Consider the following 144,179-nt stretch of genomic DNA (forward strand, 5'->3'; position numbering starts at 1 on the left):
CTGGGAGAACAGGGCTTGATTCCCCACTCGTCCACTTGCACCTGCTGGAATGGCCTCAGGTCAGCCATAGCTATTGCAGGAGTTGTCCTTGAAAGGGCAGCTTCTGGGAGAGCTCTCTCGGCCCCACCTACCTCACAGGGTGTCTGTTGTGGGGAAGGAAGGTAAAGGAGATTGTAAGCCACTCTGAGACTCAGAGTGAAGGGCAGGGTATAAATCCAATATCATCATCTTTTTGGGATCCTGGCTTATTCATCTTGAATGATTCAGTCAACCTATAGAACTGAGGGGACGGTGGTGTGTTCTGAGTAACTGTGTGTGCTAATCTCCATTTGAGCACTTTCTGCAGCATTGTATTGCTAAGTGAAATATCCCCATGGCTTCCCCTCCCCGCCTTGCCCCAGTAACATCTGGCACAGTCTATATCTCATTTCAGTCACTATGACCCTGTCAGGGATCACTTCCAAATTTGTTTCAGGGAACCTCCATATTCTGAGGCACTCAGCCTCTGAATCCCAGAACCAGGAGGCAACTTCAGGGGAAGACCTTGGCCTCTGTGCCCTGTTGTTGGCCCTCCAGAGGAACTGGTTGGCCACTGTGTGAGACAGGATGCTGGAGTAGATAGACTACTGGTCTGATCCAACAAGGCTGTTCTTATCCTCTGCAATACTGCACCCAGTTCTTAACCTCTGCACACAACCAACAGACCTGCTCATAGAAAAGCTCTCCATCATGCAGTTTCAAACTGCCAGACCGTACACTGATTCATATGTGCAAGTCTACTTTGGGTAAATAGTTCTCTTGTTTCCCCCTGGTCAAGAATGAATGTCTTATCTGTCTTAGAAAAAAAGAATTAAGTAAAAGAACTGCTGCAGACAGGGGGAAGGGCGTAAGAAAACATCAGTTGCAAATACCCCAGGTAACATGACAAATCTCAATGTGAGCTCAAACCCTTACGCATACTGAGGAATGAAAAAAAAAATTGAGCGTTAACAGCTGAGGACTTATCAGCTTTAAATCCCCCCCTCCCTTTTCATAAAATTCAATTATTTCCCCTACTTTTGTAATGGGCTTATGTAGCATACCTCTGGTCAGGTCTTGGCATCCATGCTGCCAATTTCCAAGCTTTGCTTGGGCTCCGCTAGCAAAGATGAAGTCCCATTCAACCTGGTTTTGTTATTTTAAAAAATGATGGTTCAGCCAAATCAGAATGACTAAAGGAACAAAAGCATAGTTTGCGGGGAACACACTCCACACATCAGTACTCTGGATTTTTCTCAGCAAGTAATATGAAAAGCATGTGATGATAGCAAGACACTGCTAGGCAAGTTTGACTCTATTAGGGGAGCGACATGTTCTTGCTCTGTAGTGTGGTGGGTGGGCTTCCTCTTGCACTATTGAGATAGGCTGCATTTTCATAGCCTAGTTTGTGGGTGGGGGGATTAACTATGCTTTCCTTCTCTAGCTTTCTTTGGCAGAGACCTGGATTCCACTTGTTCTAACTTCCCTGCCTTTAAACTCCAGCCAGTTCTAGTATCTGTAGCCAATTAATACTTCCTAAAAGGTACTGGCTGTGCTACGCACAAATGTGTATTAAACAAGGAATTTCATAGTACTTAAGTGGAATCTGTCAGCATTACATGCTTTAGACATTTCTGACTCACCTGCCTGCAGGAGGAAATGAAGGCCAACGGGAACAATGTACGCAGAACGATCAGGATTTTCCACGCTAAGGCTGTGCTGACCAGACCGTTTTTGTTACATGTTTCTCAGGAGACCTTTCATTTCAAAGCAGGCAATTAACTTGAGAGCACGGCTCTTGCAAACTGGGTGCAACTACATTCCTTTGAATGAAAGGATGGGCAACCTGTTTGTGGCACAACAATGGCAATCTATTGCTGCTCTCAAGGATCACAATGGTTATTGTTCATGGGAGGGGCACAAAAACTTTATTAAAACACATCCCAAGTCTCATCAGCCCTCAGTCAGGCTGCAGCTACAGGTCACACTCAGGGATTCATATGCCATAGGGATGGGGAATATGCAGGGCCGGCCCTGGACTGTCTGGCATCCTAGGCAAGGCAGCTTTTGGCAACCCCCCCCCCCCGCACTGATAATGTCATCAAGTCACAAGGGGAGCACCCAATTTGGTGCCCCAGAAGGCCAGCACCCTAGACAATCACCTAGGTATGGCAGGCAGGCATGGAATTGGGGCAAACTGTGAGCCTCCCACTCCAATTCAAGCAGCATCAGCACACCTCATTCTTGGATGGGGCTTTTCACAGTGCAGAGGATGGAGTGGTTGGTGTCATCCATGAGCTCCACACAGACCTGACTGTACTGCCCTTGAGAGCCCGTCCAGCCGAGAACTTTGGTGACTTGAGTCAGCTTGATGGGCTGCACACAATTCATGTCTGTGACAGAGGTGACTAAAGGGACCATAAATATCAGCAGATACTAAATTAGAATTTGATTTGCCAAAATCTAAAGCTGAAAGAAATCTGGGATTAAAAACTTCAAGTAAATTCGAGCTGGATTTATTTCCAAAAATCTTTATTTTAAAAGAATGTCAATTTAGGGATTGTATTGGCTCTGTGTCTAGTACTTAGCATAATTTTTAATTTTCTCTCACATTTAGTTTCTTCCACAACTTTCCCATCCCCCAAGCCAGAAATCAAGTTTCTGTTTTGTAGAGACTCATACCCAACATTGGGGAACACATGAAGAAAGGGGCATATAATCATGGCTACTGAGTTGTCACAAACCCCCTTAACCTTTCCACACACCTCCTGGACCCCCAAACACAATCATCAGATGAAAGCACACACTTGCTATCAGCATGAATATGAGAATAATTTGCTCTTTTTATGAACACCATGGGTTTCTTTTTAAATCGTATCCATCACATATGAGTGCCACCCTTCTTCCACAAAGGTCAGGATACTGTGCCATCACAACCACCTTGTAATGCAGGTTTGCCTGAGACAGTGGCTGGCACAGTCACATCTCTTCCTTTCTTTCCTCTCTAAAAAAGGGCTTCTCAATGTTTACCCATGACAGTGGCACCTTGCACAATACCAGGACCCCTGGAATTACTCTCCTCCCTTCTTGGCAGCCTGGTGAACAAGAAAAGTACTAGAATGTCTTCTGAGAGTTTGCATGAAATTGGAAATTCGATTGCTAACTGTGGTTCTGCATTGAAGTAGCATCTGGAGAAAATGGGAAAGCTTGAAGGTCATCTCGGAAAGAGAAGAGCCCACTGTACAAAAAAACAAGGAAGCGAGCAAACAAGAAAGCAGGCAATCTGACACAAAGATGAGAGAACCAATTGGTAGAAGGTGCATCACTGATGGAAAACAGCATGTTTTAGCCAATCAATGACTTATAAGTGTAAAAAGGGTTCTATTGGATCATGCCAAAAGTCAATTGGCCAGTATCTCTTTTCCACAGGGGCCAAGAGGTTTCCAAGCAGGGGCACTTTGCCCAAGCCTTTCAGATTGCTGTCACTCAATGGCCCCGTTAAGACACACAGTATAATCAGATGTCGCTGCTGTTTCCTTCCGGATTTAAAGTGGCTGATCAGACAGCAACATCTGCCTCCCAGTATTAACTCGTGGTAGCCCCCCCACACACCAAATCCTTCTCAGAACCAGATTATTTTACCTGCTCCTTTGCAGTGCTTTTACCTCGTAGTTTTCTCCATCTGGATAGTTCTGCTTCGATATTAACCAACTTCCGGATGCCTGAAGGCTGTCCCAGAGCAAAAGGAGCCTCAGACATCTGGCTTATGGTCGTCATTTTTTTTTTACTACTTAGCGATATGTACATAACAGCATGCATGCACATAATAGTAGAACAAAAAAAAGAACAGCATTGTGCCTTCATGTGGATGGCAGAAGACGGTTTCACCGCAGAGTGATTCGAATTGCAGTATGGCAGTCTGATCAATAATATCCGGAACAAAGATATTCAGAACAGAACCGGGTCAGTTTAACATGGACTCAACACGCTATGTGAACAGGGCCAATAAGTGGCATTCAAAAGAATCCCTCTTGTCATGGTACCATGATTAACACCCACTGATGGATCTATCCTCTAAGAATTTATCTAACCCTCTAAGGCCATCATTACATCATGTGGCAATGAGTTCCACAATTATGTTATGGGCTCTTGACACTTCCTCTTGGCCACCCATCAATTTCAGTGCACGCCGTTGACCTTTGAAAATTTTGGAAAACGGAGAAAAAGTTCTACCTACAGTCTCCACTCAATCTGTCATTTTATAAACCCCCATTACATCTCCCCTACTTATTAATCTTATCTAAAGTGAAAACCCCAAGCTTCATAGTCCTTCGTTGTACAGATAATGCTTAAAAACCCCTTCATCATTTGGGTTGCATTTTCCTTGCACACACATATTTTTTGGGGGATTTTTGGAGATGGAACAATCAGAATAACTTACAGTACAGTAAATATGGCTGGACTACAAGTCGGTACAAGAATATTACAATAGTAATTTTCAACCTCTTTCCTAAATATCGCACATAGAATGGCGTTGTTGTTTCCAGTGCTGTGGCGCACAAGAGCCAATATTGTAATATCCACCACACCCCAAGATCTCTTTCCTAGTCCCTCCAGATCAGATTCCACCACTGTATATAGGTGACTCGAGGTGACATAAAATCAGTGAATCAAATGTAAAAATACTCATGAATATCTAATATATGAGTGATATTTAACTGAGCATGTGTTATGCAAGTATACTTGTTTTCTGTAGATTTACTGTTACTTGGGAGCAGACAATCACCGGACTAGTTCTGCCATCTCATAGATATGTAATAGTCATTTTCCCTTTCTCTGCACCAAGCTAGCACGCACAGAATCTCACTTGCATTTCTCTGAAGTCTTACTTCGAGCCAGGCTCTTCCTATGCCTTTTCTATATATATTGTACACATGTATGAAGCTAATCATTTCATCTGGTTGGAACAAGATGCTAGAATAAGGACTTCAAAGGACCATGCATGTGGAAGACTCCATCTCCTCTTCGGGTCAGGCTCATCTTCTTGTACCCTCCATCTCTGTTCTCCCTATCGACTCACAGGCATCTTCCTTCACACAGCTGTCCCTTAGCTCTTTGTTACTTCCACCAGCACTGAATATTCACAAACCCTGACCGACTCTCACTCTGATCAGGCTGAGGCTGGCGTCTCTTATTCTAGACCAGGGATGGCCAAACTTACTTAACATAAGAGCCACATAGAATAAACACCAGATGTTTGAGAGCCACAAGACAGAAGGGAGGGAGAGATGGAAAGGAAGCAATTTTAACTTTAAATGCATTCTGCAAGCTGCTGGCTGGTTTGACTTGGAGAAGTGATTTAAGGAGCCAAATGCTTTCTCCACTTACGCCGGTGGGGGCTTCACGAGCCACACAGTGTGTGTGAAAGAGCCAAATGTGGTTCCTAAGCCGCAGTTTGGCCACCCCTGTTCTAGACCCTTCAAATAGTTCAATTTCACCCAGTCTCTGATCTACCTCATAACTTTACAGTTTGTTAATGTTAATCATTACTCCTTTAAACATAATTATGAACATGCACTTTCCTTCTGAGTATGGCCTGCCACTATAACACCACTGACCTTTCTCACAGTGCAGTTATAAAGATTCCTGAAAGTTATCCGAAGCTCCTTGAACATTCTGAAACTCTATAAATGTGAAGTATTGTGATTGTTAGTCAAAGTTTGTCTAAAACAATCTAACACAGTGGGGCTCATACAGAAACTCACAACATTTCATAATACCCACACTCAAACAAAGGCTTTGATTAGTACGAAGCATTTTCATGCATGCACTGCAACTGTTTGTGGTAACAAATGTAGCTCAGGGACATCATTTGAAGAATAGGCACTTGATACTGACCATTTTACTTAAAGTCAGAGAAGAAACCTCACATCCGTTGACAAAAGATGGGCCATGAAAGGGAGGAGGCTAAACTGCTTTCTAACAGTTTGCTGAGAGAAAGGGGGGGGGGCGCAAGGAAAGTGGAACATTTCTCTTTCTTCCTCTCTCTTTTTGGCTACTGTGTGACACAGAGTGTTGGACTGGATGGGCCATTGGCCTGATCCAACATGGCTTCTCTTATGTTTATAGAACGGACAATGGAACTTAGGGAGAACATTGCAGGCTTTACTTTAGTTTATATGCTCTGATTTCTTGCTCCTTAAAGTCTTCACTACATACCTGTAAAAACACATTGCTAAGGATATCAAAGGGAGGAACCTGGAAAGAATGGTACTTTGGACACAAATATCATGCTTTTCTTGAGAAATACAGTCTTCAAGATTTTCCTGATGGTTAAGGTACATTGTCACACATAGCCCAAAGGCAGTCCAGATTTCCACAAGCCTCTCGATCCAACCTTCAGAAACAGAGAGCAAAATTCAAAGCTCCAAGGGCAACACTTTTATGCAAACAACCACACCCAATATAATTAAAATCAGTCTTTCAAGATTACAAAGTACTGGCAAATGATTCTTTTCTAGTGCTAGTTCTGTACAATGATTTACATACTTTACTTATATTAAAATTCTCATAAATTCTGTACTAATTGAAGGTTACTCCACACAATCTCCAAAACAAAGCTTGATGTCATCTTCCTGTTTAGGACAATTGTCTTTAGACCTCAATATGAGCAGATTGACAGTGCACCTCTATTCAGAATTACTTCAGGCTAAAACCAGTTTTCAATGGACATAAAAGTGGAGTAACTGCACAGAATACTGTACACACAACTATAGACAACACAAGTAGGACAAATGATTCAAAATAGGTCTTTTAGCAGCCTCTATAAAATATGTCCACATCTCTACTCTGTATGACTGCAGGTCTAGACCGGTGGCCCTTCCTCACATCATTGCATTTAAAGAACAAAGACTGCGACTTCACTCCTTAAAGCCACTGATCTCCTGCATGGATTCTCTACTTTGAACACACAAGCATGAACATTTTGTGCCAACACCTCCACCCCAATAATATAAAGCTATCCTTGCCTGGTAAATACGTTGCGTGCAACAAAAATAAGATCTGCAGTGTACATTGCAGAAATGCACATTTAAAAAATGTTCTCAGGGGATGTACATTGGCAGAATTTTGGTCTAATGCAAGGAGGTTTCTATTCATACCTGTCAACACCGTACAGCATATTCTGGGACGTGTCTAACATGTGTTTGGAGCTCCCCAAAGGAATAGCTATTTCCTTATTCTTGGAACAAATATTTTTGACAACCTTCCAAGAGAGATTAAAGTATATAATGCCTTGTGTTGCTCCTTATGCCTCTACAGCACTTTTGAAAGTGATTTCTGCGTGCTTCAGTTTCTAAGCCAAAAAAGAATTTTTGTTTAGTAGCTTTATGGATATTTTAGTTTAAGCTTTATAATCCCTGCCACAAAAAAGTTTGTAATCTGGTATAAACTGTCCCTTTTACCTAGAAATGAATGCCAAGGCCTGGCTAGGTAGGACAGCCTTCTTTCCTAAGTGTTTCACTTGCCAACAGCACTCATTAATTTTTGAGAAAAGCCTTTTCAGAGAAACCCAAGTCACTGAGCAATGAGTGTACTTGGTCATCCTTCTCTTCTTAAAAAGGCATGAAAGCTCAAGTTGGATGGACACAATCAAGTAGTAATTTCCCATATGATTTAGGCAGGAAGCAGTCTGCAAAACCTCAGTTATACAAATGACCCACTTAAAAACTGTTCTTGCTCAACTCTTATAATCATAACTGTTCTACCAAATTTGAACTGCTTATGTTTAAATTATTTTCAAGCACTAAAAGAGCAGAAAATGCAACATTTGTTTTTAATCTAAATAACAGAATCAGTAGTATTTCAACAAAGGAAATAGTTTACTGGATTGCACCTTAAAAGTGATTTCAGTGATCCATATCAAACTACGCCAAGTCTTTGAGACTCTTTGTACAAGTGCTGAGTGTAATTTTAAACAGAGTTTACATCTTTGTAAACCCACAATTTGGACTTGAAAGGGTGTAATTTGGTTTAGAATTGCAATGTAAAAATTTTGCCCTGTGTGACAGAGGAAAAATTGTCTACCTGCCAAAGCATGCCCAATGTTGGATACTTTTCCATTAAAAAAAATCAAGTGGCAAATAAAACACCCTCTACAATTCTGTTTTTGTTTTCATTTTTTTTTTAATGAAATGGAAGTTCAAATTTTCAAGCTCAAGTCCTCAGGGGACTTTGCTTGTTACATGTCTTAAAATAAGAGGGCAATTGTGTTAAGCCTTGTAGGACCTAAAAAAACTCACCCATAGTTATTGTAGCATAAGCTTTCAGGAGCCAAATCACAGTTTGCAAGATGCATTCTAAACATTCTACTTAAGAGTCAGATTTCTGCAGCTGTAAAATTAGGATTTCACTTCAGGGTCCTTAGCATGTAACTCCAACAATTTAAGTGAAGCAAGGTTAAAAATGGGTATGTGAACTTGCTTATTTGACATACTAGTGACCATACAAGCTCACACATAAACCACAATAAAAAGTTATCTTGAAAAATGCTAGTTCAAAAAACGGATTACTCCTTTCCTCAACACTAATGTTAAACAACAAAGAATAGAAATTCAGCTTTAATTAAATGTTACTATTTTATTTGTGAAAAAACTACAAGCAGAATTCATAAATAGACATTTCTATTTAAAGCAGGAAAATGATAAAGTGGCTTCTAATAACAGTCGTGCACATGCCGGTAACAGGAATATATTAACATCTTTTATTTGCTAGACAAAGAGCAGTGTCCAATATAAATTTCCCGAAAACATTTAAGACCTGTGAATTTTTCTGACCAGTTCACAAAACCACCATTGACACTTTTAGCATGAAGATTAAAAACAAACCTAACAGGACTGTCAGCTCTAAAGACTTTACAGAGCAGAAAACTTCCAAAAGCGTTATACAAGCTGTCTTTCTGGGCAAATGAAAAATATAGCTCGTATAATACATTAACATAAAAATCCACAAGATAAAATTATGTCTTGACATACTTAAACAAGCATTCTCTATTTGTCTCCAAACAAACAAAGCTAAAGAAATAATGTAACCATCTTTACACAGTAAATTAAGGTTACAAGTCATACACAAGAACAGAACTGCTTGCGCATTAAAAACTGTTCAGCTCCATTGTCATATTCTAAATGTTGGCTCTTAAATCATTTTTCCTGGTTACATACAAGCAAAGGTTATTATAGTCAGCAATTAATAAATTTTCAATAATTTACGTTTACTGTTGTTTAAAAAGTAGACTCAGAATGATATTGATAAGGCCGGTGGAAGTGTCTATCAATGAATATATAATTACTGACCAATTTTAAAATCTGGGGTTTTTGTAAGCAAAATTCTTTCAATTAAAATTGCTCATCTTAAATGCTTTTTACTGTTCCCTTTGCATGACTATGTCCAACTGAGCAAGTCAGGCAAGCTGTTGTGTGTATGGGTGTGCACGCACATGTGTGTATGTGAAGTGTAAAAATTGAAACTTGCAAAATGTTAACACTGTGCTTTTTCCTCGCCTGCTCTCTATGCCACTGGCAACCGAGCGCTTCTGGCCCTTCCTCTATACTAGTGTTTAAAACATGCTCTCCAACTACCATATGGCAAACTGAAATGCAGATAAGTGAAAGGAATTCCATTTTAAGACATCATGCTACTTTTTAAGGGTACTGTCCATCACAGGGGAAAGTAGAAAAGCAGATTGACAACGCAACAGCTAAAAATGCGGCCCAAGAAAGTTTGAATGCTTAGCTGACAATTTCAACCAAATGCAGCTTCAGTCAGTCCACTTGTGCCAAAGATAGATTTGCATACTTTTCACCTAACGAGCTAACATATCACAGAGGCACACGTTAAGAAAAAGAAAAGAAAACCCAAAGAGGATTCCACTGAATTGGTAAGCCAATGAGTAGCTCATTATCTTTAAAGCTTTTACCACCTAATCTACGGGCATATTTCACTGGGCGCAACCCAGTAGTTCACTGGGCACAACCAACCCACCCCAGCTGCTGTGCAACATTTAAATGGCAGCCCACAAAAAGAGGAATGGAGGATGCAGAGCAACAGTGCTCGGTGGGTGGTGTTTGCCATGTAATTTTCTCAGCATTCCACATTGCATTTTTCTCCCCTGCACCAAGGCCCTATTCTACAGAACCACTGAAGGAAAGACACCATTTGTCTACACAGGTGCACTCCCTCGCCCACAGAACAGGTCTGCTGGAAAGCGCCCCAATGCACACAAGCCTAATTCATTCTGGTTCATTTTATTTAAAAAACTGTGCAAAATACACACATCTGGGACTAAGTTCAAACATCTCTTTAAAAATTAAATTTTTTCTCCAAAAAATAAATATGGCTGACCAATTTACCCTCCCTGAGATCCTTTAAAGGAACAGCAAAACTTGGAAAAGGAATGTCTTTACAATATCATATCAATGTTAAAAAGATGGACCAATGTGGACTACTAAAAACTACAGATAATATTGTGTTTCAGGAGCTTATGAGAATCATCTGGTTTTCCTTTGGTTCTTTTTTTCTTTTTCAATAAATACTTTAACAATAGGATTTCAAAGAACAAAAAAAAATTAGATACAAGAACAATTTAATAAGGAACGCACCTTGTTCAGAATCAAACTGCAGCTGCAAAGGCACTGCTCTGCTTCTCCACTGCTTGAGCAGAGTTGGTTTATTCAGTTAAGCATAGGCTAAAATTTAAAATTGATACGAAAGGAGCTTGTGTCTGCTAGTTAAAATTGAGCTGACAAAATGCAACAATTTCATTGCCTCCACACAACAGAAATAATTTCTATTTTTCAAGCAAGTAATTAGTATAGTAATTGTCTAGCACCAAGTTCTGGCAAGTGGCCCTTTGAGCATAAACACCCACACTGTATCTGTTTTGATAGGAAAGGTTGCTGAAATTACAGCAAAGCACTCTGGGTCGCCTAAAAAAACCATACACAATGAGAACTTGAAAGTTTGTTGCTGTTTTAAAACAAAACAGTGTTCCATCTCTCCATTCTAGTGTTTTCAGCAGGGTGCCACACAAGCTAGGTAAAACTGCAACACATCTCCAATGGGGCTGGATGGAAGTTGACATCAGAACAGCTGTCTAGCAAGAATCAAAATCACTCATCATCCAGTTGCTCCCTTACCAGTATGAAAAAGTTCTTCACACCTTCAGCTTGCATGGCGGGATTATCTAGACATGTCTAAACAACAAAAAGCCCAAGACATCTCACTAGGTGACAGGCTGCTTTTTTTTTTAAATCACTCTGAGGATGCACAATGAATTAGTTAAAAACAAAACAGCAGAGAGATAGATGTGAAAGATTTGCATGGAGAACAAGCCATATGACATCAGATCACGCAGTAGCTCTGTTATACTAGCTGGGTGGAGAACAGCCGGCATCTTTAAGGCTCCCTTTTGCTCTAAACAATAAATACCTCCTGCCCCCACAAACATTGAAATGTTACTCCCATAACCGATACAGATCTGGATGATGGCTGGTTACAGAGCACCACACTCACATGAGGCAGGTTATGCAAAACTAGGCAATGTTAATGTGTAGCCGTCTTGTACATTAATACTGGGCATTCTGAAACAAGCATGGCTCATGGCCGTTAAAATGTGTACATTGCCATAGGACAAGGCTGGAGATATATTGTTGTTAGATATTCTACTAGGAATGCGAGTGACTTGGAGCACCTTTTAGATTTCAAAAACAGAACAGAAAATAAGAAAATAGACATCTATCTTTGTCCGGTACTCTTCAGCCAAAGCACAAGAAGGAAGCCAGGTCCTGTTTCGGTTTGAACCTTCAGGAACACTCTGTTCATTTATAGTTCCGGTTCAGTTTCAGCTCTTTCCAAAGGGCACTCACTGTCCCAGATCTTAAATTGTTTCGCTTCACAGTGTTTCAAGCACCAGCGTTTCCATGTATTGGTTTCAAATAACCCTATATATATATTTTTTATTTTATTTTATTTATATATATATATATTTATATATTTATATATAATTTATATCAAAACTGATAGTACACAGTATAACTGGAAGAAGAAGGGGGAACTAAAGTCAAAACAGGATATGCTGAATAAAACAAGGATGGAGTTTGTGGATGCAATAAATAAAGAACTCTCCTACAGCCCTTTCCCTCCCACTTACCTCACATTTCCTCACCCCCAAAAACAAACAAAAAGGTTGTGATGTTCATGGAAAAACTTGTGCACAGCAGATTTATAAAAAAGTAGAGTCAAGAGCACATCCAATTATAATGATTGTTAGGAAAATCATATAAAACAATGGAATACATAAGTGTCAAAAAGTTATTGTCAGGGTGCGAAATTCCTTGCTGGCCAGATGCCCACAGCCAGTACAAATAATCCTGGTGTCATCTGTTAAGAGGCGATGTCCAAAAAAACACGAAGAGGCAGAAGAGATGGAAGCGGCACTGGAGTTTTCCCTGGATGACTACAGCCTAGTGGACAAGTGGAGTGTTTGAATTTCATACCCTGATTTCATAAGTTTCCCACAATTCCATGTGCAATTTCAGAAAGATTCGTCATTGACTGCGGACATGTCGCCCTTTGGCGTAGAGGAGCGAGACGAACCCTTGTCTGTGCTCTCGGATCCCGAGCTGCTCTGATTCTGCTGTTCTGATCCTGCACTGGAGGTCACTGTCGATGATGATGTGGAGGAAGAGCGAGTCTTTTCTTTAAAGTCTGTGATAATTACTGTGACATTTCCCACTGTGACTGCCAGCTGCTGGGCAGTACTTCTGTCCACGTTTTTCAGTCTGGGCCTTAAATTAAAGAGAGAGACACATTATAAATAACAGATGAGCCTTCTGTTACAACGTTTTTCTCAACTAGCTTACAAGGATCCCTTCTAAAGGGAGTTGAGATCCAGCCCAATGATGAATGAACTTATACTGAACAACAAGACTGTTCTTCCTCCCCACCACCACCACTGACCTTTTGCTCTTTTTAAAATGCTCAGTCCATCAGCATGCTCAATCCTCAGAATGCACGTGTGGCTGAGGAATAAATTCTTAAGAGGTTTGCAGAGGTGGGAAGTTATCCTTTATTCCACTCAGCCACAAATAACAGTAAAAACAGAGTTACAGAAGTATTGAGAAAGCCTCAGGGTATCTTCCTGGATACAAGAATTTCATGCTTGGAATTCATCATCTTCTAGTGTGCCCCAAAGCTGTGACTTTGCAATACTAAGCCACAAAAAAAGCATCTGAAAGAGGCACTGTTATTTGCATAGAGAATTTCTGTCATTCAAACACCACAGGCACCAGCACAACTTGGTGCCTTTTTGCAATGGCTGACAATTTATAGAAAGAAGCAGCACAAACAGCCCATGTAGAAAACTGTTCAAATAGTCTCTGAATATGGCTACTGAAAACAAGCCCAAGAAATGCACATGGTTTGCAGAAGCAGACCAATAAAAAGAATTGGCATTGTATTTTAAATTCAAGGACCCTTTTCATGTTTTGCATCACGCTTTTGCGCAGTCATTAAGCCAGCAAATAAAGCACAGACTGCCACTCACATGAGTGCCTGTAACCACTTAGGGTTCTTTAGGCCACAATACCTCTACTTAGTGGAGAAATAATACAATAATAATAATAGTAAATTTTAATTTATATCCCGCCCTCCCCGCCGAAGCAAGCTCAGGAACTGAAAGCCAAATCAGTTCCCTAACTGGGAGGCTCAAAATTCCCTGCTGTTGTAACTAAAGAACCAAAGCAGAGCAATAAAGAAGACCTTAAAAAAACAAATGCCTGGTTAAAAAAACACAAAAAAACTAAAGCATTCACTCCACAAGATTAAGGGGTTGTACTTCCAAGGCCAAACTCTGAACAGTGAGCTGGCTTTGATGTACAGGAGTTTATGTAGCTTTAACCAGAAATGTTATATGAAGAGGAATGTCAGGCAGGTCAATTCAACGTCAATCTTAATCCAACACTGGCTGATCAACAGGACCCAGAACTGGCCTTCTAACCACCCCAGTGCAAGAAATAGTGGTAGATTTGGCAAACACTTCCTTGCAAGAGAGGACTAGCTTGAACATTGGCTTCAAAACCTACATGCGGAGGCATTCTTTTTTTCAATTCAATATGGCAGGCTTCAAAATGCTTACCCAGCCTACAACCACATGACAAGCCATAAGGGAGATAGTTCTGTGTCTTCATTGGTGCATGCATCTCATCTTATTCAGAAGACAACTTTCCCAATTGCTTTCCTTTTCTAACCTTTAACCTTGAGGTCTACTCTTACCACGCTCATTACAGTAGGGTAGAAAAAGACTAAAACCTCATGCAGCAAGAGACTTTGTGTACTTCGATGAGAACTCCAAGATACCCAGAAATTAATTTAGTTTCCACTGCTTCTTGGCTTAAATGCTATCTCTAAATGCCCTAATAAGGTGTGGGTTTTGTTTTTTTTTAAATCAGTTCATGAGAAAGATAATGAGACAGATGTAACCTGGGTGTGTGCTATACTTTATTCCCACATACTATCAAAACATAGTTGTCGTAAAGAAGCAAAAAATACAGTCCAAACCAGAGAAAGGCACATAATTCCATTTTCCTTCAAGCCCTATGGTACTTGAAGAGCATTCAATTCTTCAAGGATTATAAACAGAAGGAATATCCAGGGTTGCATAATACTAAAAATATTTTCATCCTCTTACTCTACAACTGCCAAGTAGAGTAGCTTTGCATTAAAGGTAAACTTCAACAGTAGCCATGCATAGCAAATTAGAGGCAGGAAAACTCAATTTACCGACTGCAACCTTCGGTAAATGATGCAAACTCATTGGTGGAGTTGCTACAATTCGGACTGCATTTTTTGCTCCAAAGAAAAGGCCAGGGGTGAAAAAAGAAGTTACTGTCAAGTGTGGTTCTACTCTCTTGTTCTCTCTGACAGGGGCTGCTGTAATGGTAACTAGGAAATGGTATTGCCCCAAGTGCAGATCAACAGAAAGGAGGCTTCCCAGATATTACAGGACCTGCATTTGAATGGGAGGAACGGAGCAAAACATAAAAACATGGACACTTACTGTTTGATCAGAATGCCAGAATTCAAAATATATGCACAGTGCATCAAAGTACAAAAAAGCCTTACAGAAACACAACTTATGTTTTCCATTCTGTTGTTAGATCCAAAGCAGGCTGCAGGAGGAATCCCATAAGGATAGCCTAGCAAGATCATCCCTAACCTGGTAGCCCAGGAATGCACTTGACCCAGGCTGCTTTGTTATTAATCCAGATTCTGTATTTATTATCCAACAGAGATTCATAAGCTTAAACCTTATGCATTTGAGTTTAGATCAGTTCTAGTTACAATGAAAGTACTGTAGAAAAATGACAGTGTTTGGCATTAGGCAAACTCTTGTGTCTCCATTCATTACACTTTTGAAAAGAAAAAGGTTCAAGAACACTTTCTACTAGATTTAACACTACAGAACTGGAAAAGACATGTGATCCAGCCATCCTTATTCTCCACCCCCACCCCCATGACTTAAGTACCGTATTTTTTGGTCCATAAGATGCTCTGGACCATACGACACACCTTCCCTCCTGGGGGGCGATCCGCTGCCTCCGCCTCCGATCCCGGCGCTTCCCCCGCGCCTGCCTGCCTGGCTCCAGCTCTGCTTCCAGCAAGCGCTGGGATCGCTCCACGCTGCCCCCACTGCAAACCCAGCGCTTCGCAAGCGCCGGCTGCGGAGGGGGCAGCGTGCTTCCTCCGTGCCTGTCCGCCTGGCTCCAGCTCTGATGCTTAAAGCAAGCGCCGGGATCGGAGGGCAGAGGGAGCGATCCTGGCGCTTGCTGTAAGCGTCAGAGCTGGAGCCAGGCAGACAGGCACGGAGGAAGCACGCTGCCCCCTCCGCAGCCGGTGCTCGCGAAGTGCTGGATTTGCGGTGGGGGCAGCGTGGAGCGATCCCAGCGCTTGCTGGAAGCAGAGCTGGAGCCAGGCAGGCGCGGGGGAAGCGCCGGGATCGGAGGCGGAGGCAGCGGATCGCAGCCCCCCTGCCCCCGGAGGAAGGTACATCCTATGGTCCCTTCGCTCCATAAGATGCACACACTTTCCTCCCCACTTTTTTTTTGGGGGGGGGAGTGCGTCTTATGGTCCGAAAAATACGGTAATTCATTGGCTGGAAGGAAAAGTTAAATGCTCGAGATCACTATTCTGGAAGAAAATGCCTTCTCATACCATAAAGACGTAATCAGTCAGACCAAGAAGCTAACTGATGAAGACTATACTCAGGAAATTCTGTATTAAATTACCTTGAAGTGTGATTTGAATCACTGGTCTTTGTTGTTGTATTCCCGGACTGTATGCTGTTTGCTTCACTTGGTGGATCTTTCACAATATCTGACTTTGGTCTGAAAGAGAAGAGAAAACTGAATACTAGGAGGGTACTGTACTTTTAAAGAAAATAAGTTCTGGAAAATGGGATAACTAATATAATGGAGGGTGTGTATGTGTGTGTGTTTATACACACACAAAGCCAAAACAACAACAACAACACCTTGTAATGGTTACAACCCTCTCACCCATCAATAAAACCATAGGAATACTAGGAGAAGGGAAATTTCTTATAAGGTCCTATATAGTATCAATGTGCCTCTTCACTCTCAGCTACTCTGGGAAGAGGATAAAGAGTAATAAAAATTTAAAGCTGATGCAGCAGCACAGAAAGAGCCAAGTCACATGAATCAAGAATTGGTGGTAGTAAGAGAGGAAAGTGATTGGGGATCAAGGGGAAACTAAGGAGTCACTGGATATTTAAGGCACCTAGTAGGGATTTAAAACTAGGGAAATTAGGGGGGCACATCAGATTAGATCAACTGCAAAGGGGTACAAACTAAGAGGTTAGGAATTTCTAATTTGGATGGATGGCCCAGAAACATACTTAGTCTTCTTGTTGGTACTCTTCTTTATAACACTTTGACTAATTTCTTTTTCTTTGTCTGGCTTTTTCTCTTCCTGCTTTTCCACCTTCTCTTTCTTCTCCTTTTTAGGAGGTGGTGGGGTAGCATATTGCTGAGCAACTTGTTGTGCAACAAGCTGAGAATTTATCCTAGGTTTCCTATGATGTGAAAAGAAATAAAAAAAGGGATACTCATTGTCAGTGACTTTATTAAAACAAATGGCTCACTGCAGCAGAAGCATTAGCAAAACAAGTATTTCATCAAACAAGGAAGGTCTGGTGTTAAACCAGCAAAAGTGTTATGTCCACAATTTTAAAACGGCACTCTCTCACAAATGTTAACTTTTATCTTTCACACTGTCCAATTACTTTCCGAATAATTCTTATATATAAAATCAGGAACTCTGCAATCACTTCTTTTAGAAAAAGTCTCTTTAGGACCGAAATGACCACTCAGAACTGGAACTAGCTCATCTATGAAGTTAACCTTTCCATTTTCAAATAAACCAACATGTCTAGCAACCTGTACTACAGAAGACGTACAATTTTAAAGGTCTGGACATGAAAATATGCTGAAGAGGCCAGTGAAAGTCATGAAATCCACACCCTGTCTGTAGTTTGAAGTGTTATGCTAAATGACCCATGCTGCTTGTTCTGTTTCATCAAATGGACACTGGTAAATTGTTAAATACATAAAATAGAGTTAGTAATGTCTCATTCAACTGTAATTATTTAGAATAAATCCTTCTTTCCTAAAGCTGCAAGCCTGATATTCACAACAGAGAGACTGTCAATCAGAGCAAATCTAAAACAAATGGTACATTCAAAGTGTCTTTCGCAGTTATCTCTGTGCCAGACTCCCACTGGCACTGCTTCTCAATACTACTGTCTGCAACCTTCCACAATTACAAACCTGCAAGAACAAGAATGCAGCAAAACTGGAAGGTATTTTATTAAGTTCTGAATTAAAAGATGAACTTAAAACTGAGAATGGTCAGGCATGCACTATAACTGGAAGCCACTAGAAATCTGTAGTCCATTGGTCCAATTTACAATAGCCCCAAAAGTACCTGTATATGACACTGGAGATTTCTAACACTAATAGCATGTGCTGCAGCTGAGAGTATTATTTGGGCAAGGAGCACTAAGAGGATTTCTGTCATATAATGCATAGCAAAACACATTTTCAAGAAGGAAAAGGTAGCAGACGTAATGTATTTTTTAAAGGATCCCTTAGCTTCATGCTTAATTTAATTCATCAAAGGCACTGGTAATCAAAAATCATTGTTTGGATACTACAGTCTTTTCTAGCACTTCAAGAAGTTGGTGCCACTCAAGAGTAACTCAGATTTCTAAATCTTTTTTGTAATTGTGTGCTTGTTCATGTGCATGCCTGGAAGTCATAGTTGACTTCAAGCAATCCCTAGTGGGGTTTGGATGTTTCAGAGAGGTGGCTTGGATATTGCCTGCCTCTGTGCCCTGGCTTTGGTATCCCAAGGAGGTCTCCCATCCAAGTACTTGCCAGATCAGCCCTGTTTAGCTTCCAAGTTCTGATGAGACTGGGCTTGCGCCTGGGTTATCTAGCTTAGGGCAAAAGATTTCTATGTCTTTTAACATTTAACTATTTAGAGATGTGCAAGAATGGAGCACAAGAGAAAACCTCTTTTCATTCAAAATGTATTGGGAGAGTGATATCCTAATGTTCAGATTGCTTGAACCCATATTTTCATCATTCTTCCCTGTGCTGCTATTTTCTTCATTTCCAAGGGGCTATTTGCACCACTCCCCTTTCTAATCTAAACTGCACTTACATACTTAACTCACATACTTAATTTACATACTTAATTTAAAGTATATGTGAATTTTAAAATATATTTAAAAATAAATAAATACATGTAAATATTCCTCACTGCAATCAAGGAGACCAGGGCTGCTCCTTGATTAGGGTAAATTGGATTGTCCACTCCATACTTTGGAGGAGACAGAAAGACAGGTTGCTTACCTGTAACTGTAGATCTTCGAGTGGTCATCTGTGCAGTCACACTCATGGGATAGAGCGCCTGCGCCGATCCCCGAATCAGTACCTAAAAAGCCCGGGATTTTTTCGCGCTCGGCACCAGTGGGCATGCACAGGCGTCCCAGTATGCATGCTCGCCGGCAACAGCATAAGGATCCCACCAGTTTCTTCCTGACCGCTGGAAGCCCCTACTAGAGGGAGACCGTCAGCAGTGGGGAAGGAGGGCGGGTAGTGTGAATGCACGGATGACCACTCGAAGATCTACAGTTACAGGTAAGCAACCTGTCTATCTTCTTCATGGTCTCTGTGCTTCACACTCATGGAAAATTAGCAAGCAAGACATACCTGGAGGTGGGAAGATGGTCAACCAGAAGAGACAGCTTGCAGCACCGCAGCTCCCAGACAAGTCCTCTGCTGAGCATGCACATTCACAGCGTAGTGCTTCATGAAAGCATGCAGAGAGGACCAGGTGGCAGCCTTACAAACGTCCGTCAGGGAAACGCCTTTCAGGAACGCCACTGACGTCGCCAATGCTCTTGTAGAGTGTCCACGAATGGGCCCAGGCAACCGCTTCTTTGCCAACAAGTAGCACAGTTTAATTGTCTCAGTGAGCCACTTTGAAAGCCACTGTGATGAAATTCTGGAGCCCAACTTAGGAGCAGCATAAAAAACAAAAAGATGCTGGTCCCTACGAAAACTCTTGGAGCGACTCAAATAAAACAATAAGGCATGCTTAACATCCAAGGCATGCCACCTACGTTCCTCATCCGAGGAAGGTGCAGGGTAAAAAGTAGGCAACCAAACTTCTAACTTAAGGTGAAACTGAGAAACCACCTTGGGGAGAAAAGAAATATCAGGAGCTAACGACACTCCAGACTCCTGAAAAACTAGATATGGGTAGTCACAATGCATAGCCATGAGCTCCCCTGCACGGTGTGCCGATGTGATTTCTACCAAAAAAGCAGTTTTCCAAGACAGAAGCTGTAGCGAACATGTGGCCATTGGCTTGAAGGGACACCGAGTCAACCTGTCCAACACTAAAGTCAAGTCCCACAACTGTGGGGGTGATCTCGATGGAGGATGAAGCCTTCAAAAACCTCTTAGAATGAGGGTGTGCAAAAACTGAATGCTCCTCAACTGGCTCATGTAACGCAGATATTGCTGCCAAATAAACTTTAACTGATGAAAAGGCAAGGCTAGCATCCACCAGAGATAACAAAAAGTCAAAAATCACCGATAGTCCCACCCGTTGGGGTGAGACTGCAGGATCAACTAAAAACTGAAGAAACTTCTGCCACTTCCTATCATAGGAAGCACGGGTAGACAACTTCCTGCTGTTTAGGAAGACGTGTTGGACTCTGCTGGAGAACGCACAGGGTTGATGAACCACGCTGTCAGCGTCAGGTGAGGCACGTTGTGATGGAATACATGACCGTCCTGAGCCGACAGAAGGTCTGGTTCCACCGAAAACTGGTAGAAGACCCCCCTCCCTCGCAACTGGAAGCAAGATCAGGAACCAGTTCTGCCGAGGCCACCACGGTGTCACCAGGATGCAGCATGGCCTCTCTCTTGCAATTTTGTTGACTCTTGTCAGCAGTGGCAGAGGTGGGAACAGATATAGGAACCGACCTTCCCACGGGAACAACAAACCATCTCCCAACGACTCTGGATCCGTGCCCCCTCTGGAACAAAACAGAGGACACTTCCGGTTTCTGGCTGTGGCAAACACATCCACCTGAGGGTACCCCCGGAGCTGAAACACAGGTTAAAGGAAGCACCACTGTATCTCCCACTCGTGTGGGGAAGCTGCACAGCCTTCACGAACATGTCATGCTCCAGGCACTCCAACCACAGTTCCAGTGCTAATGCACAGAGCCGTCAAGAAACTGTCCCGCCCTGCCTGTTGATATAACACAGGGCAGTAGTATTGTCTGTTAGCAGGGCAACAACCTTCTCCGCCACCATGGGGCGGAAAGACCGAAGAGCAAAATGAACTGCCAGCAGTTCCAGGTAATTTATATGATAGTGAGTCAATTGCGAAGGCCAAGGGTCCCCCACACACAGAGAGTCCATGTGAGCCCCCCATCCCCACAAAGACGCATCTGTGGTGATTGTCACTGTTGTCGCAGGTAGGTGGAAGGGAGCTCCCTGACAAATGTTGTCCTTTGATTTCCACCACTGCAGTGTTCGGAATGTCACAGGTGGAATTACAAACCTCTCGAAACTGTTGAAGAAACCACAGTTGCAGGCCTCTCATCCTCAATTTCGCGAACAGCAGCATGCTTGTAGTCGCCGCCATCAGCCCCAGCATCCGCTGCAGCTGTTGCGCTGTGCCCCACTTCTGACTCTGTTAAAGATTGACAAGATTGATGATGTCCATCGCTCTCTGCTGAGGCAGAAAGGCGCAGTGAAGGTTCGTATGCAGCAAAGCCCCTATGAACTGAACTGTCCATGATGGAGTAAGATGAGACTTTTCCATGTTGACCTGCAGACCTAAGGTGTGAAGACGAAGAGTGGTGGTAATATGGCTGGACAGACTATCCTTCGACTCTGCCACAAGGAGCCAATCGTCGATGTATGGAAAGACGACTACCCCTTGAAGCCGAAGATGAGCAGCCACAACACTCATCATCTTGGTGAACACCAAAGGTGCAGTGGACAGACCGAACGGAAGGGCTTTGAACTGGAAGTGGTGGGAACCTACAGCAAACCGAAGGAAATGCCTGTACGTAGGATGGATGCTGACGTGAAAGTAGACATTCTTGAGGTCCAATGTTGCCATCCAGTCCCCTTGATTGATGAGGGGAAGAATTGTTTGCAGAGTGGACATTCTGAACTTCTGGTACAGAATAAACTTGTTCAGATTTCGAAGGTCCATGATTGGTCTCAGACCTCCATCCCGTTTGGGAACCAGGAAATAACGAGAGTAGAAACCTCCCTTTCTGGCCTCCCCTGGGACCCGTTCTATGGCTTGTTTCTGTAGGAGGTTGCTCACCTCCGCCAGCAGAGGTGGGGAAAGAGGTGTGGTGATTATTACAGATTGGTTCGGAACCTGAGCAAAGTCTATTTTGTAGCCTTCTGCGATGATGGAAAGAGCCTACCTGTCTGTAGAGATGGACTCCCAGGCTGGAAGGAATGGACGAAGGTGGATAGTTGAAAAAGTGGGGGCGGTGACGCGTGCTACCAGAAAGTCAAAGGCCCTGCTTTTGCGGGCGAGCACCCTTGGACTTGCCAGTGGTCTGAGCTGAAGAATAGCGGTTTCTGTTATTCCCCCTGTATGGAGACCTACTCTCAGGTTGGGCAGAGTGAGGTCTCCACTGTTGTTCTGGGGAGAATTTTTGGTATGGCTTCTTGGACCAGGGTTTATGCCACTGTTTCGGTTTAGTAGCCCTAGAAGAAGCCGGGACACCCAGGTTCCTGGAGGTCTTTATGCTCTTATCCATCTTCTGAAGAGCATTGTCCATGGTAGAGCTGAAGAGACCTTTGCCCTCGAAGGGCATATCTTCAACTAAGGCCCTGGTGTCCTGCTGAAGAGCCGTCGATCTGAGCCAGGAGTGGTGGCAGAGGCAGACAGCAGATGTGATGGTTTTTGCTGACACATCCACCATGTGCTTTGCTGCAGCCATTTGTTGTTGGCTACAGCAAAGCCTTCCTTCTGCAGCAGCTTAGCAGTGGACCTCTTCTCCTCGCTCAGCGAAGACAGGAGGGGAGTGAGTTGCTTCCACACAGAATATTGGTATCTAGCCATGCACGCAGCATAGTTAGATACCTTTACCCCCAACGCTCCAGCGGAATAAAATTTTCTCTCCACGTTGTCCAGCTTCTTTCCCTCCTTGTCCGGTGGGGAGGAGTGAGTCTTGCGTGCCTTAGATGAGGAGGATACAACCACCGAGTTTGGCTTAGGGTGGGAGAATAGGAATTCGGCACCAGCCTCTTGGACGCGATACATGTGGTCCAATCTCCTGGAAGACACAGGTGTGGAAGCTGGCTTCGCCAAGGGCTCCTTCACCGCCTGTAAGATGACCTTTGTAACAGGCAAGGCAACCGCCGTCGACGTGTCCTGCTGCATGTTGAATACGGTGTCGCTTATGACTGGCTGCGGTTGTGTCACCGAGAGAGAGAGGGAGTGTGCCATCCTTTTCACCAGGTCCCCATATGACTTCCGATCCTCCGATAGAGATATGGGAAGATCCTCGGCAGTATGCGACACTGGCGAAGGCTCCAAAGCTCTGTCCGGATCGTCGGTACCGACCTTAGAGTCCGACGATGAAGATTCCCTCCTCATTGAGTGTTCAGAAAGTACCAGCGTTGAAGCTCTCACAGGTGACCGAATCGATACTGACGACCGAGCCTGGACTTCTTCCACCATCACGCCACGTCTCTCAGGTGGGATTGACACTGATGCCGACGGATGTCGCCTAGAGTGCTGCGAAATCCTTGACATATGAGATGCCTCAGACTGTTGATCCTACGCAGCGAACTCACGAGGGGGGTACCATTGGTATGGAGGGTATGGGTAGGCATAGGGAGAAGGCCACTGGCGCTGATCCCACGATGGAAGCGGCAGGAAATGACGAACTATAGTAGTTGGTTCTAGCTCTCTCCGTCCCCTCATCTGCTTAAGTTCAATCAGTACCGAAGCTTCTACCTCTGAGATGGAGCCGCTGTCACTCCGACGAAGCGATCCCGATGAGTGGGAACGTTGGGTCAGGTCAATCTCGTGTTCTGACACCGATAAGCACAACGGCTGCGAAGCACTGCTTCTCAACACCGAAGGGCTGCGATGCGGAGACACCAAGATCTTCCTGGGTGAAGCAACCTGTGTCGATGCCGAAGCATCTTGAGAAGGGGAAGGAGTGCGGGACGATCTTTTCTTCTGCTTCTCCTTGGATTTCGCCTTCTTTGGTAGGGATGATCGGGTCCCCGAGTCATCCCTACGCTTCTTGGCCGGAGTATCCACTGACCCTTCAGAGGGCTGTTTTGTGGACCAACCTCGCTCGACTGGCATATCGGTCTGAATCGGTGATGTATCAGCTGATGTGACTGTCTGAGCCGCGGATTCCCCCATCGGTACCGATGGGCCCAATGCCATCTTCAACGGATAAAGTGCCGACTCCACCAGAGCGGCCAAAAGTCTCGCCGCACAATTCTTCCGAGTCTGCTTAGAAAAACTCAGGCAATGCAGACAGGAATCAACGTGGTGTCCCTCGCCCAAGCACAGAAGACAGAGGGAGTGGCCGTCGGGAGGTGCGATATTTTTTCCGCAGGAACGGCACCTCTTAAAAAAACCCCATCTTTCTATAGATGCCCAACAAAAAACCACACAGAAATAACTCTGAGGGGAAAAACGGGGGGGAAACGGAGCCCCAAAGGGCCAGGTCCCAACAATTTTTTTTCAACAACACTAACTTAACTAACTAACTAACTACACTAAGAAAACAACAAATGGGCTATACACAACTAGGAGAAATAATCCAAAGATTACTTTACCGATCGGGGACAAGAAAGGAGATCATCTCAGTGCAGCGGTCAGAAAGGAACTGGCGGGATCCTTGCGCTGGCGGCGGCAAGCATGCGTACTGGGACGCCTGTCCATGCCTGCTGGTGCCGAGCGCGAAAAAATCCCGGGCTTTTTAGGTACTGATTCGGGGATTGGCGCAGGTGCTCTATCCCTTGAGTGTGAAGCACAGAGACCACGAAGAAGATACAGTGGTTGCACTGATGTACTACGGCTGGATGGCTAAGGACATGGGCTGTGGCAGCTGCTCAATGCAAAGGAAGAAGAAACACTACATGACTGTTCTCACAGATTGGGACAACCACACTGTTTTCCCTCCTTTAACTGGATTCACACAAGGAGGGTTCGTAAAAGCTAATCTGTCCTGAGCCACACACCTTCCTAGAGATACTTCCAAATCCTCACCATCACGGCTGGATTGACAAGAGTTAAGGTTTGCAGTCCCAGCTCAGTCAAAAGACAGGAAGAGTTGACAGTGCAATTAGGAGATGATTACTGCCTTTGATTTTCGTGACTCCTGGATTAGGTCCTACTTGCCACTGCTCAAGAAACCTTACTAATCATCAGCTATAACAGACAAAGCCTTTGAATTTACATAGTCATAAAGAGCAGTACACACAAAAATTCTCATTTGCTGAGGGCAATCATAATTAGCTATCATCTTTTGCAAAGCAGACTGATTGGGCAATATAGTTTGATCACTGCAGATTATGTCCACAAAGCAATCTGCAAGAAACAAGAAATCTCTGAATAGCTGACACTACTCCTTTTACGTTATCCTAACCATACCAGATTGTGCTCGTGCTTAAAACAGAAGCTTTTCGTATAAAAATGATGTGAAGAACTACAGAAGTAAAAGTAGGAAAATAAGATTCAGATCTGTAATCACCCTATCACCAACTTCCTCAAACTTTTTTTGCCACTTTGTGAAACAATGATTTGCTTTCCTGGTGTCACATAGCAACTTGAATTACCAATACCATACATGAAATAAAACCCGGAGAATCCATAAAATGCCTAGCACAAGATCTGCTGTCTTTGTAGTATATGACAAAGATCAGCCTAATGAAACAAACTTTAGACAAAAACTGCAAAATGAAGCATACATCAACCAAATCAACAGCTGCTGGGGAATAATACAGTGAGCTGATGTTTACTTAGGTCAGGTTTGCCAACTAACTGTTTTGCCTGCAAAAAAGAAGTGCTTCAGTTGATCAGGCAGAGCAGCTTTCTAAAACTGCTTCATTCCCACCCACCCACCCCTTTTAGAGCACAAATGAATAGGCAGACAGGCTAGTAAATTTCGTTGTGGACTAGTAACAGGTGCAGAATTACAAACAAATGTGACTCATGTAGCTAAAGAAAACTACATTAATTTGCAAATACTTAAAAAGGACAACTCTCCTCCCCCCCTCCCCCACTTTGTGCATTTGATACCTAAGTGTTACACATCTTAATGTTATTGGTAAATCTGGAACTGGAGGGAAAGTATGCAGGAATGCTGCTAAAAGAAGCCAGGAGGGAAACTTAATAAACCTAGGCACAAGCAGCAATCTTGTTTCTTTAAAAGAACAAAAGCAAACTGTTTAACTAGGTACCTCACTAAAGCACTGGATTATGCAACAGAAGTAAAAGGCAGAAGTTCTTTATTTCAGAAAACTATATAAACTCAGTCCATATTTCTTGCAAATAAGAAAATAAAATCCCCAAGTGAATAAGCTAAATAAAAAACCTTCTAATCTAAAGTAAACAAAACTTTTCATCATAAACTGCATAATTATATTACTAAAGTTATAGCAGGTAAAGACTATATTTCTTAGAAAACAGGGCAAACACAAATACACATTTTTACAGAATTTAACCTATAGAGTGTAAAAATATAAGCATGTCTCTATCCATGCTACCAAGTTGTGGATTTAAACTAATTTCTTCAGTGCAAATTAAACACTGAAACGATGCCACTTGCCCACCATATAGAAATGTAAAATTTCTGGAAGTTAGGCAGCTCTGTGTAAAAAAAAAAGGCAGAAATGTTGGGGAAAACTAAAACACATACAATGCTTATTTCATGAGCAATCTAAACTTATTACTCTGGGTGAATCCTGCAATACATCAACTGAAGGTGCAGATGGTCATGAATCTTTCTCATGTTCTGCTCCTCCAAAGCAGTCATTTTGTACCCCATGGATGTTTATTCTATTCCAGTATTCCTGGAAAAGTCAGAAAGGGCAACCCCTCCCCCTGCAGCTTCCTGAGTCCTGGGGCTACTGGTCCACATGGGTCCAGCTATCCCACAAATAAACTTCTGCTTTGGAACAGACTGCTGCAGAGAGGGGAACGGGGGAGATATTAATCTGATCAATAACTTGATGCATAAATTGTACTTTTTGGTGCATGCATTATGTGTAAAGGTAAAAATGCCCTAATGTCACTCAAACAACAATTACAAATATGCTAATGTTAGATGTAGCAACAGGCATCAAAGCTTATCTTAGAAGAAAATGAAAACAAAGAGTTGAAAACAGAAGCAGCTGACATTGGTGTAAACAAAAGAGTTTTATTATCTAAACTTAGAAACACAGAAAATGTTATCTTGCAATCTAGTAATAAGCCTGCAACACCTGTTCATTAGAGGCTACAGGGTTGAATATGCATAATACAAGCAATGATTCTTCTTTCAAAGTACTTCCAGGTGAGTGAGGGAGATACTGTGCTTCCAGCCTAATAAACAATGGTATTAAGTACTATCAGAAAATCTAGATAACTGAACTTAACATACTTGGATACTGCTATCATATCCACACAAAGAATCATAGTAACAAAACCTTGAGCCAGCGTTGGATGGGTCACCATACCAAGTAAATTTGGGCCTGTGGGTCATCATACCGAAAAAAGTTCAGAATCACTAGTCTGGGGTACACGGGCACTGCAATGACCCAAATAGCACAGCTTTTAAAATGTAGTTTGGGCAGTAAAAGACAGTTAAAATGATAATTTAAAGCCTTATTTCTTAAGCAAATTTACTTATTTTAAAAGAAAGTATTTCAAAACTTCTTTTCCATATTTTCCCCTAAGTTCCATTTTAAAAATTAGAAGTATGGAGGGAGGGGAGATGAAAGAACCTACATCCTTTCATTTGCCTTTAAAATTTTGGGGATAGCGGTCTTTGTCATATCTCTCTACCTCTAACACTGTGCAAAGATGGTGATTCCCCACCATTACCTTTTCCATAAACATATACAAGACTCCCACAGAGCACTGTGCTTCCAGTTACATACTCTCAATTATCAATGCTCTAGAACTGCTTTCTATAACCAAGAAATCTCATCTCACCTTGAAAAATTGTAGATGGGAAAATTTTCTAGAATTTTTTCCAGAAAATTTTGCCAAGGATGTGATCTTCCACTCAATTTTTTAAAAATGAAATTTAACTCTCTTACATAGAGATCACTGGTAAATCTTGGATCCGTCACTCTCTCTAACATTTATTTTTTCTTAGATCCTCTGTATCTTCCATTATATAAGAGACACATACATAAGAATTTTAGCTTTGGTTTTGATTTGACATGTACAGCCAAATCAGATGAATTAATAAACTAGCTGTTTAGAAATTTATATATTTATCTCATTTTATCCCCCCCCCCAAAAAAAATAGTTACAACTTTGAATGCACTGACAACAGCATTCATCATTAGTATTTGTTTTATGGAACAACAAACCTTTAGAAATGAGGGGGGGTAGAGATTTCTGGAAAAATAAAGCACTGGGAAATCTCCCACCCCCAAACTGAGGAAAAGCAGGAGTGACTGGGTGACATACAGTCTTTCTAGTAGCAAAGAGGACCTGCCCCACTGACACCACTGCAAGTTAACCATGAAATGTAATGTGTTAGTCCTGGAAACTTATATACACAAGCTGAAGCTTGCAAATGTTCAGACAGATCAATTATATATTCATTAAAATAACGTAGAAGCATACTCATATAGACATAGAAAAAAATCTCAAGCATCACCCCACTTGCAGTTTATTAATCTGCTTTTTCACAGAGAATTTCATAATCAATCTATAATCCATGGAAGTACGAATTTGTCATACAAGCATGGCAGGCTTATGACTGGAGAAACAATTTTGAAATGTGAAGGGCAAAAGGCAACTAAACAACTCTTCCATTGCAGTTTGTTTTGTTACTATCAACCAACCATGTAACCAACCAATCTCTTAATTTTTTCCTCACCCTCTACAATCACACACAGACCTTACTGAAGTCTCAGATTCTTTCTATTGCACAAGCATGACTGGGACTTAACCTTCAAAAGTTTTTCTCTGAGAAATTCACAAGAAGGAGCTCTTCAGCTAAGGACAAACCACCATTCCCAATCTACACAAAACTATAAAAAATGACAGCTGCATTATGCAGTACAGGTAAAACTACACAGAAATGAGAAAACATGCTACTGTCTGTGCAGATTGTCTTTGCCTACATCCCTCGTTTTCTCTTTATCTTTTATCATTAAGGAAAAGGTGCATCATTACTGGTAAGCAGACCAGGTTCTGTTCTCAATAACAATTATTATCTATGGGGAGTATTTCGTTTTGGTTTTTTGTTTTGTTTTTTTGTCTCTGTCTGGTAACATACCAGAGGCAGTAACTTTTACATGTCAGGGATAAAATGTGTGTGTGTGCGCGCACGCTCAGGTATGTGTTTCAAAGAAGTTTCTGACCCTTATGAGCATAGAAACAGTATGAAAATAAGTACATAGAAAGGCTAGGCAAGGCTAATATTTATTTACTGTTATACTAACCTTCTAAAGAACTGCTCTAACCTTTAAACCAGTCTTTGAGATTTAGCATAACAAAATCTACTATTTCACTTAAGACTGTACTTGTTCATGTTAGTTCTCTACTGTGTATTTTCTTTTCTTGGTTTAAATGGGTCTAGTCTATCCAAAACAAGCCCCATGGTGCAGAGTGGTAAACTGCAGTACTGCAATCCAAGCTCTGCTCACGACTTGTGTTTGATCTACGCTGGAAGCCTTCCATCCTTCCGAGGTCAGTAAAATGAGTACTCAGCTTGCTGGGGGTAAAGTGTAGATGACTGGGAAAGGCAATGGCAAACTACCCCATTAAAAAGTCTGCTGTAAAAATGTCGTGATGCAACGTCACCCCAGAGTTGGAAACAACTGGTGCTTGAACAGGGGACTACCTTTAACTTTAAGTCTATCCAACCTTTTTCAAATGACAATCTACTTCAAAAGGCACATGGTAAATCAATGACTAGCGACATTTATTTCAATGTGAATAACAACCCCCTTTGCCAGATAGACATGTGATGGAAAATCCTACTGAGAAATCTTATGGGGGAAGTGGGGGAATCAAGGCCTGGTGAATTTTTATTTCATGTTCCCTGTTCTCATCACAGCCATCTCCACATTTGTTGACTGGATCCGCCTTTCTGCAATTTTCCCCTAAAGTTAAGTCTCTTTCAGTCAGTGGGTGAAGAAGTGGAAGAGAGTCACTGGTTAAAACCCAGACTGAAAACAATTAGCACAACATAGCAACCTCTTCAAATTAACATACACATACACAGGACATCAGATGAAGGAAGCGTGGCTCTTGAAAGCTTATCTCAAAGATGCTACTGGACTCAAAACATATACTTCAGTCATGCACAGGACAATAAACCAACCTTGTGAATAGGTTTAAAAAGTTAAAGAAACCTAATCACAAATCATCCAGTTCATAGCATGTTGTCATCACAGATCATGACAGAAACAACAAGATGCATGCAGAATGCAAGGAGAGATTTTATCTTTATCCATTACCTACAGGTCTGCCAATATCTTATAACCCTCCCTAGAAATCTTAGGAAGGGCTCCCCCCAAAGCCCCCCTGTGATTATATTATTTGCCCTCCAGATAATATTGGATGTTTATCCTTATTGATATGTTAAACAAACTTAGCGATAAACAACTTATTATAAATATTTGCTGGTTCTTGTACTCTCCCCATGAAGATAAATACATTAATTTAAAACTCATTACATTGTCATGTACAGTAGTATTCATATTTGTCTAATTCTATTAGAAGTCTTTTGCTGAGTCCATGCATGCGGCCTAATATTTCACCTATCTCCCACATAATCCTTTTTTGGAATTTTTGTTATAATCTGAATACAGACATTGAGTGTTTTTGCATTCTGATTGTTTACAGCAATTTATTTGCTCTATTTCTATACCACTCTCTGTTTCTCAAAGCAGTTTATATTAAAAACAAGCAAATCAGAGCCAGTCAAAAGCCTGGCATATCAAAAACATTATCACAACTGAACAGAATAAAAGCTAGGAAAGAGTACAGCTTTACACTGCAGTCTAAATTGAATGAGAAAAGAGGCAGCCTTTGTTTCAACTGGCAGCCCATTCTACAAGGATGGGACCACAAAAAGCAAACAACCCCTTCTCCCAGATCTGACCTTCCCTGAGAGAACAAACTTTGTCAGGATTTGGGGAGAGGTGGTTTTTCAAGTACGAGGAACCCATGCCGGGGTCTTTAAAAGTAAAAAATGGCAGAGAGCCAATGCAACTGCCTGTAATATTACAATCAGATATATGGGTAGTCTGATTAACATCTATCAATAGATGGGCTGCTACATTCTGGATCAGTTTCAGTTTCTGAGTTGTTCTCCCAAGAAACTTAATGTAGAGTGCATTACAATAATCCAGTATCAAAGTTAAAGTAGCATGGTTAAATGTGCCCAGGTAAACTATGTACAAAAATAGATAAATATTCCTGAACATATGTAGATAAGAGGAGATACTCATAGCAATGACAATGGCTTTTGTTTTCATAGACAGGACAGATCCAGGAATACTGTTAAGCTTCTTACTGAATCTATCAGCTTCTGTGGCACTCTGTCTAACACAGGGAGCCAAATCCTTCCAGGATGCTAACTTTTCATACCTTCCTTTACTCTGCATCCTAACACATAGAAAAATCTGAAACCAATATAATACCATCCTATAGTTCAAGCTGGCACAATACATTATGACAAGTGTTGCTAATAAATTAAGTAGGCCCCAAGACAATGGTCAAGAACCAAGACAGATATATTTAGTAGGGATGGGCATGAACTGGAAAAATGAAGGTTTGTGAAAGTGTCTCACAAACTATGAACTTCCATGAACATTTTCATTTAATGAACTGGTTCGAGGTTCGTGATGCAAGCCGTGCTTGCTGTGGCAGCACAACTTTCAAGTGAACTCAGAAGGCATTTAAACAGGGTAAACAGTGAAGCAAATATGTTAAAACTGGAGACAGATGTGCTAAGTGTATCCTTCTTAATTGTGGAGTGCTAAGAGTAATTAAAGGAGACCCTGTCAGTTAATTACTGCAATTGATATATTTATTTGCTTCACTGTTTCGCCCTCTCGAATTAAATCCAAACAAATGGTGACCAAATAAATTTTACTTGTTATTCTTGTTTGCATCTGCTAAAACATGTTGTATGCTAATTTGCTGTTCAATCTGTACCTACATGTATGGACTGGAAACTTCCATTTCAATGTATCTGAGGAATTGTGCATGCACATGAAATCTCATACCTTGAATAAAACTTTGTTGGCCTTAAATGTGTCACTGGACTCAAACTTTGTTCTACTTTAAAAGCCAGATATGCTGATTTTGCTGAAGAGGGGCAACATGGGTGAAGAAGGGGACGCTGTCCTCCTTTTCCTGATCCTAAAGAACCCCTAGTGGGAAGTTACTCACTTAAAACTGGAGTTGCACATGGAGTAGTCTAAGCACAGCTTGACATCGATTCCTCTATGGAAATCTGGGGCTTGTCTTCAAAAGTTATTGGCAGGGAGCACTCACTTCCTGATCCCTTGCAAATATGTGACTGCAAGGGAGAAACACTACTGCCTGGGAAACTGGGAAAATTGTGGAGAAATGAGATACCTGATGCTGCTGATGGTAAGCACCTGAATGCAACCCCTCAACTTTTCTGTTGTTTTTGTGTGAAGGTTTCTGGAGAATTGCAGCAGCATTCTGAAACAATTATTTTTGTGTATATTTTCTGTTCAGGAATCTCTTAATGCACCCCTCTAGTAACAATTATGCTGATTCCACTGAACTGATTATCCATTACTAAAGCTGGATTGAGACTGAGGATTCTACTGCACTTTGACCACAAACTTAGTTACCAAGTGTTAACTCTAATACTAAGAGCAAACAGCAGCTTAATTACACAAAAGTCATGCAACACCTCACTCTACTGGCTCAACTTCAGAAACAGTATAAATCCATATTATGAACTACATGCTTCTAAACGACAGTTTCACCTTAAATGTTTTCAGATGCCCTAAGACTTCCAAACATCTCCCACTCAATGCCTTCAGCTCATCTGATTATATATTCAAGGATGCATCCATCTTTACTCTTGCAAAAACTGGCAACAATGCAACATACAGGAAGACAAGGAACATGGTAGAAAAATAATCCCCCACAAACAAGATCTGTACTTTTATCATCTTTCATCTGCTGTAGCCAAAACAAGTTTTGCCAGAAAAATCCCAGATTTAACAATAAAATAATTGTTCACCATACAAAAATGTAAATTATTATTAGTAGCGCTACTGTTTTCATTAAGGATACAGCCTCATGCTTTTTGATAAAAAGGTAATTTGAGTCTGTAAACTTGCCTCTATCTGAGAAAGAAAATGAAGTCACATGCCACAGAACTAAGCAATGCCTAGGTGCTGCTCGGGTTGTAGACTATGGGGATTTCCAGAACATAATTTTGTCCTGATCTGACAATTTATGACTAGTTATTTTAAAGCCATTAAGGGAAAAAAGGGTTTGACAAACTCTACAATCACACTTTACTTAAAGTTTAGCTTTACCACACAGCAAAAAGAACACTAACAAGAAATTCAGAGCTGTTCAAATATTCAAAACGTTGTTCTGTGAAATCGTAAAAAAAGCAAAAACCTCCCCCCATCTTTATACTTTCAGAAAAGCATATCCCCAGGATCTCTTCTATATGTAACTGGGCATAAACTTTCAACATACTGCAGTAAATTATGATTAACATCAAAACTGATTATTTAGAGCTCAATCATACACCTACATCAAAACACTGACGATACAAGCAATTCTTCAGAATCTCAGAAACTTAAATGGATACTGATTATAATTTTTTTTTAAAAAAATGATGCTGATTCAATACAGAATATACATCAATTTTAACAAAGGGGATTCTGAAACTTTAAAAAGAACAGATATAAGTTAAATCACAACAGACCTATTTTTAAACTATTAACTGGTATTTGTCAGCTCAGCTGCCATCATGACTCCCTTCTTCTTGGTCTTTCTCTTACCATCTCGAGAATGTGGGACCATTTTGTCAGCTTGTAACATGAAGCATTTCTAGCCTTAAGCACCTCACAGGACTGAGAAGCAGCAAAAAACAAAAAAACAAAAAACAGAACAGGACTGCAAGTAACCTAATTGTTCTGTATAAAGTTTATATCTCTGGTGCCTCATGTTACATTTTATGGCATACATGGTCTAGCCTAACAAAGTGACATCTATGTCAGATCCAGACCTTGTAACAAATGAGTTCAACACCTCTGGCATAGAGACTGAGGCGCCCCTCTACTGCTGCCTCTCAGCAATAGTATGCAGAGGCTTGCTGCCTCTGCCTTCAGTCGCCATGGCTATGATGGTCTTTCTCCTCTATGCATCTGTCTAACCCAGGGGTGTCCAATGTGTGGCCTGTGGGCTGGATCAGGCCCCTGGAGGGTTCCTTTCAGGCCTGCAAGAAACTCACTGTCATCTGTTTCCTTCTCCCTCTCTTGCTCCTACTGCATCACAGTTTGCTTTGCCAGGCTTGCTCCATCAAGCTACAAAACACAGCCTCTGTTTTCTCCATTGGCTGACCAGCACATGAAGCAACTTAAGTACAAAAGCTTGCATTTCATATTTTCCACTGGGTCTTAGGCTGAAAGCACTGACCATGAGATTTCTATAATGAATGACAATAAATCAAAAGTGGGTTTGCAATTTACAGATACACACCTGAAAAAGACCTGAACAGCATACTCAAGGCTTCTACAGCATAGATACTGCCTCCAGATTTTGATGCAATAATTCAGAGCAAGCAGCATCAGTTATCAGAGACTAAATTAAAAAAATTTTTTGCAAAAGAGTGCTAATCTTTTAAGCATGTTTTAAGTTTAAAAAAAATCCTTTGTGTTTGTCAGCGACCTTTTTTGTGTAAACCAATTTTATTGTTTTGCAATATATTGAAAAATATTCATCAAACATATACTTAAAGATATTAACCAATACACTACAAAATTCCCTACTCCCCCCACCTCCTCTTTTTCCTGACCGCTGGTGTTCAAAACAATTTTAAAAAAATAAAGGTTAAATTCACAATTATAGAATCTTCACTAAAAATTAGTTACCTTAACACAAGATAAACCAAGACTATGTAATGATTATTTTGATTAAACCTCTATTTGTCTCATAATCTAACCTTCTGCTAGATTACATATTAAAACAAAAGTCAATATTTGCAGCTTTATCTTCTTAGTAAAAAATTCAGTTAATGTTAGCAAAAATCACTAAGTGTCTCTTCACTTTCCATTGTTTTTCAATATATTTTTGAAATTTCTCCCAGTCATCTTTAAATTTTTCTGAATTACAGTCTTTTAAGATTCTAGTAAGTTTATCCATTTCACTCCAGTGTAGTACTTTTAAGATCCAGTCCCATTTCTCTGGTATTTTATCTTGCTTCCACATTTGCGCATATAATGTCCTCGCAGCTGAAAGGAAATACCACACCAGTGTTCTATCTCGCTTTGGAAAATTTTCAATTTGTAATCTCACCAGAAAGATCTCTGGTGATCTCTTGATGTTATAACCCAAGATTTTTTAAATCTCTTGTTGAATCATTTGCCAAAATTGCTTCGCTTTTTTGCAAGTCCACCACATAAGGTAGAAAGAACCTTCATGTTTTTTGCACTTTCAACACCTGTCTGATACTTGGTTATTCATTTTTGCTCATTTCTTAGGTGTCATGTACCACCTATACAGCATTTTCAGACAATTCTCTTTTATATTGTAACACGTCGATATTTTCATAGAGTTCTTCCATAGGAGTTCCCATGTCTCCATTTGTATGTATTTATTCATATTTATTGCCCATTTTATCATTTAAGGTTTCACTACTTCATCTTCTGTAGACCACTTCAATAGTAACTTATACATCCTTGAAATCAATTTTTCATCCTCGCCCAACAGCATTTTTTCCAGTTCTGTTTGATCTTGCCTAATCCCTGTATTTCTAATATCATGCTCCACCAAGCTTTTAATTTGTCGCAATTGATACCAATTAAATTTATCCTGCAATTCTTTCACCAGTTTTAGTTCTACATGCCTCCCTGTATTTTTCACAGTTGTTTATATGATAGCCATTTATCTTCCTGTGGATCTGAAGACAACTTTATAACCTCTGTTGGCACAATCCATAGTGGGTTTCTCTCGTCACCATATTTGTTATATTTTTTCCAAGTATTCAACAAGTTTCTTTTTATATAATGTGAGAAAAATCCATCCATCTTCTCCTTTCCATAATATATATAGGCATGCCAACCAAAAATATTTTCATGGCCTTCTAATACCAGTAATTTTCTATTAAACAAAGTTATCTAATCCTTAATCCAAACCAAACAAACTGCATCATGATATAACTTGAAGTCAGGCAACTGGAAACCACCCCTTTCTTTCGCATCTGTCAGAATTTTCATTTTGATTCTTGGTTTTTTACCCGCCCATACAAATTCTGAGATCTTTTTTTCCCAAAAGTTAAATTGTTTATTGTCTTTCACTATTGGAATTGTTTGGAAAAGAAGCCTCATTCTCGGTAGAACATTCATTTTGATTGTAGAGATCCTACCCAGCACAGACATATTCAGTTTGATCCATTTTAACATATCGTCTTCAATTTTACGCCAAAGCTTTTTGTAGTTATTTTTATACAAATCAATATTTCTCATAGTAACAGTTTGGAGTAGTGGTTAAGTGTGCGGACTCTTATCTGGGAGAACCGGGTTTTATTCCCCACTCCTCCACTTGCACCTGCTAGCATGGCCTTGGGTCAGCCATAGCTCTGGCAGAGGTTGTCCTTGAAAGGGCAGCTGCTGTGAGAGCCCTCTCCAGCCCCACCCATCTCACAGGGTGTCTGTTGCGGGGGAGGAAGGTAAAGGAGATTGTGAGCCGCTCTGAGACTCTTCAGAGTGGAAGGCAGCATATAAATCCAATATCATCATCATCTTCTTCTACACCTAAATATTTTACTTTTGAGGTAACTTCACATCCAGTTAAGCTTTGTAATTCTTTCTGCTTGCTCAATGACAGATTCTTACTTAAAATTTTCAATTTTTCTTTATTAATATGAAAGCCCGCCAACTCTCCATACTCTTTTAATTTTATTTAACAGCAAGGGCATCACTTGTAGTGGGTTTTCATTAATAAACATCACATCATCTGCAATTGCCCTATATTTGTAAGAAAAACCTTTCAATTTCAGTCCCTCTATTTCTTTGTCCTCTTTGATTTGCATCAGCAATATCTCTAAAGTCATTATAAATAACAATGGAGATAGAGGGCAACCTTGTCTTGTTCCTTTGCTGATTGTCATTTGTTCTGTCATGTCTGCATTTACACAAAGTTTAGCTTGTTGTTCTGCATAAATTGCCTTGACCATTCTTATAAAATCATCTCCCAATTCAATTTCTCCATCACCGCAAATATAAAGTCCCAATTCAGATTATCAAAAGCTTTCTCTGCATCAGCAAAAAATAATGCAACCTCTTTTTCCGGATGCTTTTCATAGTATTCTACAGTATCTATTACTGTTCTGATATTGTCTCTTATTTGCCTTCTGGGGAGGAAAATATTCAAATGCTGTTTGAGTCATTCTGCTAGTATCCTAGTATATATTTTATAGTCACTGTTAAGTAGCGAAATCAGTCTATAATTTTTAACATTCGTGGCATCTCTATCTTCTTTTGGTCTCAATGAAATAACTGCTTCCTTCCATGTATTTGGCACTTTCCCAACTTGTCTAATACTATTCATCAATTTTTGAAGTTCGCGTACCAATGTATCTACCAGAACTTTATAAAATTTTGCTGAGAAGCCATCAGGACCCGGTGCTTTGCCTAACTTCATTGAACTTATTGCTGCTTCAATTTCAACTTTTTCAACTGGTTCATTTAAAATTTTTTCCATGCTTTCTGTTAAGGGCTTTACTTTTATTCTCTGCAAATATGCTTCTACTTTCTTTTTGTCTACTTGTTGACCTTTAAATAATTTAGCATAGTATTTATAAAATTCCCTTTTAATTCCAGCTTGATCCACAATTTCTTTACCTTCCGATAAAATTCTGTTTATAAATTTACTCTCCCTTCTTTTCTTCATTTGCCATGCCAAATATTTCCCAGATTTATAAGCACTCTCAAAAGATTTTTGCTGCAGTCTTTTTAAGTTCCATTCCACCTCCTTATTCAATAAATGCCTCTGTTGACCCTGTAATATTGTAATTTCCCGCAACATTTTCTTTTTCCCCATCTTTTTTTCAGTTCCTTTTCTTTTTTACCTATTTCTTTTTGTAAGTCCACCATCTGTTTTTCTTTGTCTCTTTTATCCTTATTGTTCAATGTAATTAATATTCCTCTCATCACAGCTTTATATGCGTCCCACACGGTTTGAAATTGAATGTCCTGATTTTCGTTTATTTGGAAGAAAGCTTTAGTTTCTTTTTCAAGAGATGCCACTACTTCAGCTTTTTGCAATAAATCTTCATTTATCCTCCATCTCCTCACCTTTTTCCTATCTTTTGCCAATCACATTAATGGATTATGGTCTGCACCTATTTTCGGAAGAATCTCTATTTTATTTGTAATAAGTCCCAAGTCTTTAGTAAAGCATAACACGTCAATTCTTGAAAAGGAGCTTTGCCTTGCTGAAAAGAAAGCATAATCACGCTTATTAGGATTGAACTTTCTCCATACATCTTCCAAATTTTCTTATTTAATTAGTTCAAAAAATGACTTTGGCAGCTTGCCATCTTTATTTTTTTCCCCTGATCTGTCCAAAGAATTGTTAATAGTTCCATTAAAATCTCCCATTATCATTATCTGATCATATGTCATTTGATCTAGTTGTTGCGTAACATCTTCAAAAAAAAATCTTTTGCCCCATTTGGGGCACAGAGTCCCAGTAACAATGTTTTTTCTCATTCATCAGCACCTCCACTGCAACTTATCTACCTTCACTGTCTTTAAAAATCAACTTTGGCTCCAATTCTTTTTTAATATAAAAAATCACTCCCTTTTTCCCCCTTAGCCAATGAAAAAAATTCTTCACCCAAAGATTTATTCCATAAAAATTTATAATCCATTTTTTGATATGTACTTCTTGTAGACAAACTATATTACATTTTTGTTTTTTAATCCAATGAAACGTTGCTTTTTGTGTGTGGTGAATTTAGTCCATTTACATTCCAATAAATTAATTTGTAATCCATAGTGATTCTTCAATTATTCTGTGTCTCCAAATTCTTTATTGTCTGCAAAAAACCTTTCCATGCCTTGAGTATCTATTATTGTAATTCTCAGCCTTTTATACTCAAAGCTAAGACCTTCAGGTAAAATCAATCTATATCTTATTCCCTTCTCTCTTAGCTTGTCAGTCAATTTGAACTGCCTTCTGTCACTTATAACCTTCCTTGGCAGCTCCTTCATTATTCTTACTCTGCTTTCATCCACTACCATTGCATTTTCAAACTGTTGACTTAACGCCCTTCCCACCATATTTCTTGTAGTAAATTTTACTACCACATCCCTTGGTAGCTTACGCTTCCTGGCAAATTCTGAGTTGACCCTGTAAACATAGCCAAACAAGTGTCTCATCTCCTCAGGGTCATCTCCCAAAAACTCAGCAATGATTGTTGAAATGTACTTCTTTAAATCATCTTGTTCTTTTTCAAGCACACCTCTTAAACGAATCATGTTTTCCATTAACTTGCAATCTCGTAATATTGCTTTCTCCTGCATCTTCTTTATAGTGGCATCTTGATCTTTAACTCTAACTTCTATCTCCCGTGTCTTCTGTGCTGTTGCTTGTGACTCTTTCCTGAGATCCTCAATCTCTTTTTTAAACTCTTTCTTGACTTCTTCAGTGCTAGAATTTATTTATTTAGTTAATTGTTTCTTGGTATCAGTTATTAATTCTTTCATCACCTTCACCAATTTTGCCTCCATAGCATCCAGTTGTTCTTGAACTTGTTTGGCCATTTTTCCTTCCCCCAAAGAACTTGCTCTCAAACGTGTAAGCCTTGGTCCCAGCTTTTGGTCAGACATCACTGTCCTCCCATTGCACAAAATGGGCTCTGAAGTTGACTTCACCAATCAGCAAACCAATAACAGAATTCTATAGATCAGAGACGTGCCCTTTTCAACAAGCCCAAAATCACTGTCCTCCGAGCTTCCTAGCTCAAGATATTAATTTTTAAAGTTCTTATTATTTCCAAAATGCCGGCTGCGACTTTTCCAAGCCCCCTTTAAAAAAAAGTTTTCCTTTTTCCAATAGCCCTTAATTTTTAATTTCAAACATATAGTCCAAAATATTTCACCTTTCTGCGATGATTCCTGCCGGTTTTATAAATTTTTAAAGCCCCGTTCTGTTTTAAAAAGTTTAAAACCTTTGAACCTTCTTTAATGGCCGCCGCTATTTCTCTATGGTTTTTGGTTGTAGAGATGGCCAGGAGGCTTAAAAACTTCCCTTCTTTCAATATTCAATTCCTGACTTTCTGGCCATGAAGTCTCATTCTTGATGGTTGGTAATCCCACATTAGTTGTAAAAAGTCACTTCCTGTGTCGTCTTGAAGATCAGCAACTCTGTTATGTCGGGGGTGGTGGTCAAAGCCACAGGTATTTCAAACATCAGTTATTTTTCTACCCTTTCCCGCTTAGCTTAATTTCCAAAAATTCCAAAATTTCCCCTTTCTCTTAACTTTATGCTCTTACAGTTAGTCCAGATCTTAATCTTTTTGTTTTAAGAGTCTTATTTTAGTCCCGGAGTGATAAAGATCTTTTTTACTTTAACAAAAGTCTATTCTTCTATACACCGTTCCGTTCACATTCAGATGTTATTGTAGTCCATAGAAAGTTGGAGTCTTGATGAATTTAAGCCAATTTAATGACCCCGGAGACACTTTGTAGACGATGGAATGCAATTCTTCATCGGGGACTCTTCAAAGCCGAAAAGGAACCCCGCTGGGATTCCTTGCCAGCCAAAGTAAATTCCCTCAAAATTCTTCAAGCACGTCTTAGACAGTTCCCTTTCTGGAAAATGTAGGCAGCAGGCGTTAGAATTGCCCTTTTATGCCCAAAACAAAGGCTCCGGTCCGCTCCTCCTAAAAGAAGCGGGTCAATTCACCGTCTTCCAACTCCGGAAGTCTTCGCGACCTTTATAAAGTTTTTATCTCTGGTACCCGGCATTACATTTTATGACACACATGGCCCGGGCGTGACCTGACAAGGTCCCATTTATAACAAACGAGTTCGACACCCCTGGTCTAACCTTCTTTTACATCTATCTATACTCATAGCCACTACATACCCTAGCAGTGAATTCCAGTTTGAGTAAAAAGTGTTTTCCTTTTATTTGTCCTGAACCTTTTCCCTAGACTCTCCACCCTTTCCTCACTGGAAAGGTGCTCCAATCCCCTAAACATCTTGATTGCCCACCTTTCTATCATTTCCAGTTCTGCAATGTCTATTTTAGGATATGACAACTAGAACTGCACACAGTATTCTAAATGAGGTCCCACCATAGCTTTACAATATTCTGCATTCCCAACCAACATTAAGTAACAGTTCAGCCTACAAAAAGCTCATCCACTCAATTAAATTATTCCTTGGGTGGAGCTGGTCAGCAGGTCACAGAAAGCTCTACCTAATATTGTTTAACCACACACACCTAATATCTAGGCAATAACATTCTGCCTATATCTCATGGTTATGGATGGAACAGCCCTACAAGTATGTCAGTCAAGGCCACAAAGCACTTTATAGGTAAGAACCACCATCTTGGTTCTTCCCAAGATGAGCCAGTTTGGTGTAGTGGTTAAGTGCGCGGACTCTTATCTGAGAGAACCGGGTTTGATTCCCCACTCCTCCACTTGCACCTGCTGAGATGGCCTTGAGTTAGCCATAGATTTCATAGAAGCTGTTCTTGAAAGGGTAGCTGCTGTGAAAGCACTCTCAGCCCTACCTACCTCACAGGGTGTTTGTTGTGTGTGTGTGGGGGGGGGATAGAGGAGATTGTGACTGCTCTGAGATTCAGAGTATAGGGCGAGATATAAATCCAAAATCTTTTTCTTCTTTTTGAATTGAACTTGCAAACAAACAGGCAGCCAATGAAGTTGTTCTCATAATAGAATAAAGTTCTACTGGAACAAAACTCTCATTAAAAGGCAGGCCACTAACTGTAATTCCATCTGGCACTAACCGAAATTCCAGAGATACTCCCAAGGGCAACCTTACAAAGAATATGTTATACTAACACAACCAACAGGTTATGGATGCACATGTGGGTAAGAGTGGCAACACTGAGCAGAATTTAAGATGGGGGATAGCCCACACAACATCCACAGATATAAAAAAGATGCTTTAGTCACAACACCAAACTCTTTCTCCAATAACACACCATGATCAAGGAGTAAGTGTTTTAAACAATCAGACAACTTTTAACATAAATGAATCTATCCCCCAGTTCTGCTTTCCCTAGCAACATTACCTGTCTTGTCTAGATTTAGTTTCAGCATGTTTGTTTTCATTCACTTGACTGTGTCATCCAGACACATTCCTGGAGCAGAGACTACAGCAATTGAAGAGGTTGTTAAAAGATGCAGAACCAAGTCTTTATTAGTACACTAATGATATCCAGTTCCAGGACTGCAAATGTAAAAAGCCTAACATACACACTAAACAGCAACAGGGAAAGAACAGAACTCTGCAGCATACCACAATTCCATATTCAGGCTGAGGAAACCATGTCCCCAGTGTCAGCTTTCTGCCATCAACTCAACAAAAAGAACTGGCACCATCATAGGTCACCTGAAATCCCAAATTCTTCTGGTTCATACAGCAAAATGACAAAATTGACCATGTTGAACAATGAAGACACATAGTACTTATAATCTGTAGACTCAGATCATCTCCCAGAGCTACTAACATGGTTCCCAACTAAGACAGAACCCAGACAGAAGAGAGTCAAGTGTGGCCTTCCCAGTATACTTGGGGGTTGCTCTGTCACTGTACATTCAATTATCTTACTAAAAGAAGGGAGGTTTAATAATAGCATATAATTGCTCAAGTCATATTTATATAGAGGTTACCTCCCCCACCCCGGAAAATTCACCAAAGAAGTGTTTACAGTGCTCGGCAGAGGGACTCCTGACTCACCTTGCCATAAAATTATCCAAGAGAAGCAAGAGTCAAGATTACACATGGTAGCCTTTAAATACCCTGAGTCCTGTTAACAACTAAAGTAAGTCAAGTAGGCAAACAGCAAGAACAAGTCACTGCATCTGACAGTTCAGGTAAGGGAACTACTGTTAATCTGAAAAGGTAGAACAAACAGCACACCCTTTTATCTGCAAATAATCTAAAAAAGTTTCACAGCAAGCACCTAAGGTTATCTCAAAGGAGATATAATTAGGTAGTAAAAAGCCACAGACAATATTTAAAAGATCTCTTGGATGAGACTCAGCTGATGCAATGACTGCAAAGCACATGGTCTTCATCTTCATTACCAACTCGCAGGAATTCTCCATGATTCATCACACGTCTTTAACCAACTATGCTCAACTCACCTCTCAAACCTCTTCAGATGAACTAATTCCTCCAATTATCTGCAAGCTATCTATGTGACCAGGAAGAGGGGATGCAGAAGAGAAGCCCAGCAAACTGATCCATATAGCCTAGCATTTATTCCAACTGTTTAACCAAATCACCACTGTAACTCCTAAAATCCCAGGAAGTATTAGGATCCATAAGTCTCAGAGGCCGAGACATTTTAAATGGATTTACCATTTTGGAAGAAGAAGAAAGAAAGGAGAATGTGGTTCTATACCCAACATGTCACTACCCAAATGAGTCTTGGAGAGAATTATGATCACCTTCCCATCCTCTACCCACAATAGGCATCCTGTGAGGTAGGTGGTCAACTCAGCTGGCTTCATGAGGAGGAGCGATGAATCAAGCCTGATTCTTCAGATTAGAGTCCACTGATCTAAATCACAACACCAAGAAGCATACTGGTGATCTGCTGGGAGGCCTGGCATTACAATCTTGGTCATGGACATACCACTAGTTTCTAATGGTCTGAACAGGGTTGATACCACCTACCCCCACAGGGTGGAAATAATGGCCCGTCCAAAAGGACTATGGACTTGCGGTTCCGTTATCTAGAGGATTCTAGGGAGTTTCAATGGCAATTATGTTGAATCTTTAGTGATAGCCTAGATTGAAAGACTGCTGGGGGCTACAGCAAGGATTGCTCTGCAGTGACTACTGAAGAATAGCAGTCCCAAAATATCCCAGAAGCATGCAAACTTGCAACAGTGGGAAAAACAAAGGGATTCTGACAAGACACGTCATGGATGCCATTTTTCAGGACTATGATGTACTAATGAGTGTGGTGAAGTTTTTTTGGTTTTTTTACACAGTCAGGACATCTGCATAATCTCATCCAGCAGAGTTATTTAAGGGCTGTTAACATCTATTATGACACCTCCAGAGGAGGGCTTACCCCTGGCCTGCTGTAACATTGTTTCTTTGCTGATAAGATCTCTCAGATCCATTCAGACTTCAGTGCTAAATTAACTGCAGATTCTGAATAGAAGGCAATATAGAAGCATCCATTTGTCAGTTTTCTTTGGACATTTCTGCTTCGTCACTGTAACTGATACTGAGACTGGGTTCTTAAGACATAACTTGTAGACTAGGCTCTTGCCTTTCATTGCTGGTAAAATTGTTTTTTTTGGGGGGGGGATAGCTGGTAGAACAGATGGTAGCAGAGCAACTTCAGGATCACCTGGAAGAGACACCATCCTTTACACCCTTACAATTAACTTTTAGAGTCGGTATTATTTGCACCCTTACAATTAGCCTTTAGAGCCAGTATTATTACACTGATCTCCTGCTGCAAATGGATGAGGATGGTGCTTCCCAAATCAGTTGGCTGCTTTTGTTATGGTAAACTAGTATTGGGAGTTACTCACTGTTTTATTTAGGTCCTTCCTGTCTGACTGTTGGCAAAGAGTTTCCCCTTTGCAGAGGCAGAATTAAGCCCATGGGAACTTCCCTGTTGTATTCTTCAAGGCATCTATGCCTTTAAAGCATTTATATGAGGGACTTAAATAAGACCATCTGAAGTTTTGCAGAGAGTTATCATCCATACGCTAACAAAGAAATACAAAATTTATTCTCCAGATTTTACCATGTGTGTCCTCTAAACCAGTGGCGGATTTGGTGATCAGATGGATGAGGAAACCACATTGAAACTGAATTCAGACAAGACAAAAAGATGTTGGGTGGGAAAGCGGATTTTCTTGAGGGGGGGGGTGATTTTACTGATTCTGAATGGGATTCAGCAGATTTTTTTCAGGCCAGATGAAAAGTTCAGGGTGATTGGATGGTGAACTGCTTTTTGAATGGTAGATTTAAGCTGTGGTCAAAAGCATTTCCTAAGAAACACTGTTCAGTTAGAAATCTCCATCTTCCTTGACTCCAATGACCTTAGTAGTCTGCAGCATGGATCAATGTTGTCAGGCTAGATTACTACAATACATATGTGGGGCTGCCCTGGATGGTAACCATGAATCCTCAGTTTGAGCAGAAAGATGCTAGGTTTACTCATGCCTTTTTCAAAGTACAAGCAAGTTGAAGTACGTTAATATAACAGAAGACTTAAATTAAAAAAAGTTTAAATTTTAAAAAAACCTGCCCTAAATTACATTTTTAGAGGGAAGAAATAACTAGCAGCACATTGACATATAAAGATATTGCTCTGACATAATGTAGAAGTTAGAAAACTTGCACATAATTTTATTTTCTGTTACTACTTTAACCTCCAAAAAGCACATTATTATTGAAGAGCTAGTTCCCCAAATGAACAGAGCTCTTTCTAAGTTTCTGGTTAATTAGCTTCCTACCACAATTCACAGGGAAATCTTTGCCATGTTGTGCTTGGCCTTTCTAACATCAATGTGGACAACAATTCAACTCAACCTGGTAAGCCTTTAACAATGTAATTGAAAAAAACTTCCTCTACAGTTTTTAAGGTAGCTGTAATGATATTTGTTTTCTATTCCAAACTGCTGAGAAGCTTCCATTTTTTTTCTATCAAAGCACAGATTATCTCCATAACCTCCAAACCAGGTCACTATTTAAAATATTTATACAATATAAGCAAGGGGGCTGGTAAATATTTGTTGGAATAAAACAGATCTCAAATGAACTTTCAACATTTCTTTCAAACAGTATAAAGATAAAAAGTATAGTGAGCACTAAAGCAACACAAAACCAGAAGCTGATTAAGACAGTGGCAATTCATATACATCTTGAAATGTCTGGATTTCTCTTCTAGTATGCCAGAAACCTGATTTTCAAGGACTTGAGCAATGCCATCCACTGTCTTATCAACTTCAATGTTTCTCTTGGAGAGTCACCATTTTCTCATTCCATGTTCTTATTTCATTACTTTTTCTTGCATTTTCACCTGTGCGAGAGTTCCAACACAAGCGGGGGGAAAATTTCTGGATTGAACCCACTATTTAGAACAATTACAAAGATTGGGAAATTCTTCTGCCATCTGATTTTTTTTCTTGCTTTGTTTTATAATACCCTGATTCAGAAGGAAGGCAGCATGGTGTACTCCAATGAAGCTGAGCAGGATTGGTGCTTGGATTGGAAACCACCAAGGAAGGCTCTGCAGAGGAATGAAAAGGCAAACTACTTCTGCTTCTCACTTGGAAAGCCTTTTGCTGGGGTAGTTATATGTTGGTTAAAATTTGAGAGCACTTATGTAACATTGTTTCACCTTGTAGCAAACTGCTCAGAAATCTTTTTATGTTGGAAAAAACTGTAACTACTTGTAATATTTATGCCACACATACGACAACCATTTGGCTTTCCAACAGCAACTAAATCAATACACCCACGGCTCCCCCCCCCCCGCCCCGTTTTGGTAGAAAAGGCCCAGCAGGAACTCATTTCCAAATTAGGCCACAACCCCTGATGCCAAGCCAGCTAGAATGGTGTTCCTGCTCAAAAAAAGCCCTGAATACATCTATAAGTCTGCAAATCAGTATTTTGCAAGCTTATGCAAAATCTAATGCACTATTTCTAATATTTTAAAATTATATACTTAGCTAAATCTCAGTGTTTGCTGACAGTCTTGTTTTAGAACAAAATTTGAGTCCAATGGCACCTTTCAGACCAACAATACAGGGAATTTACTTGCTTTGTTGGTCTTAAAAGGTGCCACTGGAATCAAGATACTGGTTACACATTTAACATAGATGTTTCTGGTCTCTTACATCTTCATTCTCCCTCATTCCAGGGGTTAAGCTGCACCCTTCCTTCAGCCTCCTAAATTTTAGGATTTCTTTTTAATCTTTTTTTAAAAAACAACTGAAGAACGTAACACCTCTGAGAACTTTTAGTAGCCATACACATTTTAAAATAATTTTATTTTAAAAAATCCTACCACTGAAAATTTGTCATTTAATTGCAGAAGAAATAAACTATTGCACATGCATGCATGCATATGAAACTACCTGCACTTTACAGAGTAGAACTTACCTACTTCCCTCCCCTACTGCAGGAATTTGGCTCCTGGGGGCTAAGTAGAATAGAAGGGGGGTGAAGTGGGAGGGGGATTAGCGGATGTTATCACCATCTCTTTCAAAGATAGACACGCTGCTATGTCACAGCATGAATGGATACATGTCACTATATATGTATGAATTCTTAGTTGTAAAATTCTCATTGGGAGAGAGAAATGTCTTTATAATAGGGCTTCCAATGGAGTCTCTGGAGATTCAGGCATTGTTACTGATCAGTATATTCAGCATGTCTTTATAAGGAGATAGACTTCTCAGTCTTACATCTTAATGATGAATTAAGCTACTGACAATGAATGATAGAGGAAAGGCAGCACTGTTTTTTAGAATCCCTACATTGACACTAATCCAGTATTTTGGGACCACAAAAATATTGTGACTTGCCAGTACACCACAATATAAACCAACCTGTTTAATTTCTCAGATACTAAAACAAAGGCGGTAGTGCTTGCAGTGCTGTATTCATAAATGTGTGAAATGTTCATGACTACTTTGAGACCATCTAACCTAGAAGGGTAGATGGTCTCAAAGGAAGGACTAGAAATACTCTCAAGGGGAGGGAACTTGATTGCCTGGTAGGTTAACATGATGCTGGAATTCAAAGAGGGAACTCTGAAAAGGAAAACACTCAGAGCTCCCCAACATCTGCCAACTCCATTGGCAGGAATAGAATGCTAAAACTCCTCCCCTCTGGAACAATAAAGCAGGACTTCCTAACACCAAAAGTGGAGGGAAAGGAGTTCCCCACTCATCTAGGTCTCCTAGTCACTTCCAAAGAGAATGGACCTTCATCATTAGTACCAACCAATATGCCATTCCTTAATGTATGTGCTCTTTAACTTTATAGTGCAGTTCAGTAGTACTTGGGCTGCAGTATAGACAAAAGCACCCAAAGAATCCCTCTGATAAATCTTGCCTCTGAGAGACATTATCTGAAACCAACTTTTCTGTCAAGCCTCTGGAAAAAGGGCATTTTTAGGCTGAAGCACTGGCTCAAAATCCTTCACCTTCTTCTCATAGTGGTCCTTTAGGAAAAAATAGCTGCGGACTCCAGGGCTACCTGCATTTTATATTCCATTAATATCTGAACTAGCCTCAATAATAAAAAAAAGGTTAGCCTATATATGTTAAATGATGTAGGCAAGGCTAACATACATCATGCCCTTGCCTTCCTTTTTCGGGGGGGGGGGGAGGGTAAAGGAAATTCATTTAATGGCTCCTGCTTTATTTGGCTTCAGCTCCCTCTTTCTTTCATCTCATACCTTTATTACTGTTATGGGTAGTAAGACTGCCACTTTCTGCTTGGTTGTAGAGGACTGGCACTATTTACTGGCGATAACATGGGCAGAGCTGCATGTGCTGCTGCAATGACTGTGATGAATGTTGTGGGAGCAGAGCTTGGCAGGCTACTGTCAGAGCCTGTGGCGCACATGTGAAATCCTCTACCAGCAGCTTGTATTGGAGCAGCTGTGAATGCATGGAGAGAAGCCAGACAGTTTGGAAACAGCCGTTCACCACTTAACCCTCAGCCACGGGAGCCCGTTTACAGGGGGGATAAATAAGCCAGAATGCTGCTTTTCCCACCTTCTATCTCTGGCTTTAAACCTCTTTTTCCCAATCAATCTGGGTCCTTCAAAGCAGAACACTCAACACATCCAATCACAACTCAAGGCTGGAGGAACCGAAGCAAAGTAAATGTAATTAACAAAGGGAACATTCAAAACCGCTGAATTTTTGTAACAGAACTTCAGAAAATAACTTTTTAAAGCGTGACAGGTGACAATCATTTCTTTTAAACTAGAGGACTCAAAAGAAGAAACTGAAATATCTGTGTAAAACTTTATGCTGTAGTAAAAGAATTCTTGTATTGCCTTTTAAAGATTTTCAGATTAAACCACTTGCATCTGAACTTCCTCTGATCTCAACATGTGTAACACACTTTGCTGAAATAGCATTTACTCTATAGGAATATAGCCACAGATGAAGTATGTTTTGGATAGGCATGGAATTATCTACTGTAAAAAGCAATGTTTCCAAGTTCCTTGATGCATAACAGCACAAATTTGAAGAGCTGCTGAACAAATCCATATTGTGCTATATTTGTGGCAGTGAAGTCTCATAAAAATTGGTTGAGCGGCTGCAATAGATCAAACATTTTTTACTCAGCAAATTAAATAGCTTCCAATCCAGTTTCTCCAAAGGAAGAGAAAGTTAAGTTGGATGAGACTTAAACCCCAAGTTACAGGTCCGTAAACCTTCTTTGATTCAAGAGGCAGTTTTGTGTGTGTTATATGCCATGAAGTCTCTTTTGAATTATGGCAACACTATGAACTAATGACCTCCAGAATATCCTATTGTTCAGTTCTTGGAATTTGAGAGCTGTGGCTTACTTTATTGAGTCTATCCCATATCGTTGATGGGACTTTCTTTTTTCCTGCTGCCTTCAACTTTTTCTAACATTATTGTCTTTTCCAAAAACTCTTGCCTTCTCATAATGTGACCAAAATATGAGTCTCAGTTCAGTCATTTTAGCTTCTAGAGATTTCAGGCTGGGTTTGATTTAGAATCTACTTGTCTTTTTGGTGGTTCACAGTATTCATAAAACCCTCCTCTAACATCACATTCAAACTGAGTAAACTTTCTTCACTGTCCACCTTTCACAGCCATATTTAATAATGAAAAATACCATAGTATGAATTATCTTGATCATCACCAAACACATCCTTGCACATAAGGATCTTTTCTAGTTCTTTCATGGCTGCCAATCTTCCTCTCAATCTCCTTCTGATTTCTTGGTTGATGATGAAGTAAAGGAATAGAAAATCTTTTAACAATTTAAATTTGTTCATCAACCTTAAAGCTGTATAAATCTTTCAACAGTCAATACTTTTGTCATCTTGATATTCAGCTGTAATCCTGCTTTGGCACTTTCTGCTTTAACTTTAATAGTCATTTCTAGTCTTCCCCATTTTCTGCACATCTCATATTGTAATGTTCCTTCCACCAATTTTCACTCCACCTTCATGTGAATTTAATCCAGCTTTCCTTATGATATATATTCTGCATATAGTTGGAACAGATATAGAGATAAAATACATCCTTATCTGATCGCTTTGCCAACTGGAAACCATTCTGTTTCTCCATATCTTGTCCTAACAGTAACCTCTTGTCATTGTGGCACACCCATTTCTATTGAAATCAGCTATAGCTTTTCATGATCCACAAAGTAAAAATCTTTGTTTGAAATACAAGCTGATTTTCTTCTGAAACTCTCTCGCATGCTCCAATAACCAACATAAATTTGCAGTATACTCTCTTGAACATAGGGCATTTTTTGTTTCATACATGGTAATGCTCTATGTTGTAAGATTTCGAGTATCACATTACTTGCACAAGAAATTAATTCAGTGGTCCGATAGTTGCTGCAATCTTTAATGGCTCTTTTTCAGAATCATAATGTAGATTGAGCATTTCCAGTCTGTAGGCCATTGTTTTATCTTCCATATTCATTGGCTCATTCTTTTCTTGGTTGTAATTTTACTCTGTATTTGCTGAACTTATAAAATGAAAACAGTGTTATGATAATGTTCATAGGTCTCCCCTTTTTCCACTGCTGTCCTGTAATTAGAAAGCTTCAGTAGAAATTTTCTTGTTTGGAAAGCAATTCCACCTGTATTTACTAATTCACATCATAATATACAGCCTGATGCTTCATAAGGAATTCATTGGGTTGGACTGTCTTTATATTCTGTGCATGGAAACATAACTTCCCTACTTCCTTTCTTCCATTGCAGCCTGAAATGCTCTCCCTGAGGCAACATGACCCCAGAAGCGAACAACATGTAGGGGGAATTAGAGGGCTGCTGTGGAGTAGAGCCATCAGCAAAAATAACTTTCACCTTGTGCATTGGGATCTTTTCTATGGGATCCAATCACTGCATGTCATGTTTTAATGGTCAACAAAAACAGATCTAAATCCCAAGACACCAGGTTTAGTAAGAAAGCAGCAGTAATGTAATAATTTTTTATAAACAGCACGTAAGTACTTGGTTTTTTGACACCAGCTCAAAATACAATTACTCACCAAAACAATCTAGCAGGTTAATTGTTCACACATTTATTCATAGATACTATCATCACACACCAGATAGAATGTATATGTTTTGATCTTTAGCCCAATCCATGTCCTAATCTTGTGGGAAAACTCCGACAAACTGAAGCATTCTTCAGTTCTAACATCAACCTGGGTGTTAGAAGCCAAGATGATAAGTTCTTGCTAAGAACTCACAGTTCTACTGTGAAGTTGTGCCAACTGCATATCACGCCAAGCATCCTGGCACTGTCAGTTAAAGTCATTTTCCATTTAAAGAATCTCACATCAATGCCAATATAGCCTTTCATTATCCAACCCACTTAATACCCACAATTTCTCCATAGCTCACTTGCTCTGCATCTCCACTGACCAAGGAGTATACAGAGGCTGATGTGTGGATTATTGGGATTCCTAATGCTTTTTTCTGCTGCTGGCTAAATGCTAAGCATTTGGCAGTATGCCTGACCCACAACACGTGTGGAATTGTCAGCCCAATATAATATGTCATCTGGAGAGCCTCAGACTGAAGCAGAACTAAACAATGCCTGGTTAGCAACAGCTTCGTGCTTCCAAAACTTTCAGCTGTTAAAGTTACATTACATGGGTAAAAAAATGTGACCAATGAATATATTGAAAAAAAAAGTGCAAGACCTTGTATTAGGGTTTCAATATTTCTGGTCCAAATAAATACACAAAAGATACTTGATTAGTATTTTACAGAATATTCAGGCATCAGGATGAATTTTCCAGGATATTGGTAAATGGGTCCCCAAAAATTCTGGAAATATTTGTATCTGAGAACATCCAAGGCCAGCATTTTAAGGCTCCCAGGGCAGTTTAAGTTTACTATGTGTCTCTGTCAGCGTCTTCTTAGAAGGGCTTGGTGTAGACTTGCCAGATTAGTTTGGATTGTATCCTGTGATTTGAAATTGGTTATGTTGGTCTTGCAACATTTTGCCTCTGGGCTCAGCTATTTCATTTATTTGGATTTATTAGGCTACCCTTCCCTACAGGCTACAGGCAGGACTCAGGATGGCTTACAACAAAACAAATACAATAAATAGTTTGAATTAAAAACCTATGTTAAAATACATTAAAAACCAATGTTAAAATACATAAAACAGTTAAAATACATCAACAAATAAAACAGTGCAATTTCCAAGATGGCGGGAAAAGGATTTCAACCTCCACAGGCCTCCCAGTGTGTGTATGTGTAGAGTGGGGGGACATGAGAGTGCCAAAATGTATACCGTTCCATCGCTGTCCTCAACCAAATGCCTAGTGGAACATCTCTGCCTTGCATGCCCTGTGGAGAAGTAATAAGTCCCACAGGGCATGGATGTTTACTGGCAGAGAGTTTCACCAGGCAGCAGCCAGGGCTGAAAAAGCCCTGACCCTAATTGAGGACAGCTGGATTTCTCTCAGGCCAGGGACCACCAGGAGATTCTTGTTCCCCAAGTGTAATGATCTTCTGGGGGATACTGAGAGAGTCAATCCCAAAGGTACAGGATTGTTATAGGACTGTAATGGCAGCCCCCAGAGTGCAATGGCATCTCCAGGGAGAATTGTTCCACAACTGTTATTCCACACTGAGGCCTATCATTCTGCTACTCCCAGAAACTGTCCTTTGACTCTGGGGACTGCCGTTTCAGAGCAGTACAGCTGGGCCAGAGACCCGCATTGTAAATCCATTCTGCATTTTCATTGCAACTTTTATGAACTGTAGTGAATTTCAATGGTGCCCATAAAAGTCAATTGGCATTTCTGACTCCCATGATATCCAATGGGCATTTCAGCATCTCCTATTACTCCCAATGGGCAATCCTGTCATTTGTTTTAGTGCATCCCTCCTTGTTAAACTGGTTTCACTTAGATTCTTCTACTTTGGTATTTGGTTGTGTTAGGCTTTCCATATTGTCCCATGGTACCTGGTGGGATTTCCTGGTTTTATGTTGGTTTCATGTTGGTTGTGTTTGCATTGGGAGCCTTTGCTCATGTATCTTTGGCTATTCTTTAGCTCTGGAGAAAACATGGAATTTCCCACTCACGGGGGGGGGGGGGGGTGGAGAATGCCTAGGCCAATAGAAATAAACCTCTTAGTCCAATTCACTTGAAACTTTGGGCTATGTAGTGGGCAGGCACCATCATCTCTGCTGCATTTTCTTAAGATGCAGCCCATCAGCCCCCAGAAAGATTCCTCAGGATAGAATGGAACAGAATATCTTTCTTAGCAGTTCTCCAGCATTGTGCAGGGGGTTGGACTAGATGACCCTGGAGATCCCTTGTAACTCTATGATTAACAGAACTAACAGAGATAATAAGAGAAGTAATGTAGCTATCACCCACAGTAAAACTCCCCAAATTCCAGTCAGAATTCAACATAGCTCCCAAAACAGCATGAAGATGTATCTAGACTGAAATGGTAATTTCCACTAATTCCTGCCTTCCCATAACAGAACTCTTTCATGTCATTCTTCAGAGTTTCCCATTCCCCAGGAGTAGTATTATGTGAACTACAGAGGGAGGGATGGGGTAGGAAAGTTCCATTTCACTAACAATCTGGATTCAACCACTGTGTCTGTTTCCAAGACCCACAGAAAAAACCTGAAATTTTGTTGCAACATGGGTGACATTGGGTAGTCAGTCTCACTCAACCCTTCCTACCTCACGGAGTTGATACAAGGATAAATAAATGAACACAGAACATAATGTTAAATAAGGCATAAGCAGGCCCTGACCTGGATAGCCTAGACAAACTGGATCTTTTCAGATCTTGGAAGCTAAATAGGGTTGACTCTGGCAAGTACTTGTATGGGAGACCTCCTTGAAATACCAGAGGCAGGAGGCAGAGAAAGGCTTTATTCAGCCACTTCCCTCCAGGCCCCCTAGCAGGGGTGAGTCACCAGAGGTTGCCGTGACCTCCACGTGCACACACACATATGCCCATATAAAAGTTTTTTAAAGGCATGAACAGCTAGAAGGATAATCAAGTGTAATGGCTTGAGTTCTATTGTATTGTACCATCAGCATAGGAGTTAGGGTTTCAGAGCAGGGTCTGCCAGGCCCATGTTCTTGCTGTGGAAGCTGACTGGGTGATTTCAAACCAGTCACAAATTTTCAGCCTAAGCTGCCTTACAGGGCTGTTGTTCAGATCCCACGGGGGGAGAGGAGAATGACGTAAGCTGCTTTGGTCCCCACCACTGTGGAGAGATCAAAGTGGAGGCTGCAGAGAGGGGGGAGGCAATTCAAAGCTAAAGTCAGAAGGGCAGGTAAAGGGAAGGAGATAGAGTTGCCAACTCCAGGTTAGGAAATTCCTGGAGATTTAAGGGGTGGAGGTGGTGGGGTTTCAGGAGGTGTGGGATCTCGGACAAATACAATGCCATATACTGCACCCCTCAAACCATCCATTTCCTCTTGAGGAACCACTTTTGCCAATATCCAGGTAAGGGCTGGAGATCATTCAGGATTACAATTGCTCTCCAGACAGCAAGGTGGGGGGCACTTGCCCACTTTCTAGAGCCTGTTGTATTTTTCTCTTCAACAGGCCTAATTCCTATTCCTCCTCCTAGTAAATGATACTTCACTAGCCACTCACTTTGACTGCTCTCATGAAAGCATCTACATGGAAGTCCTGGGGTGTTCACAAATAAAGACAGAGGTTCAAGATTTTGCTATCACAACAGCATCTTTTTAGCCACCATTATCATAGCTTCCATCAAGCTACAGTTATTATTATGGGTATCCAGTGCTATGTTTACTATGTGAATATATCGCCAAGGATAGTCCATATTGCACAGTGTTTTTAATCCATGTCTGAACTGGCCTAGAATTCCATTAGAATACCACAGAAAACATACAGTGATCTTCTGAAACCACAAATAACATACCAGCTACATAAAGCAATACTAATTTACTTAAATAGCTTCAATGATTTCTTCCCAATCCCTGGGGCTGCTTTGCAAAGTACAATAAAATCAGCACTCCTTCTATGTACTTAATATATTTAAAAAGAATATTAAATATATTTTCAAAAGAGGAAAAATACCAAAAAAACATCTGGAGTCTTAAAAAGATGTCAAGCACCCATTAAAATGCTTAAGGGGGGGATGAATACCTGGAGGAAGGAAGTCTCCATACTATGTTTAATCTACTAAGAAGGATGAGTAAGTTTTCATGCTTCCTTTAGTTTATTCAATATAAACAAATGCACATCACCTATTTATCTGAAAATAAGACAAAATATTTAACAGACGAATATCTAAGGATGCCAAGACTAACATTTCTTCATTTTTGTAAAACAATGACTCTTAGAACACTGTATGGACTCAACGTATTTGAACGTACTCACAATTTTTGTTTACATTCACTTTGCATATTGCTGCAAGTCTACAATGCAGATTATTGCAAATTCATAGATTAAAAACTACCATTTAGCAAAGGTAATGTTATAAACGTTCTCAGAAAGATAATACAGCAAAACAATAATGGTAACACAATCAAAATCGCAACTGCAAAATTACTGCTTTGTTTCCCTTTGTTCCACATGTGCTCTGTTCATTCATTTTTTTTCCTTTCCTGTTCCTGGACAGCAGCCAAACCACCATATCGCCTTTTTGTTGAAGTTCCAAACAGTATTTTTTCATCCAAACCAAGTGCTACCCTTCACAGTTTAACCAAGATGGGAGTATTCTACTTATCAGGAAGTCTTTCGGTTGGACAGCATCACTCAAACGTATCTGCTGATGTATTCAGATATGATTTTCTAACAAAAACAATTATACTTCAGATACTAACAAACCAAACTCAAGTTATTAAAACAATATGAACAAACTTCAGTTTCTATGCTCCCCCTCCCTGACTCCTATACCAGTATGGTATTTGGATTTTGGAAATATTCAGGAAAACGGGAACTCTCCACAAGCGAAGAAAACAATTAAAGAGACGGCAGTATCTTTAAATGGCTTCTCCAAGCTGTACCCAAATAAAAGCTGAATAATACTGGCTTTTATTTGTGCTCAGATGTAGCAATAGCCAAAAAAACCCTCAAATTTATTTTTGCTTAAAAAAACCCCTGAAAAATATCAGTAAGTTATTTTTTCAGGGAGGGTGGTTGTCTGGGTAAATCAAACACGTACCCCCTACTTTTGCACTCCCAAATTTCTCCAGTGCCCACTTGCACATGGGAATGCAAATGAAAACTTAACTTATTTTGTAATTCTTTGAGTTTCTGACATCTAAGTGCAGGTGCCTGGGCAAAATTGGAATTTACATCTTCACAAACCAAGAAGTAGTATTTATGCCCATCACAAACAGAGTATCGTCATGAAATTTGAATAGAGCCTATGTCTAGAGATGGGAAAGTCCACATAAAACAAAACAGAAAAATTAGGGGTTTCCCCCCCTGTTCCTGCCCCCTGGCCTTTTTTCAGTTTTTCTCTGGTAGAAAAATAGGAAATTTGGGGGAGTACTAAAAAAACTCAATTCCCAATAAATATCTCTTTTAGAATGAGCTAAACACTTTCAAAGATGAGGTGGGCATGCTGTAGACCAGGGGTTCCCAAACCCCAGGCCGTGGACTGGTATTGGTCTACGGCCTGTAAGGAACCGGGCTGCCACTCCCTGCCCTCTGACCCCCCCCCACTGCCGCCACCGCCCCCTGCCCTTTTCAGCACCACAAATCACCGCTTTATCACCCCCCCCAGCACAACAACGTTCGGCTCGCCGCCACCATCAGGGCCCGTCCCCTCCCTTCCTTTCCCCAGCACCACGCAGTGCTCCACCCCCTCCCCCCCCCCAATCAGAGGAGGCTTGGAGGCCCTACCCACTTCAACAGGGCCCAGCCTGATTCGAAGTCGTTTGAAGAGCAGGCTGGAGGAAATTTCACCCCTCCCTCACTTCCTTCATTGTGCTCTTCAAATAACTTTGAATCAGCCCAGCCCTGCCAAAGTGCCCTGAGCCTCCTCACAGCATCCCTCTGATCGCACAGGAGGAGGGGCTGGTGTGGGGCTCAGCTCTACACACTGCAGGGATGGCACCCTTTTGGGACGGGGCTGGTTCCTGGTGCTGCTGGCCTACCCCGGCGCTAAGTGAGCTCAGTGCCATTTTCCCCTCCGATCAGGTGATCAGGAGGGCATCTTTACACAGCTGGGAGCGAAGCCCTTCCAGACACTGAAATTGACCTGGGGTGGGGAAGGGAGGGAGGAGGCGGGGAGCAAACTAGGCACAGCACCGCAGGGGGGGGGGGGAGGAGGCAAACACATAGTTTGCCCCCCCATGCCTCCTCCCTCCCTTCCCCACCCCAGGTCAATTTCAATGTCTGGAAGGGCACCGAAAGGCAACCCTATTTGCTTTATTTCCCACTACCCCCCTCTTTCTCTGTCAGGCAGTCTTTTCCCATCTTCCTTCCTTCTCTCTCTCTCTCTCTTTCTGTCAGGCAGTCTTTTCTTCTGTCTTCCTTCCCTCTCTCTCTGTCAGGCAGTCTTTTCCCCTGTCTTCCTTCCTTCTTTCTCTCTCTCTTTCTGTCAGTCAGTCAGTCTCTTTCTTTCTCTCTCTCTGTCATTCTTCCCCCCCCCCCGTCTCCTTCCTTCCTTCCCATTGCTAATCTGAGTAAACCGGGCCTGGGGGGGGGGGGAGAAGCTTGAAATGCCCTGCCATTTTATGCTTTCCCAGGCTGAGAGCATTTTATATTTTTAGTTTTCTGCTGTATGATCCTTGTGCTTTTTCTTGATGTTTTATTTTTAAAATTGCATTGCAAACTCCCAATATTTTCCTACCTTTCCTAAACAAAATATTGCAAGAGTTTTAAACATGTTTGTACATCATTTCCTGTCTCCTGGCTCCACCCCCAAATTTTAGTGGGCCATATAGGAGAAGTGTAAAAATAACCGGGCCACAGGGAAAAAAAGTTTGGGAAACCCTGCTGTAGACGTATACATCTCTTTCCAAGATCTATTTTCACACCTAGAAGGATACTTAATCTTCGTGAGGGGAGCATGTAAGGCTTTCATTGCTTTTGAACTGTTGCCTTTTTGACCTCACTCTTCCTTTGACCTTTTTACCTTGCCCTCAAACCACCCAAACCCACAGACTGAGTAACAAGTAGCTTATTGCCTACCTCACATTCACTCAGTTTAAAGAAATTAAAACATTTGCTTCCTTAGCTATTGTGTGTTATTACAACATTATGACTGGCAAAAGTTTCAGAACCTCCACACGGCAAGAGCTATATGTTTCAGGACTTAATGTACTGTGTTTTATTTATTCTAGAAGCTAAAGACTTCAAATAATTACAAGAAGCATTTTACTAAACACTGATATTAGATCACAGCATAATAAAACCTAACAAGAATTCTCTCTCTTTTTGGTAATAAATTAGTGATGTGGGTCTGCCAGGAAATTGTGACCTTATCTTGCTGTAAACATATTCACGCCAGGATAGAGAGAATCAATTCCTCTAGCCTTACATCTCTCCCTACGGGAAGACCCAACTGATAGGTGAATCCACCGGGGTCTGATTTATTCAGATTCTACTTGGGTTCTGATAACACCCAAGTCAACAGAAGAATACAAGGGCTTTTGCCAGCAAAGGATGACCCCCCACACACACTTCTATTTATATTTTCTTTTTTATTCTCTTTTTCACAAATCTGTAATCTTTTGGCTTGTTTCTAAATATTCGCCCTGGAACTAACACATAACTTGGAAGGCTGGTAGATTCCCAGCAGCATCTGACTTCACCAGTAAAAGGACTTTTGAAAACATAGGGACTACAAAGTATAAAGTACAAAGCACAGAGAATTAACTAACAAGAGATTTATGACAGTGCAGAGATAAACTATTGAACTGTGTCTAATTCAGCTACTTCCTTCAAGAAGGTTCTAATTTAAAACAGAGCAGAAATATCTGCAGCAGAAGAAATAATCTGTATTATTACCTTTTGAATAAATTTTATCTCACTGCAAACAGCTGTGGATTATCTTCTCTGCAGACTAATAATTGGTTGCCCTTCCCCCCCTTTTTTGCCTGGTGAGGGAGGTTTATTTCCAGTGCACCAGTTTGGCAGATTCGACAAACAGCTCAACAGTAGGCTATAAATTACTTTCTTATTCTAAATATTATCTATTAGAGCAACATTTCTGATCATTCCCAGCAATAATACAGCAATGTATTATAAAAACTCTGAAGTTTTAATGATACCATTACAAAAGTTGTGAATGAGATAAGAGGGAAAGACAATAACTCCAATGGGGCAAAAGGCATATATAAGGTTACTATATAAAGGTGATGACACAACATTACCAGAGTCACAAAGATCTAACTCTTTACGCAATGCAGATTATAAAACGTTTACCACAATGATGGTAGAAAGACTAAGAAAATGCAAATCAAGTTTAAAACATACCAATCAATACTCCAAGAAAAAGAGCAGTCCCAAATATAAAATCACATTATCAAGCAGCAGGTTTGGTCTGGATTGTGGACTGGATTAAAAATCCAAGGCAAAAAATAATAAAACTTGAATCAGCAGACCCAGATGAAAGTTTACATAATTATTTATGGGGAAAGAAATCAATCAAAAATGATCATAATTCAAGAAAAGAGTCATGTAATTACAAGATGAACTTTTGAGAATACAGTTTACATGTCAGACTTTATGGAATCCTCCAAATTCTACGCTCATGTCCCCAACAGAAGCTTATCACAACAAGAATATGAGAAATAAGTTTTTTAATGTACAGAAATATGATAAATGCTCAGGGGAAACTCAAGTCCTGGCAAGATATCAGAGATGAAAGAATTAGCATTCAATGATTACTACATTATCAGTTTCAAGATTAAAGAAGATTATCAAAATGGAAGGTGGAGCTATAAAAGAGATGATTGTATTCGAACAGTTGATTACAAAACAAAAAGATCATTAACTACAATGGATATATAAATTATTATTTCAGTTAAAGCCAGAAGAACAATGGATGCAGAACTTTAGAGAACAAATACCTACCAATGGGAAACAGTTATGGAGGAAAGAAATTAAGTTCACAGCCAGTAGGGCATTGGTATAAAATGTTTTTTTCAGATAGTTTATTACTCCAAACGATATCAAGAAAGAAGACAAAAATTACAAAGGAAATTGTTGGAAATGTCAAGATATGGATGGAACCTTTTACCATACAGACTTGCAAAAAACCGAAAAGATATGGGAAGGAAATACATGGAAAAATGCAGAATATATTAAAAATTAAATTTCCTCTGGAAGCGAATAATATGCTGTTAGGAATACTGCCTAACAAATTACCAAAAATTTTGGAAGAGATTATGGTATCAGCAGCTAGAATAATTTACACAGCAAAATGGAAATCAGATCTCTGTCCAAGCGTGGAAGAATGGGAAAATAAATTTGCCCACTATGCAGTAATAGCAAAATAAACAGGTCAATTTTGAAATCTGAGGAGAGATGGAGTGTCTATTGTGTAAGAAGGAGACAAACTTAGAATGAGAAATGATATAAAATTTAGAACGAAAAACAGTTTAAAAATTGTATATAAATTATTGCAATGTATATAAATGTATTAAAATGTAGAAGCAGAATGAGAGTAAGTTCTGAATCTAAATGTTTAAGGAAATGGAATTTGAACAAAAATATCTTATATTTTTTATTGTGAGACAGATATGTCTTTAAACTTTAGAATATTAAAAGCTATAGCTGGTACAAATTATGAAATATGTAACACAGAACCGAATATGTAGTAATGATTAAATTAATGTAGTTGCGAAATAGATCAGTTAAGAAATTTGAAATTTATGATGTCTGAAGCAAGGGCTATTCTATAGAAAATTATAATAAAGGGGATGTTGAGGAGAAATATTTTCTGTTTTATATTCCCTGCAATGTAGAACAACCTTATATAATTCATTATATAATCCCTCTTCTCTTTTTGTATCCTTTTTATATTTTATTTTCTTTTGTTAAAATAAAAAAGCATGCATTGTACGATTTTTTAAGAAAGTTTTTCTATGCCCTAAATATGGCATGATCTAATCTAGCAATGTTATACTAACTTATCTTTGATCAAAAAAGTTTTAATGAGGCAATGAGACACAGGAACCCTATTTTGCTTTGCATAGGAGGTTCACATTGGATAAGTGATAGAGCACATTCCTTCTGCTCATAAATTCCCAATTACAAATTCTGGAATCTCCAGTAGAATTCTTGGATGCTGGGAGAGACATCAGCTGACACCTTGGAGAGCTCCTGTAAGAGTATACTCTACTGGGCTAATGGTCTAAGTTTCTTCAGGACAGTCTATGATTTTTGAATTATTTGGTAGCATCTCTCCTGGATCACAGCATCCTTCTAGCTCATGCTGTCAGAGATAAACTAGAGCTACTACCTATAAAATCTGGTACCTTAAGCACACAACTCATGGTCTCTGTCACTGTACTGTGACTGCCTCATTATTAAAAATAAGACATTTCAAACCAGATATGTCTTATGTCAATGTTTCTCAATGTAGGGTCCCAGAACTACCGGAGGTCCTTGAGTTCTTCTGTAAAGAAACAGGGCACACACATGACTAACATGGAAATGGAGCCTTCTCAATTTTCTCAGAATGGGAACAGGGACTCTCCACATCAGGACAGAAAGAGACAGAATTGGCTTCTCTCTTTCAAAGAGCAAGACTTTGTACAACTGCCACTACCCACAACCACTTAACTTTAAGATTACATAACAGCATTAGCAAGCAATTGCCTGCTTGCTGGGAAATCAACAACTCAGTCCTAAGAGCTCCAACTTCAAAGAAATAAAGTTCTTACAGTCAAAATAGTTGCAGAATAATATTTAACAGATCTTCATCATTGAAAGGGCAGCTGCTATGAAAGAACTCTCAGCCCCACCTACCTCACAGGGTGTTTGTTGTGGGGTAGGAAGGTAGAGGAGATTGTGACCACTCTGAGACTCTGAGATTCAGAGTATAGGGGGGGATATAAATCCAAAACCATTATACACACACATGTAGGACTTTTTTTGTAGCAGGAACTCCTTTGCATATTAGGCTATACCCCCCTGATGTAACTAATCCTCCAAGAGCTTACAGTAGGGCCCTGTAAGAAGAGTCCTGTAAGCTCCTGGAGGATTGGCTACATCTGGGGGGTGTAGCCTAATATGCAAAGGAGTTCCTGCTACAAAAAAAGCCCTGTATACACACACACACACACACACACACACACAGAGGCCTCATTGTGGGCAGGAGCTCACAGGAACGGTGCTCCAGAACCTCTAAATTTAATTGTGGTCTTTCTTTCTTACCCTCCAAAATACTTTCTTCTGGGCTCCATTGTTCAAAACCCCCTGTAAGAATTCTGCTGAACTCTAAGATTTTACAAACTTCTTAATATTTTCCCCACAAAAAATGAGAAAATAACCAAGACATATAAAGCAGACAGATGGAAATCTTCATCATGTCACTGTGGCTGCATAGGTGAACGTAATTTAAAAGTATGATGGGAGTAAGTTTTCCTTACAATTATAATTCAAGAAGCATTTTAAGGTAGATGCTAATCTGATATAATTTAGTACACCTTCTGGTGATGTCAGGGGTGCATGGCACATGCAAATGAGTTGTGCTAGTTTTGTTTCCTCCAACTCCAACAGTCTCAATTTAATATATCTGAAGATATATGACTCATCAGAAGTAAAAAAATCATCAACCTCTATCCCCAACTGGTTAAGTTTGGACATAAGAACTGCTGACCAAGATGAAATATATGGGTTTCTTTTCATACAATCAAGAAGACTGTTAGGATCTGTTCTAAAGTGAATTGTGAGCCAGAATTTAAACCATGAATTGGATTTTTCCCACCTAAATGCAGAACTTTACATTTATCCCTGTTAAAATTCATTTTATTGATTTTAGCCCAGTTTTTCAGCCTGTCAAGGTCATCCTGTATCCTGTTTCTGTCTTCTTCTGTGTTTACAACCCCTTCCAATTCCGTATCATCTGCAAATTTAATAAGCATTCCCTCTATTCCTTCATCCAAATCATTGATAAAGATGTTGAACAAAACAGGTCCCAGGACAGATCCTTGAGGCACACCACTTGTCACTCCTCTCCAAGAGGATGAGGAACCATTCACAAGCACTCATTCACAAGCAATCTGTCAACCAGTTACAGATCCACCTAACGGTAACAGGATCCAAACCACATTTTACCAACTTGTCAACAAGGATAGTATGTGGAACTTTATCAAAAGCTTTACTGAAATCAAGATAAACGATGTCTACAGCATTCCTCTGATCCAGCAAGGTAGTCACATATGTGCCTAACTATTGGTTGATATGCCTGCTTAGGTTTTATGCTTGTAGCCAGTATGTCAGGCACTGAAAGGTTACATACAAACAGCAATGTTTATATTACATAAGTTGAAACCCATAAGGACTCGTGGGAGGCATTTCATTTTCCCCACTCCCACTATTTATTCTTTCCCCTTTCATGACAGCCCCCAAAGCCATAGCCTTTTTTTCTGCTTCCTTCTCTCCTTCCCAACCACCAGAGGCTTACCTTTATTTGTCCCTCATCTTCAGCTTTCTTTCCTATCCTCACCTTGGTAACCTCTCTCTGGGAAGTTTGGACAAGCTGCACTGTAACAGCTGGGCCTGACCCAGTTGTACAGTAGGGATTGACTTGTAAAGGACCACCTCACTTTCTCCCATACCCCCCTTCCTACTGTGTTTCCTCTTTTCCTGCTTCTGACATCCCTTTCCATCAATTAACCTACCTTTACCTGCCTCACCATCTTCAGCTACATTTATTATTTCATTTATGCACAATGGAGACCCAAAGCCACGAACATCATTCTGATATCCTCCACTTTATCCTCACAACTCCTCTGTGAGGTAAATTAAACTAAGAGAAACTAGCTCCAGGTCACACAGTAAGCTTCCACAGTGGAGTAGTAATTCGAACATAGATCTCCCAGATCTTAGTATGAAACCAATGTATGATTCTGGCCAGTATGTCTGGCTTATGTGAACAACAGCAACCAGCCAGGCCTGTGTAAGTAATGTACGTTGTACGATACCACCATGGCAGAAAACTACAGGCATTCCTATCTTTTCTGGGGAGGCGGGGGCAGGTGAGGTAAAGCCCTCATTGTATTTCTTTATAGATTTCTTTTCCAAACCTGAGGCTTTTCTTAGGTTTGTAGAAAGGTCTGTCTTGTCTGCTCATGGCCCCAGATTTAAGTAGTGACAGGTGGGGATATACTGAGAACTAGATATATTGACAGTCAGGGGACAAACAAGGACTTGCAGGGGGTCCCTTCCCTACACTATTTGCTCTTGCTCTCATTCTGGCAGCCTCCATACCTCCTAGTCCTTGCTTCCTTCTCTCCAACTCAGCAATCATCCATTCTTGTATCTATCCCCCAGTCTCAACCATGATTTCATTTATACTCCACCTTTCTCCCCAGAGAAGAACTCAAAAGCTTACATCAATCTCCTTTCCTCCATTTTATACTCACAGCAACTATATGTAGTATATGTGGCTGAGACAATAAGTGGCCCAAGGTCAATTAAAAAGTTTCCATGGCAGAGTGAGGTTCTAAGCCTGAGCTTCCCAGGCTGACACTCTAACTACTAGACCACACTGGCTCATGGCTTTTTCTCCTTCCATGCTTCTGGCAGCCTCTCCCTTGGAAAAGTCAGATAAATTGTGTGGTGGTCACTTCTGGGACCTGCCAAGTTGTGTGGAAGCTGCCACTGGGCCCAGGTGAGTTTTATGGCATTAAGTCTTTTGGCAGTCATTGCTGCACTTTGGTGATTTGTACAAGGTGCATGACAGCAAGTTGCCCTGTGGCTGATGCCCCCCCTCCAGGGCAGGCCAGGAGGCCAAAACAGCCCTGAAAACAGCCTTTCCCCTCACTTTTACTGAGAGAAGGCAACGTTTAAAAGCTGGTAATATTGTGGTTGCCTGAGATTTCACAGGCCATTTCTTAAAGGAACACGCAGGGAATCTATTATTATGGTGGGTTTTAACCCTGCAACAGATTTTTGTTATTTATTTTACATTTCAGGTTTTTCTGCAGATCTTTCATGTTTGTAGAAAGATCTGTCTTGTTTGATCATGGATCCAATCATGGATTTAATTATCCACAGATGAGGAAACTTTAAGAATTAAATATAGTGATGCTGCTGTACAAGAGGTGTGATCATTTAGACTTTTTTCTGGTTTCACATTCATATTGTAACATGCTATTAGTTGCAGGATGACTGATGTTATATCTGATCATGTTCTGGGGATGTGTGCACTTGTTTTCTTCTATCGACATTGTAGTTTATCTTGAAATTATATCATGCTCCATTTGCCAATCCCATAGTACTTTTTTATTTCAAAAGAAGTGTATTGATGCAGTAAAGCAGGGTTTCCCAAACTTGCCCTCCCCCATGGCCCAGTTATTTTTACACTTCTCCTTTGTGGCCCACTAAAATTTGGGGGTGGAGCCAGGAGACTTTGGGGGTGGAGCCAGGAGACAGGAAATGATGTCATTTCCTATGGTGTCACTTCCAGGTCAAGGGCCAAGTGATGTCACTTCCGGGGCACATCGAACCAAAACTCCACCTCTTCCTGTGATGTCACTTCCAGGGCACTCCCCCAAACCTGCCTCTTCATCTGAAATAACTTTGTTTTCAGAAAAATCTCTCTGAAATTCATGCTGAGCCAAAATGGGGGTGGAAAGTGGACAGTCTGCAACTTTTTCATACATTCCGAGGGTCCTCTCTTTCCACTCCCATACCTGCATGCACCTATCTGTGTGTTCTTCTCCAGCTTGCAAGCACTCCTAACGCCCATGTTCAATTGCCTGCACCACCTACACACCCCTTCCTCAACAGCACTGGTCAGTCAGTGTATGCAGTTGGGAGTGCTGTTGCCATTGCCATCAGGAATGTCAGCACTGTGTACCACCCACACTGGGCCCTGGCAGCTGCTCTATCTCAAAATATGCTGACTTAACATATGTTTACAATGCTTATGGTTATAAAAATCAAAAGCATAAGTAATGTGCACTTAACAATGTATGATATATTGAACAATGTTATAAATAGAAAACAGAGTTCAGTCCACCAAGAGAAAATGGGTGCTTTGGAAAACGTCAGTTGACTATACAGCTGTGCACATTTTTAACTAAGAACATCTCCACACACCAGCAGGTGAGAAGCTGATTCTCAGCTAATGGGAGGCTAGAACCTGGCTTCCCTGCTGCACTTAGCCTATTCATGCAGAACAGGTATTAATAGGTCTTGAACAGTTAGATATCTAGTTAATCAATCAATTGCCTGATCTCAACTGATAAAAAGACTGTGAGCTGACTCTGAGGTGTCAGCAGTGTGTACATATATCTCTAAATTGGCGTTTCCATGGGATACCTGCACAGGCCTTCTGAATGTGGGAGATCCCCATCTTCAAGTCGCGTACTTTGGGTGGTGTGGTAGGATCAGTGCTCAGGAAGTTGTTTTGTATGGAAATCAATTGGACTGGGGATTATTTTATTTAAGGCACATTACAGCAGTACAGAATGAATATCTACCCATGTACACTGCCATCAACTGTTCTAAACTGAATTCTGATGCCAGAAAAAAATTAAGTGAAACTAAATGTTTATCCTATCAAACTGATCCAAAGTTGTTTTTCCTTTTCAGTATATGCAAACTTTACGTTGTAAAAGGGGATTTGGAATGGCATAGTATAGCTCAGGGGTGGCCAAACTGTGACTCTTTCACACATATAGTGTGGCTCAACCAGCCAAGAAAATCAGAGTATTCTCCTTCCCAGGGTCTATCCCAGTTCTGTATCTTGCTCCTAGTTGCCACCCCTCCCGCCCTGGAAAGGCAGAAAGCCAGCACCTCACAACTTTTCTGGCAGCTGAAACCAGCGGCTTTTGCATGCCTGCGTGTGTATTTTGGGGAGGGGGTGTCTTCTTTTCCCTTCAGTCAATTAGGACCCTGACTGGGGAGGAAGAAACCATCAACCACCGCAACCCTGGGGGGAGGGGGGGAAACAAACAAGCTGTGAGGATAGCATCCCACAGCCATCCAAGACTTAAAGCAAACAGTGACAAACAAACCCCCCCCCAAAAAAAAACCTTTCTCCCCCTCCCCCACAAAGCCACCATTTCTCAGCAGCATAAGTATGCTAAGACCAGAACAAACCGCAGCAGATTCCCATCCCATGCTATTGTCTGATGAAGTAGGCTTTCAGCATATGAAAACTAACATTATGAATAAAACTTAGTTGGTCTTTAAAGGTACAACTGGATTCCTTGATTCTGCAGCAGCTTTGGTTTGTATCAGATGGAGCTGGAAAGCTCCAGGTGGGGGAGGAGAGGGGAAGAGGGAATCAGGCAGCAGAACCACTTGAGAGAAGTTGAGCATGCACGCCGTGATTTTGCCGCTTTGCAGGGGAGGGGGGAGAAGCGAGGTGCGTGCTGGCAAGCTGGTGCAAGCAGTAAGCTGATTCCTCAAAAAAGGAAATGTTTCCCTCACATCAGCAGCCTTTTGGTAGCCGAGCTGGGACAGATGGCCCTGTTAACACAGAGCGCAAACACCAGCCCTTACCCCCCCCCCCCGGCTCAACTCTCCCACAGTGCAAAAAGGCCAAGCCGGGACAGATAGCCTCATTTGCACGGATGTCTCCTCTTGAGGAGCCCTCTGCTCAATCCCCCCCCTGTCAACCCTCCTGCAGAGTGGGAAGGCCAAACAGGGACAGATGGTCCCGTTTGCACTGAAGGCTCCTCTTGAGGAGCCCTCTGCGCAAACGCTCCCCTTGCTCAACCCTCTCACATATAGCTCCATTTGCAACCCTCTCCACAGATAGCTCCGTGCAAATGCCCCCCCCACTCGACACTCCCGTGGTGTGCAAAGGCTGAGCACGGACAGATCATTCCTACATGCCAGCCCTGGATACCACACTTGCATTGCGGGCTCCTTGCAAGGAGCCTGCACAAACACCAGCCCCAGCCCCATTCAGGTTTCCCGGCTTGCAGGAAGCCTGATTGGGTCGGGGAGAGCTACAACGCTGCTGGGAGCAGGGCTATCTAGGCCTTGTCTTGCGACCCGGTGTTCAACGTTCCGTGGACCGGTACCGGGTCCCGACCCACCAAATGGGAAATGCCGCAGTAAAGCATACGAAGTAAATAAAAAGAACATAAATTATACATGAGATTGAGATGGAATACAGTAAAATTATCAGCAGTCTAATGGTCTAAACAAACTCCAGGATTATGCAGAAATTATTTTTCATGAAAGACATGAAATGTAACAGTCAGTATAATGGCACATTAAAAGTACCCATCCATTTCCCTAACTTACAGATGTATAAATGGCAGCATTTTGCATCATCCCAAGCCCAGGAAAGCCATAAATATAAAGAAGGGAAACAGGAAACTTAGAAAAGTCAAGGTAGAGAGAATTATAGACAAGGAAATTCATGGTAAGTTATGTTGACTGTCAGTATATCATTGGTTGCAGTGTATTCAAAAAATGAAAACAATTTCTCCTCAAAAGAGGTGGTTCTGAGATACTTGAGGTTAATAATTGAGGAGAAATGATCTGCAATCTTTTCCATGATTAATTGGTCCCACATTTTTTCAAACCAGAGGGAGATCAATAGAGCGGCATCAGATTTTCAGAGCTATGCAATAGTGGTTTTTGCTGCTGTTAATAGACTGTTGATCAGATCACGTTTAAGTTTTGTAATTATGGAATCATGCAAAAATTGCAGAAAAATAATTTTGCAGAAAAGTATGTCCTGGGATAAGCTGGACGTGTTCTAGAACTTTGGTCCAGAAAAGAGTTATTCGAGGGCATTGTCACCAACAGTGAGCAAAGGAGCCAACATTATCATAACCTTTCCAAACAGCTTAGAGAAGAGGAAGGGGAAATAAATTCTAGCTTCTTGGGGCTGAGGTACCACCCTGTAAGTAATTTGAAGTTCTGTAATTTCATAGGACTTGAAGTCGATGAAGCCAAGGTTGAGCTCCATATCATGGACCAGTGGTCATCACTGAAAACTCTGTCAGTCTCTACTCCAGGAGTCTTGAAAAGGTAAACGTTTAACTGCATTTTTCAGTACCGATATTTTATAGAGTTGGGATGTGAGGCCTTTAAAGGTGATATCAGAACCCTCAGGCAAATTTTCAAGCTCAGTTGGTGGAGAACCTAATATTGTAGGGAGCTTGAGTTGGGAAGTAACATGACACAACTGAAAATAAAAGAAACAGGGGATTTTCTCCTGTAACTTTTGTTCAAGAAGCTGTTTGGTTAAAAGACCATACTTAAAACAGATGCCTTTTAAACAGGTTATTTTAGTTGTTTTCCATTTGTGATGAGGAATAGGATTGGAGGATGACAGGAACCAGTTCTGCTGTAGAAATGTAGAGTATCTGGATAGTTTTGTCCCATAGTACTTTTCAATGTATTTAAAGATTTTTTTTAAAATAAGAAAATGTCTGACAGCCTTTTAACAACATTACATCTTATATGGCTGTATTTATTGTCTATCCGTGGCAAAATTAAGTGTTTACACATTTATATGGTGGTAAGAGGAAAATAAACTAGAAAAGAACTACACAGAAGTCTACAGAACATTATTTAAATATTACCATAAAATGAGTGCTGAATCACGAACTATATACTTAAAACTACACTTGATTTACTTCATATTCAGAACTACTGGGAGTCAAGCAAGAAAGCTAGGGAGCTTTTAATCTTGACTTAAGCATGCTAAAAATAGCATTATCATCCTTCAGATTAAGCTAAATAATGGCACAACTCATAGTACTAAAAATAAGTGCAAGGATTTGATTCAGTTTTATATACTGTCTGTTTTGGATTTTTCAGTTCTTTGAAAGATTACTGGCCAATGTTTAAGTTAAATTCCTAATGCAAATTGCAAGTTATACTGCAGAAGAGATGAAGTAGTTTATTCCAAGGTGACAGTTTTAAGTAAAATTGCAAGACAAGTGATATGAATTTTAAAAGATGCGCATGCAGAAAAAAAGTGGGAACCTTACCATTATGAGCCAAATGAAAAGAGGAGGACTGATGTTATCAGGATTCTGAAGAGCCTTTCTAAAGTAGTTGGATTTTTAATTTTTTTCTTTCAACAGCAGACAAACAATTTCATGCAGCAGTGTTTGTGAAACTGTTATGCATAGTGCACAATGCAAACTGTTATATACCATGGAAGGTCACTGTTTGAGAATCATATTTCAAGTCCTATCAGAAGCAGAATCCATTGGAATTACAATAATTGTTTATAGTCATTGTTGAAAGCCTACTATAAATCTCCTTACCAATCTTATGGGATGTTGTACGGTTCCCAGCTCACTTACAGTACATTTCTAAGCTTTCAATGAATTTAGAGTGGTGTACCTGTGCCTAGGGATGCACTGTCTGCAACTCAGAAGTCCAATGCAGTATAGTAATTAAAATGTTATACTACCAATGGTCAAATGCCACTCTGCCATGAAGTTAACTCAGTGATCTTGGACCTGTCACTTTTTTACTCAGCCTAACATGCCTCATAGGGTTATTGTGAAGGGGGTCATGCATATCACACTGAACTACTTGCAGAGCAAACAAAAAGAACTGAGACTTTCTCTGAAGTACTACTAAATGAAAAACGCTATTACACAGCTAGGAGAATAAGCAACTCTCATGAGCCTTCCTCAACTCAATAACAGACCACCAAAGAATACCAGGGGTGCTACACAGAAGCAGGCAATGACAAACCACCTCTGAATGAAAATTCTATGGGTCACCTTAACTCAGCTGTGACTTGACAACAGAGGAGGAGGAGACAACAAGGACTAAGCTTACTTCTCAATTTTGAAGGATTATCTCCAGCCCTGGAAAGGGTTGTCGTTCTGTTTGATTATTTTTAAACAACATATATTCCAAGTAAAAAGTAGTATAAGTTAATATGCCTGAGACTCAATTTTCTCCCAGGAAAACTGCGAAATCTGTAGATGTTCTGCCTAGCAAACTCAGTCATAACTAAATACTTAAGGATCATGCAAAATTTTCTTCTCAAGGTAATATTGAGTAGCTGATCTACCATACAGGAAGCAATCCAGAAATATGGAGACCTACTGTTCTCAAACCTTCCATGAGTTGTTACTTATCAAACCACACACATTTATTCCACCACTGTCTGTAATGATCTCTCCTAAGAGTACACTGGAATTCAGCAAAAATTCTGTTCCACACCTTGGTTGCTGCACTTAGTTTGGATAAGACAAACTCTCTTGCAGATCCATATCAGCAGATGTGTGTGTCTTCAAAGTAAAACCTTAAAGAACTGCAGCGGAAAACCTGAAATTTCTTACCTTAAAAAAAATCTTATAAATTTCTTAATGTGTGACATAGTCTCAATACAAATCTGCATATTCATGCATATTCCAACAACTGCTAGTGAAAAGGGGGTATTTCAAGACCGTAACATTATTCCCTAAGGAAGTCTTAAGTGTCTATGTCAGTTTTGTCTAACTAGAACATGCTATGGTCCAATAAGAAACCACTGACTATAGATTAGCAGAATTATGCAATGAAGAATTCCTAAATGACATAACACAGCTTTATGAAGATGTAGTTGTTTCCTATGAGATATTAATCCACAATACAATTATGGAACCATTTAAACTGGCAGAACCAGCGCCAAAATAATTTTATTGCTGCCAGATACATTTAATGCAATTTGAATTATGTATTTAATTTAATTGACTGGTTTTTATGTTTAAAAATTTTAATTGTTAAATTTAATGTTTTATCTATCTATGTTAATTGTTTTAAATGTTGTTAGCCGCCCTGAGCCGCCTAGGCGGGGAGGGCGGGATAGAAATAAAATTTATTATTATTATTATTATTATTATTATGTTTCACTGAAAACACACCTTATAAACTCCAATTGACACTGAAATTCCTGGGCTACAATTACTAACTAAAATGCAAATTTTCATATATGGAAATCCAATTCTTTTCAAAACAAAACTAATTGTATCTATATTTCATAGTCCTTTAAGCCACTGTATATAAAGAATATATTATTTTGGGAGAATACACCATTTTGGCATACAGCTCATATTTTTATAGTAATATTTTAAACACTAAGCCATTTTGATGGTCTCTTGTGGATGAAAAAGCAAGGCTGTTTTCATAAAATAATAAAATAAAATGTGAGTCCTCAGTCTAAAAGCATGTGAGTTAGCTGGGAATTGAAGCATTATAATGTGGCAAGATAAGACATTTTGTCCACTTACTTTTAGAACTGTCAATTGACTGAAAGTATCCTGGACTTATACTGCTATACTGTTATGAGTACTACAGATAATACTTTGAATACGAATGACTAAACAGTGGCTTCTTCTAAAAAACAATCAAGCCCAGTCTTGCAGTTAGCCCCTTGCCAACTTATTAAATGTGTAGCAACTCCTTCCAGGCAAAAAGCTTGCTAGTACACCTCTCAAGATAACCTATGATGCATACGTGTACTGAAAACAATTTTATTTACCTGCAAAGTTTGTACAAATCAAACATTATCTGGAATGTCATCTTAAATGCACTGCCCAAACCAATAAATATGCAGTTTGCCTGCTACAAAGCAATACCAACAATTAATATCCTATTTAATTTGCCATTAACAAATAGTTTAATCACAACTATTACTTTTTCCACTTTTATTCCACTTCTAAGTATGGAATATAGTGGCAACTACTTGTGAAGTAGTGCCACCTAAATGACTAAGACTTCAGAAAAAAGTTATTAACTTGTTTTTATTTCCCACTCCCAATGCACTGCTAATGATTCAGTATTAGCAGCACTAGTGCAAGGGAGCTATATTAACATTACAGAGGAAAGTCTGAAAGTCTCCCTTTCTGCAGCTAATTTATGTGCTCCATTTGAGTAAACCCAGGAGACAAATGACTGTGCTGGCTGATTGACTCCATCACAGGGCCATCGTCCATCAATGCATTGCCTCTTCTATTGAAATCTCAGGAAGAGAAAGTGCTCAGCATTGCAAGCACTTTCAGAATTAAGAGTTCTCCAGTGCAGCTAGGTCAAGTAACAAGGAATAAATAAAAAGCAGGGTCTGAAAGCATACCCCTGGTGGTCATGTGCAGAAGTCACACATACTTAAAGACCAAGAAGCAATTATTACAAAACAGACATCTGGGTTCCACATAATTACAGGTATACAGCTCCACTCTGCAAGAGCAGTAAGCTACCCACCTATACAGCCTTGTGGTATTATTATTGATCCCCTTGAGGTGGGACAGTACTGTGGCTCAATGGTGGAGCATCTGCTAAACATGCACAAGGTCCCAGGTTCAATCCCCTAGACTCTCCAATTAAAAGGATCAGATAGTAGATGATGTGAAAGATCTCTACAATACTGAGCTGCTGCCAGTCAGAGGAAAAAGCACCAACCTCAATAAACCTACCGTCTAACTCAATATAAGGCAGTTTCATGTGCAATTTCATGTTCATCTTTAATAACACAGGTAATCAGCTAATGGCAATTTAGGAATAATTGTGGAAGAGTAGTTGATCCCTTGGCATTTTAAAAAATATGCTCTTTTTCACAACCCAAAAAGCTGACTAAATCCTTCTTCTTGGTGGCAATTGAAAATGGGAATAGACTTTATTCCTTCTTGCTCAAGGTTGGATCCTACAAAGTTCATGGGAATTTTCTCATGAGATACTGGAAGAAACTGATTTACATTACTTGTATATTCAACAGACAACATCTGGCAGCCCTAATTTTGAGGATTGCAAAAATATTCTACATAACTGCAAATTCTATTACTTTCATTTCCAATCTTCACCCCCTCCCACACACCAAACACTGCAGTATAATAAAGTCATATAAATCACTCTAACCGCTACATCATACCAGGTCTGATAGCTCGGGAAATTCTTAAACTCCCTTTCATTTATAAAGGAGGGGGCATTTCTCACTCTCCCTTTCCAGGTTTCCTTTCTTCCCAGTATAGATCCAAAGTTCATCCTCACAACTACCACTCTGAGAGGTACATCATGCTGAGTGGATGTGACTGGCCCACAGTCATAACCAGCAAGTTTCCATGACACTCTAGCCCAGGGGTATCAAACCCATCTGTTCAGAGTGCCAGGTCTAACATAAATGGGACTTTGTGGGGCCAAGTCATTTGCTTCTTAAAATGTAATGTCAGGTAGCAGAGATATAAACTTTAAAAAGGATACAGACAAACACAATTAAACATACTGTTTTTTAACTTAAAATGCAAACATGCTTAAAATTATTGCAATATTTTGTTTAAAATGGAAAGGTGGAGAAATAGTGGGATTTGGCAATACAATTTTGAAAATAAAACATCAAGAAAAAGCACACAGATCATAGCAGAAACTAAAAATATAAAATGATCTCAGCCTGGGAAAACATGAAATGGCTGGACATTGCAAGCTTCTCCCCCACTCCAAGTCGACTCAGATTGGCAATGGTTCTCCAGTGTAATATCCCCCTTTGGCTGTGGGTTCCCAGATTAGAGTACTCATTAGGCACCAGTTCTCAGGTCCATTTAGCAGAGACAAAGCTAGTTCAAAGTATCAACACTTTATATGCAAGGACACAACTCCAGGAGGCATAAGCTTCAACTGGTCACAGGAACAATGGGAAGTGAAACTGAGCTCCACTCCATTGAAACACGTTGCAACACAGACAAAGTTGCAAGGGAAACATGGTACAGAGACCTTAATGGAAAATCCACTCCACATTTTCTTTGCAGCTCTGCTTCCTGCTGCAGCTGGCAAAGACAAGGCAGAAAGAGCAGGGAACTTCATCAGCCTTGGATTTTCAAAGGGTGAGGACAGGAGGGGAAGGGGAAGAAAGAGCCTCAGGAGCAGATTAAAGCCCTGGGTAGGCTGGTTCAGGTCCACGGGCTGGACATATGACATGCCTGTTCTAGCCCATTCTACCACACAGGTACTGATAGATCAATTACTAAACCTCCTGTTTTGTCACCGAGGAGATTTTTTTTCATGCATACACAGAGTCTGTTCTGCCTGCACTTTCCTGTCTTCTCATGAGTAAACCTTTGCTTCCATCGCAAACAGCAGAGGGATGATCTGGAGGTAATCTGTGACAGGATGTTCTGATTACCTTTTAAAACATTTTAAAATCCAATAAAGCAATTTATATAATGGTTAAAATTTATTTCATTCAACTACAATCTCTAAAATCTTAAATACTTGAGAAATTGCAAATATACTTGCTTTTCTTTAAGTGGATACTGATCTAACCATTCAACAGTAGATGTCTATCTGAGGGGTGCAAACGACATTGCCAGAATTACATCAAACTTGAAACAATCTCAGCTACTGGACTGAAGACACTCCTAAGAGTTTGAGCATGGCTCCTAGGATATTTTCCTAATCACATATTACAAACTAAATCATTTTACTTCAGTATACAGAAATTAGATGTAGAGGAAAAACAGGAGGAGTATGGAAAAACAGTCTCACAAGGACTTCACTGACCCGGATCCCATGCCAAATGAGGCTTCTCTTACACCACTATCTAATTCTCTCTCTGTAGATATCACTACCACCATTGAGCCAATTATTAGGGCACATTCCAGCTGAGGGCTGGAGCTCAAGGACCCTCAGCTGTATTGCCATTAACACTTGCTACACAGGGGACCAACATGCCTAGCTGAACACTCTAGGGAAGGAGGGTTAATTCCTGCCCCCTTGCCTTTCTGCACTTAGGATGTGTGGACTAATCAGAGGCTTTAACATGGTCACAGATCAGATCAGCTACACTAAATACGTACAGAAATTTAAGGAAAAAAATTAAAAGTGTGCACAGTATGTAATTCAACAGCCTAGGCAAGGATGCAAAGAAATGTGAATAAAATGTTACAGCCCTAAGAATAGTTAACTTGTACATATCCCTAACAATAGTGAATAAGGATAGGCTGTTTAATTGTCCAAGTTGCAAACATTTAGCAATCTATTTATGTTATGCAGGCTTTCTGGCATCACTGACAAGCTCTTAGCAGCAACATGTACTCATAACCATTCTCTACAGTCAATATCGAATCCAAACATAAGATGCAGAAGACCTTCGGATGGATGACAGAGCTTCCTCAATGTGCTCAGGGGGTTTATTAGTCCCCACCCTGGCCAGCCCTTTATCTTTCCCAGTCTGGATTTGTGTCTGATCTATCCCTTGTCCTCCCAAAGCTCTATTGTGACTCTGATTTGTGTGAGACACTGATTTACCTGCCTAAGCCTTACATTTCTCATTTCTGTGGAACTGAATGAGTCTGTAATTGGAAACTTAGTATTCTTACTCTTCTTCCCCCTCTGCCAGCCAGCAAAAGTTATTTTATAAACTCTGAGCCTGTACAGAGTATGGACCTAATTATCATACTATTAGGCTGCAAACTATGGAACAAATCCTGGGATACAAGACATTTCACCACAGGGAGCAATGTCCCATGGAGAAACTCCATGGGACTGTGCACCAGTGTTCCCTCTAAGCTGGGTTAGTGTGAGCTAGCTCACAGTTTTTTAGCTTCTGGCTCACACATTTTTGTCTTAGCTCAGGAAGGATAGCACCAGAGCAAACTGCTTTATGCAATAGCTCACAGCTTTAATGCCAGTAGCTCATGAAGCAGAATTTTTGCTCACAAGACTCCACAGCTTTGAGGGAGTATTGCTGTGCACTACTAAAATCTTGCACAAATACATTCTGAAAATAGAGTTGCTTGTCTAAGATACATTAAACCACTTGAGAAAAGGCACAAGGTATCATTTATGCAGTTATGGGTCAGCATTCTAAAGGCCTTTACCAGCAGTAAGAGATAAAGTGAGCTATTTTCATTTTTTTTCTAGCAAGCCAGTTTTCCATACCACTGGAAAAAGTGGCTCTCTTTTGACTATAGCCATAGGTCCCAGATGCTGAAATGAATGTATTACAGTAAAATTTGTATAATAAATCTTTTTTCACTATACCCAAATAGAAAAACTGTGATCTACACTTGTCATTCAAACCAGGATTTCAGATAGTGGAGAGATGAAACAAGGATGCACCAGGGCTTGGATTCCAACTAAAACTTTTGTGGGTAGGACAATTCCTATCCATAGAAACAAAACTCTCCCATCCCATACCACAGCCCCAAATGCTCCTAATGGTACACGGGCCTCCAGATGTCTACTGTAGTAGGGAAGAGTTGGCAAAAACCGCACATAGAAACTTCAGGCAGGATCCAGCCCAGTAGGGAAAACCTGGGTGAATAATTAAAGAATGATCAAACTGGCATGGGATCAACCATGGACAAAATCCAATCATAAGGTGGGCTGAAGTGGATGGAGGAGGGCAAGCTTTAGCAGAGGTAGGAAGCAGTTCAGGCAAGGATTCAGTAATGCTTGAACAGCAAAGCATATGAATGCATTAGAAAAGAAACTCCAAAGTTCCTCAATGTACTTATATGCAAACAAGGTCACAGCAAGAGCCAATTACCTGCTTTGGGGCACAGTCGTGCAAGCTATAAATGTAGCTATATCAGAGCCACTTGTTGGATCAAGCCTGTAGCCAGAGTGGAGCACAAGAACCCACAACAGCAAGTTTCCAGGTAAAGCTTTAGTAGTATTAGGTAACAGAAGTAGGTAGAATTAGGTTAATTGCAGACTTATTTGGGCAATCCTTCACATTAAATATTGTTCAGCAATTTATAAAAATAATGCTTAGCCCAAGCACACACTGAGACACTGCCAGATAAACAGGGATTGCTTCAAGATGCAAATATAAGATTTTCCTTGACCATAATTGAATTGTCATTTGAAAATCAGTACAATGACTTTCCAAACAAATACAATGCCAGATTCACTGGACAGAGAGACAGAAAGCCAAGCAAATACACAATTATCTTGTTCCCCCTACTTTATAAACTTCTAAGCAATATGTTGTGGCCTAAAAAGTTTCCAATAGAAAGTGTCAGTGTAGTAATTAGAATGTTGGACTAGGCTGGGGAGATCCCGATTCAAATCCTTGTATATCTCTAAGAATCCTTAATGATTTCAGTCCAGCCACTCTACCACAGGATCATGAAGATAAATGGAGGGAGAGAATTTTACCTTAAAGGAAACGCAGGTTTTAAAAATAATAAGACTAAAAAATAGATTCCAAATTAGGAGAATATGACAAAAGGTCTATGAACAGATCACCTACACTTTTAAAAATAACCATGCAGGGGCAGGCAAACAGCATCTTTGAGAGGCATGACTGAGATCTGATTCAATGATGCAGGGCAAAGGGCTAACACGTCTTTCCCTAACAGAACCTTATCATGGGTCTCCTGCCTTTTTATCTTGTTTGTCCCTAAATTTACCAGCATAAAATTATTAACCATGTAACAAGTTTGAAACTTTTAAAGGAAGCAAACTGAAATACTGCATTTGGTTAAAAATGCTGTGGGGCAATACAAGTAGACTTTTGGATATTTAAGAACACCACCAACTATAAATATTTTGTTTATTCAGAAAATGGGACGAAAATCACAATGGGAAAAATGGGAATCACAATTCAGAAAATGGGACGAAAATACTGTCATATAACAGTAAATGTGACAAGCCCTAAACCTCTCAAGATTTTTTTCTTCAGATGTAAGATACCACATAAGAAAAAACAGATATTTCTTTCTGCATATTATTCAGCAGCAATCATACATGTCAGCAATAAGAACAGGCCAATTTTGGTTATTTGGAATATACCTACTCTTTAAAAGAGGGGTGTCAAATATATGGCCCAGGTCCAGAACCAGTCTTATCCAGCCCACAAAACAACTGGTGCGAGGGAGGGAAAGAGATTGCTTGGAGAGGAATGGGTGGAGCCATTCCTGTGACTTCAGTGCAGTAGAGCAACCTCATTTGCAGCAGTCACTCCAGTAGAAGCCTTAGTAGTAAGTTTGTAGTCACTTTCATGCCAGCTCAGGCTTCCAAGATGAGGTCACATGCTTCTCTGCTTGGCCTACAACTCCAGGGATGCTGTCACAGATGGCTGCAGGGATCAGTATTCGCATATAAGGAGATTCAGATGATCCTCTGCTGTGGTTTGCAGGCAGCCAGCATTGCCACTGTATTCACAGTCCCCCATGCAGCAGCTGTGCTTTGGCCCACCGTGAAGGCATTCCTCAGCAGGTTCTTCTACACATTGGGGGTTTAGTCCTGCCACTGAGCATGCTATATGACCTCAGCTGGGCCTCCCTCTCCCAAGGACCATCTGGCATCCTTGTGTGCATGGTGCCCACTCCCAAATCAGATGATCTGGTGACCTTCAGCCTGGGGTTGCCAACAATCTCTGTCTTGAACCCCCAGCATTGCTCCACCATGGATCACCTGGCAGCCTTGGTTGAAGGCAGCAGCTGCTGCACAGGCATCTCCGGCCTATCAGGCTTTTCTTGGTCTGGGTCCCACCATGCACATGACCTTGGACCTGGTTCACTGCCCTCTTGCTTCTACAGGAAAGGGGGTTAGTTTAACCTGTCTTCTCAGTTCTCTTTCATGGTGGCTTGGGGGAAGGGGGAGCTCACAACACCCAGCTGCTTCACATTTTTACCTTGGGGACCAGGCTCACAGCATTGGTGGCAAGAGCAGGCACAGGATGGGGTCTGCCCTCCTCCAAGCAGTGCAGAAGCATCCACACAGTGCTGCACTGCAGTCTCTCCAGTCCACCCATGTGGGTCTTCCTTTGTACACACCTCCAGTCTATAGGGTCTTGCAATGAGGGCACACCAACTTGGAGCTTACCAGCTTCTGTCCTTTATAAAATTTATATCTCCAGTACCTTGCATTACATTTTATGGCACATATGGCCTGTCCCAACAAAGTCACTATGTCAGATCCATTTCTTGTAAGAAATGAGTTCAATACCTCTGCATTAAAATATGCATTTTAAAAATAATTAACTGTTCAGTGTACTTTGGAGAATATAAACATCTACTGTTTGAACTATTCTGTATCTATTCTGGGGAGGAGAAAATGGTAGCTGCATAAATAACCTGAGTAAATTTCACTGTAAGTCAAAAGCTACTTGTTAGAAAAAAACACACCTTTTGTAACCTACATTCTAGAAAAGAGACCCACTGACCTACAGAACCATCTGAAAGCTCACAAAGTAGGTCACTGGATTTCACTGTGTTTAAGTATTACACTCATGCAGTGCAACACTATGACTAAGTCTAAAGACAAACACACATCACAGAGTACAAAAAAGTACAGGTTACAGAGATCACCACATGCCGTGATCTTACTTTTTTCTAGCCGCACTACATAGCATATAACTATTGTCTCTCAAAAAGAATGGCAGGGTTTCCTTTCTTTTAAAAGACCTATGTAAAGGAATAGTTAGCTAAAGGTTCTCCATAGGTTCATTTTATAGTTTCCTGACTAGTCTATTAGAACTATGAAACTGACAGGTCACTGGAACTATTTATGTCTTGCCTTTTTGCTATGTGTGTAACACCAAGCTCTCTAAGAAGATTGTTAAATGTAGATAAATATTGCATCAAAATGTCATGTTTTACACTATTATCAAAATATAGTTTTTAAAAAAATCAGGAAATAAAAAGAGCTGCAGATAAGCACAAAACATAACTGGACAAAAAAAAAAGATGAAGGAGAGCCATACATGCCCACTAGAACTACAAGTTCTATCATCCGCATGCAACGTCTTTAAAAACTCTCTCACTCATACATCACTCTCTTCTCAGTCAACGTAGACATGGAAAGCAGGACTTCAGAAAAGATCTCAGATCTCAAATATATTCATATCCTTCTGATAACCAGTGTGACACCACTTAGATCTTTTAGCCAACATTCAGTCCATCACTGGTTTTTAGACAACAACAAAAAAAATGCCTCTCGGAAGCTGGCAGGAAACTCCTAGTTATCCACATCATGACACTGTTGTTCATCTCCAGATGGCCTTCCCACCCTGGTTTTATATTAAACAGCCCAGAAGCAAAGACTGATGCAGAACCCCACAAGCCAAAAAGCACAGGTAAAGTAGTAGTTTCATATCATCTCCTTCACAGGCAAACAAAAGAATAACCATAACCACTGCAAAACAACACTCCCCAGCCTCATCCCAAAGGTCTGAAAGCATCAACAGGATCCACTCAGAGGCATTTTCTGTCAAATTCAGAAATTAGTCTAAGGGATCGGGATAATTTTTCTCTGCTAGGAATACCTGGAATTGACCCATCTTACAAAACGAAAAAGAGAAAGTTCACAGGAACAAATCCATACCTTAGTCAAATATTAACTGCACTACACTGCCATTTTTACCTGAGCCAGTTTCCCTCTGGCAAAATAGATAAGAGCATAACACAACATTCATATCCTAAGGCTCTACCAACAGAAAAGCTGTACCATATCAGCCTAGTGAGTGAAAGCCAGAAGAATACCTAGGCTAGTGGTTATCATAACATTCTGGTTTCCCACCAGATAGAGATCCACCCAAGGTAATGGACTTATTGCAAACTTATTAGTTCATCTTCCCACCCAGCACTGAGCATTTGCCCTATCATATACATAAGATCAGACATTAAATGGGGCAATCTGATGAAACTTAGGTTAGCTCACTGAGAATACAAAATACATTTAACATAATTTTAAAACTCACAAACATAAAATTACGCAGAAGATGAGAAAGGAGACAAGCCAGTAAATGTCCAACCCCCTTCTTCGCATACACCTCTATTGTGACTCCTGAAATAATGATACCAAGTGCCCACCACACCCAACTCCACAAGCATTTCACTACAGCACAAACAGGACTATTAAGCCCCCATGAGACAAATTTACGATGACTACAATCCTAAATAATTCATCTTAGCCAGAATCAATTTCAGCTGCTGGTATGGCTAAAATGAGGCCTAGTTCATTCCAATTATGAATAAACAGACATATACAAGAAGTACCAGGGAGTGCGAATTCTAGTCATCACAGAAGAAGACAAACCCAGGAAAACAGCCATATATTGTGCTTTTTCCCATGTCTCTTCCAAATTTCCCACAGTCAGGGCTAATAAACTATCTACAGTGGTATAAGAAACATTTTAAAGTTCTGCTTCAATTTCATACAAAGCCCGGGGATTCAGTGCCTTGAACTGATGAGGGGAGCTGAACTGTCTTCATGCCAGCCATTTACCACCTTAGCATACTAAGGAGGTACAGGAACTGGAAACCTGTCGTCCGTCTTCTGGCCCTACTTTGAACCACTTCAACCGACTTTCTGTGGAAGATGTGGACAGAATCTTGGCTGCAGTGAAGCCAACCACTTGCTCTTTAGATCCATGCCCATTATGCCTTCTAAAAGCAGGTGGTGATGGTATCCTGGGCGCTCTGGCTGATACTGACAATCTGTCCCTGTTATCAGGGGAGTTCCCAGCCAGGCTCAAGGCGGCAGTGGTTCATCTGCTTTTTTAAAAGCCATATTTGGACCCAATGGTCCCAGCCAATTAGCCAATTATCGCCCAGTTTAGAATCTTCCACTTCTGGGTAAGGCAATTGAGAAAGTGGTGGCAGATCAGTTCCAAGCTTTCCTGGAGGATACATCTGCCCTTGACCCATTCCAATCTGGCTTCCGCCCTGGTCATGGGACGGAGACTATTCTGGTCGCTCTCACAGATGACCATAGAAGGCATCTGGATCAAGGCAGGTTAGCGCTGCTGCTACTTTTAGACCTATCAGCAGCATTTGACACGGTCGATTATGATCTAATGACCCATCGCTTTGCTGACATTGGAGTTTAAGAGGTTGCCTTACAGTGGTTCTCCTCCTTTCTCCATGGTTGGGGACAAAGGGTGGCGCTTGGCGAGCAGACCTCCCTGCGACACCCTCTTGAATGTGGTGTGCCTCAGGGAGCTATTCTCTCGCCCAAGATGTTTAACACTTATATGCGCCCCCTTGCCCAGATTACTCGAGGTTATTGGCTGGGTGGTCACCAGTATACAGATGACATCCAGCTCTATCTGTTGATCGACGGCCATTCAGACACCGCCCCAGATCATCTGACCAGAGCCTTAGAAGCTATGGCTGGATGGTTGCAGTTAAATCAGTTGAACCTTAATCCAGCTAAGACAGAGGTCCTGTACTTGAGTCATGGGGGGTTAGAGTCAGGCATCTGACTCCCAACCCTGGATGGTGCACCTCTTGTGCCAGTCCAGAAGGTGAAGAGCTTGGAAGTGATACTGGATGCCTCACTTTCCATGGAGGCCCAGATCACAGCAGCTGTTTGATTTGCCTTTTACTATCTTTGGCAGATTAGACAATTAGCACCCCACCTGTCCTCCCAGGACTTAGCTAGTGATCCATCAACAGTCACTTCCAGGTTAGACTACTGTAACTCGCTCTTCGCAGACTTGCCCTTGAAGCTGACCCGGAAACTCCAGTTGGTGCAAAATGCAGCAGCACAGCTGGTAACTGCATTGCCTTTATGGGCAAGGATCCGTCCAGTGCTGCACCAACTGCACTGGCTACCAATAGAGTACTGGATCTGCTTCAAGGTTTTGGTCTTAACATTTAAAGCCTTACGTGGCCTGGGACCGACATACCTGCGAGACTGCCTCTCCTCATATGCGCCCCAGAGATTGCTGCATTCCACTTCACAGCATCTTCTGACTGTCCCTGTACCAAACAATGTTTAACTTGCCTCAGCCAGGGCCTTTTCAGACTTGGCCCTGGCCTGGTGGAATCAGCTCCCTGTGGAGATCTGGGCCCTACATGATTTGATGCCATTTCATAGAGCCTGCAAGATGGAGCTATTCCGCTGAGCCTTTGGTTGGGGCAGTGGACATCCTTATTTCCATCTGCTTGGCCTCTCTTACCGGTCATGATGCTATATTATCTTATCTTAATCTATTATTCTATCTCTGGACCTACTGCTGTACTGATATATAGAATGCACCCAATGGAAACCACCGTCTGTGACATATATGCTACTTGTTTTATTGTATTTTATGGTTTTAGCTTGTAGTTTTAATTATTTTAACTTCTGCTGTTATCCACCCTGAGTCTGCTCGCGGGAAAGCGAGGAATACAAATTAACATAAATAAATATCCTCCTTCAAACAGTTATATCCCGGCTGAATGCTAAACTGAGGAGATGGACTGCAAAGTGTTAAGCCAAAGGCAGGGGAGGACTATACATATGTGTACACACGCACACACACAATAGATATGCTTTGAGCAAAATCAAGTTCCCTACCTCTCCCTTTATATGAAAACTGTGCAGACCCAAGTTCAAACACCTAGTTTTCAAGGGGGGGGGGGGAATTCAGAGATAATATGATCACAAATTCCACTTTTCTTAGAGTACTCAGAGTAATCTGAAACTAATTATAAGCACAAGGATCTGATTTAGTTTCATATCACTGGTGTCAAGGAAAGCACCACAAGATTCACTTATGAGATATTAAATGCCAAAGAGAAAAGCAGTAGAAAAATACAGAAACATGTGTGAAGCACAAAAACGGACCAAACTCTTCTAAAACTAGTAACTTGCAATACTTGTTAGCAACAATGGAAATGTGACCAGAGCAAATTTAATTTTGTCTTGCCAACACACGGACAGCAGCAAAAGTTTTAGTAACTAAATTTTTCAGAACTTATGCTTCAACTACACTCTAATAACAAATAGAAGGCCCAACCTTTTCTGTAGGATGCAAATTGCTGTTCTAATAGAGAGACTGATTATATGTAGCACAGATTTGATGTTGATTTTTGACTTACACTTTTCAGTATTAAAATTAAAAAGTGGAAAAATCTCAGGTGCCTTGAACTTTTTAACTGGAGCACATCAGAAAAAGTATGCAAGGCTGTCTCTTTAAAGACTGATGGCAGTTCTAAAAAATTTCAATTATTTTTATGGCATGGCAAGCGTTATATTTTCTGTACTATAAAGGTGAAAGTCTAAAGTAACAAGCAACACCCTATATCTCCACAGCTGCACAGTTCCCTTCTTTCTAGCCATTCCTAGACCAATGTTTCTCTGAATTTTTTGTGTTTTTCTTTTCCCTCTCTCTTTCTCTGATCTCTGAAGCCACAAGAATGGCATACTAAGGGTGGGACAGGTGATTGCAATCTACATGACAGGAGTTTGGGGAAGATATCTGGATGTTGTATTAATATTTTAGTGGGTCTCTGCTATTTCACTGTATATTCTTAATGTGTTTTGTTATGTGCTGTCAAGCTGTTTCCAACTTACAGCAACCCTACAAATTAATTAGCCTCAAAACATCCTATTGTTAACAGCCTTCCCCAGCTTGTTCTTAGTACATAATTTTAAAAACCCTAAATAACAACAGGGCTACATCTGGATTCACGTGCACAGAGTTGTTATACTAATTTCTTAAGAGTCTGAATCTGCACATGTTTAAATTTTAAGTGGATAAGTTGTGAGCAGTAACCTTTACTCAGGTAAACCTTTTATGTTGTATATTCCTTTGCCACATTATAGTTACGGATCACTGTTTTGTACAAAACTAAGTTAGAATACTGAAAGAACAATTCTAAAGTGAGCAAACTACAATGAGACTTTGACATGCATCAGAGTAACAAAGTTTGATTAACTCCTGCCTTGTTTTATTTATTTAAAACACTTATTAGCTGACTTTCCACATTTCAGAACTCAAGGTGGCTTACAATATAGATAAAATAACACAAAAAAAAATAGAATTTAAAACCACAATTTAAGACTGCTACCAAATGAATCAAACACAGTCCTATATAAAACTGTCCTCAACCACCTCCTAATGATCAAAAGTGAGGGGGGCAGGTGTTCCATAATTTAGTTCACAAACCACAGAAAACCCACTACAAAGTACTCAAGGCTTATTTTAAATCCCTGGCAAGTCCCCACTGGATGAATGTAAGCAATGGGATGGCAGGTACCACAGCCCTACCAATAATTTTCCATTAATGATGCAGAGTCAGAAATACGACAGAATACAACACATGAGGAGAATTCTTTCATTACACAATTCACTCTGAGGAGTATTTGAATGTCCTGCAAACTAGAGCTGGAGCTAATAGTGTTTCTTTTTTAAGCCAAGAAGTTATGTTACCCTCTTTATGCACACCCCTCGCCTTCCATGTTCCATGTAGACAATAGCTGATAGATCTGGGAAGTTTCTACTGTCAGGCACTCCACTTCCTGCCTGAAACTTCAGAAACATTGGCCAAAAGTTGCTAGCTTGCTTCTGATGTTCTAGAAGACTAAACTATAGATTTGAGTCTGAACTATGGGTTTTAGTCTACCATTATCAAAACAAGTTTTGTTTTAACAGAAACCATTGAACTGACTATGTCATCACACAAATATTCTGGGTAATAGCCAGCTGTAAACCATAGCATTCCTGTACAGTAAACATCTATGAAAAACTGATGGTCCCCTTGGTACTGAACATTATATCATATACAGTAACTTTCAAGCTCAAACCACAAACAAAAACTCAACCTAAGAACATCACATCAGTTCCTGTGCTTTCAGTCATTTACAAATTATGCACAGCTTCCATTTCAGTTTATAAATGGTAAAATGTATCTTCATGGTAAAATGTCATTAACATAATTTAAACTAAAATATGTACAATTCTGCATTAAAGATTTCAGAAAGGGATAATAAGCAAACAACTACTGCTTTAACTGCGCACAGAATATAAATGATAATTTCATTTTGAAAGTATATCTTATGTGCATATAGTAAAAGCATACCCTGCTCTGGAGAGGGCTATATACTCTTGGAGGTAACTGTAGGACTAGAAGTTCACTTGGTATGTTTATTTCAGCCGTTTGATGTAAGCATAACAAAAAACTTCATTATTTTCTTGGTCTAACAATCGTTTGCAAAATTATGCTCATGTCTAAATTAGTTTATTAGTATACAAAGATACACATTTTCTAAGAATTTCTATATTTTATCTTTATGCATTTCTATATTTTATCTTTTGCCTTCATTTTATAGAACTGATATAAACACTAGGGAAAAGAGACAAGAAAAGGCAGCTTTAGCAAGTAAAGACTCCAAGAAAGTTAGGTAACATGCCAGGGTAGACAACTTCTGCATTCCCAGGGGAGGCCCTATTCTCCTGATACTACTACACAGGCTGGAAGGATATCCTGCCTCACAAACTGAGCCCCTCAAGAGTAGGATGGCTCCACAATAAAGCTAGCACAGTAAAGGCTCCCTAGCTATGGAGGATGTGTGTTCTGACAGAGCACTATACACACATACACTTACATATTATGCACCAAAACCCACCAACTGAATGTGAAGCTAATTTATTACAGCCTTTCCACAGGCATAAAAAAGGGTAGGGACATTTACCACACTCAAATTAAAATTCAGTAGGACCCACATGGGTCATATAAAAATTGAATTGGGACCAGATCAAGCCCATGAGCTGCCAAGTTGTCCATCTCTGTTGTGTATCATCTATATAACTGCTGATCCTGCAAGTGCACTCTAAGAAATTAAGCAATCATAATCCCTAAAGAAATCAACAGGGTTGTATCGAAGACCAAAGACCTACAGGTGAATTAACTGTCAGTACTTCACGCTAAAGGAACACAATTGGTCTTCACACCAATTTATGTGTTTTGTACTACATCTCCAGTTAAGTTTGGTCAGAGTCCTTCAGAATAGCATAACTGGTACAAATACTTGTGACAACATAGTAGTCACTTTCCAGAGTGCTGCCACGTGACACTTAATTGGTAGACTCATGCCACAGAAAGCCCCTATGATCCAGAAGGATTTTCCTGACCAAAAGGTAAGCACATTTTAGAGCTCTTTCTTAGCGCTCTTGTGTTGCTTAAAATACTGAAGAGATGGCAGGTCCTCAAATGCTGCCAGTCACTCAATACAAAACAGAACTACCAGTAACTGACATTCCACAAGGTCTCCATATAAACAGGACAAGTTTATCATGCAAAAAAACCCCCCACCCACAAAAGTCACACTATTTCATCAACATCAAAAACACATCAGAAATTTGAGACAATTAGAACATTTCAAAGTACTCACACACAAAGACGTTTGAACCAGACAGTAGGGAAAATACAGCATAAGCAACCAATTCATACTTAAGGACAACTTGTTAACTTAACAACTTGAAAAGCTATATCTAAGTTACTCATGACAATGTCAACATTTTGTTGAGAATTTCCATCGCATTTCCATATACACGTTAATTTGAAAGAGAGGACATCAACTTATCAGAAATCTTAACTTTTTCTACAAAGCTCTCTCATTTCAAACAAACAAGACATTTGCAGAGCAATGAGAACATAGGATTTTTGAAGGTGTTTCTATAAATGTCTCCAGCCTATAGGGCAAACAGCATCCCCACCCCCACTTGGGAAAAAATTCTGTATCAAATGGCATAGAAAATACTCCACTCCCAATCAAAATGATCTAAGACAACCGGCAATCTTTTACAGACATGCTGCTTGACGCATGCCATTACTATATTTCTTCAAAACATTTGATGTTAGCATGTACAAAGATCATAACACAAACACAGGCTTAAGCATTCAAAGGGAGATATTTCTTCATATGAGAAAGTCTTGCTTCAGCAACCATAGTAAATCAACAAGTCAGCATCATTAGAATGAAGGAAGGGAGGAGAGAACACAAATATTCATATTTAAATATGCCAGTGTACCTTGTGGAGGTGCCTTTCCTGACATCACATATGCTGCATTTAAAGGCTTCAGCACTGTTCCTAAAGGTGCAGACACTACAATCCCAAAAGCCTTCATCGGCTGCAGGTTTTGCTTGCCTTTTTGGCCTTGAGAAGTATTTGGGCGGCGGGGGAGAGAAGAAAGAAAAACACAAGGTTAGGAACCAGATCATGAAGCAAGCCTATTTTGTGCTGCTCCCCGCTCTGATTTTGCCTGCTTCTTTTTTCTGCGCCTTACCTAAAAAGTAATCACATTCCAGGATGCGGTTGCATAGAGGAGGAAAGGCAAAACATACACAAAGCTAAATACTCATTTCAGCCCTTTGCCACCCCCCCCCCAATAAAAATCCATCCTACCTTGTTCCCAATATCCCCACCACCATGCCCCCCAGTAAAAGCGAGAAGAGGGAAAACATTTCCTCTCAATCTTCAATCCCAAGACAATCGATTTCCACACAAAAACAACGACGAATACCACCCACTGAATCTGGAAGGGCAGTGAAAAGCAGGTTGGTGGAAGACATCTGAGAGGGCTCATTACCCTCCCTCTTTGGAGGGGGGGGGGTTGATTGTACTTTAAAGGATTGTAGGCGTGTCCCTCCATGCGCCCCCTCCGTCTGTCTGTCTGTCTCCTTTACCTTGTTAAATCTCCCTTTGTCTGGAAGAAGTCAGAGTGAGGAGACGAGGAGTATGTATGCGTGCGTGTGAGAGGAAAAAGAGCGAGAGAGTGAGGAGCCGCCATAGCTGCTCCAACACCAGATTAGCCCTGGCACCAAGAGAGAGAAACACACACAAACACTTCGCCCTCCTCCTCTTTGCCTTTACACACTCCCTCCATCTTAAGAACCACTCTGGGCACAAAATAGAGCAACGCACCCCCACCCCCTTCTACTACAGCCCAGCCACACAAGGCGCCCCAGTTTTTCTACCCCGCTAATCCTCCACCCCCCCCCGCCGGGGTTTCTCCTCCTCCTCCCAGCACAATTGAAAACAAGGAGTTTCCTGTACCTGGCTGAGAGGCAAGCAGACAAATGAGCTCTCCTCCGTCCCCACTTCCTCCATCTTAAAAGCCCCCTCCTCTAACCACCACTGCTATAGCCCCTACCCCCTGGGCCTACTCGCTCCATTCTGCGCCTCCCCAGAGCATAAAAGCGTGGTGGGAGGGAAGGCTCTGCCTGGCACACACGCTCCTTTCTGTTCCCCTATGCACGCTCCCTCCATCTTAGGAAAGAGCTCCGCTCTCCTCCACCGCCGACTTCCCCTTCCTTCTCGCTCGGCTTTTTTTTTTCTTCTTCTTTTCCGTCAGCCACTTTACCTGGTTGGGCTCTTCTTGTCGCCCATGGTCATGGATCGGTGGAAGGGGCGCCCCCTTGCCTTGCGCACCACCAAGAGCGAAGGGGGCTACGGGGCTGACTCCTCAGACCAGCAGGCTCCGGCTGCTCCTCAGCCGCCGCCGCCGCCGCTGCCAGGCTCTCCCGCTCCAGACTAGGCAGCGCAGGGAGCGCAGCCCCGCTCCTCTTCCCCTCCCAGCTAGGCAGCACGGCTACAGCGGGCGGAGCTCGCGGCCCTCCCCGGCCAATCCGGGCAGCCGGGCCTTGGGCTCCGCTGGGGCGAAGGAAGGGGGACGTGCACCCCCACCGCACACTCACACACACCGCCCCGCGGGTCGGGGGAGGAGGAAGCACGGGGTCCCTCGGCGAGCAGGGCGCTCTGGGGAGGCTGCTTCCTCGGGCGCCGCCGCGCAAGAGGAGAGCCAGCAAAAGCGTGTCGTCGTCGTCGTCGTCGTTGGGCGGTGCCTGGCCACCCACAAGGCCAGCATGTGACCCCGCCTTGGTAGAGTCGCCCACCGCTGCTCGCGTCGAGCGTGAAACGTGTGTCCCTTGCTGCCTCCCTCAGACGGTCACCCACAGATAAACGTAGGGAGCAGGCAGGCAGCTTTCGCGCCCGGCCCTCTTGCCCAATGGACGCTGAAGCGGAAGGAGGGCACGGTGTGCTGCCTAAGTTCAGCCACTCGCGTCCAGGGGAGAGCCTGCATCAAACTGTCACCGTTGAAGCCCTCCCACCCCCTCGCGACCCACACAGCGAGTAACTGCACATGCTCCCTCCCAGCCTCCCTCCCGCTCACTCTTCAGCGGGTGGTGGGACCAGAGTACACAGCTACGTCATCTTAACTGAAGTGGAGAATGGACCCACCCACATGATGATTCTGCTCTCTACTACTCTCGCCTCCCCTTCACACTTCTCCAGGCCACCGTCTGTACGCATACAGTCTGTGAACACAAAGTGCCCATTTCAGTCACTACGATCTTGGTGTGCCCAGTTCACATACCAGGAGAGCGCACACCGCACACAATTCTCTCAATATCTATTAGCCCAGCTTTGGTGCACAGGGTTGGAAACCCAGATTATTGAGGTATGCTTTCACAAATAATGAAGCGGGAAGGCCCCGGGCTAGCCTGATCTGGTCGAATCTCAGAAGGTAAGCAGGATTGGTCCTGGTCAGTATTTGGATGGGATACCACCAAAGTAGTCCAGGGTTACTGTGCAGAGGCAGGCAATGCCAAACCACCTCTGAATGTTTCTTGCCTTGAAAAGCCTACAGGGTCTCCATAAATTGGCTGTGACTTGACGGCACTTTACACACCTGGTTCACAAAATGGCACACACATATGTTGAGAGGATTTTATGTAGGATACTCTCTGGGTACATAAAGAGTAGAAGCCCCAACTGGAAAAGGCTATGACTTCTTATATGTGCACACTGAGGAGTCATTTTTGTGTTACAGTCAACATGTGCAGTTTAATGCATGATTTAAACCTCATATCCAAGTACTGGTTGTAAAATGACAGCACTGTAATGTGTACACAAGGCTTCTGATTACCAACTATGAGAACAAGCGCATGCTGTTCTGCATTAGTCAGCTGCCTTCTCATGCTGTGAGAAATATAGACCCTCACACATCACCCACAAAGAAGGAGGCACACACATCCAGCCACTCATCAGGGCAGTGTAGGCACCTTCTGTCAATCACCACAGAAACGAAGCTGTGTCTCTCATCACAGACAGAAAGAGGGGAGTGTGCCACCCATCAAGCCACATCTTCAAGGTTACTTTATGTGGATCAGTTACCCTTTAAACATCTTGTCACACAGGCAGAGTAGGTTAAAGATCAGTGAAAGGCTTTTCACCCTTTCGGAGCAAATGCACATAACTGACCAACTTGCAGGCTTGTTCTGTGTGCAATAGCAGTTTGCCAGTGGACATCTCCTGACCATATTTACATGCAGGTGTGAACTGTTTTCACAAAGGTGGAATGCAAAGTGGACTCTAATTTGGATTAGCAATGGTGAATATCAAAGCAGGCAGTAGTCACTTAGCCTACAATATTATGGCCATGATCACATGGGACAAGTCACACATGCCAAGTAAATAATTGATCCATCCAGTGTGTATCACCTGTTGGGTGAGGAATGTGCCACCATTATTAAAAAAAATACATCTCACATTTCTTCTGTGTTAGAGCTCAAAACAATTGAGATGAAATGTCCAGGATAGACACCTCCCCCAATCCATACACTGATAATCTCATTAGCTACATTACAATATCATGTGCTACCCCTAGACCCTATACAGAAACAACTAAAACCCTTATGCAGAAAGTTATCATACATATAAAGTGACATTTATGCTTCTATAAACAAAGTTGGGTTGCCAGTTTCCCAGTTTCAGATGGTAGCCATGTTGGTCTGCAGTAGAACTGTTAAATTCAAGTCCAGTAGCAGCTTGGAGATCAACAAGATTTTCAGAGTATAAGTGTTTAAGAGTCAACACTTCATGAATTTCAGAGTTTTACTCTGCAGTCTCCAGACTATGAAGGTCAGTTCCCCTGGAGAAAGTGGCTGAGTAGGAGGGTGGAGTCTGTGGCATTATACCTGCTAAGGTCCTTCCCCTTCCCATACCACCCCCTCCATCCCCCAAATCTCCAGGAATTTCCCAACTTGGAGCTGGCAACCCTAAATACTTAACACTAAGCAATTACAAAGTTATAAGGTAAAGGAGCATTTACTTTTGTGAGAGAAGTAAAACCACAAAGTACACAGGCTAAACTGTGCACTGATGCCTAGTTACAGTTACTAAGGTAGTGTCCTTCAGTGAGTCTCTCTGATATTGATATGGTACAGAAGGATTCAAACTGAATCACCTCTGATTGGTCAGCTATATGATTTAGTCAGCTTAGTGGATGGATGATTTAATCATTTCATTAGCCTTTAAGCCTGGAACCAATCAGATCAAGCCTGAGATGTAGTGAATTTTAACTAGAGTTGCCAGCTCCAGTTTGGGAAATTCTTGGAGATTTTGTGGTAGAATCTAAGGAAGCCAGATTTTGGGGAGGGAAGAGACCTCTATGAATATAATGTCATGGAGTCCACCCTCCAAGCAGTTATTTTCTCCAGGGGGAGAGATATCTGGTTTCTGGAGTTCAGTTGTGATACCAGGAGATCTTCAGGCTCCACCTGGAGGTTGGCTGCCCTAATTTTAACTGGTTGAAGGGTCTAGCAGGAACAAAAGAGGTCAGTCTCAGTGTGACTATTCAGGATGTGGAAAGGATTATTAGTTGTTGGTAGTAAGAAGAGTTTTCAGAAAGTAGCAGCAGGTAGGAGAAACAGAGGAAGAGGAGCCTGAAAGGGTCAGCAGAGAGAAGAGGAGTTTTCTAGCTGTAGTGCCTCATTGTCCATATTACAGTGTAGAAAAGAGCAAGAGTTCAGGTCCAGGCGACAAGACTGGCCTCCGGCGCGTGATTTGAGTGGCAGGGGGAAGGGAGGAGAAGGTGGAGGCAGCAGTGGTGACAAGACTGGCCTCCAGCGTGCAATTTGAGTGGCAGGGGGCAAGGGAGGGAGGGAAGGGAATGGAAGGTTGGGCTGGAGGCGCTGGCAGCATGATTGTGGGATGGAAGGCTAGGGGGGGTGAGGCCATTGAGTGCCCTCTAAAAAATTTGAAGCCCCCTGACTTCTCAAATCCTGGCTATGGGGCTGGTCCAGGAGCACCTTAAAAACTAACAAAAATTGTGGGAAGGTGTGAACTTTCATGAATCACTGCTCACTTCTTCAGACTACTGCTACAGATAGATTTACATGGCCACACATCTTGATCTATCTTCATGTTCAAGTGTCTTCAACAAGCAGCCCTGACTGCAAAGGAGATGGGTGGGATCTTTCATGTGTGTGCTGTGGCTGTTTTCAAGATGCAGAATGAGTTAAGGAGTATGACCAGAAGGAAAACTTTGGAGTCATGTAAAGCTTAATGCTGCAGTATGGGGATGCCAGCATCCAGGTGTGACCCAGAGATCCCCCGGAATTACAACTAATCTCCAGACTACAGAGACCAGTTCCTCTAGAGAAAATGGATACTTTGGTGGGTGGGCTCTGTGGTGTACGCCACTGAGGTCCTGTCTCTCAGGCTCTAGCCCTAAATCTCCAGGAGTTTCCCAACTTGGAGCTGGCAACCCTAAGAGCAAGTAAAACAAAGATTTATAAAATCCAACCCCCCCCCCCCCAAGCCATACTACCAGTACAATGCTATCTTGCATATTCTTGTTTTTCCATTGTTTACTCTTACTTCAGTAATATCCTGGTAGTTTAAACTAGTCCTAGGGCAGACAGACACCAAGACATAAAAATATTATACAATATGTAAAAGTACCCATACAAGTATTTAGAAATATTTGTTACTAGGAATAAGGGCCATTGAAGAGAAAAATACAATGGGATCTAATAAGGTGCTCTGGGCAAGTGTTCCCCCCCCCACACACACACTTGCTATCTTCCCACCAACTCAAGTGAAGGGATTCAGTCCCCCCTCCTACACACCTCAAGGGGAGCTGATCTCTGCCATCTGGAGAGCATTCTGGATGATCTCCAGCCCTTACCTAGAGATTAAGCAACAAAAAAGAGAATCTTGGAGAGGTGGAGTAAAGGGAAACCCAAGGTTCCATGATGCCAGCCTTACAAATACAATGAAAAGACCAATGATTCTTAAATATAGAAAGAATAGAAATTCTTAAAGCATATAGGCACAAAACTAACAAAGGCCACAATCTTACAAAAATACTAAACAGGGTAACCATAACACAGAGTGAGCCACCCTTCAATGGAAACCATTTGGTCAGTTTTTATTGCCCTTTGTGTAAAGCCCTCAGATCACCATGCAGTTAGAGTTTGGACTCAAGAGAGTCGAGATGTAGTCTAGAGACGATAGGATATTGAGTCCTTATTTATTTTCTAGTAATCCCAGTCTACCTATCCTCATAGTAAAAGTAAACTACTTTATTCTTAAGCTAAAAAAAATAATAATAATGAAAATTTCCAACAGGACTCAGTCCAGTATTAATAGAAAAGGGCAGAGTAAAGTCCATACAAGTCTTCCAAAAGTGCATATAAGCATTCAGTCCTTGACATGCAGCAATACACAATACATGCTCCATGGATGGGTTAGTACTAGGTTATCCCTGTTTCACTGATGCTTCTTCAAGCTGCAAAAGATAAAAATTCATAGCAAAATGATGCATATAATTACAATGAAAATGAGATAACCATGTAATCTCAAAAAACATAGAAGTTTGCAAATCCCACTTCAATACTTCATACTTAATATACTGCAAGAAAGCAAGGTGCACACAATTTCTGGTGCAGCAGCTGCAAACTTGCAATCAATTGAACAAAGTAGGTATTTAAAATACAGGTGTAGCCCATCAATAAGTCCTTCAGAACTTTCTTAAAGAAACAACATTCATCAAGACATTGTCCACAGTAGAAAAATATACTCCATAAACATTTATAAATCAAATATAACAAGATGGATCCCAATCCTGATTGATACCTAATGATGCTAAGGTTTGAAGTTTATGAATCCAACGCATCTCTCATTGCATTAACCATCTGGTTGCATCACTCATAGCAAAAGATTTAGGAACAAATTTAGATAAGAATAAAAACCCAAGGGAATTAGGGTTGTGTTACAGGTCACAGAAGTGTTCAATGAGAGGAGCATCTGCCACCATATTCTTTTTTACCAGCAGTGTTTCAGGACACACGTCTTGACAGGGCGCAACATACTTCTGACATAAAGTCTTGGAAATGGACAGATGATCAAATACATGCATGTTTTGGTGGAACAGGTGGTGGCATCTTAAAGTTCAATTCTAAATCCAGTCCTAGATACAATATATACTCTGCTCTGAAGACTTAAAGGGCATGCAGCACAGCTTCCGTGTTTAAAATGTCCTCCCAGCTCCCAACAGGGGGAAGCTGGCATTTTAAAATCGCTACTTATCAGCCAATTGCCAATGTTTTTTGTGCGTCTAGCAGATCCCACTCATCTGCAGATTGGCAACAATGGTTCCCCAGGAGAAAATGGCTAGTTTGGAGGGTGCAGTGTATGGCATTGTACCTATTTGAGGTCCCACTCCTCCTCAACACCCCCCCCACACACACACTCCAAGCTCCATCCCTTAAATCACCAGGAATTTTCTAACTTGGAATTGGCAACCCTATCTTCTTCCCTTTATCTGCCCCTCTGCTATCCATCACCTCCCCACTCCCTGCAGCCTCCACCTAGGGAAAGGACACTCTTTCTTCACAGTGGAGGGAACCAAAGCAGCTTACATCAGTCTCCTCTCCCCTCTTTGATCTGAACAACAACCTTGTGAGGCAAGTTAGGCTGAAAGTCTGGGAGTGGTCTGAAATCACCCAGTCAGCTTCCACAGCAAGAACCTGGGTCTAGCAGACCCCACTCTGAAGTCCTAACGCCTATGCTCTCCTCAAACTCCACCACAAAATCTGCAGGAATTTCCCACCAACCTGGAACTGGCATCACTAGTCAGGACTGGCCCCAATGAGTGCTCCCTCAGAGACCTTTAATAAAACCTTTTAGACCAACACTCCCTCTCTGATAACGTTATTGGTCTTAAACACAGGACTTCAGTCTGTCTCTGTCTCTCACTTTCCCTCCCTGTCTATCTCTCTGTATCAGTTCTGGTGGTACAGGACACCATTCCCCCCCCCCCCCATCTCTGTCAGCTTCCATTCCAGAGGAGGATAGGGAGGAGTCCTTCAGCCAGTCAAGGGAAGGCTTTCTTTCTCTCCTGTGCAAAGCAGAACAACAGGTGGCTTAGCCAATGGGAGAATAGGGAGAGCCATAAACAGCCAGAACCAAGGTTAGTTGCCTTTGACTGACAGAAGCAGCTTGTCTGGCTAGCAACAGCCACTCAGGCAGCAGAAAGGAGCAAAGTCAACCAATGAGGTCTCCTTCAAAGGCCAAAATGGGACTTGAAAGGGCCTCCCCCACTGCCTTTTACTGAGAACCAAGCTTGGTTGCTTTTTACTGAGAGAAGGAAGGTCAGTTGCCTAGCAGCAGCCACTTCCTAGCAGTTTCCACAGAGGGTCTGTAACGTACTCAGTCTGGAGACGCGAGTAGGGCAACATCCTTTATTGGGAGCACGTTGCAAGAGAGAGAACACGCGGGCCGGGTCCCGCTTATGTACAATCCCTGGTACAGCCTACTGGACAGGTCAGGCCAATCCTGACCTGTTAAACTTCCCGCCACTGCTGGTGATTGGCGGGGGATTTCGCGCTCCGCGCTGGAGGCGCCTGGGACAGCCCAGTCGCCTCTGCGCATGGCGCATATGGCTGCCGATACACTACACCCCTCCCCCCCAGTTAATGAACATAGTCCTTAAGGTACGCGGGAGGTCGGCGCTCCCTGGTGGACCTTCTGGGGAGGTCCGGTGGAGGCGGCGTGGCTTCCGCTGCTGGTGCGTCGGGGGGCCGTGATGTGGCCGGAGGCTGCGGGTCTGGTTCTGTCGGTCCCTCGGTCTCTGCCACTCCCGGCGCTTCGTGCGGCGGTGCAGCCGGTGTTGGGGCCGTGTCCTCCGGTCGGCCCTTGGTTGGCTCTTCCCCGGGTCTCGCCTCTTCCGTGTCTGCAGGTTCCTCCGGTAGCGTGCGGCGGCATAACTGGTCTATGTGCCACCGTATTACCTGTCCCCCCTCGGTTGATATATCGTAGTGGCGGGACCCCGTTACTCATAGCACCCGGCCCGCCACCCATTCGGGCCCCCTGGCATAGTTCCGGGCGTATACCGGGTCGCCCGCGAAGAAACCCCTGGCTGCGTCCCGGACCTCGGGACTTCCGCGAGTGTCTGGGGCCCTGTCGGGGTGTAGCCTATCTAGGCGGGTTATGAGCTTGCGCCCCATGAGGAACTCTGCCGGACTGACCCCTGTGACCGGGTTGGGGGTAACCCTATTATTGAAAAGGAAGGCGGCTAACCTGTGGTCCCAGTCGCCCTGCACGATTCGGCTCAGGGCTTCTTTGGTTGTGCGGACCATCCGCTCTGCCTGGCCGTTGGTGGCCGGGTGGAAGGGGGCAGACCTTATGTGCTTTATCAGATATCGCTGGAGGAATGCCTGGAAGTCTGCCGAGGTGAACGCGGCCCCGTTATCCGAGACTATGGTGTCTGGGATGCCATGTGTGCATAAGACCCTGCGCAGCGCTCGGATTGCGGCGGCGGACGAGGTGGACCCTACAGGAATGACCTCCAGCCATTTGGTGTAGGCGTCCACGATTATCATGAAGATCTGCCCCTGGAATGGCCCCGCGAAGTCGAGGTGGAGGCGCGACCATGGCTTCCTGGGGGACTCCCACCGTGTGGCGGGGGCGCTGGGAGGCTCGGGCCGCGTCTCCTGACACGTCTGGCACCTACTCTCAATCTCCCCGTCCATCCCCAGCCACCAGACGTAGCTCCTGGCTAACGCCTTCATTCGGACTATGCCGGGATGGGTCTCGTGTAGGGATTCCAGAACACGCTTTTGCAGCAGGGGCGGGACCACCACCCTGCTTCCCCATAATATGCACCCTTTGTGTGCTACTAGTTCCTCCCTCCTGGTCTTATACGGCTTGAATTCTTCCCCCATGTTCCCTTCTGGCCAGCCCCTCACCACCCAGTCGAGCACCCGTGCCAGCGTTTTGTGTTTTTGGGTGGCCTTGGTGACCTCCTCAGCGTGGAGGGGCTGCTCCGGGAGGCCCTCCATTAGCATTACCTGGTGTGCAGGGGCCGGGTCTGGACCTACTCCGGAAATGGCAGCCGGCTGAGTGCGTCCGCGTGACCCATAGCTTTGCCGGCTCGGTGGACCAGTGTGTAAGTGTATGAGTTGAGGAATTGGTTCCACCTCAACACACGCTGTGATAGAATTTGGGGGGTTTGCCGGTCTGGGGTCAACAGACCTAGGAGGGGCTTGTGGTCCGTGGCAATAGTGAACCTCCGGCCGTACAGGTATTCATGAAACTTGCGGACCCCTGCCACGATTGCCAGAGCCTCCTTGTCCATCTGCGCGTAATTGCGCTCGGCCGGAGTCAGTGTGCGGGAGTAATACGCTACCAGTACCTCCCTCCCGTCCGGGAGTTGGTGCCCCAGGACTGCTCCCACCTCATAAGGCGATGCATCACAGGCCAGGATGATGGGGAGGCCCTCGTCAAAATGGTGGAGCACCGCATTGGACACCAGGACGTCCTTGACCGCCTGAAACACGGCGGCTTGTCGTTTGCCCCAAACCCAAGGGGCTTTTTTGTCCAACAGCCAGTGAAGGGGCTCGGCAAGGGCTGCCTTGTGGGGGAGGAATGAATGGTAGACGTTAAGCACCCCCAAGAAGCTTTGTAGCTCCGCTTTGCAGGTGGGGGCTGGGGCTTGCACGATGGCTCGGGTCTTCTCTTCCGTTGGGTGGATTCCTGCTGCATCTACAGTGAACCCCAGGAACTCCACCCGTGGGACCCCCAGCAAGCATTTCTCCCTCTTAACCTTGAGCCCCGCTGCCTGGAACCGGCGGAACACCTCACGTAGGCGGTTGCCGAACTCTTTGGGGTCCGGGGCGGCGACTAAAACGTCATCGAAGAACGGCTGGACTCCGGGGATCCCTTTAAGGAGAGCGTCCATTATACTCTGGAAGACCCCGGAGCGACGCTTATCCCGAACTGTAGCCTCCTCACCCGGAAGGCCCCCCTGTGTGTCACAATCGTCTGGGCCTCGGCCGTCTTATTGTCTACCGGGAGCTGTTGGTAGGCCTGTGCCAGATCCAGCTTCCCGAAGATTTTAGACCCCGCGAGGGCAGCCAGGACGTGGCTCACCACCGGCACTGGGTAGGGGTTATCCTGTAGTGCCTTGTTTATCGTGCATTTATAGTATGCACAGATTCGCACCTCCCCGTTTGGCTTGATTGGGGTTACGATGGGGGTCTCCCAGGAGGCGTAGTCCACTGGCTCCAGGACTCCCTGGGCCATGAGGCGGTCTAGTTCGGCCTCTATTTTTGGCTTCAAGGCGAACGGGACCCTCCTTGCCTTGAGCCGAATCGGCCTGACCGTGGGGTCTAGTGGTAGGGAGATGCCCAGCCCTTTGTAGCTCCCTAGGGAACCATCGAATACGTCAGGGAACTCTTGGCATATCTCCCCGAACCCTCTGGGCATTAGGGTTTGCCCCACCCCCTCCAAGCGGATCCCCAAGGGTTTGAACCACGCCAGTCCTAGCAGGGTGGTAAGCTGGCGCTTTACCACCAGGATGTCCAGCGGGCCGTAGAAGGACCCCCGCTTGACTTGCACCCGTGCCCACCTCGCGATTTGCACCGGGTTCTTCTGAAAGTCCCGGAGTATGAAGTCCGCCGGCCTTAGTTGAAGCCGCTGGCGGGGGCACAGTTTCCTCAGGGTCTCCTCTGCTATAATGGAAATGGAGGAACCTGAGTCCACCTCCATTTGGCAGGGGTTCCCTTCGATGAGGGTGGCGAGGGGCAAGTTCAGTACCTGAAGGGACGTGGAGTCTGTGGAGTGGAACTCCGCCGACTCGTGATGCGTGGTCGGCCTCCGGTGGTTGGGCTTGGCTCGGCAAGCCCTGGCGATGTGGCCGGTCTTCCCGCAGCTCCGGCAGTCCCAGGTCCGGTACTGGCAGTCTCTCCGGTCGTGGGGGTCGCCGCAGCTGGCGCACTTGGTGGCAGGAACCCTCTCCGACGCTGGTGGTCGATCGGGCGCTCGGGGGCGTTGGGCTGCTCTGTTGGGTGGCCTGGCGGGGTGACGCAGCTGGTAGGCTTCTCCCTCCTCCGGCGGTCGTGGTCCTGCTCCTCGTGGTGGACGGCGTCTGTCCGGGCCTTGGGAAAGGTCCTGGAGGTCCTCTCGAATGCCACTGCTTCGTTGAAAGCGCTCTGGAGGGTGAGCTCTTCCTTGGCGAAGAGCTTCTGCTGGAGCCTCTCGTCGCGGAAACCCCACGTGAAGCGATCGGCCAGGGTGTCTTCCAGCTGGGGAAAGTTGCAGTTCCCGGCGATCCTGCGGAGGGCCGCCAAGTAGTCGGCGGCCGATTCTCCGGCAGCCTGGTCCCTTCTGTGGAACAGGAACTGGCAGGCCACCCGTGAAGGCTGAGGTAAGAAGTGGCCGGTGAGGAGTCTGCTGACCTCAGCGAAGGACTTCTCCATGAGGCGGGCGGGGGCCGAGAGACCCTTGGCGATCTCGAATGTGGCCGCCCCGCAGACGCTCAGGAGAACATCCCTCTTCATGCTGTCCTCCGTGACTTTGTTGGCCCTTAGGTAGCATTCGACCCTTTCCAAGTAGGACTCCCAGGCCTCTGGATTTGCTGGGTCGAACGGCTCAACGTGACCGGTGGATCCGCCCTGGTTGGGCATGGTGGCTGCGGCGGCGGTCGTGGTCGGTGGTGCCCTTGGTCTCCGACGTAGCCGGTGAGGCTAGAATCCCATCCTCGTCGCCAGTGTAACGTACTCAGTCTGGAGACGCGAGTAGGGCAACATCCTTTATTGGGAGCACGTTGCAAGAGAGAGAACACGCGGGCCGGGTCCCGCTTATGTACAATCCCCGGTACAGCCTACTGGACAGGTCAGGCCAATCCTGACCTGTTAAACTTCCCGCCGCTGCTGGTGATTGGTGGGGGATTTCGCGCCCCGCGCTGGAGGCGCCTGGGACAGCCCAGTCGCCTCTGCGCATGGCACGTATGGCTGCCGATATACTACAGGGTCAATCCTCGTCTGTCCTGGGGCCAGCAGTGGGTGGGGGAGAGCAGAGTCAGCAAATGCAATGCAAGAACAGTTGATTGATGGTTTGATGGGCCAGAGGTTGATGCACCACAGTCCCATCCAGTCCCAACCAATCAGTTTGTCCGGGTTTGCCAAAACAAAAGGGCTTTTATTATATTATAGATACAGGTATAACTTATTGCATTCTTTAATGTTCTGTAAGTAAAAGTAACAATTCCTGTAATAGATCCAGTGTGATTGCATCCAAAAGATCATACTTTGAATAAAACTTTGTTGGTCTTACAGGTGCCACTGGATTCTAACTTATTCAATTCTGGTGATAGTTCTGTCTAATAGAATTCACATTACTGATTTCTAGGGTTGCCAGGTGCCTGGCTACCAGTGGGGAGTGGGGGAAGAATGTAGTCCTATCTGAACTGGGCCCATGGAAAGATGAAACTTCAGAACATGTTTATCAACCTGAGCTGGGAATATCTTCAAGGGAAATATAATGTGTCATTGGAACCTAAATCTCCTACTTGACAGTCAAATGTATTAACATATCTACCAGGTGCCTGCAAGACCAGCAAGTGCTCCTAGATTTTTAATTGGCTTCTGATCCCCAGAAAGTGTCCTTCGTCACTAAGTGCTCTCTGAGGCAACCACAATCAGGTGGAAATGTTTGTGCTCCACACACCCTTTTCCTCTTCAGATCCTAAATTAACAAAAAATATGCACGCTGACTAACCTTGTTTTCTCCTTTAGCAAAAGGCAATGAGTACATAGTTGCTCTGCTAGTAGGAGTTGCTTTCCTCCTCTCTTCGTGGCATAGGATGACTCAGTCACCACAAGCAGAAGCCACAGGTTTTTTTACTTCATCCATTCAATCTTCATTTCAGAATCCAACTGTTCAGGCAAACAGGGGCCTCTCAAGAACAATGGAGGAAAGCAGCCACCAAAAGCAGTTCAGTTGTGTTCATTGGCTCTTGGACATAGTTGCCAATGAATGTTTTTTCCCACCCACCATGACATGTTCCATTAATTCCCTCCAGAGGAACCGAAAAATAACTGGGGCATATGACCTCTTACATTGACCTTGATAACTCAGGCTAGTCTGATCATCGCCTTGGTTAGTACTTGGATGGGAGATAGGGTTCCCAACCCTCCCGCCCTGGCGGGGGACCCCTGGATTTCCAGCCTCTTCCCCCGCCCTCCCCAATGGAAGCGGGAGGAGGGGGAAGGGGGGGCGATCCACGAGTCCGGTTGCTTTTGAGCCCATCTACGCTGAAGTGGAGAAGAGGCTGCAGCACAGCGGCGTCGCCCGCTCTGCCTCTGAAGTCAAATGAGAGAAGGGGATGGTGGAGGCAGGGGGAAAAGTGAGCCACAGAACTGGACGTCCCACGACGCTCCTTGCTTCCTGCTGCCGTGATCCACCGACGCACCAGCCTCCCAGCCTAATCACCTCCCCGTTCAGAAACATCATGCAACCACGCTCCCTGCAGTCGAAACACGCTGATAGGACTGCCGAGACGGGGAGCGGAGGCTTCAATACAAGCGTTGAAGCCCCGCCCCCTCCAGACGCGCCCAAAAGCATGCTGAAGAGTCCAGCTCTCAACACATACATTGAATCCCTCCTTCTTCCATCGGATTTCTTTGCAGAATACAGCAGGTAGTCTTTGCTTTCCCTCTTGATCTGTCCCTCTCTTATTTTCCAAACCACATGTACACCTTTAGCCCAAAGAGTATCCCTTGTTCCAGTTTGGAGCAGTTCTGCTGACTATTTGTTGCTATATTTAATAAGATAACCGATGTGTCTGTGTTTTTTATTTAATACTTCTAGTATTTGCTTAAGGTTATTTCCCCCTACACATACACACTACCATACCAACTCTCTGAATAAATTTTGTATCCCTTTTAAAATCAGATCTCTGCCATCCTTTTCCAACTGAAAACTTGCTCCTCACAGTTGCCACTTGAGGTAAAAGATCTTGGTTTTCTTTGCCCTGTACAAACATGCAAAGCTAATTCTCCTTGTTGATCTGAACATAATATTCATGTGTTTGTTGTGTGGGCATGGTAACATTTGCATAGATATAAGTTATAACAACACCATATAATGTGAAGAATCAGGTGGTATGATCAGCTGTGTCTCTGGGCAGTGAGCTACTTGACCAAGGGTAAAAACCAGTGAGTATATTTTTTATAATATTAGTGCCATTATTTTCAGCAAATATTGGCTACTTACAAATATCAAAATCTAGTACAAAAATTAAAATCCATAAAACACAGTGTGTTAAGAATGCCTGTCTTTTTTAACATGCTGTTTTGGGAGGAGGCTTTGCATTATAAGAACATAAGAGAAGCCATGTTGGATCAGGCCAATGGCCCATCCAGTCCAACACTCTGTGTCACTCAGTGGCCCAAAAATTTATATATATATATACATATATATATATATATATATATATATATACACACACACACACACACACACATACACACACACACTGTGGCTAATAGCCTCTGATGGACCTCTGCTCCATATTTTTATCTAACCCCCTCTTGAAGCTGGGTATGGTTGTAGCCGCCACCACTTCCTGTGGCAGTGAATTCCACATGTAAATCACCTTTTGGGTGAAGAAGTACTTCCTTTTATCCGTTCTAACCCGACTACTCAGCAATTTCATTGAATGCCCACGAGTTCTTGTATTGTGAGAAAGGGAGAAAAGTACTTCTTTCTCTACCTTCTCCATCCCATGCATAATCTTGTAAACCTCTATCATGTCACCCCGCAGTCGACGTTTCTCCAAGCTAAAGAGCCCCAAGCGGTTTAACCTTTCTTCATAGGGAAAGTGTTCCAAACCTTTAATCATTCTAGTTGCCCTTTTCTGCACTTTTTCCAATGCTATAATATCCTTTTTGAGGTGCGGTGACCAGAATTGCACACAGTATTCCAAATGAGACTGCACCATCGATTTATACAGGGGCATTATGATACTGGCTGATTTGTTTTCAATTCCCTTCCTAATAATTCCCAGCATGGAATTTGGGCACAAGTAGATTTTTCTTGAAAAGAGGTGGAAATGAAACTTCGGCGCTCAAATCTGATACTGCTGAGGGAATGATGCTTCATATGCAGTAAGAGAGAAATGGCAAGCGAGTTTAAACAAATGCTAAGAGTAAAAGACTATTTGACTTTTGCAGTGGTATGATGAAGAGCTACTTCTAGAATATTCATATGACAAATCTTTATTTTGGTTAACAACAAAGCACCATTCTTTAAAAGTCAGATTTCATGCTTTTTTTTCTTTTTTCTTTGCACTGGCAAAACACAACATTGTAGGTTCTTTTAGGGTGCAGGAACCTGAGCCACCATCAACACTTGACTGTAGAGTAGGGTTGCCAACCCCCAGGTGGGGGCGGGGGATCCCCCAGTTTGGAGGCCTTCTCCCTGCTTCAGGGTCATCAGAAAGCGGGGGAAGGGGAGGGAAATTTCTTCTGGGAACTCTTGTTATTCCCTAGGGAGATTTATTCCCATAGAAAATCATGAAGAATTGATCCGTGGGTATCTGGGGCTCTGGGGGGGGGGCCCTGTTTTTTGGGATAGAGGCACCAAATTTTCAGTACAGCATCTAGTGCCTCTCCCCAAAATACCCCCCAAGTTTCAAAAAGATTGGACCAGGGGGTCCAATTCTATGAGCCCCAAAAGAAGGTGCCCCTATCCTTCATTATTACCTATGGAAGGAAGGAATTGAAAAGGTGTGCCGTCCTTTTAAATGTGATGGCCAGAACTCCCTTTGGAGTTCAATTATGCTTGTCACAGCCTTGATCTTGGCTCCACCCCCAAAGTCTCCTGGCTCCACCCCCAAAGTCCCCAGATATTTCTTGAATTGGACTTGGCAACCCTAATGGGAGATTGCCAAGGAAGTCCATGGTTGCAGCACAGAGGCAGACAATAGCAAACCACCTCTGAATGTCTCTTGCATTGAAAATTCTACAGCAGGGGTGGGGAACCTTTTTTCCGTCAAGGGTCATTTGGATATTTATATCATTCGCGGACCATACAAAATTATCAACTTAAAAAATAGTGTTCCACCGAGGGAGAACAATTCAGGCCGGCAAAAATAATGCAAATAATTGTTTTTCTATTTGAAGTCATGTGGGGAGAGCCTAATTTGGCACACACACACACACACACTTCCGGCCCACCACCCTAGGCAAATGCCTAGGTCCAGGGCTTTTTTTGTAGAAAAAGCCCAGCATGAACTCATTAGCATATTAGACCACATCCCCTAAAACTAGCATATTAGGTCACACACTCGTTAGCATATTAGGCCACACCATCTGGGATAATCAAGTGCAAATTGAACTGGTGGTAGCTGGCTCCCACCCCCCCACCCCTGTTACCCCTCCTTTTATGCGGAAACTGCAGCTGCTCTCAGCAGACCTTTAAAGGCACCCACATATTCCAGCAGCAGTCCTTCACAATGCCCATAACTCAGGCTCCACAGAGAGAAAGAGAGGGAAGGAAGGGAGGGAGGAAAATAAAGAAATGGAATAAAGAGAAAGAAAGAGGGAGAGAGGAAGGAAGGAAGGAAGGAAGGAAATTGGTGTACCATCCGCCTAACGCACCAGCCAGTGCCTTACCATCACTAGTGGAGGCAGTGGCGGGCTGGGCATTGGAGTACCCAGGGCTTATGGTCCTGGTGACTTCAATGTCCATGCTGACGACACGGCCTCCACTCAGGCGATGGACCTAGTGTCTTCCATGGCGACACTGGGACTCTCTCAATTTGTTACGACTCCCACGCATCAGGCCGGGCACATATTAGACCTGATCTTTGCGTCTGGGATTTTGGTGAACGATATCGCGGTAGAAGCGGTTCCATGGTCGGATCACCTAGCCCTTAAGGCCTGTATGGAGACACCGCCCCAACCCTGTATGGGCGGAGAGCCTATTTTGGCTCGCCCCCGGAGCCTGATGGACCCGGAACGGTTCCAAACGGCTCTGAGGGATCCCTGGCCCTCTGACAACTCCCTTGATGACCTGGTGGAGGCCTGGCAAGGCCGACTATCCAGGGCTATCAACGAAATTGCACCTCGACGCCCTCTGCGCCCTCATGTGAGGCTGGCTCCATGGTATACCTTGGAGTTACGCCAGCTGAAACTAGGGCTCAGATGACTAGAGAGGCAGTGGAGGCATACTCGGGACGAAGCGACGAGAATATCCTATAGAACGTTTATGAAGTCTTATGAGATGGCAGTCAAGGCTGCAAAGAAAGATTACTTTGCAACCAAGATCGCATCTGCAAATTCGCGCCCAGCACAATTGTTTAGAATAATTGGAGATCTCACTACATTGCCACAAGGCAAACCAAATGTTAGAGAATTAGAGATTGGCTGCGAGGCATTTGCAAAATATTTTGCAGATAAAATCTTGTCCCTCCGCCAAGACCTGCCTATCACATTAGATACAGTATGTGAAATTGAGGCTCCGTGCCTGTCTTCAGGCTTAGTGCTGGGCCACTTCGACCCACTCAGCTTGGAGGAAGTCGACGGAATCCTCTCTGCTGCTCGCCCAACAACATGTGATTTGGACCCTTGCCCCTCCTGGCTGATTAAATCTTGCCAGAGGGAGCTTAGATGTCCTTTACGGGACATCATAAATAGATCCCTCCTAGAGGGGCGTTTTCCAACACCTCTGAAAGAGGCTTTGGTCCGCCCCCTCCTGAAAAAATGTACAGCAGACCCAGCCGAATTGGCAAATTACCAACCGGTGTCTAATTTACCGTTTTTAGGTAAAATTATTGAGAGGGCAGTGGCGTTGCAGCTGCAGAAGTTTCTGGATGACGCTTCCGTCCTAGACCCATGCCAGTCTGGTTTCCGGCCGGGCCATGGGACGGAGACAGTGCTGGTCGCCTTGGTAGATGACCTCCAGCGGCAACTGGATCGAGGCGGCGTCGCGGTGTTGATGTTGTTAGACCTGTCGGCGGCATTTGATACAGTCGACCATCAGCTACTGACCCGCTGCCTCGCCGACATAGGGGTTAGGGGATTGGCCTTACAATGGCTTTCCTCCTTCCTCAAGGGTCAGGGACAAAGGGTGGCGATTGGGAGCGAACGGTCCCAGAGGTGCACACTAGACTGTGGGGTGCCTCAGGGAGCAGTTCTCTCCCCGATGTTATTTAACATCTATATGCGCCCCCTTGCCCAGATTGCCCGGAGGTTTGGGCTGGGTTGTCATCAATATGCAGATGACACCCAGCTCTATCTGCTAATGGATGGCCGGCCTGACTCCACCCCAGGGAATCTGGATCAGGCACTGCAGGCTGTTGCAACGTGGCTTAGGCTGAGTGGGCTGAAGTTGAACCCGACGAAGACAGAGGTCCTTTGCGTGGGTCGCGGCGCTCTGGGGAAGGAAATACCTCTCCCGGTCTTCGACGGTGCACCATTGAAAGCAGCGCACCAGGTAAAGAGCTTGGGTGTTTTACTGGAGCCTTCATTATCAATGGAGGCCCAGATAGCAGCCACTGCCAAGTCAGCGTTCTTCCATCTGAGGCGGGCAAGGCAGTTGGCCCCTTTCCTAGAGCGTCGGGACCTAGCAACAGTGATCCATGAGACGGTCACCTCAAGACTGGACTACTGTAATGCCCTCTACATGGGGCTGCCTCTGTGCCGAACCTGGAGGCTGCAGCTAGTGCAGAATGCAGCAGCTAGGCTGTTGTTAGGACTCCCGAAGTGGGAGCATATACAGCCAGGGCTACGCGGACTGCACTGGCTGCCGATTACGTACTGGGTTGGCTACAAAGTGCTGGTTATTACCTTTAAAGCCCTATATGGCCGAGGACTGGCCTACCTGAAGGACCGTCTTTCCCCATATGAGCCCCAGAGAGCACTGAGGTCATCAGGGAAAAACAAACTGACCATCCCTGGGCCAAAAGAGGCTAAACTCCAGAACACCCGTGCATGGGCCTTTTCCATCGCGGCTCCGTGCCTATGGAATCAGCTCCCGGAGGAGGTGCGGGCCCTGCGGAGCCTTGACCAGTTCCGCAGGGCCTGCAAGTCCGCCCTTTTTAAGCTGGCGTTCATGGACTGCTGATTCATGATTATTCAATAAAGGGAATTGCCAAAGATGGTTCTGTTTAAGGACCCTTGCTACTATGTAACTGACAGAAATAGCGCCGGGACATCACTACTGCTGTCAGATTAAATTAAGTTAATCGTGTACTGATTGGTTTTTAAATATGTTAATTTTAATGCCTGTATATTTATTGCATTGTATGTTTTATTAATGCTGTTAGCCACCCTGAGCCTGCTTCGGCGGGGAGGGCGGGATATAAATAAAATGTTATTATTATTATATTACAAGAAAGGGAAATAAAGGGGGAAGAAATGGGGGGAAGAGAGGGAAAGAAAGAAAGGGGGGGAGAAAGGGGAATTAAGTGAAATAAATAAATGGGGGGAAGAAATAGAAAGAAAGGGGGGCCCCAACCAAGATCACTGTGGGGCCTGGAAAAGTCACTGTCACAGTTCAGGTAAGTTTTCCCCTAATTTACCTGAACTGTGACAGTGACTTTTCCAGGCCCCACAGTGATCTTGGTTGGCCTGCCAGGCTCCAGGAGGCTTCCACGTAGGGTTGCCAAGTCCAATTCAAGAAATATCTGGGGACTTTGGGGGTGGAGCCAGGAGACATAGGGGCGGAGCCAGGAACAAGGGTGTAACAACCAAGGGAGTTCTGGCCATCACATTAAAGGGACTGCACACCTTTTTAAATGTCTTCCTTCCATAGGAAATAATGAAGGATAGGGGCACCTTCTTTTGGGGCTCATAGAATCGGACCCCATGGTCCAATCATTTTGAAACTTGGTGGATACTTTGGAGAGAGTCACTAGATACTATACTGAAAATTTAGTGCCTCTACCTCAAAAAACAGCGCCCCCAGAGCCCCCAAAACCTCCAGATCAATTCCCCATTATACCCTATGAGAATCGATCTCCACATAGAGAATAATGAAGTACTCAGCAGACTTCCCCCCGCCCCATTTCTGGCAACACTGAAGGGGGATCGGCCTCTCTACTCACGAGTTGCTGCCAACTTCTTCAAAGTAACACAGACACCCCATCCCAAGAGGAAGCCTTTCAATCAGCAACTGAAGCCTCCAGAGGTAGAAACGCACATGGTCCTCTGGGGGCGGAGCTCCCCCCCCTCCGCTGGCCAGACTCCCCGAGGAGACGCCTGTAACAGCCGGAGAGGATGCAAGGACTACGAGTCCCAGCATGCACCTCGCAAAGGGAGGCTGCGCCGTTTCCCCCCCCTCCCTCTTCCACGTTTTTGGAGATCGGGGGAAAAGGCTGCTAATCTAGGGGTCCCCCGGCAGGGGGGGGGGGTTGGGAAGCCTACCTCCACGTGGCTTGTCTCAGCACAGCAATCCCTAAGTGATCTCAAGGGCCATAAATGCCCTCGGGCTGGACATTCCCCACCCCTGCCCTACAGGGTCACCAAAAACTGGCTGCAACTTGACAACAATTTCCACCATATAATTTTCTGTGAAAGTCTCCTCACTATAGTGGGACATATATCCAAGTAATTATGTGTAGCACTGCAGTCTTAAGTGTATTATGTGAAAGTTGTTTAAGAACCTCATAACAAGCAGTAAATAAGGAAACTGATACTTTAGGAACTTCTTTGCAGAGAAGCGGCATTTTGTATGATGCTTATTATTATATTACAAGAAAGGGAAATAAAGGGGGAAGAAATGGGGGAAGAGAGGGAAAGAAAGAAAGGGGGGGAGAAAGGGGAATTAAGTGAAATAAATAAATGGGGGGAAGAAATAGAAAGAAAGGGGGTGCCCAACCAAGATCACTGTGGGGCCTGGAAAAGTGAATGCAGCCGGTCAAGAAGAAAAGGCAGATCCAAAACTATATTCTGCAGCTGTATTGTCATGTAACAATGAAGCTACCTATATCTTGCATACTTTCATTTTAATAAGAATGAAAATATGGAAGAGATAAAGTGGTTTGTGTGCAACTAGAGCACCTAAACTATGTGCCTCTTGGGAATAAAGTGGGGAATTGGATGGTATGGATATCTGTTCGTATTTTAATATGTGATGCTGACTGAATGGCTTTTCCCTCATGTGCAAGGTATAATTGTTCTCATATTTCTGTACAGGAAGGAATCCTCTCACAAGTAGACTAAAATTAAGATTGTTGTAGATGAAGAAAGAGGAGGTATCACGCCATTACTGCCTGTACATGTGGCACCAAAACCCCTTCCCTTCTGCTGCTCAGCATGTGGTCTAGTATTTTACTTATATTGTACTGTATTTTACCTATACTGTACAGTTGTAGCCTAGCAGTTTTCAAATAAGGAGACCCTTAGAAAGTGCATAGCTTACATGCTATCAATCTTTAATTTAAAGCTTGTGTCCCTCTCTTTATTTGATTGTGGGCAGTTGGGGGTATAAATGAGCTGTAGGAGAAGCCAGAGTGTGTGTATGGGGGGGGGGGCGGATGTATATTCTTCAGTCCAGAAAGCCATGGCCTCAGAGCCTTCTCCTCCCATAGCTGTCACAGTAGCCACTGCTGGAGGTAGAACGAAGGCCTTGATGGATTTTGAGCAAGATAATTCTTGTGTTTTAGGACTTCAAGATGTACCCTGATGTTGGGTTGCTACCTATCCATTATATTGAATAGTTTATAAAAGTGTAAATAAACATTTTTTTTTACAAAGTACCATGAGACTCCATCATTCTAACACTTTGAAAATATTGTCCCTGAAAAAGTCTGCTGATTTTCCCACCACTTAGTGAGGAAAGAGCAAAACAGTATAGAGGAAATTCTAATGTGAACATACATCCAGTAATTGATTTGGGCAGGATTGTTGTAACAATACAAAAGTGTGCAGTTATTTGTTTAGGTGGGGGTGGAAGTTACCTAAACATGAAGTTCACAGCCTCCTTTATATTAAACGACAGTCTGTACAAACACAGCATAACTGAGAAGCACTAGGCTGCCTGGGCAGACTGCAAAAAGAACAATTTAATCCCTCCAAGTTGATGTTTTCCTCAGTGAAATTCACTGTTTTCTCTTTCCTCCCTCAAATCTGCAAGATGAATTATGTTGTTTCCCTGGACTCTTTTGTTTCTTAGCACAACTCTTTGTTTTTTAGCCAACTTATCCAGCCACAGGGTGATTTTCCTGTAATGCCACTCACATATAATAATTATACTGTTTATGAAATGTTCTTTTAACAAGTCATCAGTGGACTCAGTACAGGTTTACTTAGCTACAAGCTTAATCATATACCTTTAAATCCATTAAGAGTTTTTATTTTTTACTCCAATGGTCAGAACAGCCCTTGGAGTGGTATTAGGTGGGACTGGCTGTCTGATCTCATGTGGCTGTTATCAAAGGTCACACTTCTGCATCAGTGGTTTTCAGTTACCACAGGATACTATAAAGGGCTGTCATTCTTGTTGATTTATTCTGACCTTTTAAACCCCTTCCCTCCAACTTACCCAAGTTTATACAGTTGTTTTCTCTTACCTGCAGGAGGGTGATCTAGATTTCTGGGGGAGTACAATAAGATACTAACAATACATAAAGGGACATGTGCAGGTTTACACTGGCAAGATCTTGATGTGACATCACAGTCTTATAGATCTGTATATGCATTGCTTGTGCTGATATTTCTTCTGCTTTTACTGTTTGGCATGTGCAGCACATCCATCCTGCTATAATGCCTATCTTTTGTTAGGTTAGGGGCATAGAACTCTTGCACATTAGCAGATTTTTTTTTTTTTTGCAACAATCAAAATGTTGACACAATGCCACGTAATGGAACCAACTCCTATACTTGCCACTGTACATCATTCCAACCTGGGCAATAATTTTGTGTGAAATCGAAACAGTGACATGGTCAGGACTGACCACATTACACTGGGTCAGCTCACAGTGCCATTTCCACTGCAGGATGAGGGGAAGTGATTTGATCACAGAGCATCTGCTTAGCATGCAGAAGGTCCCAGGTTCAATCTTCTGCATCTCCAGTTAAGGGTCAGGTAGTAGGTGATCTAAAAGAATTCCACCTGGAGAGCCATTGCCAGCCAGAGTAGACAATACTGACCTTGATAGACCAGAGGTCTGATTTGATTTTGACTCCAATAGTCAGAATGCTCATTGTCCTCAGTACTGTCTGAATTTGTTTTCATATACAAATTTCATTCCCCAGCTTCTGATTATTATAAGACAACTTCATGTGTTCATGTGAGATACTCAAGGCAAATGGCACAATAATCACTGAGTCCAGACATCATTGATGCATAAGACTGTTTTTGATGCAGATGTCTTTAGCAATATTTTAGAGTTTATCTGGACATCTGGGGTTGACTGGAAGAGAACCTGGAAAAACGAACCTGCCTTCCCAAATGGAGGGAAGGCATTTAAAAGGCATACGGTCCCTTTAAATTTGATGGCCAGAACTCCCTTTGGAATCCAGTCATGTTTGTCACATCCTTGCTCCTGGCTCTACCCCCAAAGTCCCCAGCTATTTCTTGAGTCAGACCTCGCAACCCTAGGGGGAGCCCATCAGCCCACAGTGTGGTTACCATCTACCCACAGGAGTGCGAATTTCCTATTCCCAGCTACAATTGCCTGTAGCTGCTCAGGTGAGAGGGACGACAAACCTGCTGGGGAGAAATGGAGGAAGCATAATCAGCACCCCTGGCATTATGACATTGTTTCCAGCACAAATCGGAAATGATGTCATCAAACCAGGTGATGCTCTAGCATTCACCCACAATTCTAAGGTCCAACTATAGAGTTCGGGGAAACTGATAGAGCATCAGATCCAGCACAATGCTGGCACTTCCTGGTTGTGTTGGAAGTGGCATCCTTGTTCTGGAGACACTGATCACCACCCACACACACACACACACACACACACCCGCGAAAAACTGGAGGTTCTCAGTTCTCCCATCTCCAACCAGTTTGCAGGCTGTGCCTGGCAATGACAGCCCATGAGAAAAGTCCTAGTGGCTATAATGACTAGTCTGCTCCTGTGAGTCACCCTTTCTCAACTTCAAAAAAATGCTCATTGTCCTCTGTACTGTCTGAATTTGTTTTCATAGACAAATTTCACCCCTCAGCTTCTGCAATCATTGTCTCATTGTTCAAGTGAGAGTAGAAGAAGAAGATATTGGATTTATATCCCGCCCTCCACTCCGAAGAGTCTCAGAGCGGCTCACAATCTCCTTTACCTTCCTCCCCCACAACAGACACCCTGTGAGGTGGGTGGGGCTGGAGAGGGCTCTCCCAGCAGCTGCCCTTTCAAGGACAACCTCTGCCAGAGCTATGGCTGACCCAAGGCCATGCTAGCAGGTGCAAGTGGAGGAGTGGGGAATCAAACCCGGTTCTTCCAGATAAGAGTCCGCACACTTAACCACTACACCAAACTGGCTCTCTGAGTATTGGTGATGTTTTGCAAAGCTCCAAGAAGCCTAGGCCCAGTATATCCAAGAGATCACATCTCGCACTGTGCCCTGTTTCATAGAAGTCGACCATTAAGATCTAATGGAAACAGTCTCTTGAGATGGTCAGATGTTATAGATAGGCATACAGATCATTTTTTAAAAAATCCAAAAACTCCAGAAGGATAATTTTAAAATCAAATATCACAAAGTAGTGAGCAAAAACCTATCCATAGACATCCTGTAAAGCTGTGGGCCTAACTACACATTGTGCCATTTTCAGACTATGCTCAGATCAGCCACAAGCATTTTCAATCACAGTCACAAGGTGTTCAGCAGACTCCCAGACACAATGGGGGGAGGGGGAGCTAGACTTGGATCAAGACTATGGTGTATAGAAAGATGGTGCTTAAGCCTCCCGTTGTGCTGTTTCCCTGACTTGAAATAACCTCAGGGGTGACAGTTACCCCCTTATGGAAACAGGAGTCTCAGTGGGGCAAATAGCATCCTTGGGGGCTGTTTAAATCCAGAAACATAGCAAGAGGGATGCTATGTGCCATGGTCCTGAACCAAACTGGGCCCCCATAGACCTGGAAATTGAGGTGCCTGTCAGGAACTCACAACATGTATCTGATCAAAGTCCTTATGGACCTGAAAAAAGTGTAATGTGTAGTTCAGTCCTGGGAGTATCAGAAAAATGTATAATGGAGATTATATACCCTCATGCCATTATGTAATGCAACTTATTTTCACTTCTATTGACATGTTCCCTAATGCATCACCTAAAATTGTTTTCTAACTTCATTAATAGAAGGGCTGTCACATTTTTCTGCTGCACGCAGTCTTAGATTTGTTTTCATATAGTGCCTGGGAATATTCTGATGAATAGTGTTCTGATGAATGGTTAGTTTCTATAGTTTCAATGGGGAAAATCCATTTTTGCTTTTTTTTAAATCCCAGAAGCCTCTGGGCTTTTTAAAATCTGCCCAGCAGCATGTCATCTGATTAAGCCTGTAACACCTTTTAAGAAAGTTACAAATTTCAGACATCTGGGTTCTGCCAGCTTGCCCTGAAATACTTTTCCCCTCTCTTTTTATATTTGGCATCCAGCCTGATGAAGACTTCTGAGGAACTCATAAAGCGATTATGATGAACTAACAATATTCCGGGTTGTCTGATAAAAAAAGGATTATCCATTCTTAAATTTGAAGATTGCAATTTTTGTGTTCAGTCAGATCAAAAAGGCATGGCACTTTTAGTGGCTGCCCCTCAACTCATTCTCAAGAAGTGATGCAAGGCCTTTTGGAGGCAATTTCGGATTTGCTAAGGCTGGCTATAAAAAATCAAATGAATAAAAATCAAATGAATAAATCAGAGAATGCACTCACTAGTTAGCCAAGAAAATGATGGAAGCAGTCAATGCCTTGCATTGGTCACTTTTATTTTACTGGCGGACACATGTTCACTAGGTTCTTAAATTTAGTTTGCAAAGAATCCAAGTCCTCTGTTAATTACTGAGGGGCTATGTTGTTATATTCTCAGGCTATGTTGTTATGTCCGAATCACTTACATGGTAAAAAAAAAAATATTCCAAAGCAATTCAGGAAAGCAAAATTTAACACATGTTTAATTCATTTGAGGCTTAGTAATGTTGCTATGTGAATAAGCATATAATCCATTTGGGCGGTGCTATGCCAAGTTCCCTTGCGGTTGGCACAAGACTTCCCAAACTCTTCCTATTCCCCCCACACACACGAGAGAGAGAGAGAAATACTTAATATGAACATGTTTTGCAAGTCCCCCCCCCCATTCTCTGTAACAACCACAGTTGTTTCAGCTTTTCTGCTTCAACTCAGTACATGGCCTCTTCCCCAAGTCCAATGTCTGTGGCTCTGGAAAGCACATCTGGCAGGGAGTTTCCTCTCTGCTCCCAAAACATGGCTTCCTCAAAGCAAACATGAAGCTAATTGCTTCTGTGTTGTGTCTGGATTCTCCCCAGCATGGGCTACTGAGATCCCAGGATTATTTACCTGCACCTGGACTGTCTACACAGACTCTTTTAAATTCCTATGAAACATAAGGAATCAATGCCAGTATTTGTGCAAGGAGTTTGATGCCAACCATAAAAGTTCACCTGAGCCTCTTTGCTTCCTTGGCCAATGTGGTATATTTAGTATTCCCCACCACCTCTGAAGTTTTCCAGTGACTAGTATGCATTCTTAGAAATGCCCTCTTTCAAACTATAATGAGGGATCATTTCTAATTTCTAATGTGGTGGGGAGATTCCCATGAAATGTAAGTCTAAATTAAATGTGATGTTATATTCAGGAACTGCATTTTCCTTATTACTAGCAGTGGCTGGGGAAAGCTGGATACATGCTGCTGAATGTTGTATCCCAGCTTGTTAAGGGTGTGATATCCTAGAGAATCAGACCCTGCAAATCAGGAGGAGGGCATAGTCTATGGCACTGCTAACAGCCATGTAGTCTTTCTATGCTGCATAGAAAGACTACACGGTTGCTAGCAGTGCCATCCGAAGCTGAGTTACACTCTTCAAGTCCATTGACTTTGGAGAAGTGTGAGACTCTAATTAGGACAGTACTGCTAAGTAATCTAGTCTTAGGAAGCTGACTGTTCAAACACTGAAGATCAGGCATGCAAATCCGTTCTCAGTCTTGGCCTCACAGGCTGACCTTAGTACTGTCAAGTTGCAACTGACTTACAATAAACCCAGCAAGAGGCTTTCCAGACAAGTGAGTAGAGGTGGTTTCCTCTTATCTTCCTATGCAGAGCCTGCCTTGGTGGTCTCCCATCCAAGTACTAGATCCTGCTTAGCTTCCGAAAGCTGATGAACCTTTCCGCCCAAGACTGACCTTAGGCAACCAGTATTTCTCAACCTCCATTTGCAAAATGGGACTAATAATGGCTGAAGGTTGTGAAGGTATTATAATGGCACTGAAATGATGTAAGCATCATTTGAGTTTCAAGTGACAAAAACTGGCTGAGCTGATGAAGCTGCCTGAAATTGCCTAGAATGTTGACCTTATACTGGGGATGGACAATGCAGTTAAGGAAGGGAGGCAGACATTCAGTCAGGTTTCTTTGACCTGCCTCTCCAGCGAGATTTTGGGGAGAAGCAGAATGTACAAATAGTAATAATGTACTTCACCTGAAGCTCTAGAAGATCGCCCCAAATAATGATTATGGCGCTTTAGAAGGCATGTGTGAATTCACCCACCACTGGGGCAGCCTACCTATCTGACCAGTTACTTTGTTACAAAGAATGACATCAAATGCTCTCTAGACTTCTAAGCAAAACTAAAACATGGTGTGATTTTTTGTCAATGAGATAGTGCTGCTATTTAAATCAGAGTAACAAATTCACAAAATGGCATGCAAGGGGATACCCTCCCCCAACTTCACATTGGAAAGATTCAAAATGAACATGAAAGGTGTTCTGTATCTGGTCAACCTCTTGCCCTGTAGTTCTCAAATGCATATCCAATTAAACTGGCTCCACACATGAACATAACCCCGGCATTTCCCTAATGCCATCATAAGCAGAGTTACACCCTTCTGAGCCCACAAACAGACAGTGAGATGATCAAAGGAAAAGATCAGAAAATTGTGTCTACCTTGAATGATATAGTATTTTTAACTGGTCTGATTCCTACCGCACCACCACCCCAATTCTGGAAATTGTAGGTTGGTCAAGTTCGATGAAGATCCTGAGCACTCTACTAGTTATCCCTTCCCTCTTAAAGCCACATTTGCAATTCCCTTCAGCCAAGAGCCACATGACTAGTGTGTGTGTATGTGCATATACACACACATATATAATTTGAAGAATTTTCATGCTGTCTCTCCAGGAACCTGCCCAAGGAGACTTACAAAAACTAATAATAAAAACAAAACACTAAAAGATATTAAAATTGATGATGATAATGATACTCTAAAACAGGGGTGACCAACAGTAGCTCTCCAGATGTTTTTTGCCTACAACTCCCATCAGCCCCAGCCATTGGCCATGCTGGATGGGGCTGATGGGAGTCGTAGGCAAAAACATCTGGAGAGCTACCACTGGCCACCCCTGCACTAAAAGATATCCAGCATTAAAAACCCAATCCAGCATAAAAACACAGACCACAAAAATAGACCACTGACCATTAGAAAAAACAACACTATACCCTGCACATCACACCACCAAATATACACATTTGGGTACTATTATATATAGAATTTAGTATATGTATTAATATATTAAAAATTTCAGAGTACCTGTGAGCATGTAGGGTTATCTCTCTATATCACTGTTAAGTCTGCCAGCCCTTGTATATCTAGAGTGAGGAGAATGGCATCACTCTGTGCCATCCCACAATCTCCTTCGCAAGAGGCATAGCAATTCAGGTGACAGATCACCAAGAAACCCAAAGGAGAGCAAGCTGGCCATGGAGAAACAGGAGTATAATCATTAGCATCAATGTTGCCAGATGGATCTTTTCCTGGTGGTGGTGGTGGTTTTACTCTCTCTTTTCTGTGACCAGCTTGCTTTCTACCCAGCATGCACCTTGGTCAGTACATGAGAATACAGAGGCTGTAGAAAAGGTGGGGGTTGTTGGAGAGGACTGGCACTTTACATCCATCCCAAGCACAAGGCCTGGAGTTCAAGGGGGCTGGCAATTTGCTCATTCTCTACACCCTCTAGTGGCAACTGTTCCAAGATGGGTACCATGTGCCAGCCACAAGCCCTTCCAGACTATGGCCTTGCCTACTTTACTGGAACATGGGGCCAATGCCATGTTAAGGAACAGCATTTTGAAGAACCACAGATGACATGTCAAAGAGCCATATCTGACTCCTGAGTCACTGTTCTTAAGCAAATTCAGCAGCACTATTTCCAGTTAAGTAGAAGGCCTCTATCCTCTCCCGGCAAGCCCTGCTCACTTGCAGCCCTTCCCTTCCCCGTTTTAAAGACAACAGTAGGGATGGGTGCAAACTGGGGAAATGTGGTTGTGAAAGTTCGTGGAAACAGTCTGTTAGGAAATGTATCCATACACAAACCAGCATAAACTTCTGCGAACTGCTTGGAAGTTCATGGAAAGTTTGTGCTGGTTAATAATCTGCCATGAACTGTATAGAATACAAAATGAATTTATGGAATTCTCTGCTATAAACTGTGGTGCCAGTGACTATGAATTGGAATCCAAACACCTCTTCAGCTGGCAAAAAATTAATAAGGACACCCATTTGACCTCTGGAAATGCTATCTATACTGTACAGTACTGTACTAAGGATCATGGGACCTACCTATGCCTTTCCAGTTGCAGTTCATACAGGATGTGGGCTGTGAAAAAGAGAAAAACTGGGAAGAACTGAGAGGGGGAAAGATGCTGGATCCATTATGATTTCCATTGCACTTCAGTCACAAATGTCAAGAGATTTTGGAGGTGATGCCTAAGGAGGATAGAATGGGGGAGGTTGTGATGTTATTCCTAGGTGATGCTCTGGACTACCTCCCCTAGTCTCTACGGTCTTTACCAGAGAGATGAGGGGCAATTCCTAAAGTGTCTCTATGAGGAAGCCATATTTTTTTTCCTACTCCTCAATAACTTGGGGGCAGGAAATTGGAGTTGGGAGCCAGTAATTTCCTTATCCCCAGAACAGGAAATTGGAAACCTAGGATCCATCCCCATGTTAGATAGTTTGGACCATGCAATTCTATAGTACTGCTGTGCTGGTGTCTACTAATGGCAGTGTTTTGTTGACTTGGTGTAATATAGCTGCAATCCTATGCATTTTCAGTTGCAGTTTAGGAAGCAAACTATAATCTGTAGAAGCAAAGCATCACACAACAACACTGATAGATATTCTCACAGCAACCATCACAGTGTTGTGCACTGACAATGCCTCTGCATTATCCATGCACAGAAGGCGCTTATCAACACAAGATGATGGAATTACACTATAACATGGGCATACCCTGTACCCAGCCTTAACCATACACAGCAGTTGATGGCACTCTTAATACAAAATGCAAGAGTCTCCTCAGAACTGAGTTTGATACACTTAGCTGCTGTCTATATAGCTTCAGCCTGCTATATTTCCATGCCATGCAAGCAGACAGGGCAGAATAGAAAAAGAAATGCAGGTGATCCTATTCTAGTACTCGGTTATTTCTTTGTCCCTGGTTAGGAAGAATGCATGGACTCCTCTTGCTGTCTTGTTTCAAGTAAGACTACTGGTCCATCTGGCTCAGCACTGCTCATTTTTGCTGGCGTGGAAAAGGTCTTTTTCAACACCTGCTACTGGAGATCCTTTTTAATTAGGAATACCAGAGACCCTGAGACCTTAGTCCCACAGGGGAAGCAATGATCCCACACTCATCAGACACTCATCAGGTCCCTTGTGAAGATTGCAAAACACAGCAGGAAGCATCACATGGACTGGTTTTTAAAATCTATTTATTTATATTCTGCCTTTAACCTCAGTGGGGACCCAACAGCTACATCTTGGTCTGACTAGTAAGGCAATTCTATAACATTTACTGACTTAGATTACCTTGTAGGAATACTTGCTTGTCTTTCAAATGCATGTTGTCCAGACTACCCAACATACAAGCAAAAACGTGGTACATTCTTACACACATCGGTCGCAACACTCTGCATGTGGTAAAGGTAAACCTGCACTGCTTCCTCTGTCAGAGGAAGATTTTGTAACAGTACACACTGAATGTCACCATTGTATGAATCGGTACCTTGGGATTACTCTGAGGATTATAGGTCAAAGTTTAGTGATGTATGCAGTTGTCTCACTAATGAGTCTTATTGATTATTATCCATGAAAACAACAAAGACCACAGACTCCTCCCTCTCATCACCAGATGCGAGCAACTAAGAGAAAGTCCCTTAGCCCTTGAGCCCTGAACAATTTGTAGGATAGTCAAGCTCTCAGTGTGGATCGACACCCGGGACATACTATAGATTGCAGTGACAGAGTAAGTGGGAAATGATAAATGGGTCTGGGAAACATAGCAATGATCACCTGTGAGCAAAATATTGCTTTAAAAATACTGTACAAAATACTGTAATACAGAGACTTTTTTGAGACTCTACAGGGCAGATCAGCTAGCTGAGTACACGTATGTGTGATGGAAACTCGCTGATAGCACTTGTGAAGATAAGAACAAAATCACCAAGGTTCTTTCAGGCTGTTGCTGTGAAAAAACACTCCTTACCAAAGCCTAACAGGATTTTGAAACATTCGTGTATAGGTGCAAATCTGCAGTACAACGCTTCAGCAAGAATTTGTAGCAAGCACTGCAGGATGAACTCCATAGCATTCAGATGAGCCATCTGGTAAGAAAGGAGTGGAACTCTCCCCCTCCATGCACTGTGATGCTTTTCTTGCTAGTCCAATTCCAGTACTGAACAAGAATTTTGAGAAAAGTGATGTACTTACAAGGAGTACAGAGGACAAGATGGGGGTTCAGTGTGATGCAATGGGTAGAACAGTGGTCTCCAAACATGGTGAGCCACTGGGAACTTTTGAAATGGTAGCAATTACAAAATGACTGTCATGGGGGGGGGGGGGGCGGCAAATCAAAATGTTGAAAGGCTCCAAGCCAAACACCCTCCTTCAGTTTCTGGATGGATGTTTCCTCCAGTCACAAGGGGCTCTTCTAAAGCACCTTCTGTTCCAGTGAGGGTAGAGAAAAGCTAGGATTAGTTCCTTGCTTTGGTGGAGAAGCAGATGTTCTCCATGGCACCCTGAGGCACCATGTTGACGGCTATGATCTGGGAGGCCTGGTTTCAGATCCCTATCATGCCATGAAGCTCTCTAGGCCAAGCACTCCTTCTCAGCCCCGCATGCCTCGCAGCTGTATTGTGAAAATAAAATGGAGAAGGAAGAATAGCATATGCTGTCCAGATCTCCTAGAACAGGGTTGTCAAACATCTGGCCTGGAGGCTGAATCAGGACCCCAGAGGGTTCCTATGAGGCCTGTGATCAACTCACTGTTGTCTGCTTCCCTCTCCCTCTCTTCCTTTCTTCTGCATCACAACTTGCTTTGTAATACACATTACAAAGTAATGCACATTGGCGCCCAAGAATCCCAGCTACAACTACAAGTTGATGGGGTGGGAACTGGCAGAGACTGACCAAGAGAGAGATCTTGGGGTCGTGGTAGATAACTCACTGAAAATGTCAAGACAGTGTGCGTTTGCAATAAAAAAGGCCAACGCCATGCTGGGAATTATTTGGAAGGGAATTGAAAAAAAATCTGCCAGTATCATAATGCCGCTGTATAAATCGATGGTGCAGTCTCATTTGGAGTACTGTGTGCAGTTCTGGTCGCCGCACCTCAAAAAGGCTATTATAGTATTGGAGAAAGTCCAGAAAAGGGCAACTAGAATGATTAAAGGGCTGGAACACTTTCCTTATGAAGAAAGGTTGAAATGCTTGGGACTCTAGCTTGGAGAAACGTTGACTGTGGGGTGACATGATAGAGGTTTACAAGATAATGCATGGGATGGAGAAAGTAGAGAAAGAAGTACTTTTCTCCCTTTCTCACAATACAAGAACTTGTGGGCATTCGATGAAATTGCTGAGCAGACAGGTTAAAACGGATAAAAGGAAGTACTTCTTCACCCAAAGGGTGATTAACGTGGAATTCACTGCCACAGGAGGTGGTGGCGGCTACAAGCATAGACAGCTTCAAGAGGAGATTAGATAAAAATATGGAGCAGAGGTCCATCAGTGGCTATTAGCCACAGTGTGTATATATATTTGTGTGTGTGTGTGTGTGTATAAATGTTTGGCCACTGTGTGACACAGAGTGTTGGACTGGATGGGCCATTGGCCTGATCCAACATGGTTTCTCTTATGTTCTTAAGGCTCTTGCTCAATTGCACAGGAGCTACAGAGCCAAGCCTCTATTTTCTCCATTGGCTGAGGCTCCTCCCTTGGGGAGGAAGGGGGGGGGAGGAGAGCTTGCTTTCCAGGCTCCCTCAATTGCACAGCAGAGCTATGGAGCTAAGCCTCTCTTCCTTCTATTGGCTCCTCTCCCTCCTGGTCCCCTGGGGAAGGAAGGAAAGAGCTAGAGCTTCCTTTGCCCAGTTTCCTGGATCCCATGAAGAGATGCAAAGAAAGCACCTTTAAGACCAACAAGTGCTAATGTTTTAAGCATGATTTATTTTAAGGTTTTTTAAAAAAATAACTTTGTGTTTGTGTCTTTTATAAAGTTTATATCTCTGCTACCTGGCATTACATTGAATGATACACATGGCCCAGCCCAACAAGGTCTCATTTATGTCAGATCTGGCCCTCATAATAAATGAGTTTGACATCCCTGAGGGGGGGAGCTGCACAATTTCTGTGCCTGCACCTCAACTCTTGAGACCCTCCCCCCGCCCATACACACAGCAGCAACTCACTGAGCCCGATTCATTTTAGGCACGAGGCGAACATCTTCTCTACTCGCCAAGGCTTTTTGCAGAGTTTCGTTCGACATAGTTCCCCGTTTTATCCCTCTTGCCTTTTAATAAGTAATGTGGAAATGTAGTGTTCTTGTTGCCAGCTGCACATTTAATTACTGTTGTTGGTGGTTATATTTTAAATTCTGTTTTATTGATTGGGAGCTGCTTTGGAAACCACTGGGCTGTGAACGAGTTTTGCCAGGTCTAAACATTTTAAATAAATAAAGACATCCTTCCCTCCCTCTGCCATGTGTGCCTTTTTATGTTAAAAGTAGATCTCCCCCCGCCCCGTCCTGCCAGATGTCTGCCCTCAACCCATGCAAGTCCTGCCTCATGTGGCCAATAGAAATCAGAAAGATTCTTCAGATGAGTGTAGAAGGTTGGCTCGCTCAAGGTCAGCCTCCTTAGCTTCTCTGTGCATAGCCAAAGCATTCTCCATCTACTTTTAACCTTTTGTTCAATATTATACCTGATCCAGGTATAGAAAGATGCTGTCTATGCATGACAAATGATGGAAATAGCTTTGTTGTGGGAGGAAGAGGAGTGCAGGTTTTCTCCCTTGCCTTCCCCCGCCCCCAACAATGCAAGTTGGTTTCCATGTGGCAAAAAAACCCCAGAATGCAGTGATCTTCTGTTACTTTCAGGTTCACAAGGCAGCAGCAGTGTGTGCGTTCTTTGCCACTTATGCGGAAGCATTCCAGCACCGAGTTTCCACACCAGGGCTACACCCAACCATACCTGGGCTCTTTGAAAGATCAGACCAGCTACATATGTGACAGGTTAGCTGATGGAATGAAAAGGATTTTTTTTAATCCATGATAACATATATATGAAATGAGTATAGAAAAAAAAAGAAATCTATATGTAAGAAAGAATGGTTCTGTCACAGGTACATGTTGCCATTGTGTCTAATTTCCTTTACATGTTGCTTTGGCCCTTGTTAGCAGACAGAACATTCTCATGCATGATGCTAAACACTTGCATTTAGCAGAGCTGCTGATTGTACTTGGCCAAACATAAAGGTTGAATGGGCTCCATGGAACCTGACAGTGCACACCACGGTCATTCATGCTGGAAAAGTCAGCACTAAGTCTTTCTCCATGGAAATCATCCTATGACCAGGTTTCTATTCTGATTTTCTAAGCCGTCATCTTGTGGACACATTTAATAGCATTGCTTGAAGAAAAACGTGTTCATATGAAAAATCTGATTGGTGAATTATGACATCAGCTATAAACCATTCAGGGCAAATAATACAAACCAGATTCAAGCAAAATTCAGCAGGGGAAAAAAGCAAATGAAGAGATTTTAAAAAGGCTATTATTTGCGTACTGCGGGGGCGTGATTCTTAATCATTAGCTATTGGTTATTATTTCGTTAGTAAGTTCCTGAACAGGATACACATTTTTAAAAAACAATAACATTATTTGCTGAAGAGATTCTATTTTCCTAACCCAGCTCACTTCTTTCATGTTATCCCCTGTTATTTCTCCATTCCTTATAGGGAAATATTCTCTGTTCTTCTATTCCTTATCAGCAATTGAAGAGGATATACTAGTTGAAAATCTGGCTGGCTTGTTTTTAGATCTCATTCCAACTTTTCTAATTAACTGAATGTTAATATTAACAAATAATATTACAACGCCAAGCCTGTAAACATTTGCCAAGTTTCAGCCAGACAGGAATATTCACAGTATCATAGGGTAAAAATATTTTCACACAGGAAATGTCACCAAATGAGCTAGGAGAAAAGAAAATACAGAGTAAAGTGAGAGGGTTTTGTTGTTTTGTTGTGTGTGGGGAAAGCTTTGTTTAACTACTCCTACTGCAGGCTCGATTCCCATTTATTCCATCAATTACCAAACAACTGATTCCTCACCAGTATCCCCTGGACCACCCTAGCATCATCTGTATCATGTTTTATTTTTCCTTGCAAAACAATATTATTTCAGTGCTAACTTCCAGAGCCAGTCACCTTCATTCTAAAAGAATGGCGTTTGTCAGATGGGGGGTATATGTACTATAAATGAGTTATAAAGCAAGACAATGCATCCTATACATGAGAAATGTTTAAGCAAACAAAAAACTTGGTACCCAATCACAGCCTAGGAGCTTCTTTATATGTCACAAGGAGAAAGATGCTGGGTCTCCAAAAATGTGCACAACTATGGAGCTCCTTTGCAAATCTGAAATTGTCAAACATCTGGCCTGTGGACTAGAACCAACCCACCCACGGCTTTAATCTGTCCTGTGACTCTCTTCTCTCCCCGCACCCTGCCCCCACCTCTGCCTGTCCTCGCCTTTCCAAGCTGCCTGGGAATGCAGCGAGCAAAGGGCTCCTGAACTTCCCTCATCTTTGCTGGCTTCTTCTATGCCCATGTAAGTCTGCTAGTGTTATTTGATAAAGTTTGCTGGCTGAGGGGGAGGGGACTTGCTTGCAAACACTGTGCTTCTCTTGTGTTCATTGAGCTAAAGGCAGGAGCTGGGTGGGTCTGCTAGGGTTCTTGATTATCAATAATCCCTGTGCCTCCATTCTTCTTCGCATAGTGTTTGTTTAGCATTATGTTTTTGTATGTTCTATCCAGGTCGTGTCTCAGTTGAAGAGCCTCTGCTTGGCATGCAGAGAGTTCCAGCTTCTATCCCTAGCACTTCCAGTTAAAAGGAAAAGGCTTTGGTTTACTATTAGAAGGACTTCAGCTTGAGTCCCTGGAGAGCCATAGCTACTCTGCATAGACCTGGGGGCAGGGGGAAGCTTGCAGTGCCCAGCCATTTCAGTTTTCCCCTGGGTCCTAGGCTGTCTCAGAGAACTGACCATGAGAGCAAGCTGGGGAAAGGGTTTGTTCCCCACTCCTGGCAGTCCGGGGGCATCAGCCTAGTGCTGCACTGTGTCTTTGATTGTGTTTGTCTGTGTCCTTTTATCTCTGCTACCTGGTATTACAGTTTATGACAAACATGGCCCAGCCTGATAAAGTCCTATTTATGTATGATCTGGCCCTTATAATAAATGAGTTCGACACCCCCTGCCGTACTGTATACCCTTCTCTGATTTTAATCAAAACTTGATTTAGATACTTCTAGTGGCCTCTGATACACTCTAAAAGTGCAAGATCTTATCATATACTGGGTAAAAAAAAAAGAGTGTGATTGGAAAGGACCTGGCTTAAAAACTCACTTCAGCTATATGTTCATAAAAAGAAAGCTCCCCATCTTAGTGTTAATAAGACGTGGGATTGTCCTATTTAACAAGGTTGTTTAAGAGTTACCAATATATAAGTGGGAAATGCAGGTCTGAATCCCTACTCCAACATGAAAACTTGCTAGTCATTCTCTTGCTGCCTAACCTATCTCACAAGTTTAGTCTTGTGGTGATAAAGCAGAGGGCAGTGATGTGAGGTGGACAATTTTTCTGTAGAAAATTTCCACCCCGCATATGTAAATACAGTCTATCTATAGTTGTCAGGGTCATTGTGCTGCAAATGAATCATGTTAGGCTAAACATGGGATATGAAACATGGACAAACTCCAGTATTTGTAAATTTATTTGTTTACTAGGAATAAGGCCCTTTGTGAAGAAAAATACAACAGTCTCTAGGAAGAGGATCTGGATGAGTACCCCCCATCTTTGCTGTCTTCCCACCCACCAACCCACCCAGGTGAAGGTATTCTCCCCCACCCCCCCACTTTTGGTGTCTCCCCACTCCCAACTTCCCACCCCCTACCCCACCTCTAACTACCACCCACCAAAACCCACCTCTTCCTATGAACTACCCCTGCACCCTTGGCATGCCACTACTCATGACATTCACTCACCCCACCCATACTGTCTTCTCACCCACCCACCAATCCTTGGCCTTCACCAATCCCACCCCTTTGCTGTCTTCCCACCCACTCCACAGCTGAAACAGATGCTGGCTTCCTCCCCCCCCACACACACATATGTGTGTGTGTCCCCATGTCTGTGGTGCCTCAAAGCCCTGAAAGAGACCCAGAATGGAGATAAGGAAGAATAATTACATGTTGACAGTCACTGAGGCATGTTGACAGTCATCGAGATGCTGAAGCTCAGCATTCCTTTGCAGTGCATTTTTGCAGTGCATTTTTGCCATCTTTTCTGTCATATTCAGCCTTGTGGCATTTAGCATCAGCATGAGCTTGTGGCATGACCTGGGGGGGAGGGTTGCCTGACTTGGTTGTGTCTCAAGGTGTGCCTCAAGGTGGCCATTTACTGTAGGGAATTGATCTCACTTCAGCTATCCATCTCCCCCCCACCCAGCAGCCTTTCTTTAGGAAAAGTACAGTCTTTCTAAAAGTACAGTCTTTCTCCACAGTGTGGCCCAAAGCAGGAGGGAAGCGACCTCAGCAAGGTATAATGACAGAGTCCACCCTGCAAAGCAGCCGTTTTCGCCAAGGGAACTGATCTCTGCCCATCTGGAGAGTAGTTGTAATTCTGAGTCATCTCAAGTCCTAACCTGGAGATTAGCAACAATAGTTCTCCAGGAGGAAATGGCTGGTTTAGAGGGTGGAGTCTATGGTATTGTACCTGAGGTCCCATCCCTCCTCAAACCCCACTCTTCAGGCTTCACCCCTTAAATCTCCAGTAATGTCCCAACCTGGAATTGGCAAGCATATCTCCTTCCCAGCAGCAGTAGCAAGCAGCCAGGCTTAGGGTAGCCAATCTCCAGGTGAAGCCTGAAAATCTCCTTTTATCGCAACTGAACTCCAGACAACAGATCTGTCTCCTCCTGGAGAAAATAACTGCTTTGGAGAGTGGGCTCTATGGCATTATATTAAGCTGAGGCCTCTCCCTTTACTGACAGAAGCAACCTTCATTGCCTAGCAACAGCCTCTGGCTAGCTGCTTTCCCAGTGGCCCAGTCCTCATCTGTCCTGAGGGCAAGGTTCAGGGGAGGAGGGAGTGACAGGAAAGAGGTGACAGCCATGGCCTCTGAGGAAATGCTCCTGGTGACTAGTCACATTACCACCTTCATTCCCTGTCTCTTCACTATCTCCCCACTCTCTGCCACACGGTTGATAGGCCTATCACTGATGGAATACACAGACAGCCAATGGGAAAGCCGAATTGGTCAATTCCACTAGAGAATTATTGTCCATGATGATGTATTCTCTTAATCTATACTCAACTTTTCTCCCCAATGGGGTCCCACTGAGGCTTACATATTTCTCCTGTCATCCATTTTAACCTCATGACAACCTTGTGAGATAAATGAGGTTGGGAATTCATGACTGGCCCAAAGTCACTCACCATGCTTTCATGGTCAAACAGATATTCAAACCTGGTTCTCACAGATCCTAGTCTGATACTCTAGCCACTGTACCACACTGGTTGTCATAGTCCAGGGTTATATATGGTGCATTTGCCTCCTTTTGCTAACACTATTTAAATAGTATTTAAGTTGGTTGTTTAAATTTGAATAGTTTAATGCTCCAGAAAATTATCCCAGAAAACCCATATCATTGATGGAGAAGAGGGAAAGATATATATATATATAAAGTGGAGAAAGCAATACCATATAAAGATCTAAAAAAATGAAATAGCTACAAAGTTCAAATGTACAGTTGAGATATTGTTATAAAGAAGCCTTAAAACATTAATGCTGTTGGGGTCCTTAAGTGGTTCTGCATCTGACATTCCTTACGTCTGACTTGGAGCACATTGCATGTCACTAGCACCTCAGCAAGACATATTCTGACATGGACGAGACTTGTGGGAAACATTCGCATGTCATAAACCTATAAAAATCCAAAACGGGAGGTGACAGTTCCATCTGCAGAAATCAACAAGGTGAAGTTTTTAACCGTACTATCACATGTTAATATTTAAAGAGCATGTACAATCCTGTGATACAATTCTAGAACATTCCACATACATATTTAGGCCACCACCTCTTTTCACAATTTTAAATGGTTAAGCTGAAAACTATTAAGTGAGAGAAACAGTATTTATCCATTGAAAGAAGTAATGTTAGACTAGCGGGTTAAAGATAGATAATAACTACATTTTGGTCCCTAGAGGGGTGTGATTATTTTCAATCACCAGAGAATATCAATAGTATATCAGCTGATGGCTTTTCCTCATGATCAGAGGGGTTTTGTGGAATAAAGTGTGCAGTCAGCTCTCATTTATAAGCACACTATTTACACATCTTTCCTTGAGTCTGTGCTTCTACAGCACAGAGATATCCCCCCCCCACTCTTAACTCATTATTTGTGGGTAAAATGTGACTCTTTCCCCAAATGCCCTATTGTGACTGTTGTGTGTGTGGAATGTGGTTATGCATATGTCACAAGGAGCAAGTGGCTGTGGCATTATTAGTGACTAGCAGTAAAGCCCTTTGTAGGAAGAAATACAACAGGCCCTAAAAAAAATTGGGGGGGAGGGAGTTAAGACTGTGTAGGTGGCAGGAAGGAAGGAAGATAGACAAACAGAATGAAAGAAAAAGAAAGAAGAAGAAATTGGATTTATATCCCACCCGCCACTCCAAATTTCAGAGTCTCAGAGCAGCTCACAATCTCCTTTATCTTCCTCCCCCACAACAGACACCCTGTGAGGTAGATGGGGCTGAGAGGGCTCTCACAGCAGCTGCCCTTTTAAAGACAACCTCTGCCAGAGCTATGGCTGACCCAAGGCCATTCCAGCAGGTGCAAGTGGAGGAGTGCGGAATCAAACCTGGTTCTCCCAGATAAGAATCTGCCCACTTAACCACTACACCAAACTGGAAAAGAGGCAGAAAAAGAATGAGAGAAAGAACAGAAGGGAGAGGTAAAAAAAGAGAGAGAAAGGAGTGAGAGAAAGACAAATGAGAAGAAGATAGAATGAAAGAAAAGGACAGAGAGAGACAGAGAAGGAAGGAAGGAAGGAAGGAAGGAAGGAAGGAAGGAAGGAAGGAAGGAAGGAAGGAAGGAAGGAAGGAAGGAAGGAAGGAAGGAAGGAAGGAAGGGAGGGAGGGAGAGTTATGGAAAAGTTGGGGAGAAAGGAGTGAAAGAAAGGAAAATGAAAGGAAGGAAGACAAAAATCACAGGAAGACAGGCAGGCAGGCAGAAAAGTAGGCAGCCAATAGAAGCCTCCCTTTCACCCCCTCCCACTTAAAGGCAAGGGGAGCTAAAGGGAGCCTTCCAATGGCTCCCCACATCTTAAAGCAAGCAGCTGACAGGGGGACCATCTCCACAGGTGGCTGTAAGAGGCAGGGAGCCACTACAAGTTTCCCTTTTGCTCTCTCTTATTTGCAGGTGATGGGAAATCAAAACAGAGTCCATTCCATCTCATGGGGCCATAGGGCAGAATGCTCTCCATTGTATCTTATGGGCTCATAGGACAGAGTGGACTCCATTCTATGCTGTCCATAGGACAGAATGGACTGCATTGTATCCTATGAGTCCATAGGTCAGAATGAAGTCCATTCCATCCTATGGGCTGATAGCATAGAATGGAGCCCATTCTGTCCTATGAGCTTATAAGATACAATGAAGACTACTCTGTCCTATGGCCCCATGAGATGGAATGGACTTAGGGTTGCCAAGTCAAATTCAAGAAATATATGGGGACTTTGGGGGTGGAGCTAGGAGACTTTGGGGGTGGAGCCAGGAGACATTAGGGGTGGAGCAAAGATCAAGGCTGTGACAAGCATAATTGAACTCCAAAGGGAATTCTGGCCATCACATTTAAAGGGACGGCACACCTTTTCAATTCCTTCCTTCCATAGGAAATCATGAAGGATAGGGGCACCTTCTTTTGGGGCTCATAGAATTGGATCCCCTGGTCCAATCTTTTTGAAACTTGGGGGGTATTTGGGGGAGAGGCACTAGATGCTATACTGAAAATTTGGTGCCTCTAACCCAAAAAACAGGGCCCCCCCAGAGCCCCAGATACCCGCGGATCAATTCTCCATGATTTTCTATGGGAATAAATCTCCATAGGGAATAACAAGAGTTCCCAGCAGACATTTCCCTCCCCTCCCCCCGCTTTCTGATGACCCTGAAGTGGGGGGTGGGCCTCCAAACCAGGGGATCCCCTGCCCCCCTGGGATTGGCAACCGTAAATGGACTTCATTTTACCCTATGAGCTGATAGGATAGAATGGAGTCTGTTGTGTCCTATGGATCCATAGGGCAGAATAGAGTCCATTCTACCATAGAAGCCCACTGTAGCTAATTTGAATAGAAAGAGTAAAGATATTTGCAGGTGGAAAGGGGGCTTGATACATTGTATAGTGTCAGTCTGTTTATCTGCTGCTGTTGAACAGGCCCCTCCCTTCTGTGAATGAATATTCCTTTTGTGTCAGTTGAAGAGAAGTACTGTTTGCCTCCTGAATGGATCTCTCACAGTTTACTGTTTGCTTTGCGACAGCGTTGTTTGTGTGTGTGAGAGGAGGGCGGGGGGAGACAGACTGTCCTGGACTTCCTACAGTGGGCCCTGAGGAAAGGCAGTAATGATCAATAAGCCCCCAGGAGAACCCGTCAGCAGAGAAGTGTCTCCCTTATAAGTCAGTTGCCCGTCTGGTGGAGTTCTCATCTAACGGGGTCAGTGGTGAGTGGGGGAGAGCAGAATCAGCCAATGGCACACCAGAGAGAGAGTGCAAGCCAATCCTGTGTGGCCCACATCCAACCAGTGAAAATCCTCAGATTTGCCACCATAGTAGGGCTTTTATTTATTACTGATAAGTGACACAACTCCCCTGACACAAGCATTTAAAAATGATCTTTTAAAATTATTTAGAAAATGTTTCAAGGCTGTGTATTCCACCACTGGTCCCTGGCCTGAGAGATGTTTGGTTGTCCTCAACCAGATCCACGGCATTTTCTGTCCTGGCTCCAACCTGGTGGAACTCTCTGCCAAACAATATCCATGCCCTTTGGGACCTGATACAGTTCCACAGAGCCTGTAAGGCAGAGATGTCCCATGAGGTGTTTGGCTGAGGACAGTGATGGCCTCATCATTCTGGCACTTTCAGCCCCACATCTCCCCATGAGACAGTGGTGCCATTAGAATTTTTAGCACCATCTTTAGGTTATTTACTAATTTTATTTGGGTTTTACTGATTTATTTATGTATTGTGTTGTACACTGCCTTGAGCCTTGTCATTTGGGGGAGGGTGGTTTAATGTCTAATTAATTAATTAATTAATTAGACTTTAAACCACTCTCTCCCAAATGACAAGGCTCAGGGCAATGTATAACATAATACATAAATAAATCAGTAAAACCCAAATAAAATCAGTAAATAACCTAAAGATGGCTGTGAATTAATTAATTAATAGCTCCCATACAGAAGTGCTTACCAAACCCTGATTTTTTTTAAAAAAAATGTGAACCCTACCAAGACTCATGTTCCCCCTCAGCAGTGCTTCACAGAGGATCTGAGAACAGCGGCATCACTGGGGCGGGGCCAAGGGGGCCATCGGCCCTCCCCCAGAGCATTCTCATTGGCCCCCCTCTCCGCCTTGCTCAAGCGTCGACGGCCGCCTCTAGTTGCTGCCTGCCCGGAGCCCGCGCCTGGAGCAGTGAGTCACCCATGGAGTCAGAGGAGAGGGGGATGGCGCTGGGACGCGGCTGAGTCAAGGCCTGACGCATGGTGGTTGGCTGGCGGGCGGCTCCTCCCGGGTGCTGGCGGGCCTGTGAAGGGAAGGGGGCTTCGCGGCGTCTACCGACCAGGGCACATCCGCCCGCTCTGCCCTAGGCGCGGGCTCCGGGCAGGCAGCAACTAGAGGCGGCCGTCGACGCTTGCGCAAGGCGGAGAGGGCGCAGCTCCCTCCAAAACACGGGTGGGGAGGGAGAGGGGCTTCCTGCCTTCCCACACTTTTGCGCAGCCAGCAGGGCGCACTTGGCCCCAGGGTGCAACCCACCCTAGTGACGCCTCTGTCTGAGAAGATCACTTAAGCTGAAATGGTGGCTTTTTAAATACTGTGATTTACCCAAAGTTTGGTTAATGCTTAAACTGCTGTTTTGATGGCAAAAAGGTTTTAACAGCTGTTTTATAACATACAGCTGGTGGTACACATTAGTAAATTCTCCATTATGATCACGTACACCAGTTTCTACACAACCACATGAATAAAGAATAGCCTGAGTTGTAGCATACGATGCGCTACACAGCAAATGTTATTTTTCCCACTCTCCCCCCCCTCCCAGTTTTAGTTTTATTTGTTTAACATCGTGCCTATTAAAGAGTTCTCTGTTGTTGGACCTCTAGAACTGGGTGGCCATTGTGTAAGAAAGGGTGCTAAACTAGATGGAACACATTGGTCTGATCTAGCAGAATCTTCCTATACAATACAGCTGCTATAATTTTAAAAATGTATTTGAAAGTTACAGATTTCACCTCTCCAGGGCAGGAATGTATATTTTCTGAGTAAATAATTTTTTTAAAAAACCACAGGAGTGAGGCACTTTCTCCTGCTTTCCATCAGTAAGGTATCTCTGTAGAGTTGCCAGGTCCAACTCAGAAAATTTCTGGGGACTTTGGAAGTGGAACCAGAAGCAAGGTTATGACAAGCACAACTGCACTCTGAAAGGAGTTCTGGCCTGCACATTTAATGGGACAGCACTCCTTTTAAATGCCTTCCTTCCATTGGAAATAATGGAGGATGGGGCACCTTCTTTTGGGGCTCCTAGAATTTGACACCCTGGTTCAATCATTTTGAAACTTGGGGGTTTCTTTGAGGAGAGGCTAAAAATTTGATGCCTCTGCCTCAAAAAAACAACCCCCCATAGAGTCCCTGATATTCACAGATCAAGTCTCTACTATACTCTATAGGCACAAGTCTCCATAGGGAATAATGGAGTGCCCAGTGGACATTCCAACCCCACTTTCTGATAACCCTGAAGCAGTGGGAGGGCCTCCAAGCCAGGGGATCCCTTGCACCCAACTGGGGACTGGCAACCCTACAACAAGAAGCAAAAGACAGTGCTGGGAGGGATTTGTGTAAGTCTTGAGCAGAGGGGCCAGTGCACAGCAGAAATGTTGCCTGATTGTATTATAAACCTCTTAAATTGAAAGAAAACATGCACAGCTGCTTTCCGCAGAGTTCAAATTAATGCACTACTTAGCTGGTGTATTTACAGCAAATCATCTGAAGGAAGGCTTCTCTTTTTCTATTGGCCACATGCTTTCCCCTCAAACAGACCCTGGGCACATGTACATGTCCAGGTGTTTTCAGTTACAAATCTGAAAAGTAATGAAGAGGAATGGGACTATATTGCTGTCTTGTTTCTCTTATGAAGGCCCAAAAGGGAAGGAACCACTTGTGCTTGGATGCAGTGCTGAGTCTAATTGCTAATAGCAATTTTGCCTAATTAGATAATTAGATCAACTATCCAATTAGCTGAGATAGTTGTTAGACAAAGGCAGGTGGATGCTGGAAGGTGATGAGAAAGATACCACGTTACTTCTCTAGTCTCTGTGTGAAGAACAAAAGAAACCCCAGAGCCTTTCCACAAATGTTCACTTTTGTTCTCTTCCTCAAGGGTTCTTTTTATATATAATTAATATTTTGGGATGAGAATTCCCACCACAGAATGATCTCTGCTCAATAATCTGAAGAGAGGGCTGCAAAGAAAGGTGAGTTAGCAGAATGGGAAATAGAAGCCTGGCAATATTTTCTGTCTGCCAGGATTTGGGGGCAGCTACAAGATAAGGGGAATGGTTGTGGTTTAGTGGAGCAGCACAATCTCTCAGTGCCTAATTTAACCCTGTGGAGGTCCCTAGGCTGTCAAAATCTTGGTGGGGGCCTTCACAGAATATCTCAGAATCAGAGCCCTGTTGCAGCCTGCAGACACCTTCTCAAAAGCCCCTTTGGCAAAGCTGCGGGGGAGAGGCAGAAAGAGGCAAACTTGGTGATGACGCCACCAGCAGCCGCACCAGACAAGTCAGGCAAAGAGCGGTTCAGTTGCTGGCTGTGTGTGCAAGCTGGGAGGGCTGCAAGAAGAGGAAAAACCCGGAAGAGGGGAGTTGGCTCGGGGCCCGTAAAGGCTTGGGGGCTAGGGTTGCCAAGTCCAATTCAAGAAATATCTGGGGACTTTGGGGGTGGAGCCAGGAACAAGGGTGTGACAAGCATAAATGAATTCCAAGAGAGTTCTGGCCATCACATTTAAAGGGACAGCACACCTTTTTAAATGTCTTCCTTCCATAGGAAATAATGAAGGATAGGGGCACCTTCTTTTGGGGCTTATAGAATTGGACTCCCTGGTACAATCGTTTTGAAACTTTGGGAGTACTTTGCGGAGAGGCAAAGTACCTCTACTTCAAAAAACAGCTCCCCCAGAGCCCCCGAAACCTCCAGATCAATTCCCCATTATACCCTATGAGAATCGATCTCCACATAGGGAATAATGAAGGGCTCGGCAGACGTTTCCCTCCCCCCCACCCCTGTTTCTGGAAATTCTGAAGGGGGATTGGCCTCTCTTCTCACGAGTTGCTGCCAACTTCTTCACAGCAACACAGACACACCATCCCGAGAGGAAGCCTTTCAATCAGAGACTGAAGCCTCCGGAGGTGCCAGCAGACTGGAGACGGGAAGGAGTCTGGGAAAGTGGAAGAACCCCCACTGGGACCTAGGGATTGGCAAGCCTATTGGGGGCCCATAGGCCAGTGCTTAGTTGGCCTGATTGTTACTCCAGCCCTGCAGTATCTGTATATAGAAAGTGCCAGGTTCAGTCCCTGACATCTCCAACTAAAAGGATCTCAGATGGTAGATGTTGGGGAAGACCTTTTTCTTCCCAGGACACTGGAGAGCTGCTGCTGGTTACAGTAGATCAGAAGTTCCCAAAGAGGCTCCTGTGGGCCTTATGGTTCCCCCTCCAGCGTTTCCTGGCACCCACTTGTTTCTTTCCCAAAGTATCTCTTCCTCAAAGCAAAACTCCAATCCTGGCATTTCTCCTTTTCACTGAGGTTGGAGATGATTTGGAAGAGCCCCCATGGCCCCTTAGGATTGGAGGGAGCACTCATTTGAAAACAGCTACATCCATTGTTAGAGCTAATAGCTCTGATATGATTTGTCATAGATGGTTAGTAGGAAATACAGACATATAGTTTTGTAGCATATTATTTATCATATAGTATAATTTTCCTCAATATACATAGTGGAAATACTAAAAACAAAATTTGTCATACGCGGTGTTTGTAGTTTTTTGATAGTTTATGTCACAGTACTGATTGAATTTGAAGTCTAAGCAGACAAGATGGAATATATGTATTTTAAATAAATAAAATAAATACCTGCTGAATTTCTACATGTCAGAAGCACAAAAATCTTGCTAAGATAAATTATCCTATTTGTATTTATACTTAATTACCATATATTTATATTGGACTTACGGTGGAAAATGTCATCCAATCATGGCTGTCCTGTGGTGATCCTGTAGGGTTTTCAAGGCAAGAAGCAAATGAAGATGGGTTTGCCATTGCCTACCTCTGTACAGCAAACCTGGACTTCCTTGATAGTCTCCCATCCAAGTACTAACTAGGGCTGACCCTGTTTAGTTTCTGAGATCTGAGAGATCCAGCTAGTCATAGCCATCCAGGTCAGGCCGTATTATACTTATACTGACAACCATATTTGTGCTCATACTTAGGTTAAAGAGTCTTGTAGCATCTTAAAAGCTAATGCATTTGTTGTGGTATATGCCAGAGTCTGCTTTGTCTGCTGCATGTTGGGTTGCTAAATTTTTTGGGGGGGTGGGTGGGAGGCATGTCCTGTCTCTTTAATTGAGACTTAGTGGGATGTTATTTATCAGGTAGTGCTATTTACCCCCATGTCCAGCTTTCACACATTAAACTTCCATTAAAGAGACAGGACATTTTTCTCCAGCAGTTTGGCAACCTTACCTGAAAGCCATCAGTCAGTTTAGCTACACGAGAGATATACAGTAAAAACTGAGAATATTTCCAGTAATACATTTACAGCAGGTAGCATTACCCTGCAACAGTTCAGGAAAAATGGATGTGGGGACCAGTGGAGAAACCAAGTAGGAGATGTTATAGGCACAATCCTGTCTACATGGGATTAAGTTTTAGTTTACTCAGTGGGGCTTATTCCCAGGAAGGTTTTCAACAACACTCTCTTACTACCTCATAACATTTAAAGGAACAAAAGGAATACAGTGGACCCGGCTGTATTGGCACACTATCAACTGGTAGCTTGCCCTTTTTTGGGCAAGATCATTGAGAGAGCAGTGATGTTGCAGTTGCATAGTTTTCTGGAGGATGCTTCTGTATTAGACCCATATCAATCCAGCTTTCACCCAGGACATGGGATGGAGAAAGTACTAGTTGTCCTCATGGATGACCTCCGGAGTCATCTGGATCAAGGAGGTTTGGCGGTGCTGTTGTTGTTGGACCTGTCAGCTGCATTCAACACAGTTGACTATCAGCTACTGACCCCACCACCTTGCCGACATGGTAATTCAGGGATCTGCCTTACAATGAATCTCCTCTTTTCTCCAAGGCCAGGGACAAAGGGTAGAGATAGGGGAGCAGTCGTCCCAAAGACACCTGCTCATATGTGAAGTGCCACAAGGGGCTGTTTTCTCCCCAATGTTGTTCAGCATCTACATGTACCCTCTTGCCCAGATTGTCTGGAGGAATGGACTGAGGTGGCATCAATATGTAGATGACACCCAGCTCTATCTGTTGATGGGCAGCTGGTCTGACTGCACCCCAGAAAATCTGGACCTGGTGCTGCAAGCCGTAGTGAGATTACTCAGACTGAGTCGAGTGAAATTGAATCCAATCAAGATGGAGGTCCTATACCTAAGTCATAGCAGTCCGGGAGTGTAGATTCTACCACTGGTTTTCAATGGGTTGCCACTTGTAATGGCACCAACAGATAAGAGGTTAAGTGTGCTTCTGAAATTTTCTCTAACAATGGAGGTCCATATAGCAGCCACTGCCAAATCGGCCTTTTACCATCTTTGGCTAATATGGCAGTTGTTTCCCTTTCTTTAACTCAGCAACTTGGTGACAGTGATCCATGCTACAGTCACCTCAAGACTAGATTACTGTAATGCCCTCTACATGGGGCTGCCCTTGTCACAAATCTGGAAGCTTCAACCAGTGCAGAATGCTGCAGCCAGATTATTATTGGGGCTCCCCATGCGGGAGCACATTCAACCTGTGTTGAAAGCACCGCACTGGTTACCTAGTACATACCAGATTCGTTTCAAGGTGCTGGTTCTTACCTTTAAAACCCTATATGGTCAGGGAACTGCATGCCTTCAGGACTGCCTTTTCCCAGATGTTCCCCAGAGAGTACTGTGATTGGGGTCTCAAAATCTTTTATCGATCCCTGGCCTGAAGGAGGCTCGGCTAACTATGACCAGGACCAGGGCTTTCTTAGTTGCAGTTCAACACTGGTGGAATAAGCTCCCAGGGAATATTAGGGCCCTGCAGGATCTTCTTCAGTTCCACGAGGCCTGCAAGACCAAGCTCTTCCACTAAGCTTTTGATTGTTACAATCAGAGACTGCTGCACTGAAGAAACATAGCTGATCATCTGATGCATGGACCTGGACCCTCTATCCATCTGGAACATTTGGATGCACTTATGATGCTGAAGAAGATATCAAGATCTGTCATAACATAGTTGTAGTATAACACCCATAACATTTTATCGATGATATTGGTTTTAAATGTATTTATTTTGTTGAGTGTCGTTTGGCCTGTAAGCTGCCCTGAGCCCATTTCAGTGGGGACGGTGGGGTATAAACCAAATAAATGAATAATTCGGCAGTCCTAGATGGGTAAGGGGGAAAGAAAGGCAGCATGGTATAATTTAACATCATCAGAGCTTGGAAGCTAAAGCAGGGTTGGTTACTTGGCTAGAAGGCCACCAAGGAAGGGTATGCAGAAGAAGGCAATGGCAAACTATCTCGCCTTCTCACTGGCTATGAAAGCCCCTTGCTGGGGTCATCATAAGTTCATTGTGACTTGAAAGCACATACATACAAAGTCACCTAAGAGGAAATCTACAGCAACACTGAACAGACCATTTCCACCTCCAGCTGGAAAGAGGGAGAGGCCACAGCTCAGTGGTAGAGCAGCTGGTTGGCAAAACCACGTACTGACCGTATGGTGACTTGCCTGCCTGGTGCGAAGATAGCGGACATTATGCATGTTGTAGATAGGCTGATAGACAATGCTGGGGAGGAGCCAGTGGTCGTGGTGCATGTTGGCACCAACAATGTGATGAAATGCAGTTGTGAGGTCCTGGAGGGGAAAATTTAGGCTGCTAGGCAGGAGACTTAAGGCCAGGACCTCCAAGGTAGCCTTCTCAGAAGAGCTACCTGTTCCACATGTAGAGCTGGAGAGACAGGCAAAATTAGAAGTCTCAATGTGTGGATGAGACGATGGTGTAGGGAGGAAGGGTTTAAGTTTGTTAGGCACTGGGATGCTTTCTGGAACAAGCGGGAGCTGCACAAAAGAGACGGTCTCCACTTGTCCCCAGAAGGAACCAGGCTGCTGGCGCTTAAAATCAAAAAGTTGGCAGAGCAGTTTTTAAACTAAATATTGGGGGAAAGCTGACAGGAGATTTTATTTATTTATTTATGATTTGTATCCCGCCCTTCCCACAAAGATGGCTCAGGGCAGCTCACAACAGATAATAAAACAAAATTTGAATTAACATTTACATATATAAGCAGTTAAAATAGTCAAAACATTTAAAACCTTAAAACATCAACTCTTATAACAGTATAAATAGCAAGAGTCTAGTAAGCTACATTTGTTTCCTATCTCAGTTAGGTGTAAGCTAGCTGGAAGAGGGTTGTCTTACAGGCCCTGCGGAACTGAATAAGGTCCCGCAGGGCCCTCACCTTCTCCGGCAGCTGGTCCCACCATGTAGGGGCTATAACAGAAAAGGCTCTGTCTCTAGTCGATTTAAGGCGGGCTTCTTTTGGCCCAGGGATAGCGAGAAGGTTTTGAGTTCCCGACCTCAGTACTCTCTGGGGAACATGTGGGGAGAGACGGTCCTTCAGGTAGGCAGGTCCCAGGCCATATAGGGCTTTAAAGGTAATAACCAGCACCTTGTACTGGACTCGGTATGTTATTGGAAGCCAGTGCAGAGCCCGAAGACCTGGCCGAATGTGCCCCCATCTTGGGAGGCCCAATAACAGCCGGGCCGCGGCATTCTGCACCAGCTGCAATTTCCGAGTTCGGCACAGGGGCAGCCCCATGTAGAGGGCATTGCAGTAGTCCAACCTCGAGGTGACCGTAGCATGGATCACCGTTGCTAGGTCGTCGCGATCCAGGAAGGGAGCCAACTGCCTTGCCCGCCTAAGATGAAAAAACGTGGACTTGGCAGTGGCTGCTATCTGAGCCTCCATCTTTAGGGAAGGCTCCAATAGTACCCCCAGGCTCTTGACCCTATCCGCCGCCATCAGCGGCACGCCGTCAAAAGCTGGCAAGGGGATTCCCCCCCCCCCCGGTCCCCGACGACCCAAGCAAAGGACCTCTGTCTTCGTAGGATTTAATCTCAGTCCACTCAGTCTGAGCCACTCAGCCACGGCCTGTAGTGCCCGATCAAGATTTTCTGGGGCGCAGACCGGTCGGCCGTCCATAAGCAAATAAAGCTGGGTGTCATCAGCATACTGGTGACACCCCAGCCCATACCTTCGGGCAATCTGGGCAAGGGGTCGCATATAGATGTTAAATAACATAGGGGAGAGAACCGCTCCCTGGGGCACACCACAGTCGAGTGTGCGCCTCTGGGATAGCTCCCCCCCAATCGCGACCCCTTGTCCCCGACCTTCAAGGAAAGAGGAAAGCCACTGCAAGGCCAACCCCTGAATCCCCGCGTCAGCGAGGCGGCAAGTCAGTAACCGGTGGTCGACCGTATTGAACGCCGCCGATAGGTCCAACAACATCAGCACTGCCGAGCCACCCCGATCCAGATGCCGTTGAAGGTCATCTACCAGGGCAACCAACACCGTCCCATGGCCCGGGCAAAAGCCAGACTGAAGTGGGTCAAGGACGGAAGCGTCCTCCAGGAAAGTCTGTAGCTGCCTCGCCACTGCCCTCTCAATAAGTTTGCCCAAAAAGGGCAAATTTGAAACCGGCCGGTAGTGTGCCAATTGGGCCGGATCTAGAGATGTTTTTTTAAGGAGGGGGCGGACCACTGCCTCTTTAAGCAGCGTTGGAAAATGCCCTTCCACCAGGGATCTATTTATGATATCCCATACAGGATATCTGAGATCCCTCTGGCAAGATTTAATAAGCCAGGAAGGGCATGGGTCCAGTTTACAAGTTGTTGGGCGAGCAGATAAGAGAATCCTGTCAACTTCCTCCAGGCTGAGGGCGCTAAAATCCAGAATGTGATCCGAAGACATGCTCGGGGCCTCGGTTACGCTAACTGTCTCAAAACTGGCGGGGAGGTCGAGGCGGAGTGACGCGATCTTATCCGCAAAAAATTTTGCAAAAGCCTCACAGCCTATTTCCAATTCAATAGAGTTTGGCCTGCCTTGTGGCAGCGTTGTAAGTTCTTGAATTATATCAAACAATTGTGCCGGGCGCGAAGTTGCGGACGCAATCTTGGCCGCAAAGTGTGCTTTCTTTGCGGATTTGATTGCCATCTCATAGGCCTTCAAAGTCTCTCTATAAGATGTTCAGGTCGCTTTGTCTCGAGTACGCCCCCATTGCCTCTCCAGTCGTCTGAGTCCCCGCTTTAATTGCCGCAGCTCCTGGTTAAACCAGGGCGACGGCTTCAGGCGGGGGCGCAGAGGGCGCCTAGGTGCGATCACCTCGATGGCTCTGGAGAGTCCATAGTTCCAGGACTCTACCAGATCATCCAGGGAATCGCCAGTGGGCCAGGTATCCCGCAGGGCCGTTAGGAACCGTTCTGGGTCCATCAAGCTCCGCGGGCGAGCTAAAATACGCTCTCCGCCTAAACAGGTTTGGGGTGACACATCCATATGAGTTTTGAGGGCAAAGTGATCCGACCATGGCACTGCTTCTATTGCAATATCGTTCACTGATACTCCCGCCGCGAAGACCAGGTCTAACATGTGTCCCGCCTGATGAGTGGGCATTGTAACAACCTGGGAGAGTCCTAGTGTCGCCATGGATGACACTAGATCCATCGCCTGACTGGAGGCCGCGTCGTCGGCATGAACATTGAAGTCACCCAAGACCAGTAGCCTTGGGCATTCCAACGCCCAGCCCGCCGTGGCCTCCACCAGGGATGGTAAGGCGCCAGCCGGTGCATTAGGCGATCAGTACACCAGCCAGATCGCCAACCCCTCCCCAACATCCCACATCAGGCCAGCACATTCAATGCCCGGGATCTCCAGGGCCGGGAGAGCCCTAAAGGAGTAAGCCTCTCGTATGAATAGTGCCACTCCTCCCCCCCCCGCCCACTGGTCCGGGACTGGTGGAAGACCGAGTATCCTGGGGGGGGGGGTCATCTGGGAGAGAGCCACGGTCTCCCCATCTCGCACCCAGGTCTCAGTCATGCATGCCAGGTCCACGTCCTGCTCCAGCAGGAATTCCCGAAGGACAGCGGTCTTATTGTTAGTGGACCTGGCATTACATAACACCAGTGTCGGAGGCGAGTGAATTCTCCTGGTCCCACTACCTGTCACCGTCGGGATGGGACGCAGGCTGGAAGGTGGTCGAGCACGAGAAATGTCTCTGGTTTGGGAGGGCTCATCTCAAAGAGATGAAGGATTAGCTGTTACTTTTCTACCGGGTAATGGATCAGAGTTGTCCACTGAGATGGTGACAAACAGTATGGACTGTCTGCCAAAGTCTCAAGGCAGCAGAGGGAAGGTTGCCGGCCTAACTT

The 144,179-nt window shown here is 43.0% G+C and overlaps 1 protein-coding gene across 4 annotated transcripts; it reads right to left on the reverse strand.

Moving 5' to 3' along the window:
* Nucleotides 1-8,635: 8,635 nt before the first annotated feature.
* Nucleotides 8,636-91,191, reverse strand: RYBP (RING1 and YY1 binding protein). Of its 4 annotated transcripts, none has more exons than XM_060239553.1 (5): nt 90,714-91,191; nt 89,381-89,506; nt 16,988-17,164; nt 16,359-16,457; nt 8,636-12,860 (listed from the first exon to the last, which is right to left on the reverse strand). In XM_060239553.1, exons 1-5 carry the CDS (start codon nt 90,743-90,745, stop codon nt 12,608-12,610), a joined length of 687 nt encoding a protein of 228 aa, XP_060095536.1. In that variant the 5' UTR covers nt 90,746-91,191; the 3' UTR covers nt 8,636-12,607. The 4 variants fall into 4 exon arrangements, with proteins under 4 accessions (XP_060095536.1, XP_060095534.1, XP_060095535.1 ...); XM_060239551.1 differs by lacking the exon at nt 90,714-91,191 and adding an exon at nt 90,037-90,229; XM_060239552.1 differs by lacking the exon at nt 90,714-91,191 and adding an exon at nt 89,756-89,927.
* Between the last annotated feature and the right edge of the window lie 52,988 nt (nt 91,192-144,179).

The sequence above is a fragment of the Heteronotia binoei genome, chromosome 5, assembly GCF_032191835.1.
Source record: "Heteronotia binoei isolate CCM8104 ecotype False Entrance Well chromosome 5, APGP_CSIRO_Hbin_v1, whole genome shotgun sequence".
Taxonomy (NCBI): Eukaryota; Metazoa; Chordata; class Lepidosauria; order Squamata; family Gekkonidae; genus Heteronotia; species Heteronotia binoei.

What these genes read in the sequence shown, in the direction of transcription:
- RYBP (XM_060239551.1), bottom strand. Translation starts at nt 90,140, where the DNA reads ATGGCGGCTCCTCACTCTCTCGCTCTTTTTCCTCTCACACGCACGCAT. An exon ending in AGGAAAGGCACCTCCACAAG is followed by an intron (nt 17,165 to 89,380) that starts GTACACTGGCAT and finishes TTCACATCATAG; the next exon opens with GAAACCTAGGATAAATTCTC. An exon ending in GATTCAAATCACACTTCAAG is followed by an intron (nt 12,861 to 16,358) that starts GTAATTTAATAC and finishes CTTTAATTTAAG; the next exon opens with GCCCAGACTGAAAAACGTGG.